Below are 106294 nucleotides of genomic sequence, written 5' to 3'. Positions count from 1 at the left end.
ACATTGCATTACATAATTGTGTGGTCCCACACATACCTTAATACATTGTTTGATGACCAAGTAAGGTTCTGTCAGTGTGTTATGTTCTACACCTCATACAATTAAATAGCATTAGACAAGGGGCCATGGTAAGTAACAGCTGCTGCTGATTACTGTTTCATCTTAAAGGTATATCAGGCTAAAAAATATTTATTAATTGCATGGCTTTATAAAAAACAGGATAGATCAAATTCAGTGTTGAGACCTGTAGGCATCAATGTTTTGAACAGGTGTATAAAGTACATTTCCTTCCTGAGTAATATCTTTTTTATGTCTTGAGAGGCAAAGGGTTTGGGAATATATTGCCAAATGACAAAGAAAAATAAATCAGTGTCAGAGTGACCCTTATTAAGATAATGTGACACAAGTGGTGCGTCTAATAATTTTGCGCGAATCCTGGCCCTATGTTCACCTATGCGTAATTTGAGGGGGCGGGACATGGACCCTATGTACATCAAAGAACATGGACACAGAATTCCATAAATGACATTCTGGGACTGGCAATTAGTAAATCCTTTTAAAATAAATTTAAAGTTAGATGCTGAAGAACTAATCTCCTTGATAGGCAAACTGAAAACACAAGAGGAACATGATCCACACTTAAAGTGCCCCCTTACATTGATGATAGGTTTCTTAGGTGGCATCAAGTCTGTTTTAACCAATCTGTTCTTGAGAGTTCCCTTCACCTACCCACTCTGCTCCTTTAAAGCCTTCAAGAGCTGAACTGTATCTCTGCCATTTGCTGGTTCCCCCAGGCGTGATCAAGTCCAAGCAGCTTATTGTGCCCAAGGTCATAGCTCCTCTTCCTCTTTTTTCAGCCACTCAACTGGGTTCTCTGCCTTTGACATCTTCCTTTTCATCCTCCACTTATGCTGAACAAGCTCAGCCCTGCCCCTCTTGTTTGAGCCCTGTTCATCTATTAACCCCTTCTTTGCCTTGCTTTACCCCAGCTGGATTTTACACAGAGCTAGACGGAACCCCTCGCTGCCAGACCCGCCACCATCTGAAGCCTCAGGCTGGCAAAACTCCTGCTCTGCTGCTGGTGCTCTGTAGCTGATTTGCAGGGAAAGTCTCTCCTGCTGAGGCTACTGTGTTTCTGCCATCCCAGGGGGGTGCCCCATCCTGTCCTTAAGTAGCTGCTGCCTTTGGCCCACTATGTTGGGTCTCTTCTGGCCTCCTGTGCCAACTCTGTGCCACATGGTCCTAGTATAGTCCCATTGATATTGGGACCATAATGTATGTGAAGTTCCCACTCTTCCCAATTTTAAGACCATTTTGGCCATCCCCCTTTACATTTCTAATAGAAAGGATTCTTTCCAGGTTGGAAATGGTGCAAACTTCAGTAATCCACAAGTGTTCCTTGACATGTTCTCTAGATGCATTACATGTGTTGGAATATCTGAAGTCTGTACTCTCCTTGCAATGGAGCTTAGAAGCCTCAGTAATTCATAACTGATCTGTTTAAAGCACAGGTTAATGTTGGTTGTCTAGTGGACATAATCTCAATCTGTTTTTAATAAAACTGTTATGGATCTGGTCATCATTATCCAAATATCATTAAACAAAGCATTAATGTCTACAGAATGATTGATAGTGCAATGTGGTCTTAGCAATTCAGTGCCTAAGAGGTATCAAAAACACAGAATAAGTAATTTTTTTTAGTGTACAAGTGTAAGGTGTTGCCTTGCATGTTTACTGGGAAGTAAGTCACTGTGCTCAATAGAGCTTACAAGTAAGTGTCTGTAGGACTTTTGCCTTATTATTATGATGTAATGTTTTTTTATATGACCAGTGAAATAAACCTTCATTTGATGGATTAGCTTTGGATTTCACACATTAACAGATCACTTCAGGATACAATGGTTCCATATTAACATACCACACCCTCATTAGCACATTATCTTGATACTTACAGGACAATGATTAGCACATTACCTTTGATACTTTTTGCAGGACAATGATTCAGCTCAAACCCAACCTCTTTATGACTATATATTACTCTTCCTACACACTTGACACTGAGAGACACACTTGACACTGTCCTTCAGTGTTACTCCTCTGAAGATGCCTGCCACAGCTGCTGGCGAAACATCAGGAAAGAAATACCAAGACCACGGTTACACAGCCCGGATAACTTACAAGAACCAATTTCCATTTCCTTTTGTGAAAAGAAATTCTTGATGATTTAATTTTTCTGTTGATTCTAGAGTAGACTTATTCAGTGGATCTCTACCAGGCTTGGTTGTTTGACAACAGCTGCTTTAAACTCAAGATTCCATTCTGTCACTAATGTTAAAATACACCATAAAAAGGTAACGCAGAATTTGTGCAATTCAGTTTTATTGCTGCCATCAATCTCTCATTTAGCACTGCTGAGAAATACTTGCAAACTTGAGAGGTTGTATGTATAAGCTATTCAGAATCCAAATTATGGAGATGAAGTCTAATATAATGGGGTGAAAATGATAGTTACATCAGCTGTGGAAATGATGAAGTAGTAATTGAAAAGAAACTATTTTGCTTTATGTACTTTTAAGAAAGAAAGCTACTCCATATTAATGTCACTGTGAATTTACTGAGGCCTGGCACACATATCCTGAACGTATAAAAGTGTCGCAGCTCAGACTGGTATGCACCAATTTTCCTTCAGTGGCATACTTTGCAAAGAAAGTTGTGCATTGGTACTTGTAGGTTATCCGGGCTGTGTAACCGTGGTCTTGGAATTTTCTTTCCTGACATTTCGCCAGCAGCTGTGGCAGGCATCTTCAGAGTAGTAACACTGTGTTACTGTGTTACTACTCAGTGTTACTTCTCTGAAGATGCCTGCCACAGCTGCTGGCGAAACGTCAGGAAAGAAAATTCCAAGACCACGGTTACACAGCCCGGATAACCTACAAGAACCAATGAACTCTGACCATGAAAGCCTTCGACAAAGTTGTGCATATCCATCCCTGTAAACTTCATCTCAGTGATACCATTAAACCACTATCTATGCATATTATTTATTTTCCTCAATTTATATTCTTCTTTTCCATTGGAAATTCAAAGTAGCTACCATCGCCAGAACAAAATCATAATAAAAGGTCATAAAATAACAATATTCTGCTCAAATTGATTCAAATGAAGTCAAAACAAATTGGATCCCTGCTTAAACAGAACCGTGTTAACTTGCATTCTGAAATAATTGTGTTAGGCATTGGCAGGTCTCCCTGGAGAAAGAACTGCACAAATGGGGTTTCACAATAAAGAACATGTGAGGCTACTTTATACCAAGTAAGATCATTGGTCCATCTAGCTCAGTGGTATTGTTTACTTCGACTGGCAGAAGCAGCAACTCTCCATGGTCTCAGGCAGAGAAAAATCTTTCCTAATACCTGCTGCAGTGCCTGCATTCCTTTGATAAGCAAAAATGTTGGGATGAAAAGCCACCCTTGTTGCATTTTGCGGGATGGAGTCCATAGAGAAAACTTTGTTCCTTTAGCAGGTTATCAGTGTCAACTACATATTAGTAAACAATTCCCTCAAAGTACACTTAGCACTTACGGCTTTCTTTCTCTAAACAGAAAAGTGTTTTCTAAAAAAAACACCCTAAAAATCTACTGATTTGGGCTTTGGGTGATTTTTTTTATATCGCAGTGAATTACACTCGCTTTAGGAAAACTGGTCTACTGAAGCGGTGTTATAGCTGTTTGTAGGTTGCTTCATATTTCCCTCACTAAGCTGGATCCCACAGTAAATCTCCACTGAGGAAATTGATTTGTCAGTGGAATGTGACTTCCTTGCCCCCACCCCACTGTAATTGGAAATGATCCCTAAAATGTTGCTTCTTGGGGACAGGGAAGTCCCAGAAACAGCGTGAGAGGGGGAGTCAGAGTCTGCAGGCGGAAAGGGGATTCTAATTCAGTAATTTTTCACTGGAGGCTCCCTTTGATGTTGCTTTTGAAGAATGGTGACTTTCAGGTCAGCAACAGAGGGAACAAGTTTGAAATGCTAGAAAGGAAAAAGGAGGGGGAAATGGAAAAGTTGAGGGATTTTAATTTGCATCTTGAGAATTCAGAAAATGTGTACCGCTGATGTTTATAAAAACTTGTGGCTTCATTATATCAGCATTGAAAAGTGTCAGCAGAATAAAGAACAAGCTATTGACTTTTTAGAGAGCTTGATTGCAGACAAGGGACTCCTAGTGCTTCACAGCAAGACATTAAGAAAACAGTACAGGGATAACTTTTGCTGTATAGGGAAGAAAGCAAATGGAAATAGATGTAACTGACCTAATATTTTTAAAAGTGGGACTGTGTACATCAGGGAAGTATACAACAAATGAGTTAGAGGTCCAAATATCCCACCCAGTGGATTCACATGGGCCATAATTTTTCACATCACAGTAAACACTGTATGACTTCAGCCGGTGCTCCCTGTTCAGAGTTGATGGCCTCCCTGCAAAAATATTCGATGTGGTATACATGATGGAAATTGGATTGTTGGTTCTAGTAAATGCAAACATGGCAATGGCTAAACTTTAGCATTTTTATTACACAAAAGACCTTTAAAGATGGTAGAGTAGACATATGAATAAGGGCTGGTTGACTTCAACACATTTGTTATCACTGCACACAGTCCTGATCATCCTTGGTTAAGCATAGCTATGTGTGCCGTTCAGTCACAAATAGCACCAGAAGAATCTCCTATGATTAAGGCTGCTTTGCTCACAGGAGTTACCACTGAAGACCATTTTTAAGGAACAGTGGAACTGGTGATCTTAATATTTTGGCTTCTTTTTATGGAATACATTGTTTCAGCTGTTCATTGCTGAAATATTTGTACTTGCTTCTAAATATACAGCTATTGCATCAGTATTTATTAGTGACATTCATTCAAATGTTTTTCACATCCTCCAAGTATACATTTCATTTCAGATTTTATATACATACACACACACACACACACACACACACACACACACAACTCTCTTCCATCTCTAAATGTTATCTTCCTGGACTTTCACATTCCAGCAGCTTGTATTACTTCTAATGCTTTATTTACACAATGTCTCTTATGTTAGATGGCTTCAATCTGTTGTTATCTGCTGTAATGACACTTCAGGGGGAAACTGTCCTGGTCTGCAACCTTCCCATTTTATGTGTTCTGTTTAAACTGAAGCTTATAACTTGTCTTTTATTATTTATACCTGATTTCATTTATTGATATGCTTCCAAAGGCATTTCTGCTGAGCTATCAAAAATGTTCAGTTCTCTGAAAGATATCATCACTCCATAAATATTCTTTTATTATTGCTAACAAGGGACCATCACTGTGGATCTTCTAATTTTATTTTCATTCTTGTCTTTTGTAACTATCTGGGTTCTTAATGAAACTATTTTTTTATATTCAATTGAAAGGCTTTCATGGGAATAGTTGACAGGGAATAGAATGTTCATTGAAGTGGAAGTCAAATCTTGCTTGGAATTTCTCATATACGTTATCTTCAAGCATTTCTCTCTTTGAACAAGAATGTAAGCCAGTGAATCATCTTTAAATATGTATGTTGTAGGCTTAAAGCCACTTATCTAATTCTTCAGACAATCATTGAACTGAGGAAAAATATTCAGAGCTTAGCTACAGGGGTAGCAACATATTTACGGGGGGGGGTAATCATTCCCCCTCTGCACCTCATAACTATGAACCAGCAAATAAAGGAATCAAGCCCAATGTCAGGATCACAAGTTTGTCAGGATCAGATCTGTCCTGTTTACAGGTTGTACATATAACAAAATAGGTTCTGGGAGTCTCCGTGGTCAGTGAATATGCAAATAGACTAGCACCCCGAACCTACCACTAATGAAGGAAGTAAATTCTTTGTACTTTTATGAAAATTTCTTCCATATTTGAAATCTTAAGGTGTGTTTAGTTCCAGAATTGTTAAATACTGTGGTCTGCAGTATGTTTACTTGGTATTTAGTATGTGTGCTCGTGCTCTTCTTTTTTTGGCCATCAAGTCACAACTGACGTCTGGTGATTTCTGATGGGGTTTTCAAGTCAAAGGACATTCAGAGGTGGTTTGCCATTGCCTGCCTCCACATCACACTCCTAGATTCCTTGGAAGTCTCCCATCCAAATATTCACCTGGGTCGATGCTGAGAGTGTGTGACTGGCCCAAGACCACCTAGCAAGTTTCCATGGCAGAGTAGGGATTCGAACCTGGGTTCAACTTACTGACTTCAACTTACTTAGGATAGCACTGTAAGGTAGTTTATGCATGGGAGTTTTACCTGAGGGTCATTGCTCATTGGACCCACATTTTCCTGTTGCGAATCTATGTACCAGCAGTCTCCAAGCTCAAAATTGGAAGCATTTGAGTCCTTGTCCCTTGAAACGCTGCTTTGTAATTAGCTGTAGTGCTTACTGTGAAAGAAAAGACACCCCCCTCCCGCAGAAACCCAACTGCCGTGTTAAAAAGTATTAAAAACACAGAGCTCTCTAAAAGGAACTGGGGAGGAGGGGAAGAAACCCAAGCCTAATTTTTAGAAACCTTTCTTCTGCTCAGAAAGAACTCTGAGGAAGCAGGAAACATTTGAATCCCTGCCCCTTGACACACTGCTTTGTAATTGGCTGTAGTGCTTTCTGTGAGAGAAACATCATTCCCCCAAGCTTCTTGTGCTTGTGTGTGTCTTGTGCTTTGTCTTATGCATGGTGATTTTACTCAGGATGATCTTAGGGGAGACTGAAGAATTGGGTTAATAGGGGAATGAGAAGTCCCAGGATTTGTGAGGGCTGGTCGCAAGGTCATCTCTAATGGGCAGAAAACTCATGCATAACTCCAAGGAACAACCGAGACAGACTGGAGGCGAACATGAGTGAAAGTACCCATGCATAAAAGACCTAAGTCAGATGTTACCCCAAATAGCTGCCAAACATGGACATTCTTTATGAAGGATTATTTTAGCATCTTAAAACTTGACCCTGTTCTGTGGGGTGGGATGAAAGAGGTGGGGAAATGTTCAGTTTTGCTTGATAGAACAGAATATACTCTATCCTCTGTTCTTCCCCACAGAAAAGGAAAAGCTTTCCTGCCCTTCTGTTGTGAATACAAGAACCAAAGTGTCAACTTTTTACTGGAAGAAAAGTTCTGTTTAGAACATGACAGGTTTGCAGCTAAGCTCTCACTCCGCACCCCCGATGGCACCTGTCTATTAAAACAAACAAAAAATAAAACAAGCTGGAAGTAAGGTTTTTATTTTCACTTGATACTATGTAACAACCTAGAAGAACTATTTTTTTCTTTATTCAGTTTATCACAACAATTTTAATCACATGCTAAAACGAGCAATATAATTTATTTTAAATTATTCAGATTAAAAGATAATTGCACAGTTGCTCTATATAAATGAGTATCTGAATTGCTAATTTATGGAGAAGGGGGAAATGAGGTTTCAAAGTTACTTGGTAGCATGTGGCTTCTCTTTGTGATTTTTTTACTTCATGTCCTTTATGCATTCATTTCACAAAATTAATTATAAGATGGTAGTTTTAGCCTCTGCAGTTGTAAAAAGAATTCACGGGCAGACTCCCAGTGGAAAGTATTTTAGGTTTATAAAAAATATTTTTCCGGCTACTACTTTCTATTGACAAACATACGGCGCAATCCTGTGAAGGTGGCATGACCCTGGCGGCGGCATAAATTCCACTTGTGCTGTCTAAATGGGCATTTACAGTGGCACTGGGCCCCTTGTGCTGGGGAGCGGCGGTGGCAGGGGCTCGCACCAGTGCCTAAGGGGGAGTTCCTCGGGGCAGAGCTGACATTACTCAGCTCCCTGAGCCCTTTCACCCCAGGAATACCCCCTTTTGCCAGCGTGGACTTACGCCACAAAAAATGGTTGTGCAGCCCGTGGAATTGCATACAGCAGTTTCACCAGCATTCAGGGAATTTTCCTGTTCGTACTGCTGGCCACGCCGCAACTATCCCCTCCTTAGGATTGTGCTGCCTGTCCCTTTGTTCATAATTCACTGCTAGTATAGCTTGCAGATTTCGATTATTAAAAACAAACTTTGGACACAATGCTATTTGTCTGAATACTGGTGCTGCTGCTGGGCTCAAATTAATTCATATTAAAAACGGAGAGAACCATAATCAGTCAGTTACTTCAGGTTTAATTATATTGAAATAATACTTATTAATAAGAAAGTTTTTGTTTTCAAACCTGTCAAATGATATTTTAAAATAATGTACATTTTTAGTACTTAAACATATCAAACCTTCCAACCTCAAAGATTAAATATCCATACTTTAGTGGGAAAAAATATTTAAACTGGTTTGAAGTATTCTGTTTCCTTTTGTTGTCTTTTTGTACTCTTAGTTGCTAAAGTATGAAAGATTACACTGGAAAAATTACACTTCACAATCTGTGAGGTCCCCACAAGTCTTCCCATGATATACAAAAGATCTTGAATATACTCCTCCCCTAGTGACTATGACTTTTTCTGTGATTAGGGGTAATGTACTTTAATTGTCTCCGTTAGTAGAAATAGATACACCTTATTAGAAGCAAAGAACTGATCCAGTCATGTCTCTGCTCCCCATAAGATCTGTTAGGGTGCCTTGCATCTTGCTTTGTATGATAGTAAAACTTGTCCAGCATAGGGCTTTCTGGCAGCACTACTGTGCATGAGCACCCATAGAGGCTTGCAAGATCACCTGCCTGTCAGAGTTTATGCACAGGCCTTTCTGTTTTCTGAAGCTTGGAAACTGATATAAAACTGAGACTACCTTTTGTCTTAGTGGCCAGTTTTATCATTGTTTTAAGAGTTGCGTGAGCCTTGCATACATGCTACTTTGAACGCAAGGGAGGGGCCAGCGGGATCATATGTGCTGTCCTTCAGCAGGATCATATGTGCTGCCCTTGCTCCTCACTTGTCTACATAAAGCATGTGCACATACAAGCATACTCACATAACGCTATCTTTGCACAGGTGTATTTCCAGTTGTATCATGCAGGGAGAGCCTAAATGTTCACATAAACATGTAGAGTCAAGAGTGGAGGCAGCAAATGCCGTCCAGCTTCCCTGATAAAAAATAATGTGTATACGCATCAACAGTGGTATGGCTATTGATTCACTTATATATTGCCTTGAGCATCAACGCATTAATAAAATGTACACATCAATAGAAATGAGATGTGGATCACTATTTAAAAATTACTAGAATGTTATTAGTCCTTTTTAAAGGAATGAGGAAGTAGTAGAAAGTGAAAACTTATATTTATATTTAAATGTATTTATTATACATTTTTTAAAAAGAAAATAAGACAATGCTCATCCAGGAAAGGATATGCTTAGAAAGTAGCTTTTACAGAGACAGTTGAAGGCGGAAGTTAGGGAGGCTTAATAAGAAGAGATGAGGAAGCTGCTATACTAATTTAGATATGAAACTGCACTTTCAAGTCCATTTGGAGCCTAAATTTGCAGAACTTTTTGTGTGTATCACCAAATACATTTGGCAGCCCATGCTGGCTTTTTAAAGTTTCATTTCTTTGCCAATGCCACCTGCAACAGTCAGCACCAGGGATATCAAAGAAATTGTTTTTGTTTTAAAAAACGATTCATATTCTACCAGTGCAATCCTAAGGGGTTGTTAGTTGACAGCCGGGAGTGGCATAGCCGTGCTGCCTCCTGAGAGGCTTCCCGGGCCGTCAATAAAATAAAAAACTCCACTTAAAAAAAAATCCCTGTGAAACGCCCCCATTGAATTTCACAGGGCTACACCACCTATTTTGCAGTTGTAACTCGACACTTGCAAAATGGTGCATTCCTGGGGTGAAAGGGTTTTTGGAAGTTGCCTAAAGGCAGCTCTGCCCCTGGGAATGCTCTGGGAACACACCTCTGGATGCCGGTGTGAGCACTCACACTGGAAAAACACTATTGGGGAGACAGCACCGGTGCATGAGACTCACACTGCTGTGTCGCTCTTCAGAGCAGGGGTAAATTGCCCTGCTGGTGTCCGTGACACTTTGGATGGCGCCAGTGGCACGGACGCTGGCGCAGGGGTCACGCCAGCACCTATGCAGCTCCGCCCTCCCCTTCAGGACTGCACAGCTCATGTTCAGTATTAAAGGTATTGGCTTTAGTTAGTACATGGTTTTTCATATCCATTAGTTTCAACGGAAAATACATTTCTGGCAGTAATTTTATTTTATTTCATCTCTTTTGCTTTATGCCTAATTGGGATCAAGTTCTCTGAGGCTGTTACCTTTTCTAAGGGATCACTCCTGTCAATTGTCAGTCACATAGGAGACAGGAGTCCCAGTTTGATAGGCAATCACAATTCTAGCTTTCAGAGCAAACACAGGTACATGTGACATTAGCCTGAGTTATTTCTCCTTTTCAGGATCCTCAAGTGGCCAGGGGTAGGGTGGGAAGATAGAGATGTTTACTTTACTTTAATGATACTGCTAATTTAGCACATAGGCCTTGACTAATGTCACACTAGATAAAAAAAAAAAGTTATTTAAATAACCAACCAGTTACCATACTTGGGGCCCTGTTAATTTAATTACGTAAGACTATTTTTTTAAAACAAAAACATGCTGGCAAGGGGAGATAAACACTGCCCTTACACCTTACCTGACTGCCTCAGGTAGATTTCAGCATTTTTCTTTCAACCTGGTTGATTTCCAACATCAGAGCAGGGCTGAAAGAAAAATATTGAAATCAACTGAACACAGTGAGATAAGGTATGGAAGTAGGGTTGCCAGGTCCCTCTTTGCCACCGGCAGGAGGTTTTTGGGGTGGAGCCTAAGGAGGGCAAGGTTTGGGGAGGGGAGGGACTTCAGTGCCATAGAGTCCAATTGCCAACGCGGCCATTTTCTCCAGGTGAACTGATCTCTATCGGCTGGAGATCAGTTGTAATAGCAGGAGATCTCCAGCTACTACCTGGAGGTTGGCAACCCTATATGGAAGGGGCACCCTCACCCATATACTCCCTCACCCATATACTCCATTTTTGTTTATAAAAGACAGTACACTACACGTTCAGGCGTAAATACGGAATAATCACCATGCTTATATCCGAACAAGAAACTAGTTGTTTGTATTTTCCTCCTTTCACGTTCTAAAAACAAGGTCCCTGACTCCCTTATGGCTGTTTTTACATAAAGATGTCAAGAGTTCACAGAATTATCCTTATCTCTGGCCTCTAGGGTGGCCAGGTCCCTCTTTGCCACCAGCTGGCGGGTATTAGGTGTGGAGCCTGAGGAGGGTGGGACTTGAATGCCATAGTCCAATTGCCAAAGTGGCCATTTTCTTTAGGTGAACTGATCTTTATTGGCTGGAGATCAGTTATAATAGCAGGAGATCTCCAGCTAGTACCTGGAGGTTGCAGTATGAAAGAGTCACCAGTACTGTAAACAAAATACCTGGAGGTTGGCAACTCTACTGATCTCAGTTGTAGAGAGATCTCTGATTCTTCTTCTTCACAGATATTTCATCTCTCATTTGATTTTGTCCAAACTTTCAATGTTATAGCCTTTTATTCAGCAACAGAAAGCATTTAGCTCCTCCCTGTTCTTGATTGTGGCAAAACTGCCAACCTGCTCACTTTCCTAGTTTTCCAGAGACTAGAAGGAAAATGTTTCTGTGCATCCTGCAAGTATATTTCCTATTGTATGTTTCGATACACTGTCTTTATTCTTCTGCTCTAGTCTATAGCACTACTTTTGTTCCAGAGGGCACAAGCAAAATGTTTGCCCTGTGCCTGTTTATCAAAGTAGGAAATAGAATAGTGGACAAATAGGACCCAGTGCTACCAAGACAAAAAACAGACAGAATAACAGCATCTATGAAGATTTCTGGAAATGCAGATTGTTAATATTTGTATTAATTGGTTGTGTCATAATACCAACATTCTTGAAAATTTGATTTTTCATTTCATAATCTGATTAGTGTCCAATTTATGCATCTTTTGTCAGCACAGATTGCAGCTTTCCAAGTGGTTGTAACCATGTTTGAAAAGCGGGATTTCTCAGGAAACATTGTTTTTTATTGTTTGAGGTCAAATATCACAAAAACACAAGTAGGAAACACTGAAGCATTGTTAAAAATACTGAAGCTTAAATACTTACGCTACCAAAAGACGCATACCATCTTATGACCTTGCTTTAGGATTGAAGTTGTATACATGCTAAAGAAGGAAAATGCAATAACCATCACTTAAAACTTAGAAAACATGGCAGCATGTCAACATGGCAGCATTTCAACCTCATTAGAGGCCCTTAGCCAAAGGTTTGGGAGGATTGGGTGGCTCTAGTAGAACATTACCGTTACAATTCTTGCTATCCTTGACCTCAATCTGCCTGCCCTTTCTGAAGTCCCTCTGCCTTTCCTTAACTTTTCTAGGATTAGAAAACCCAGTCACAACAGTCAGAGAGCTAAGTCAATGACAGAGTGAGCTTCGTCTGGCTGCTCAGTTCTTGCTCAGAAATAAGTCCCATTTTATTCAATGGGACTTACTCCTAAGAACATGTTTATAGGACTGGAGCCGTAGACTGGGCAATTTCCTTGGAGAAATTTGTCCAAATAATTAAATAAATTGCTTGCAATACTTTTCAGTACTTATGTAGTGGGGAAGATGGGGATATCCCAATGAACAATGCTAGCACCTCGCTGATTATGAGAGCACTGAACATTAACAGCTGGACTTACAAACATAGTCCTTGTAGAGGAAATAGCATCTGATCTGGCGCATACTTGCATTTGGGCAGAAATTCACAGGAGCAGGGTAACACCATTATATGTGTCTTCTTGAAGTCAATGGGCTTAGCAGTGTGTAACTGTTTAAGATTGCACTGCTCATTTAGTGAATAGGAAAGGGCAGTCAGTCTGTTATATTTTATTGGGAGCCTTGTAGGTTTCTTTTTTATATATATATATTTTTAAAACAGCCCATATGTAATTCTTGGAATAGGAGCAGAAGCAAGGACCAACAGCAGTTCCATCTATATTTTGCCTCATTAAGCATTTTCCCTTTTCCTTCTGTTGTTAATTTGCCACATGCCACTAAAAAACATTTGCAGATCCCCATCTGATCTGAACGCACTTAATGAATTTTTACTCGTTTCACCCCTATTTACATATTGCCCTGCATTTCTCCTACTTAGGCATTCAAGCTTGAGACGAGCACTCTTATTACACACTTTAAGGAATTATACAGAATCTTATAATTTTCTGAACCCAATGGTTCTTCATCCATGAACAGGCAGCTTTATATTATGGCTATAAAATTGTCAATCAAGTGAAGCATGAGAAGAGTAATGGAGTTTTGCTAAAACAGACTGAACGTCTTATTTTTCAATTCTTAACTGTCAAGGAATCAGAGAATGGGACTGATACCTTTTAAAATTATGAACTTCACCTAATTCCAGGCACAGTTCAAAATGCTGGTTATTACCTTCAAGGCCTTTAATGGCTTGGGACCAGGGTACTTGACAATACCCATACTGTCCTGTCCACCATCTGAGATCCTCCTCACAAGCCCTGCTCTGAGTGCCCCTGCCTTCAGAGGTGAGGTGGCTGGCAAACAGACACAGGACTTTTTCAGTGGTGGCATGAAACCTGTGGAATGCCCTTCCTCTTGAGGCTCGCCTGGCTCCGACATTTTTATTTGAAGCACCAGACCCAAACATTTCTGTTTACACAGGCTTTTAATTAAGAGGTTTATTTATTTATTTATTGAAAAACATTGTTTTATAGTCTGTTTTTTTAGACCGAGACCCCTGAAAAACTGCTCCATGTTTTGTGTGGTTTTGTGCTCTGGCTTTTTTAATGCTGGATTTTAATATTTTTTTATGATGTTTTGTGTTTTATCATGCTTTATAGTGGCTCCCTAATAATAACAGCAGCAACAACAACATGAGTAGCATAAAAGGGACATAAACCTGAGCTGCACATGGGGGGAAAATGAGACTATGAGAAGAGTAATATATCTTTCAAAGGCATCTAAACCTTATATTATCAACAGCTGGGATCATCAATGAGATATAAAAATTAAAGCAGCTTCCATGCTATAAAAAGAACAGTGGTTTTCTTGCATGGCTGGACTACAGAAATCAATAGTTGTACATTTTCTCCACACTGTGGAAATAGATTTCTGTTCTCAGTCACACCACCCTTGTAAGAGATAAAGGCATTTGGGATCAAACAAGATTTAAGCAGAACACATTATCAAAATGTTTTTCACTAATAGCATTAATTAAAGATATTGCAGAGATCAATATAATAAAGATCTATGGAGCCACTAGGAAAAAGAAAAGATTTCTTTGAATTCCATGATAGCCTCTTTCTGTATATTTGTAAAATACTGCACTACCCCTTTATGGTCTACAATGTTCACTGGCATATTTAAGGCTCTAAATGGCTTCGGGCCAAGGTACTTGAAGAACCATTTCTTCCTACACTATGCAATTTACCAGTTAAGATTTTCTTTCCAAGTCCTTTATCACTTGCTGGGGCAAGATATGTGCCAATCAGAGGCAGGGCTTTGTCAGTGGTGGTGCCTCACCTGTGAAACGCCTTACCTCCTTTTAGTCTTTTAAGTAGAAGTATGGAGAAAACATTCTATACATATACTTTTAACTGCCAGGGGAAGAGACTTTCCGTCAATGGCAGAGCTGTTACTATCTGCTCCCCTGCCCTTTCCCTCTCTCTGTAGATTAATTTATTGGTGGCAAGTGGATTGGTGCATGCTTTTGTGTGTGTAAAATTGATGGTTTTCTTGGTGTTTTTTTACATTGTAAATTGCTTCGAGTTTGCACTAAGTAGAGATAAGTGGGTTAGAATCATAGAATAATGGAATCATACAGTTGGAAGGTACCACCAGGGTCATCTAGTCCAACCCCCTGCACAATGCAGGGAATTCCAAACTACCTCCCCCTTACACCCTCAGTGACCCCCACTCCATGTCCAGAAGATGGCCAAGATGCCCTCCCTCTCATGAGCTGCCTAAGCTCATAGAATCAGCATTGCTGACAGATGGCTATTTAACCTCTGCTTAAAAACCTCCAGGAAAGGAGAGCTTACCACCTCCCGAGGAAGCCTGTTCCACTGAGGAACCGCCGCGCTCTGTTAGAAAATTCTTCCTAATGTCTAGATTGAAACTCTTTTGATTTAATTTCAACCCGTTGGTTCTGGTCCGACCTTCTGGGGCAACAGAAAACAACTCGGCACCCTCCTCTATATGACAGCCCTTCAAGTACTTGAAGATGGTTATCATATTCCTTCTCAGTGTTCTCCTCTTCAGGCTAAACATAACCAGCTCCTTCAACCTTTCCTCTTAGGACTTGGCTTCCAGACCCCTCACCATCTTTGTTGCCCTCCTCTGGACACATTCCAGCTTGTCTACATCTTTCTTAAATTGCGGTGCCCAGAACTGGTGAAAGACTGCAGGTTATTTTGACCAGGTTATCTCATCTGTACATATTGATGGAATTATATTAATTTTCTCCATCCCCAGAGCAGGTCACTCATGCCTTGCACAAAACACCAAGTTGAGGATATCACTGGCTGTATTAGTGGAACCAAATATTCTCTGAGATAGCCCCATGGTTTACATAATGGCCATAAAAACCTGAGCTGTGTCACATAATAACACCTAGGCACTGATGTTGTGTGTGTGTGTAAAGTGCCGTCAAGTCGCAGGCGACTTATGGCGACCTCTTTTTTTGGGGGGGGGGTTTCATGGCAAGAGACTAACAGAGGTGGTTTGCCAGTGCCTTCCTCTGCACAGCAACCCTGGTATTCCTTGGTGGTCTCCCATCTGAATACTAACCAGGGTTGACCCTGCTTAGCTTCTGAGATCTGACGAGATCAGGCTAGCCTGGGCCATAATCCCCCAGAATGTCAGCCTCCAAAACCAATGCCAAGATCCGTTTGGACAGCACAGGAAGGGAGACTGTTAGGCAACAGAATTCTGAGGATTTTTCTCAGGATCCCAGCACCAGATAAAAGCCTTTAAAACTGGAGCTTTCTCAGGTGAAAGGGGGTAATCCTAGCTACTGAGGATCTTCAATTGGGTGGGCCTCAGAACATGAACAAAAACTTCAATGGGACTTTGCTACCATGTATCCTGGAAGAAAGAAATGGCTCTGCATAATTTGGGAAAACTCCTGCCCAAGATGGATTTTACCTCAACAGGAGTCTGAAGTCAACTGAGCACTTGATAAGAAAAGATTATTTACTTTTTACTTACATACAGAGTACATAAATAGTGAAGCAGGTCTATGACAAAGAATTGTTCTTAGTAGATGGTAGCAGAAATTTAAAGAGATATCCTTGCTTGAAAACTTGTATTTTAAAGTCACGATATGAAACAGAGCCCACAAGAGCAAGCCTGAGCAGGTCTACTCAGCAGTAAGTCCCATGCTTTTCAGAGGGGATTATTCCCAGGAAAGTGTTTTTAGGTTTGCAACCTTAGCTATTCAGGCTTGAGTCCCACAGAAGTCCCATGCATAAATCTTGGCAGGTTATACTCCAAATACCAGATTTTAAAATTTTAATTCTATGGTAATATCTTGCAAATGCTTGTGTTGACATCTATGTAATTAATGTGTGTGTATAAAGTGCCGTCAAGTCGCAGCCGACTTATGGCGACCCCTTTTAGGGTGCTTAAAACACCCTTTAGTAAGAATGACACCATTATAACCATTCCTGCTGTTACTGTTATACCTTTAAGAACAGACCGGCACCATTTTTTTTCAGAATAAACTTTTGCTGTCACTTTGTGATAAAAAATGATTTGTCTGCTTAATTTTTGCATAGGCACAAGAGCAGGGCCAGCAAAAAATCTGGCAACATCTGGTAGTAATTATTAAATAGCATAAAGGAAAAGAGATTTCCTGTTGAACAAAGGTTAGAAACAAGTTTTGTGAGTAAAAACATCAATATGCATTGTAGCAGCTACATATAGCATACAATTAAAATAAATATTTACCCTTAATTAGCAAACAGCATTAAGTAATCATCACTAAAAAATAAGTCACCATAAATGAGCTACATTCTGAAGCATAGGCATAAAAGGCCACCATAAAAAGAAATGTTAATTAAAAGATAATGTCAGAGGAACAGAATGTATTCAGGGGATAATTACCCCCTGTGGCTAGATAAATACCAAGGTGAAGTCCAGGCTTCCATCAAAACTAAACATTAACACAAAAGAAAGAGGCTTTAAATTGGAAACCATTTATCTGAGCCTGTCATGGTAGGGCATTATTTTTGTTAGCCAAAGAATATGTAAAGCTTTCCAATCACTGGTTCTGATAGATACCGCCACTGACCAATGTTTATGATGTACTTTTATTGATTAGCTGTGCTCAAAGAAGTTGCTTCTTTGGTGAACATGTGTCAGGGATAAACAAAAACATTAGCAGTGCAATGCTATACAGAGTTACTCCAATCTAAGCCCATTGATTTCAAAATGCTGCACTGCTGAAATCGTCCAATTTTAAACCTAATATTCTAATGTTTTAAGAAGTTAGGAATAGACTAGCAGGGCTTTGAAACACACACACACATTCACTTTCTAAAATGGCATCCATGGCTATACTTTTACATTGGTTGTTATATGGAAGACAGAATCACACCCTTGTGTTCCTCCCTTTAGATTATTTTTACCAAAATGCCTAAACAGCATCTACATAGTGATTAATACAGTTCTCCAGATGTCAAACTCAGGAGGGGCAGTTATGCTTACCTTTTGCAGGACACAACAGGAAAGGGTTTTGTGGCATCTTGAAGCATCACAAAGTTATTTCGGAATAAGCTTTCATGATCCAGAGACTACTTCATCAGAAGCACAGAGTGTTACACTCAGCAAGCAGAACTGTATATATAAAGGGTTTCAAACAAAAAAGTGTGAGTGGGGGGGCAGTGGCTATTACTTTATTATGTGAGGTCAGAAGATATAGCAATTCAAGAGGTATGTCTCCTGCATTATGTTGCAGAACACAGAAGGATATTCTCCACTGCACAGGAGGAAGATTCCCAGCCCAGCAACAAGAGAGCCCTTTGCTCTGGAATCAGAAGCTTGTCCATAGCTGGGGAAATGCCAGGCCTATGGTCAGGGTCAGCAACAGTATCTATCATAGTTGGCCTCCCTGCCCCATCTTTCTTAAATTTACATCTCATACTGTGCAACTGGGGAGTCTGACTGCTTTGCCCCGGGTTTGCTGTAGATCCCTGAGGTGATTTTAGCACCAAGTGATAGATTAATAATAATTTTATTGTATTTGATTGGTTTTAATTCATATTATACATGTGTGTGTGTGTGTGTGTGTGTGTTTTAAGATTGGTAGCTGCTATGAGCCCAGCTAAGGAGCCCCGTGGTGCAGAGTGTTAAGCTGCAGTACTGCAGTCAAAAGCTCTGCTCACGACCTGAGTTCGATCCTGACGGAAGTCGGTTTCAGGTAGCCGGCTCAAGGTCGACTCAGCCTTCCATCCTTCCAAGGTCGGTCAAATGAGTACCCAGCTTGCTGGGGGTAAAGGGAAGATGACTGGGGAAGGCACTGGCAAACCACCTGCAAACAAAGTCTGCCTTGGAAACGTCGGGATGTGACGTCACCCCATGGGTCAGGAATGACCCGGTGCTTGCACAGGGGACCTTTACCTTTATGAGCCCAGCTCCGGCCGGGATATAGAGTGGGATGACTAATAAATAAGTAAATAAATAAATAAAAATACTTGTGTTAAATGTGTAATAGAAGCCACTTTTAGAAGGTTCAGAGTTAACCATGTCACTTGTCTATCAGCCCTGCTCCCATTCCTTTAAAAAAACACACAGAAATTTAGCAGATGATTATTTCACTCCACTATCTCCATGCCAATAAAAACTTCACCTACTAATTTCTGCATTTTAGGCTCTCCACTAATGGCCCAGGAGCAAGGACAAGAAAAAGATGGCACCCCAAGCCAGATCTGCCAATACACCTTGTCATGATTTCTAAGTACAGGAAGGTGCAAGAATAATCTCTTTCTGAGTGGGTTCTATGTGGTTAATTCAGAAACAGAACTTGCAGGACAAGTTGATTTAAAATTTTAAAAATTCTTTAACTCTACATTTCCACCATACAGAACAACACAACAAAACTGATGTAGCAAATGAATAAATATAGCAGTGAACAGAAAACTGCAGCAAACAATCTCTGAATTTAATTAAACAACTAGCTCTTGCTTGCGAAACTTTGTGCTGAGTTAGGTACCACTTTTCAAATTCACCAAGGTGTAGGATTCTTTTCATCCACTTCTCTTTCCAAAGGATTCAGTCCCAACAAACAGGACAATGCAGTAACCAGACAGCCATCTACACCTTGAAAGATACAGCCCTTTAATAGCAATAAGATTACTACACTAATACCAGTTAAACTAAATTTAATCCCCCTTTAGTAATACATTTTCACATACCATGTTTTCCAGTTACCTTATACAAGTCGATAAGAGCCCAGAAAATCTTATCAAGCTCCCCAGCAACCAACTACTTCCTCTACTGCTAAACTCCTTACCCTGACTCCACCTCTATTGGGCTAAACCAACTAGTTCTTGGGGATTATATCAGCAGCTTTATCCTCTTAATGTTTGGATTTAATTGAGCTCCATTAGGTGTCATAAGGAGAACTGGAGTTAGGTCTCTGTCCTCCTAGGCAGTGATTTTCAACCAATGGTACAGATTCAGAACCAATGGTACATATACCACTAGCGGGATTCAGAAGTAGTCTAGGTGGGGTGCAGAATTTTCATAATAGTTACTAATAGTTCACTTTCCATCAGTCCCCATGTCTACCCACAAGTATGACATGCTGTCTCCTGCCTACCATGGATTGTCCATCTGGGACCTTTCAGCATGCTAGTAGTAATATTAGAATGCCTGTTAATATATAAATGTCCTTGGAAAAGGTGGGCTTTTTGTTTCTATTATGGTGGAACCCAGGTTCTTTGGTAGAGCGATTGGTGGGATGTAAGATACAAAAGGTTGAGAATATTGTCCTGTAGGATTTTGCTGTTGTGGATTACAGGCATTTTCAGGAATGTACCACACTAAGGTTGCCCACCTTAAACAAATGACCAAAATTTGTTTTTAAACCTGCCAAACAAGTGTAGTGCCATATGGATCAAGTGGTCCTCTATGTGAAACAGCATCCACATTACGCAAATGTTCTCCAGTGTCTACAGGCTTTACTGCCCTCTGCTGTTCACAGATCTGCAATGTTTCATTTCTTGCCTAGCTCAAAGTAGTAGTTGTGTGTGTGTGTGTGTGTGTGTGTGTGTGTGTGTCTCCAAGGTGTTAACAATTTTCTATCTCAGTGATGATTGAGTTGAAGCAGATAGTTTCCACGAACACAATTAAAAGGTGAATATGTACTAAATTAGAAAATATTGTTCATCATGAAATATCAACAAACACTTCACAGAAACTGGCCATTAAAATATAATTATAAAAGTAGATCTAGATCTCTTCTTATGCTTCTTGCACCCATTATTCTTCCCACAGTTGCAGCTAGCTTTGCCTTCCTTTGGAAGTATTTGAACAGATGCAGTTAAGAGCTCGGTAACTGCAACATTAGCTTTTGCCTCTGCATGAAGATACAGAGCATCTATCATTCTGAAGTACTTCACAACCTATCTACTCTGTACAGAAATTTTTAACCTTTCAGCAAAATGGGATTTGGTAGCTGTATAAAGGTTTCAATAGCTTTACACAGCAATTTTAGTACAGAAGAGAAGAATGCTGTCTTGGCAACTTAAGTAAAATATAATATAGATATTGGCTAGAACCTTTTAATATAGCACAATAAGGACCTCTATATATTATCTCACCAAAAAGACTGCATATTGCCTCCTAAACCCATGGAGAAATAGTGATTCAGTAAAGAGGAGGGAAAAAAACGTTCCCTTAGCTGTTAGTATTAATTCAAACAGTGGTGTGAGTATATTCACTCACACACACACACACACACACACATTGTACAAAACCTTTTTACAGTCTCTAACTGTAACTACTGCCACATATATGATTTTTATCTTTTCACAAAAGACACAACTTAAACAGAGGATCCAGAAATGGAACTCATCTTTAAAATCTACAAATTGTTTTCTGATAGGATCAGTGTTTGGATCCCTGTGATCCATTCTACTCATGGCAGCATCTTCTTCAAGCACAAGGTTATTTTCTGACACAGGATACTCTTCCACTAATCGAATAGCCTCTTGCACCAGGGAAAGGCATGCAGATGTGGGAAAGTGCTACAGTTAGCAGAACCGAAATGCTGGATCCAACCTTAGGCAGAAATATTTGATAATTTCTCTCAATCAGTTTTTTTAACCCATCAGGGCCTATAAGGAGGAGTTAGTCAATATAGGGACAAACATCTGTATTGTGTCCTAATGCTATATCAGAGGTTTTTATGTGGCATAGCCAGGGAACAAATATTTCTTTTAAAAACATTTTTCTGGTGTCCAGTATCTATCCTCCCCTGGTGTTTTAATTTTTCCAGATTTTGTGTATGCTACTGATCCTTTGCTGGGGGTTATCCTTGTTTCCAGTGGCTAGACATAGCAATCTGCTGTAGGTAGAATGCATGTAAACAACTATTGGCAACGGTGATTTTGTGCCCAAAGGTTTGGGGGGCGTCAATCAATAACTTTGCTGATATCTACCAGAACATCCAACCAAAAATTCTGTATTATTGGACAAATGTGTTACATTCAACTGACAGCCACATCAACAAAGGTCAGGGGTGGGGTGAGGAAATATACTGATGCCATTTGAAACACGTTTTCTATATGAACTATATAGATAAGCCTAAATCCATTTATAAGCATGTCATAGCTGTCTACTGTTGTCTGCAGTACAGTATGATACATAGCTGAGATCAAACATTTTATATCAACTCGAATCTTCAAAACAAGTCTTATTCTCCATTTTTGTTTGTTATGTGACATCTTTGGTTTTTTTGTTTTTGTTTTTGTAGGCTTTCCTACAAGGCACTCAGGGTAGCATCCACAGTTCTCTCCTCCTCAATTTCATTTATTTGGGATATTTTTATGTAACCTCTCCAGAATCCTGCTTGAGTCAACTTACAAATAAAATCATCATAAATTATTGATATAAAATAATACAAGCCATATAAAAACAAGCCAGGGACATTAAAAGAAAGATGATTAATTTGAAATGTGGTGTTGGATGAGAGTTTTAAGGATAAAGTGGATCACCAAAAAGGTAAATTAATGGGTTGTAGATCAAATCAAACTTGAACTCTCCCTAGAAGCTAAAAGGATTAAACTGAGGTTATCGTACTTTGGGCACCTTCTGAGAAGCCAAGAGTCAGTGGAAAAGACAATGGTGTGAAAAGTTGAAGGCAGCCGGAAAAGATGAAGACCCAACATGAGATGGATTGACTCAATCAAGGCAGTTGCGGCCCTCAGTTTGCAAGACCTGAGCAAGGCTGTTAACAATAGGACATTTTGGAGGTCATTAATTCATGGAATTGCTATAAGTTGGAAGCAAATTGATGGCAGTTAACACACACAACACACACTTCTTACAAAAGGGCTGGATGTAATAGAAGATATCTGCAGATGAAGAGGAGTGCTGTTTTACCAATTTTCCCCCTTATTCTGTTCCTTGTGGTGCCATGCCCCCAGGAGCATCATTTTGGGCTTCAGCAGGAGGAGGAAATGAGGAATTCATACTCTGCAGATTAAAATCCCTTCTGTCAGTGTAAATTTCTAGGCTTGTCGCTGATGAAAGAAGCTTTGACTCTTGAAAGCTTATACCCGAAAAATCTTGTTGGTCTTGAAAGTGCTACTGGACTCAAATCTAGCTGTTCTACTGCAGAGTGCAGACCAACCCTCTGAAACCAGCTGATGTAGTTACTTCTTATGGAAGCATTACCAGACAGGCTGATGCTAGTATTGAAAGTAACCAGGTCAGTTGGCCTGATCTTCCCTTTATGGTTACAGCATTGTGTAGGAAGTAAACGTGTCACAATGGCTTCACAGCACTGAGTCAAACAGCATCCAGAGCCATCCCATAAACATCTATTCAAAATGTCTCCTACAAAGCATAAGGATAGGGCTTGAAAAATAATTTAGGATAGATATTAGAAGATCATGTGGGATGAAGGAACACTCCTGGAACATACTCGCCAGTGTCATGACTGACAAGTAAGCCTGAGAATCATCTTCACCTTTCCAGTGTGTAATTTTTTATTCGGTTCAGACATAGTAGGGTGCTGATGGGAAGTGACATAGACCCCAAGGATGAGATGGTGCAGCTCTCACTGTACATTTGCAGCGCCCCTTGATTTTGCCTGTAGTTTGCTAAGTCCATTGGGGCAGCAGTGCATCATGGGAAAGACAGGAATGACTATATCCCAGCTCCAGGAGCCATCTTGCTCCTGTCTAGGAGTGCCAAAACATCCTGTTGATTGCTGCGGTTTCTATCTCTAATAGAGGATAAGAGCAAAGAAGAGTTTCTGATAAACCTTTCTAATTTTTCCTTTCTTAATCTCTGAAGGCATTTTTTACACATCGTTCAATTTAATGTTTGCTATGTTTTAATTAATTTGCATAATTAACTAGTAGTGTTATGATTAATTTAACTAACAAGTGTTAATAAAACATAATCACATGCACAGCGGGAGCAATCCATTCAAAGTTAAACACTTTTATGTCCAATTGATTTTAACAGGAGAGATTTGTCTCTCCCATTGAAATCAATGGGTCTTAATGGGTGATTATATTTTAGCTGGATCAAGCCAAGATTTTTTTTTTCCTTTCTCAAAGCCTACTTTTATTAGTCTGGAAGAAAAAAACAGACAAGTAAAAATCCAAGAGCAGAGGTTATTGATTATCAGTGCAATCCTAAACAGAATTACATACTTCTAAATCAATTCAAGTCAATGGGCAACTCTGCTTAAGATGGCAGTGCAAGAAACTTTCATGGTCTACATTCACTAAGTGTTCCAGCCTACTTTGAGAAATGGGCTGAGAGGGGAGGGCAGCTTATTCTACTCTGCCCTACTTCACTGGGTCTACAATGGGGCTTCTGTGTGTATCTTGTCCACTCTAAGGCCTGGGTTTGCTGAAGATCTTCCCTTCCTGTCAGCAGGTGTTCTGATCATGTAACAGTTTCATAAGGCTTTTTGTAACTATTGAATATGACATGGCAGTATCTAGTGTTACATATTGTTACATAGTGTTACATAGTGTTACATACACATGAAGCTGCCTTATGCTGACTTAGACCCTTGGTCTATCAAGGTCAGTATTGTGTACTCTGACTGGCAGAAGCTCTCAGGGGTTCAGTCAGAGGTCGTTCACATCACCTACTGCCTGATCTCTTTAACTAAAGATGCTGGGGTTTGAGCCTGGGACCTTCGGCATGCCAAGCAGATATACTGTCACTGTGCCACAGCCCCCTCCCCTATACCAGATAGCATAAGCTAGCTCGGAAGAATGTTTTAAATAAAGACCTCTTAAGAAGTGGTACTTTTTGTAATCTAACTTGACTATCGTGTCTCAGCTGATTCAGAACCAGTAATAATTCACATTGAATGGATTAAGTGATAGATGCGAGGAAATTCCACTAGCATTTCCTTAACTGTTCTAGTATAGCCAACAACTACCAGGCACAGGTGCCCTTCAAGCTGTCTGCTCTTTTGCTGAGGCAGACCCAAAACTATGACTGCACTCTCCCTGAGGCAGACCTGAACTAAGACTGCAGCTGTGCTTCCCTCCAACATTCCCTCCTCCTTCTGCAAGGTGATTGGATGCTGGAGCACCACTCCCATTGGTTCAGGGATGAAACAGCTGAGTGGCTGTTTTTCCTTTCAGGTGGGCCTACATTTTTAAAAAGGTGATACAATAATGTAATAGTTGGATTAGCACTTCCATGGTATATATGGTAATTCAGATAACGTCAGTAAATACATGGAAGATTTTTGCCTGAACGTGAAGTGCTCGACTGAAAATCTGGACATCCAGTACTCCTTAGATACTTATGAACTGTAAGTGAAAACTGTATTGATTCACTTACAGTCCAATGTTATATATATATTTTACAGAAGGGATTTGCTTCCAAGTATATATTTATATTTTACAATAAATAAGTGCAAAGAGCCACCTTGAGCCATGAGGAAAGGTGGGATATAAATATTTAAATAAATAAATAAAGAGGTGGCATATCTTCTTCCATAAAAGATACCCCTCACCATCACTCAGATGCCTGGGATGTTAAAGGAAGATGATGATATACTCACTAGTTTCTTTTAAGACCAAGGCAGTTCACATGAGGTGGTGACATGAAGACACAAAGCTGCCTTATACTGAATCAGGCCATCAGTTCATCAAGGTCAGTATTGTCTACTCAGACTGGCAGGCAGAGGTCTTTCACATCACCTACTACCCAATCCTTTTAATTGGAGATGCTGGGGATTGAACCTAGGACCATCTGTAGGCCAAGTAGATACTCTACCACTGAGCCAACTACTACCATAAAAGGAAAGGGATCACTTTCACCAAAGTAATGCATTTTTTAATGAGGAATGGGGGAAAATGCCACACCAGTAGGTAGCAGAAAAGAAGAAGAACAAAATGCAAAGGAGAGTAGTTTATTTGGCTGTTTAAGTCCCAACGCGTTTTGCGATAAGCTTTGTCAGGGGATCTCAAGCAGAAACTTCTCTAGCTCCCCCTTTGGACAAGTGGATAGGTTAGTAGAGGAATGGCAAGGCCATTTTTGTTGCTCCAAATGAACTGCACAATAACAATCTGAATTGTGGCCCAGTTAAACAAAAATAGTTAACTGTATGATTTAAAAAGGCTGATATAATCTGCATAACTTTGCATATGTGTTTTTATCCCGTGTGGAGTTTTCTCTTGTTGATGGACTGTTATTTTATTTTGGTACTCCTGCAACTTGTTGTTGTGCTAGACACCTTGAATCTACAGAGATAAGGCAAGATAGACATATTTTAAATAAATAAATATAGATATGAATAAACAATATTTTCTAACACCTACTTCCATTGGTACAGTGCAGTGGTCCCCAACCAACTTGAGCCTGTGGGCACTTTTGGAATTCTAACACAGGGTGATGGGCACAATCACAAAATTGCTGCTGAAGGAGGCAGAGCCAACCACAAAATGATAGGGAGCAAGGTTATATGTAACTAATAGTACCTCTTCAACATTGCATGCAGAACCTTTGTTTAACAGGATACCTTTTAATCTGCACAGCCAATGACAGACCCTAGCTTGCAATGATGGCCCCTAACAATAGAATGACAGCCCCCAGAGTGGAATGACAGCCCCTGAGAGTAGAAGAAGTGTTCTGGGACTAGAATGACAGCCCCCAGAGTGGAGGGGGTGCTCTGGGTCAGTGGCCATCAGAGTGGGCAAATGTATACAAGGAACTCAGGCAGAGTGTGACATATAATGGGAACATGGAGGCCAGGAAGGCAGTAGAACTGGACACTGGAACTGGAAGGGGGACAAGGGCAAGATTTATACTTGACAACAGAAGAGGTGGCTCATATTAACCTCATGAATTTGTAAGGAAACAGAGGAGCTGACAGGCAGGATAATAACTGAAATGCTGCCCCTTTGGCGATAACTACACACTTTCCAGAAGGATTAATTAAAATGTAAAGTATTTCACTCCACTCTGCATTTTGTGATTCCAGTTGAAGAGCCCTGACCCTGCTCCCAGAAGCCATAATTCCACTTTGGGAGCTGTCATTCAATTCTCAAAGCACAGATTGTATTGCTAAGGACCATCATTCCACTCTGGGGGCTGTCATTCCAGTCCCATAACTACTCCCAGAGGCTGCCATTCTACTCTGGCGACTGTCATTCCAGTTCCAGAGCACAGATTCTCTTCCCCACGGCTGTCATTCCAGTGCCAGAGCACTAATTCTATTACTAGGGACCGTCATGCCTCTCTGGGGGCTGTCATTCCAGTCCGAGAGCGGTCAGTCTGGGCCAAGAGGTCTTAATGAAAAATCCATTCCACATTTTCTTTGCAGCTGTTTTTGTGTTGTAATGTATTTCAATGGAGTCAATGCAAGTCAATTGGCATTCCTGTCTCCCATTATCTTCAGCGGTCTTCCAGCCTCTACCATTGTTTCAAATAGGCAATCCTATCATTCCTTGTAGTTCATCCCCACCAAGTTGGGGATCCCTTCTGTAAAGTTTGTTGGCAGCTTTTCTAACAGGCCCCACCTTAGAAGATATGCTCTTTTCTGTGTGAGAGAGAAAAATAAGAGTTTCCTCTGCCAAGTCGGCATTTGCCAAGGTTTATGTAAGCACTTATGTCATGAATAATAACGTGTCCCAAAAGGGAGAAGGGGGTGACATTTTAACGAATTAATGTAGCAGATTAGCTAACTAAACGTTGTAACACTAGTGCCACGTGACATAAGAGTAGCTGTCTTTTTCCACCTTCACCACAGGGCGCCGGCAGAATGACTTGCGCCAGCCACGCCATGTCTTTCGTTTCACTCAGCCAATAATCATTCTCCGTTTTCGCAGGCTTGATCTGCATTCCAAGGAGTAGCAAAATGATGGGAGGCAAAACACTTGCTAAAAGCTAGACGCTGCCCAAGCCCCATTCCCGACGAGTTCAGCCGTACGGTTTACTACGTCCTACGATTGACATTGCTATTTATTTCCCATCCGGACCATCTTGAAATAGCAAGCTATCGCCCCCGCCCCCTCCTTCCCCGGAGAAAGACAACTCCGCTAGTGAGGGCAAGACCAGGACTGGCGGCTTCGTGTGATGCCTCTGCGCATGCGCCCGCCAGCCACGCATGCTCAGTACTAGCAAGGGAAGATGGTTTCCCCGACAAGTGAGGAGTTCGTTTGAGGCACCGTGAGGGGCGTCATGTGAGTAACAAGCGGCGGGGATGGTTGGGGCCCGGCCAGTCCCGGCCCCCGGGAAGAAGGGGGGCGTGGAGAGGCCGCTGCGAGGCTGCAGCCCGGTTCGCTTACGTGTGGGGCCCGGGGGGGGGGTTGAGGGGGCGGACGGGCAGGCAGCAGGTAGAAGTGACACAGAGGGGTCACCGCAGGGCCCGCAGAGCGGAGGTTGCGGCTCCTTGAAAGCCAAGGAGTCAGAGGCGCCATTCTGGGAAGGCCCCAGGGGGGGATGTACTAAAACGAATGACAAGTCAGCCCATTGGAAGCAATGGGAGAGGCTGCACAGCCCATTGGAGATAATGGGAGAAGAGAGTGTCCGTTGACTTGCTTTGAAAGACATTACAGCACAAAAACGGATGCAAAGAAAACGTGGAATGGATTTCCCAGTAAGGTTTCTAAACCGTGCTGAGGTGGGGATGACAGACCCCCAAGGGGATTGAAAGCCCCTGGGGCCCCCAGAAGTGTTCTGAGGTGGTGATGACAGATCCCCAAGGGGAATGAAAGCTTCTGGGACCCCCGGAAGTCTTCTTGGGTGGGGATGACAGACCCTGGGACCCCTAGAAGTGCTCTTAGGTGGTGATGACAGACATCCCCCCCCAGGGCGGCCGGCCTTGTGCTTTACTCGAGATTATCAAAATGCCTTTTTGATTTATATAATTATATAATTTTCTAATCATAAATGTGTGAATAAGTGTATAAGATACTTTTTTGTATTTTTTAAATGTTATTTCTTTTTATTGTATTTGTTTTTGTATTTTGTGTTATGTTATAAAAATTAATTAAAAAATTTATATATATATATGTGTGTGTGTGTATATATATATGTGTGTGTGTGTGTGTGTGTGTATATATATGTATGTATATATAAATAAAAGAGATTATCAAAATGCCCTGTGGCGTTTGGGGTGTGTGTGGCTTCTTTGGGTCATTTTATAATAGCCGGCGGCATAAGCGGCTTGGTGGTGGTGAAGGAATGGAGGCCGAGTAAAGAAAGGGTGGGGAACCACGAGTGGGTTCTGCAAGATCGATTTTTAGTCCCAATATTTTGTACAGTGGGGTTTTCCCCAAGTGGATTTGTTTGCATCTCGAGAGAATGCCAAGGCCAAGAGTTTTTGTTCAGTGGCAGGCAGGGAAGTGGAATCAATAGGGGATGCGTTCCAAATAACATGGAAGGGAGCACTGCTGCATCACCTTCTCAGAAATGGCGCCGCCGGGGACCGAGTGGCTGGCTCACTCCTCAGTCTCTCACCTGGGCGTGAGGAGGGCGAGCCTTGCCTCTGCCCGACTGATGCTCCTCAGGGAACAACGTCAAAGCGCGCACACCCTGAGCGGGATGCGGCTAGGAAACGGCGCAGAGTGCTTTGCATCTGAGCACTTTCCCTGCCTGCTCTGCCTCGTCAGGCCCTCTTCGTTTATCCCCTTTTCTAGCCTTGACGGCCACTTACGCATAAACCTCCACAGCATGTGACATAAGGATGTTTGAGCGACGTTGACATCTCATGTCAGAGCCAGTGACCCCATACAGAACTGTCAACTCCTGAGAATAATTCACAGTGGGTAGCCGTGTTAGTCTGTCTGCAGTAGTAGAAAAGGGCAAGAGTCCAGTAGCACCTTAAAGACTAACAAAAATATTTTCTGGTAGGGTATGAGCTTTCGTGAGCCACAGCTCACGCTTTTCTACAACTGCTGAGAAGTGCAGCCAGGTCCCTTGATAGGGTTTAGGTGCAACAAAGGCAACATAGAAACAGCTGCAGTTGCTTACAGGTGCTTTGTCCTCACGTGATATGCATATATATTATATCAAGCCAACAAAAGATCAGCTGCTTTGCAGTTTCTCACTGTGTCACAAATATAAAGGGAGCTAGAAATACTGAAGTGAAGGTGCAGCAGAATCCATGGAAGAGTGTTCTGGGACTGGAAGGACAGTCACTAGCGATACAATCTGGGCTCTGGGACTGGAATGACAGCCCCTGGAACTAGCAGAAATGTTCTGGGACTGGAATGACAGCTCCTGAGAGTAGTAGAAGTGTGTTCTGGGACTGAAATTACAGCCCCCGGACTGGAATGATGGTCCTTAGCAATACAATCTGTGCTCTCAGAATTGAATGACAGCTCCCAAAGTGGAATAATAGTCCCTAGGAAGAGAATCAGTGTTTTGGGACTGGAATGACAGCCCCCAACTTGGAATGACAGCTTCAGGAAGTAGAGTCAGGGCTCTTCATCTGGAACCACAAACTGTAGAGTGGAATGAAATACTTTACATTTTAATTAATTCTTCTGGAAACTGTAGTGTAGTGTGGTGTAGTGGTTGATAGTGGTGGTTTTGAACCGTGGTCTCTAATCTGGAGAACCGGGTTTGATTCCCCACTCCTCCACATGAGCGGCGGATGCTAATCTGGTGAACTGGAATTGTTTCCCCACTCCTACACATGAAGCCAGCTGGGTGACCTTGGGCTAGTCATAGCCCTGTTTGAGCTCTCTCAGCCTCACCTACCTCACAGGGTGTTTGTTGTGGGAGGGGAAGGTGTTATGTATGTATATAGTTAGGCTGGTAAGCAGGGGGAAAACCTAGGAGCTTGAGTCCCCGACGAAGGCTCCTAAACCCTGCACGTGCCATTGGCCCTAGCCAGTGCGCCACATTGGCCCTAAGCCGGGATGCGCCATTGGTGACCCGGGGGTTGTTTTCTCCCTATCACGGATCGGGGGGGAGTGGCTGCAGGCGGCCAGGGGGGCATATAAGCGGGGCCAGTTTACACAGTTCTCCAGTTCTGTTCTTCATTACAATAAAGGGTTGTTGTTGGAACTCTGTCTCGACCTCGTGTGTCCTCCCCACGCGGACTTAACAGTGGCGACGAAGGCTGGTAGGCAGTCCTGCTGTCCTGCTGAGATCACTCTCACTGAAGTCACCTACAACTTCCGCGACCTCGCAGTGCCCGGTAGGCAGACCGGCTCGCCTTGCTGAAATCCTCCCGACACACCTGAGACGCAACACCTCGCTACAATGGCCACCAGAGGCTCGATGGAAGCGTTCGACTCGGCCAGCCCCAGCGAATGGGAAAGCTACGCCGACCGGGTGACATTCTTCTTGGAAGCCAACGACATCACGGATCCCGGCAAGAAGCGCTCGCTTTTCTTCAGCATGTGTGTCCCGCGGACCTTCCAGCTCGCCCAGTCCCTACTGGCTCCCGCAAAGCTGAGTGAGACGCCATTACCGGATGTTACGGCTGCACTGGGGAATCATTTCGCGCCCCAGCCCACGCGGCTCGCTCGCCGCCTGCCGTTCCACCTGCGGGACCAGGAGCCCGGTGAGTCCGCCGCCGTGTACCTCGCAGCCCCCCGCCAGATGGCCGTTTCTGCGAATCCCCGGACCTCGATGGCACTCTGCTTGACCGCTTCGTCTTCGGCCTGAGAAACAAGAAGGTGCGCCGCAGACTCATCGCGAAGAACGTCTCTCTGAGGGCGGCTGTTGAGGAAGCCACGGCAGCTGAGTCCTCCACACGGGCTGACCGTCTGGGTGACCGGGTCACCGTGTCTACTCCGGCTCCCATCCACTACGAGAGCGCCAGCAACAAGGATGTCAAGGATGAGGCCCACAAGATAGCTGCCCGGGGGCACTGGTGGCGGGGCCCAATGGATCGCCTGTGCGCCAGCTGCGGAGACCCTCACGACCGTCGCACTTGCTGTTTTCGCAGCGCAGAGTGCCGGGGTTGCGGCAGGTGGGCCACATTGCCAAGGTCTGCCGCTTCGCCAAGACTGCCGGTCGTGCTGGCCTGCGATGCCTCGCCCTACGGCATCAGCGTGGTCCTCAACTACCGGGGACCCTGTCCCCGGCGGAGCACAACTATGCCCAGATAGACCGGGAGGCCCTCGCCGTTGTGGCCGGTGTAAAGAAATTTCACGATTACGTTTACGGCCGGCCGTTCAAGATCGTCACCGACCACAAACCACTCCTGGGCCTCTTCGTTCCAAACCGGCAGACACCGCAGATCCTGTCGCCTCGCATGCTCCGCTGGTCCATCTTCTTGAACGCATATGACTTCCACCTCTCGCACCGCCCTGGGAAGTCCATCGGCCACACGGATTCCCTCAGTCGGTTGCCACTCGAGGGGTCCGAACCCGACCCGTCCCCAGTGTACAACGTCCTGCTCATCGAGTCCCTGCCGGAGCCTCCCCTGCACGCCTCCGACGTCGCTGCACACACCACGAAGGATTGCACCCTCGCCTGTGTCCTCAACTGGGTAAGGAAGGGGTGGCCTGCGGCTCATCCGGGGGAAGAATTCAAGCCTTTCGCCAGCCGACAGCACGAACTGTCGATCCACAAGGGGTGCCTGCTCTGGGGAAGCCGTGTCGTCGTCCCACTCAAACTCCACACACGAGTCCTGGAGGCACTACATGCCAGCCACCTGGAGATCGTCCGGATGAAGGCGCTAGCACGAAGCTACGTCTGGTGGCCGGGCATCGACGCCACGGTGGAAGCGTGGGTAAGCTGTTGCCAGCCTTGCCAGGAGTTCCGCCCCGAGATGCCACACGCTCCTGTTCATCGATGGGAGTCAATGCCCGCACCCTGGTCCCGCGTCCACATTGACTTCACGGGGCCATTCCAGGGCAAGACGTTTCTAGTCGTGGTGGACTCTTACTCCAAATGGCTAGAAGTTGTGGCTGTGGCCTCCATGACTTCACAAACCGTCATCCGAGAGCTGCGCCGGCTCTTCGCAACCCACGGCTTGCCAGACATGCTTGTCTCGGACAACGGGGCTCAGTTCACGTCGGCCGAGTTCCAGGAGTTCATGGCAAACAACTTGATCCGCCATGTGACCTAGGTGCCATTCCACCCCTCCACCAACGGCCAGGCTGAGCTAATGGTCCGAACAAACAAAGATGCGTTGCGGTGCATCGTCCATGGAGACTGGGACGCATGGCTGGCAAACTTCTTGCTGATGCAACACATCACCCCCCACTCCGCAACGGGCTGAAGCCCCGCTGAACTCTTAATGGGTCGCTGGCCGAAACTACTACTCGACCGCCTGCACCCTGACCTTGCTTTGGAGAAGCCCTGCCGGCTCTGCCCCGCTGCGCCGAGGACCGTGGAACAGGAAGACCCGGTCTACGCTTGGAACTATGGCGCGGGCCCAGCCTGGATCCCAGCCCCGGTCCAGGAGGCGACCGGCCCTGTTTCCTACAGAGTCGCCACCCCGGACGGGTGAGTCTTGCGGCAGCACATCAATCAACTGCGCCGCCACCCAGCAGACTTGCCCAACCACAATGCCGCACCAGAGCCTACCCAGCTCCCTAGCACCCCAGAACAAGCCGTCGCCGAGACTCCGGAGCCTGCACGGCCCGACTGTCCTCCACCGATTAGCGCGACCGCCCTGCCCAAAGACGGGACAGAGGAAGACCCTGCCGCCGCGAGCGATGACAGCCCCACGCCCGTGGATTGACCGGCAACCCCTGTTCCAGCGCCACGCCGTTCCCAGCGCACACGGTCGCGGCCAAGTCACCTAAAGGACTATGTGTGCTCGTGCACTGTTCGGACTTAGGGGGGAGGGGTGTATTGTATGTATATAGTTAGGCCAGTAAGCAGGGGGAAAACCTAGGAGCTTGAGTCCCCAACGAAGGCTCCTAAACCCTGCACGCGCCATTGGCCCTAGCCAGCGCGCCACATTGACCCTAAGCCGGGACGCGCCATTGGCGACCTGGGGGTTGTTTCCCACCTATCACGGATTGGGGGGAGTGGCCGCAGGCGGCCAGGGGGCATATAAGCGGAGCCGGTTTACACAGTTCCCCAGTTCTGTTCTTCACTACAATAAAGCATTGTTGTTGGAACTCGGTCTCGACGTCGTGTGTCCTCCCCACGTGGACTTAACAGAAGGGAAAGTGATTGTAAGCTGGTTTGATTCTTCCTTAAGTGTAGAGAAATATAAAAACCAACTGTTCTTATCGCTAAAATGGCTTCATTTCAATTATTATCCTGCCTTTCAGCTCCTCTGTTTCCTTACAAATTCATGAGATTGATGTGAGCCACCTCCTCTGTTGTCAAGTATAAATCTTGCCCTTGTCCCCCTTCCAGTTCCAATGTCCAGTTCTGCTGCCTTCCTGACCTACATGTTTCCATTCCCTGCCTTGCCCACTTTTGCCCACTCTGTTAGCCACTGACCCAGAGCACCCCCTCCATTCTGGGGGCTGTCATTACAGTCCCAGAACACTTCTACTCTCATGAACTTTCATTCCACTCTGGGGAATTGCAAGCATCCTCCCTCCCACATTGCGGGTTTCTTTCCCTCATACCATAAGTGGACCTCCATTCTCATTCTCGTTTTCTTGTTTTCTCTCTCGAATGAAATAGATGAAATGTGAGAGCTTTATTTGAAAGTAGTTGTGTAAATATCTGTGAACTGGTCAGGGCAGCAGTGCTGGGAGGGTGTGTGTGTTAACCATTCTTCCCATCTTGTTTCATCAAACTAATGCTTCTTGAAACAGCTGTTTACCCTGCCAGTGGGGGAAGGGGTGAATTTAGATTAGGAAAACTATGGGGAAGGGGTTCAAACTCTTCTCTGCTGACCCAGCTGGATCCCCTCCCCCCATGGCTGTGTCCAACTGAAAATAGAAATGCCTGAAGTTGTGGAAAAATAGAAGCATTGAGAAACCTGAGGTGTAGTATCTGTTATATCATCTGCAAACACATATGTTAGACCCTCTTCCAGCTAATTTCTGTTGCTAATTTTGATTCCCTTTGCAGTGTTCAGAAGCAGCTTGCCTGGCCCTGCACTGCTGTTGTGTTAATTTATTAGTATACTCATCACCAGTATAAGCATTCAGCCCTATTGGCTTCCTGGGGCTGCATAGCTTTTGGCTTAGCAGGTGGTCTAGGCTGCTGTTTGGCGGCTGCTGCAAATATGCATTACTGTTGTCTTCCTGGTTCAAACTAACAGCTCAACATATAGTGCACATTGATGTGCCCTCCTGCTCTCCTACCACTTCGCTTCCTGCATTTTAAATTTAACATGTCCAGTATTCACAAATCACTTGTGGTCTCCACTGCAGGCTAGCATCCATATATGGTTTTAGAGAGCACGTCATCAAATGTAACTGCTTCTATGGCATACAAAAGATCTTAGATTTCTTCTGCTTCTTTGGTTTATCTAAAACCATTTTTCTAGGTCTAGTTCCAGTTGTGTGAATAAAATACCTTTTTGTACAGGGTTGTGTCTCATCATCAACTAATCTTATAATTTAAATCTCTATCTCTCTGCTTCGTTTTTATAATTTAATCATTTGAAGAATGATTATTTAAAGGAAATAGTGTTCAGTCACCTTGGAGACCTTAAGCATTCTTATTAAGCTTTTCTCATTTTATGACTGTAATAGGTTGTTGTCACAAGTAATAGCTAGATTATACAAATGCTGAAAATGAAAGCTCTTTCCCCAATATGAAAGGTGTAGCTTCCTTTCATTTCTATGAGAAATACTAATATTGATAAAATAAACCCAACTGTTGTGGAATGATGCCATACTTCTGATTTGAACAAAATAAGCAACAGAAGACTCATCTGGACTTTAAAGCTCATTACTGTCTTTGTCTTTCTGAACATATTTTATTTGTTTATGGCAGTTAGCTAAGAATTAAACATTTTAGAAACAGTGTTCTAATATTGATCCAGTAAAATAAACTTTAATATCAGGTATCTCCTATGATTTTTAAATTTAAAATGAAGAGAGAGTATATGCAATGGATATATGGAAGAAGTAATTTCTGGGATAGATGTGAATACATAATATATTTTATGTTCTCCTTTTCTCTGGTATTGAACATGATAGAAATGATATTAGAGTTCTTGCCTTTGTATTGTACAAGGTAACATGTCTTGAAGTTTATTTTGCTAAAAGAAAGAAACAGCTGTTATTCAGTGAGGACTAATCAAATACAAGTATTTGGCATCAGATACTTCAGCAACAATATTTGGATGTGGAAACTTCCTTCATTTGGCTTTGATCTCATTTATTATCGTTTTTATTGGGAATGGCCATTTGTACTATGATCCAGTACACCCAACACCTCATTTAATAATGTGATTTATAGCTATTTCCTCAGCCTTTTGGCACTGAGATATTTAGATGGAAGTAATGTATTTGGCCCTGCCTCGTGATAATGGAAACAATAATATTGAGGCTGTGCCCATATCAGAGCTAGATAGAAGTAGTTACATGTGCTGTGGCCGTACAATGCTCTGTAGTCACTCATATTCAGGTTGCTCCTGCCAGAAATAGTGGCTCTGCATTACCAAAACTATGCACTTTAGCCCTTGAGTGCAGTTGTGCAGACTGTTAGCCATGTTCTTGCCTTACACATATAAGATTGGATCATGCCAGATAAAATGACGCTTAAAAACCATTTTTTAACCCACCTTTAAATTATGTTTCACATAACAACATGGAAACAGTTGGAATGGAAAAAGGGACAGTAAGGGAAATCAACTGTAGGAAGTGTTATCTGAGCATAAATACTTCCTCATATTCAACAATACAGATAAGGTCTACATTAAATTCAGTGTACCTTTTTGGTAGCAGCCAACATAAAGAACACAAGATGGTATAATATTAGGATCAGGGTGGACTTGATTTAAATCAGATAGATTTGAATCATGATTTAAATCACTAGTCAGTAACAGCATTCCTAAGGGGGGGGGGTTAGATCCACCTCCACAGGCTTCCCGGCTGCTGAATATAAAATAAAAGCAGATTGAAAAATAAAAAATAAAATACCCCCATAGCAAACAGTGAGGCTACGCCACCAAAAAAGGTGGCATGGCAACTCTGCTGCTCAAGGAATCATTCTCGGGGCAAAAAAGGGTTAGAAAGCTGACTGACTTCAGCTCCACCCTTTGGAACACCCCAGGGATGCCCACACATGCTGGTGCGGGCTCCCACTTCCAGGATTTTGCTGCTGGTGTAGTGCCGCTGGTGGTGGAGTCTCGCACACCGGCATGGCTTAACGGTGCCAGCATGAATGCCCCCCTGCCATTGTAAGTATCCCTTATCCCAAGATAAATGGGCACTTACACTGGCGTGGGGTCACGCCTAAACCAATTCGCCCCTCCCCCTTTCAGGATTGCAGCCTTAGACTAGATTTTAATTATGGTTTTCTACATAAAGACTAATTATTGCTGTTATAATCTTAATATTTACAACCAGGGTAGATTTGATTTAAATCAATTTAATTTAAATCATGCTTTAAATCACTAGTCAGTAAGACTAGATTTACATCATGTTTTTTTACATAAAGACTTGTGGAGTATTCTGCTCAAAAGGTTTCACTTTCATTTTTACTGCTTGCCCCTCCCTTCTCACACTGAGCTCCTTGGGCAGATCTATTCCACTCTGTATGTATCTTAAATTAAAAAAAAAACACCTATCTTTAGACAGATTTTTCCTAAAAAAGCATTTTATTTTTTTAAAATCTGATTTAAATTTTAAAAATCTGATTTATTTTTTTAAAAAATCATTTTTATTTTTCAAAAAAGCATTGATTTTTATCTACCCTGTTTACAACCAGATGAAAATTTCATTTTTAGAATATTTTTTCAGATTAGTTTTATATAAAAAATACTGATTTGGTTATAGTATTAGAATATATAGATAGATAATTATGAAATTATTGCGAGGTGAACTATTTCCAGTTTCATTTGGGCCACTAGGCCTTGCATTTCTTTGTTGCAGTGTTTGCATTTTGCACACATGCCTGTTTTACCCATAGGTAGAGGAACTTCATTAAAATATTCCCAAACTGGGTCTTTTTTACGTCGTGCTGCCATTATAGATTTTCTCCTCTAGGGAGAGAATAATATGATAACCTCAGGCTTTTACACACAAAGATCCCAAGACTGGTGGGGTATTCTGCTAAAAAGTTTTTACTTTCATTTTTACTACTTGTTCCCCCCTTCTTACACTTAGCTCCTCATACAGATCTATTCCACTCCAAACAATCTTCTATTCATTGAACGTCTTGAAATTTAGCATTTAAGAGGTTGATTCTGTTTATATAGATTTGCAAAGGAACAATGGGATTAAGGTCTTTTTCTGAACTCTATGTTTATTTTATAACATTTTTGCTGTGAAAAAGAGGCATGTTATCTCTGCAGACACAATTTCACAGTTTTGAGAACTATAAAACCAAGCAACCATGATAATATCTTCTACATAGAAAAATTGCCCTAAATAATCTTACACAAACCTCTGAAAGAGCGTGACACTGTGAATGGATTGATGGAAATCATTTACCAAAAAATTTAACATTGCATGTATATGCAGCCTCATGCTACATAATTAAAAACAAATCCTTATTTCATGATAACCATTGGTCTATAATGTATCTTAAATAGAAAACTATTTAAATTATCTTTAGATAGATTTTTCCTCAAAAGCATTTTATTTAAAAAATCTGATTTAAATTAAAAAAAACAATTTAAATTAAAAAATCAATTTAATTTTTTTAAATAATTGATTTTTATCCACTCTGATTAGAATTGCTTTGACCAGTAAATAAATGAACTAGATTCTCACTTAGTGAAATGCTGCTGGAAGCTTATAAAATGAGACTACAGAAATAAAGCTGCAAATGCTGATGAATCGTTAAAATATCATCTACAAAAATAGGATTTGACAAATAATACTTCAGAGGAAATAATACCACAGGCATTCTTGGTGTAGAAAATGGCAGTATCTCAAGATCCTTATATTTAAGGAAAGGGACAAAAGATTTTTCATCATGTTATCCCTCTGTGGAGGTGGTGTGGCTGCCTATCCAACACCCCCCCCCCACTTTCAGGAATGGACTGGTACAGTTTTTCCAAGTATGATACTCTAGAGGTCAAAAACATAAGAAAATAAATTAAAGAGGCAAACTACAAATAAACATTTATCTGAATTCCTAACGAAGTTACTTTGTAATTTTAAAGCATTTATATGGGATATATTTTCCTCAATCAATATTTTGCTTCTGTAATAATGTTGCTCTTTTTTCTATAAGGCCTCACAAGACAGAACTATATCATGATATCCCACCAACATGCTGGCCCATTGTGTATTCTCCAGATTACAACATTACATTTATGGGCTTGGAGAAGCTACATCCATTCGATGCTGGGAAATGGGGAAAAGTAATAAATTTCTTGAAAGGTAAAGTAAGAACAAGGATCAGTACCTTAGCTTTTGCAGAAATTGAACTATTTTGATTTGCAAGAAATAATTTTATATGCATGGTATTTTTTAGTCCTATGGGCATGATTCTTATTCTGATTATATGTTGGGTAAACAATTTGTATGCACACCTGCTTTGTGTACAATACCCTTTCCTATTATAGTGTAAACAACAGTATGCATTTACGTATGAGATGCATGCTTACCCTTTTAAGACTTATAGGCAACTGCTAGATCAAGTCTGGCCTGAGGAAGGCTACCAGTTGGATCACTGCTCATCTTTGGTTCACCTTTTGGGCAAAGCACTTGAGTGGGTGGTGGATATGCAGCTTCAGGGGCTCTTGGAGAAGACGTTATCTAGACCCATTTCAATCTGGATTCAGGCGTGGGTCTGGATCAGAAACAGCTTTGGTCACTCATGGGTTATTTTCACCAGGAGAGTGATGGGATGTACTTATCTGTTGATTCTCTTGGACCTGTCTGCAGTGTTTGTACTATCAACTATGATAGCCTTCTGGAGAGATGACTGTGTTGGGAGTAGGGAGTGTTGTGTTTTGGTGGTTTTGCTCTTGACTGGTCAATTTCAGAACGTGGTGCTGGGGGATTGCTGCTTGACCCTGTGGCATTTATCTGGTACTTCAGAGTTCCATCTTGTCTCCCATGCTGTTTAATAGTTAGATTAAACCTCTGGGAGAGATTATCAGGATTTGGGGTAAGGTGCCACCAATATGTGGATGATACCCAGCTCTACTTCTCTATAACATCTGAGTCAGGTGGGTCTGTGGAAGTCCATAATGGGTGTGTGGAGACAGTAATGGGATGGATGAGTGCCAATAAACTGAAACTCAATCCAGACAAGACTGAGGTGCTGTTGATCAATGACCAATGCTGCTCAAGGATTGAGGAGTCTGTCCTGGAGGGGGGCTGCACGCCCTCAAAAGGAGCAGGCTTGTAGCTTGGAGGTACTGCGGGTTCCCAGCCTCCCCTTGGAGGCCCAGATATCTTCTGTGGCACGTTCTGCCTTTTTTCAGCTTCAGGTGATGCACCAGCTATGGTCGTTCCTTGAAAAGTGTTACTGTAATGAACTCTGCATGGGGCTGCCTTTGACAATGGTCTAGAAATTTTAGCTTGCCAAATATGAAGCAGTCAGGGGCAAAACACAGGGAGTTTATCACCCGATCCTGAAAGATCTGCACTAGCTGCCCATTTCTTTCCAGGCAAAGTGTTGGTTCTTGCCTTTAAATAACTAAAAGGCTTGAGGCCAGGATAGCCTCCTCCCCTGTTGCCCAGCCCTCCAATTCTGCCTCGCAAGCCCTGGTCTGTGTTCCTTTGCCTTCAGTAGTGGCACCTTTATTTGTGGAATGCCCTTCCCTTGAGGCTTGGGTGGTGCCTACACTGCTCTGTTTCAGGCACCATGGCAAAATGTTTCTCTTCATGCAGGCTTTTAATTAAGGGCTTAAACACCATTTTAGTGTGTTTTTAGTCTAAAACTTATTTTCAGCTGCTCAATGGTCTATGTTTTTATGACTGGGCCTGAAATGCTGGACTTTTAATTAATAACTTCTAATGGCTGGGCCTGTAATGCTGGGTTTTAATTAATAACTTCTAACAATGTTTTATTTTGTAAGCTTCCTTGGGCAGATTCCATGGAGACATGGTATAAAAATTTGCTAAATAAATAAATACTCATCCATGCCCTTAATAAAAGGGACCGTATTAGCCCTAGCAATTTTCTTCACAGTTGCCATCAAGAAGGAGGATAAACTGTAAGCAACACCTCCTTTGGATTTAGTTTTATTTATTTGTTTGTTTAATTTTTTGTTTATGTTATTACCATTATTTATAGTCCTCTTTTCTCACAAGGATTCCAGGTCGATTAGGCATAGTGCTTGCATTAGGATTTCAAAAGTCCGGAACTACCTGAAAGAACTGAAGCATAGCATAAGTATTAACACTAAGTAGTACAAAAATTACATAATAGGATCCTACTTTCAATATGCTATACACAGCAATATAGACCACAGTCCCTAATCATTTATCCAAGTAAGTTTGTGAACCATTTTGTACAGTGCAACCCTATTACTGGGCAGAAAAGCTCTCTTGAATAATTCAGTTTTGCATAGTGTGTAGAAGGCCAGGAGAGCAGGAGCTTTCCTGACTTCCTTGGGCAACGAATTCCCTAAGGTGGGAACCACAACAGAGAAAGCATGTGTATGATGTAGATTTTGTCCATTTGCAGGGTGGCACCCACAGAAACTCTTGCTAACATGAGTGAAGTTGTTGTGGTGGAGCATAGAGGGAGAGACGGTCCCTCAAATAAGAGGGGCCAAGGCCATGAAGGACTTCCTATGTCAGTGGTCGGCAAACTCGTTAGTCAACAGAGCCAAATATCAACAGTACAACGATTGAGATTTCTTTTGAGAGCCAAAACGTCTTTTAACAACCATTCATGCACGGGAGGTTTTGCCTTGGATTTGCCGCTCTCTAGATGCACATTTTCCCCATCTGCATTCTCAGAACTCTGCAGGGGGGCTTATTGTTGTGTTTTGAGAATCTGGATGGGGAAAATGTGAATCTGAGTGGCAAATTCAAGGCAAAACCTCCCATTCATAAATGGCCAATAACCCCCCATGCAGAGTTTTGAGAATCTGGATGGGGAAAATGTGCATCTGAGTGGCAAATCCAAGGCAAAACCTCCCATTCATAAATGGCCAATAACCCCCCATGCAGAGTTTTGAGAATCTGGATGGGGAAAATGTGCATGTAGAGAGTATAGAGCTGGGTATTATCTGCATATCGATGACATCTAGCCCTAAGTCTAGGAATGATTTGTCCTAAAGGCATTACATAGAGATTGAAAAAAACATGGGGGATAGAATTGCACCCTGTGGAACCCCACAAGATGGGTCCCACCCCGATGACAACTGGTTTCCAATAGCCACCCTTTGAATCCGATCCATGAGGAATTATTTGAACCAGTTAAAGGTACATCCCCTGATACCTACTTCTGCCTACAAATGTCTCCACTAGATGGCAAGATCTGCTGTATCAAAGGCTGCAGATAAATCCCATAAGAGCAACGTAGAGGTTTGGCCTTTGTTTACACTCAGGCGGAGGTCATGAGCTAAAGCCAGCAGAGCTGTTTCTGTCCTATAGCCTGGCCTGAAGCCAGACTGAAATGGGTCTAGAGCAGATGAGTTATCCAAGAATGCTTGGAATTGGATGGCTACTGTTCTGTCAATCACTTTGCTCAGAAAGGGTAAATTAGAGACTAGGTGATAATTGGCCACATCATCTTTCTGTAGGTATGTTTTTTTAAGAAGCAGACAAGTAACCACCTCTTTCAGTGGCCACAGAAACATGCCCTTAGTGACTCATTTATTGTGTGTGTTTGTGTATACACATGTGTATATATAATTGATATAGCTTTCTTTGCCCTGTCAGGACAGATACTATATCATGTCATACCGGGATGTTAAATTGAACACCCCAGAATGACATGATATAAGCTATAAGTTAGCTATAAGTACAGCAAATAAGTGGGTGTTAATTAGTTTACTATTAAATTTAATTACATGTCTCGGCCGTATAATTGCATCCAAATAATTGCAAGTGCCAAACTAACACAAAATTGAATTTATTCTTTTCTGTCTCAGAGTAAATGGTATTAGTGTTAATTTGTGATACTGATGTACATTTCTGAAAAGAATTGGAAGTGGTATTCGACAATCATCTTATTTATTTATTTAGCAAATTTATATGCTACTCTTATGTGACAGACATCCCCAAAGGAACTCTCAAAATATAAAAGGAGATTAAAAACTACAGCTATAAAATCATAGTAGGCTAATAACATTTCAGGGAATGTTAAAGTTTGGTGGTGTTTGCCTGGATCCCACTAAATGAACTTGAGACTGTGGATTTCCTTAGCAATGCTCCTTTGGACAATGTTAGAGTTCTGGCAAGAACATACGGGTGGAAGTAGGCTTTCAGTTGGTAAGAGCTTTAAAGGTTAAAACTAACACTTTGAATTGAGCTTGGAAACAAAGTGGAATCCACTATAGCTGGAGAGCATTGGATTGCCATGTTCATGACGGCAAGTCACAATTTGCATTCAAGTGCCACATTTTGAATCAGTTGCAGTTTGCAAATTATTTTCAAAGGCATCCCTATACAAATAGTGTTACAGTAGTCAGTCTGGCTGTCGTAATTAACATAACATTCAGTAATAGTGACTTCCCATCTCTACTGACTGATTTAGATTGACAGATAATTTGAAATATATGTAAATACCTATAGTATCCCATAGCTAATATGTTCTGTTATACCAAAATATTTCTCTTCCTTCCTAGATTACCAGATGACCTTATTCTGTTGACTGAATGATACTGATATAATGAACTACAGTTCATTTTGTTTATGATGGGTATCATTAAGCAGGTCTTTCAGTATTAGATTAAAACATGTATGGACAGGGAGAAGCAGGAAGTACTCCACAGCAGTGTTTTACATTGACTTAAAAACAAATCACATCCATTCCACCATGGAAGTCTTTTTGAATGGAAAAACATTTAGTTTGGTACTGATTTCTGTTAACTAGATTAGGAGGAGAGAAAAATGCAGTTCAAAAGTAAATCCTTTGCTAGCCCTTATTAGCCTGCTTGAGTAGACTTTGCTTGAGTGCCTCCAGGGAAGAAAACAGTCACATGAGCAACACTGCACTCTAAAAGGAAGCCATTCCAATAGTCCTGAATGTATAAGGTACCTCTAGTTCTTATTGTTAGCTGAATTTTTTTTGTTATACACATCTTGAGGAAAGGTGTCTGTTCTGCAGTTCTTTCTCCTTCGTTCCATGGAGAGTGGGAAAAGCATATGTTTTCTTTATTCTACAATGAAATTAAGATAGTATTGTCAGATAGTTTCTAGAAAACATTCCCAAATACTGTTGCCAGGCCTGGCCTAGCAACCAGTAGGAGACCAGGTAGTGTGGAGATGGGATGGTGGTGGCCATTAGTGATTCCCCCAGAAGTGACATCAGGCTGCTCTAGGAATTGCTAAAAACTGTATGGTAAAATGATAGCGTTTCTGGCAATTCCTGGAGAGGCATGATGTCACTTCTGGGTTTTCCTGGAAGTGACATCATGCCATTGCTAATGGCAACTTAAAAAGAAAAGCTTCCTCCTCCCACTAGCCACTGGAGTTCTGGCAGCCAAAGTCCTCTTGGGGCAGGCAATTTCCTATCCCCAGCAGGCACATGGCAACCCTAGCCCCAAATCTTTTTGTCTGCCTCTTCTTCATCTTAGCCTCCCAGAAGGTTCCAGCCTTCTATTAAAAAGATAATTGTTCTACATGGAAAGAGTTTTGAAAACAGAATTTGAAGATTGATACAGTTCAGTTTGTGCTAATACATACCCATTATTAGTTTGCCAGGTGTGTGAGCATATCTATTAATTGTAGAGTCAAAGCTATTTGAATAATCTTTTAGGACCCCATCCATAATAAGAGAAACTAATGAGCTGTTAAAGCGAATATGTACATAAAATCTGTGGATTTCCTCACACACACACCCCCAAAAAAACCAGCAACAGATATACCAGACAAAAAGAAAAACTCTGAGGTAAAAAAAGATAAAATGTTGCTGAGTGAAGTTGGTTATCTGGTTGTACCTTTAGCCTTCTGGGAAGAAGGAAAAATATTAGTCTTCAACTGAAAATTTAACAACCAAGCAGAACACACAGGTCCTTAAAAGGCTGAGAACAGAGGGGAAACTTGATAGACATACTAATAAAACTGAAGAGTAATTGCAGACAAGCGCAGAAACAGTAGTAATGAGAATTAATAGAAATGTATTGAGCTTGTTTAGAGAAGAAAGAAATTTGAAAGTGATCTGCGAGTCAGTGTTACTAAGACTGGGTACAGATGGTAATTTGCCATATGCACTCCAAGGCAGTACATGAGAGATGCCATTTTTTACGTTTTCCCTCCTTTGACCAATCATGCTTTCCAGGTTATTGAGTAAATTTTCCAAAACCTGCAAATCAGTTTGGTAAAAACTGACCACACTACAACAAATACAATTAAAGTCACATAACACTTTTATGATACTGCCTTTGTGTTTCTGAAAAAAATTATCATAAGTACCCAATTTAAGTTTTGGGTGAGGTCCTTGTTGATAGAAAGCACCAGTAATAGCTGTTTCCAGGCTTCTGCAAATTAAATATCAACGGGGTTGGCAATGTTAAATGCTACAATTAATCCTAAATGTTCTCTTATTATCACACCTCTCTAAGTAATTATTGTTCTTTGAATTTTGGCATTTTCTGCTCTAATGATTTAGTGAATTAAACACTAGTACCTGGCTGTGGATTTTGCAGCGAATCACAATAAAGAACTGAGGTAAATAATTAATGGTGTATGGGTAGAATGTTCTGTTTATGGTCGGAATATAAAGGCCTGTTGACATTTATTCTTTTCTTTAGCCTCATGTTTTCCTTTTTCTAGTGCAATCCTAAGGGCAAGTAGATCCACGGTGGCCAGGAGCTGCGGAGCTGCACCACTGCCTCAGAGGCTTCCCAGCCACCATGGACACAACCCCCCCTTTTAAAAACAAAATTAAAGGAAAGGGGGGGAAAGGCTCCATTGCAAACAGCGAGGCTGCGCCACCAAAAATGATGGTGTGTTAACGCTGTTAAGGTAGGGGGCATTCCCAGCATGAATGGGGTTAGGAAGCTGCCTTACAGCAGCTCTGCCCCTCAGAATGTCCCGGGAACGCCTCCTGGGATGCCGGCGCAGTCCAGGGGGGCTTGCATGAGTGGCTCTACAGCAGCGTCAGTGCCAGTTTGCATGGCACAAGTAGCTCAGACGCTGGTGTATGGGTCATGCTGGCTCCTAAGAGCATTCGGGAGGCCCTTCAGGATTGCACAGTTCATTAACATTTTCTAATATAAATTTTAAATTAAACAAAAAATCTATTTAATTTTAAACTTGATTTTGATACACATATGAAGCATCACAGCTATTTATTCAGTTTAAATCCCAGTTTGTATAGTAGATAGTCTAGTGCTGGTATTTGTAATGTTGAAAGGTAAGTCATATTTGCATGTTAGTGATTCCCATTTGTTTTCATTTTTCATTCAGAAGAAAAACTCATTGCAGATGACTTGATTGTACGAGCTCAAGAAGCAACTGAACAAGACCTTTTAGTTGTCCACACAAGACGCTACTTGAATCGATTAAAGGTGTTGTATCTTCTACTTGATACTGGTTTTGATTCTTGCTTTTTCTGTCTCCCCCTTACCTCCCCCCACACACATATTTAAGTGAGCATAAGGAGAACATCAGTGTCTAGAACACAAATAATTTCTTCCCTAGGTCTGAGGCTTAAGAAGGCTAATTTTTCAAATCTGAAACCTAGTGCCAAGGTTGTAGTGAGGATTGGTGGGGAAAAGGGGGCATTGAATAGAAAATTAAAGTTAAGATTCCCCTATACACCATATTCTACTAGAATTTTTTTTAAAAACCCAAGCCATTAAGCAACTGTTATATAATTTTAGAACAACATTTGTTCAGGGATTACTCAGCCAGTCTGTTGAAAAAAGAGATTTTATACATCAAGATACATAAGTATCAGTAGAATACACAACAGAAAGGCAAAAGAGAGTGCCCAAGGGTGAGACAGCCTTTCATTACAATGCTGCATGCCATCTGTATTTGAAGGCTTGAAACACACATCTCATAGGTATCTCCATAGTAAAGCTGCATAGATAACATAATCTGTTACAGTTTTATATAGGCAAATGAAATTACTGTGAATTAATGCAGAAGATAGACCCCTTCAGATTAGAATTTGGATGCTTTTCACCTGAATTTTTGAACAGAAGGGTTTCTTGGAAAGCTGTGCTGGTTTTGTAGATTGTAATTAAAAATAATCTGCTCTGTTTATGTTATGTTTTCAGTCTGTTCTCTCAAACATTGTATTTACTCATCTTCTTAAATGCTTTTTATTATGTATGGTTGCAGCATTTGCAGCCTTTACAAAAAATCAGCCAGTCCAACCCCGTCCTTAATTCTAACTGTTGCGGCCCTAGCGGAGAAAAACAGCCAAATTGATATGGTGTTGGAGCCCCGTGGCGCAGAGTGTTAAGCTGCAGTACTGCAGTCAAAAGCTCTGTTCACGACCTGAGTTCGATCCCGACGGAAGTTGGTTTCAGGTAGCCGGCTCAAGGTTGACTCAGCCTTCCATCCTTCCAAGGTCTGTGAAACGAGTACCCAGCTTGCTGGGGGTGAAGGGAAGATGACTGGGGAAGGCACTGGCAAGCCACCCCGCAAACAAAGTCTGCCTTGGAAAAGTCGGGATGTGACGTCACTCCATGGGTCAGGAATGACCCGGTGCTTGCACAGGGGACCTTTACCTTTTGCTGTTGCTGTGACAGCAAGGGGGGAGGGCAGATAGACATTTTGCTGCAGGGGACAAACATGGGACATATTATACTTATAAATGGATGGCACACATGTGGATATTCATCGTGTGTGATTGTGTGTGCCTGGTGTTTTCTCTTGGCTACTTGAACCAATAAATATCATTTATGAATGTCACCATACATGAAGTGCCCCTGTTGCAGACATGCATTCAGAGCACTCAGCACATCATCATTCGGTTCAACAACAGTCAAGTACTCTTTAGCTGAATTTGTGCAATGCTTGTGTTTGTGGTGATGTTGTGATAAGAAATATATTGTGTGTGATGGTTGCTCTGTGCATGAATATTTTAAAGAGATTTCAGATAAAATTTAAAAATCATCTGCAGTGATACAGTCTTAGGATTTGAACCTAGTTTATTAAAGTCTCTGGGACTGTTATCAGGATTTTATTCTGTATAAGTAGACTGGACTTCTTTAATACATAATACAGAACTTGAGTAGGGGCAACATGTAAGCAGTGTTGAACATAAGAAGAGCCCTCTGGATCAGAGCAGTGGTCAATCCTGTTTCACACAATGGCTAACCAGTTGACCTGTTACAGTCATGAAGTGATAAAAGTGCATGTGTGAGAAATATATTTCCAGATGGAGATTTGTTTTAGTTTTAGTTTATGTGAATCAATGATAGCCCTGACATTTTCTATCCAGAAGAGATTTTTTCACATGGAGATGAGATGTTCTTTTAATAAGAGCTCAAGTAAATACTGTGTTTCAGTTCAGAAACAATTAAGATATTGCATTTGACAGAGCTCCAGGAAATGGAATTTAATGGAAAAATGCGCATGGGTTTTAAGAGAAATAGACTTTGTGAAATGCATAAATGCTGTATGTATATTGCTGTTGACAATATAAATGCAGTGAACATTCCCATCAATAGTTGGTGGTAGAAGGTCATTACACTATTATAGGTTTTGGTTTTTAAAAGAAAATATTTCTAGGGACGTTTTAGCTTAGTTTTAAAAGGGCCAGTGGCAACTAATTTGTATGGGAGTCATGGTTAACGTCGGCCGAAGGGAGCTTTGACTCTTAAAAGCTCACACCCCAAAAATCTTGTTGGTTTCTAAGGTGCTACTGGACATGAATCTAGCTGTTCTACTGCAGACTAACATGTCTACCCTCTGAAACTATGGTTAACACAGTCATAATGCTAACTATGGTTGTCTCAGAAATAAAAGGGAAAAGGAAATTGACGTGTGAAGAGATCAGGCAGTGTTATATCTGCTCTGAATCTGTATGCAAATTATACTAAATTATGATGTCCTCATTTTACACTTTTCAAGAGCAGATTTTTTTTTTTAGTGTAGAATTCTATATTCCATGAACATGACCTCATGGTATTTTTTACTTAACTGGATGGACACTGGATGTTGGCTTATTCTTTACTGATGCCTCTCCTTCTTTAGCATCTGAGTCTGATTAATTAGATCAGGTGCCTGTGTCCTGTAATGATGCATAGGCTCCAACTCCCCTTAGTACTGGGGACAATCCCATTTTTTGATACCTGTCCTTGTAAATCATGATCCCAATTTTCCCCCCTCCATTTTTGCTTTCTTGGGATGCCTTTAAAGATATCTATTAGTGTGAAATGCTGTGGTTGTCATTCATTAGGATTCTCCCCCCTCAGTGTTCTAGAAATGCCTCTAGTGCACATGTATATTATAAATAAATACATGAACATGGGCAGCCCATTCCTGAGGGGGAGGGCTGAGCCATTGACTGGAGGCTGCGCCACCGCACCACCTCCAAAGGAGGATTTCCCCCCCCACACACACACCAAAGCCAAAACCTTGCCCTTACCTGCAAGCCCTGTGGAACTGCTTCATAGTGTTCTACGGGGCTATGCCACCTTAAAAGGTGGCGTAGCTGCAGGTAAGGGCAAAGGGGGCATTCCCGGCCTGAAGGGGAAGGGGTAGAAAGCTGCCTAATGGTGGCTCTGCCCACAGAATGCCCTGGGAACGCCCCCTGGTACAATTGGGCACCTGGGACAATGGAGGTGCACTGTCAAAATGTTGTTTGGAGGCCACGCCAGCGTCCCAGAGCCACACTGTTATGGCAGTGCAAGGAGGCCGGTCTGAGCAGCCCAATGCCAGCGCCTGTGCCCTTGCCAGCGTCCTAAACACTTTCGCCCTTCCACCTCAGGAATGGGATGTTAATCACCGGTTTACAGTCTGCCATTTTAATTATCGCAGTTTATGTAGCTCATAGGCTCCAGTCGGGATCATGGTCTCCAGGAATTTCCCAGCTTGGAAGCTGGCAACCCTAAAAAGAAATCATGAAATGGGAGAGGCTATGGGGGCTTTCAGGAAAGGGAAAGAGGAAATAGTGAGGGAGGGGAAAATGAGATGCCTCCTGCAAGTCTTTTCAGGGCCCCACTTATTATTATGTATTGCTAAAGGTTCTGCTCTGCCTGCTGTTTGCAGTTATTAATTTATATATTACATTTTGATCCCATCCTTCATCTTCACAAGCTCAAGGCAGCATATGTGATTCCTTCATTTCGTCCATAAAACAACCCTATGAATGAGATTCAGCAGAGCGAGAGTTGCTGGCCTAAGGAAACTCAATAAGCTGCATGGCTAAGATTGCCATATTGCCTGAGTTTTGTCTAGAATTTGGGCCTGCCACCCATACCCATTAGGATTCCCAGCTTTTTCTTTTTGTTTTGTTTAGTACAAAGCAAGTATCTAGGCCTTCTAGATAGAAGGCAAAATGGTCATTAAGTTTTCCACTTAATTTGTGCTGTGGAGACAGGCCTGCCTTTCCTTTGTTCTAGCCTATGGGAGAAATCATGGCTGTGATTGACTCTTGCACTGAATTGTTTTCTAGTACGTGTCAATTGACCAGGAACTTATGTGTGTAGCTGGTTTTTCACGTATATTACAAAATAGTAAATTGTGCTTCCATAGTGGGCCATATTGGTTGATTTATTATTAAAGATCTTGATAAATTGTTGTTTATTGTGCAGTCCCGTAACATTTTTGCAGAATACTATTCACAGTCTTGTCAGGAAACCTGTGCAGGACTCAAATTTACTTTGCAAATAATATAATTTGGAGATTAGCTGTGGCAATAAGTTATTCAAAATGTCTGAATATATTTTCTTCAACTTTTTGTTTTTATATTGCATACAGAAGCATATTCTGGAAAGCTTTGAAGAGGTATTCTAGAAATCATTTTGCGCTTTGGCTATATACTTGAAAGTGCTATGAATATAAACTGCAGATTAGTTATTCATTGTGTTGTCATTTTAATTGTGCAGTTGTTGGTGACCGATGTTATAGCCTGCATAAGCTACATACTGCACTGAGTCCATTGTCATTATCCATCATTGCTCTTTACTTAAATGTTGTTATTCTGTTCCTTGGCATTTTACTAAATTATTTTTGTATTAAAATCTTTGCCAAAACTAATATGATGCTTCAAGGTGAGGCACTGAAAACGTCAGTTTCTCTCAACCGAATTTACTTGCATTAAACATTTTTCTGTGCTTACTTTATCTAGTTTCTGTATTTTCCACACTTATGATCTGGTTGAAAGCTTTGCATATTAGACACCATTTTTCTGTTCTCTAAACAGATCTTGCACACAGTGCCTTAAAAAAACTAGGTCAGAGAATATTCATATCTTGAAATGTTCATGGCTCTCAGAATACCTTTTTGCAGCCCTTTATCCCATCCTTGAGCAGCAATGTAGTAGGACCTGCCACAGTGAGCTGCAGTACCTAAAGGCCTGCATGTTCTATGTTGTCACTTTTAGTAATGATGGTTTTGTAAACGAGGGTGGGGCTAAGGAAGGATGAGAGATGCTATTCTATCTATGTGAGATTTTGTAGGCAAAATGTAACTTCTTCTAGGAATGAAGAACTGATGTGAATCTAATGGAGGAGGTAATGGCAACTAGTAATCTTGCCATAGTTTCATAATTTAAAGATACTCTAAATCTAGTTTTTAGAAAGGATTAATATATTGGTGAGCACATAAAGATGAATAAAAATGCATACTATAGGATGAATGACAGGATAAACCACCGAACTATCCCTTAAAAGAGGCAATTTTAGTTCCCCGTTAGTTTCTAGCTACTTATCTCTGCCTCCAAGCAAATCAAACTAAGGTTATATCTAAGTTTACAACTAACCAGATGTAATTAATTTTCAAGTTGCATGCAAGAGAAGGAAAGAAAAAAGTTACTCTGAAGATTTTCCAAAGACAAACTGGTTGAAAATGCGAGTATCAGGCAATGATTTAATGATCCCCTGTAACAGATACGATAAGCACTCACTTAAGGATGAGCAGTCACTGTTCCTGAAAGAATAAAATGTACCCTAGCCTAAATAAGATTTCTCTACATACCATCTGGAGATTGAGCCTAGTTGCCGTCCAGTGAAAGGGGCCTCTTGGGATACAGGAAGTGAGTTCTTGGTAGTGGTGGGAAAGGAAACAATACATTGGGGTTTGACTTTAAATATCATGATAGATGCAGTGATATTGGCTCAAATTACACAATATTCAAATACAAATATTTCCCCTTTTATTTTTAAAAAAAGGTGAAATGTTGAGCAGGTGACTGGGGGAGGGAAGGTCTACATAATCCTTTCATAACCAGCCATTTTTCTACTCATTTTTCTAGCACTGTCGTCCTCTTTTCTGCCTGTGTATTGTTTCTTCTTTGAGTGAAGTTGGGCAGAAGATGACTGGAAGCAAAATAGTTAAGCAGCCCCTCCCCAGGGTCTTCTGATCATGACTGCAGTTTCCACTACTCTATTTTTAAGGAGTAGGACAAATTGATGCATCAAATTGATGTTTGGGTTTCAATCAGCTTTGCTTGGTGTTCAGAAATAATTATGTTTAAAAGTGGCAAGTCAGGCAAGTACTGTGGGAACTCTTTTCTGTATTTTTCTCTAAAACACAAAACTAAACATTTTGGCACATTAGATTTTGTTTATTTCTTACTTTTAACCTTGCCTAGTCAGCAGTGATTTCTCTAGAGCAGAACTTTATAAATTTTCTTTGCTCTAGGAACAGGTCCCCAAATATAGGAGCAAGACTCATTTACCAGCATTCAGGGTTTTTATTTGAATGACCATATTTTCTAATTATTGCTACCATAAAAACTTAATCCTCAGCTCTTCGCAGTTCCTCATCATTTTACTAAAGCTATGACAAAATTGTTGTAGCATATAAATAAATAGAGCAGGGTTACCATGTTTGTCATCACCAGAGCAAAAAGCTAACACCTCATCCTAACCTAATTTCTCATAATTCTATTATTGCTTTAAAAAGCTATAGTATAGAAAGCAACTGGTTAAGAAATGAATTCATCTGCTACCACTGAATGGTGTAAGGTTAACTTATAAACAAGCAATGACAAGAACTTCATGCACATGTATTTTATGTCATACAGCACAGATTCTAATGTTAAGTGCTAAGTTTGTACTTCTGAGAATCATTGGGAGACAATAAAATCACTGCTGAAAATAGTAGGTGTCACAATAAAATATTTTGGCACCATGGCAACTTGGCACCTGGGATTTGTCAAGCCCTGGCACAGAGTTTATTAAAAGACTATTTATTTATTAAAAATCATACCTGAATGTTCAAAGCTTTCAGTAGCTTTCACTAAGGCCCTTTTCAGATTAACATTCTAAACCAGATGTCATCAGTTGTTGGCCCGTTTCTGAGTAAAGTGATACAGAGATGGGCGTTCATACAGTTCATTTCAGTCTGTCTATGAGCCGTCTCTAAAGTTCTCTGGCCAGTTCAAACAGCGGCGCTATTGTTTTACCGCCTTTTCTTTTTCAAGCTACAACGACAGGCATGTCAATGGTGCTGCTATAGCACAAATCATACAATTTTTTTTTAAAAAAAAGACTGAAAAAGAATGCTGGGCGGAAAAGGCAGGAAAAAATAGCTGTCCTTTTGGAAGTGCTTCACACAGCTCAAACAGCACACTGGAGCAATTCAGAAACACAAGGAAGAATTGAAAATGGGAGAAAGCACTTTTCATAAAAAGGAGCAGAGCCCTGCAATGCCTGAACAGGTAAAAAAAAAAAATCCGTTTGCAGCCAGGAGCCAAACTGGTTATGTCTGAATTGACACAAATCCATTAGCAACCCGCTGCTCAACTGGATTATAAGGACAGTTTGAAAGGGGCCATCGCCTATATTTAGACATCTTGATAAACCAAAGTTAGTTTAAGGCAGTTTTCTGCAGAAACCCTGGTTAGTCTACCAGATATACTTGGTTCATAGCCCCCAGTTTGCTACTATTTGGAAGAGGGAGAAAATACAAAGTCCTCCTTAATGTGTTATCACTAGAAGAGAAGCAGAAATGTGGAAAGGAGGCAAAGAAGAGAAGAATATATCCTGTGAAAGAATCATTTGTAGCAGAGTGCTGCTGGAATTATGAGGCTTTCCCCTGTTTCTCTGTGTAACTCTGCATCCAGGAGGCAGTGTTCAGAAATCATAGTACCGATCACAGTTAATAAAATAAGTACACACTGTGGTTTAGAATCCCAGAGTAGCAATCATCAGTAAATCACAGTGTGGGTATCCTGCATTTGGACATTATGATAAGACAGTGTTTAATCAAACTGTGATTTATAAACCGTGGTTTATTAGGATGGCTGAATTTAGCCTCTCACTGTATTTTTCAGATATGTCATTTAGTATGAGTTTTATTTTCTAAGGGCTATATTAAAATGTTTCAGTAGTAAGCACAGTTAAATGTTTAGCACCATTAAATGCTTTCTTTAAAAAGTTATTTGGGCTTCAGATGTAATGTTCTTAGGGGACAGTTAGACATAAGAATACAAAAGATGAAATGACAGAAGCTATTTTCTTTCTAAGACCAATTATCTCATTTACAGATTGAATAATATAGGCATTTAATCTGCTGTACTCATTTTGCTCACCAACATTTTCCCCTGGAATTCATTGGTGCTTTTTGTAATGATCTGATTTGTTCACATTCATATGTTTTATTTTGCACATGGTGATATGAATACCCTAATCTTGTATTTTTTCTTGTAGTGGTCGTTTGCTGTGGCTGCAATTACGGAAATTCCACCTGTTCTCTTTTTGCCCAATTTCCTTGTCCAGCGGAAGGTGCTAAGGCCTCTAAGAACACAAACCGGAGGAACAATAATGGTAAAGGAAGTGTTCTCATATTTTTTTCTCCTATGTGTTTAATTGCTGTAAATTAAACATTTAGAAAAGGGGAATAAAATCCTGCCCATGCAGGTTGCATTATGCCAGCATACCTAGGTTTTAGGAGAAGGAATCTCTCTTTATCATGGTAGGAATGCATTGACTTTCTATCTTGCAAAAAGGGGTGAATTCTAATGAATTCTCTTAAATATAGATATCAATATTTGTAGAGGAGAGTGGCTGCTGTGCCTCTATAGACCATAAAAGTCAGCAACAGATTTCAGTTGAATACCAGAAGTTCAGGGGTTGTCTGACACTGGTATTTCTGTGTGCAGCTCTGAAAGTTTTTCCAAGCCCATTCCCACTCCTGTTCAGCTCCCTTCTGTCTGGAAGGTATTCACCGATAAGGATGTTTCATGCTGTGTCTATCAAAAAGTCAAGGGATGAGACTGATTAGAACTTGAGCCAGGGCCTTTTGAACTGTGAATCTATAGAATCAGCTGCACTCAGAGATCTGACCTTATAAGCAGTGTACAAAACTGCTGTGAAACTTGCCTGTCAAGTGTAGGTGATGTGGTTCTCATTATACTGTTTTGACAACACTAGAGGATGACATAGAGTCCATCCTCAAAAGCTGCCATTTATCCAGGGAAATAGATCTCTGTAGTTCAATCTCTGGAGATCAATTGTAACTCGGGGCCCCACCTGGAGGCTGATGACCTTACCTGTAAGAAAAATACCTTTGAGCATGCACAACATGCCTTTCTCATACAACTGAATTGCCGTGGTGACCTTCTCCCCACTTAGTCAATAATTCAAGAGCAGGATGCCTCTAGGCCACATAGGCAGGACTTTCAGATTTAGGAGCTGAAATCTATAACTCTGTTCTCCTCTAGTAAAAGCCTTCTTAATTTTTGCTTCTCTCCCACCCCACTTTTTACCAGCTCCCATGGTACTTAACAAAAATAATAGAACAGCTTACAGAAACCGTGGAAATAGGCAGTTTTGATTTTTGAATGTTGATTTTGATACCTTATCAATTAAAATATACAGAAATCAGAAAAAAAAACTTCCTTTAGTCAGCCTCCTCAGTTTCCAGTTTGTAGAAGCTTCCATTGTGACCTCTGGCTAGCTTTTTTTAGTCCTAGCAGGCAGGAGAAGGAAGTAACCAGTATTGTTCATCCAATTTGCATGTATCACTGAAGCTTCTGGGAGGAAAATTCAGAGAGACACCCCCCCCAGCAAATTAATTTTTAAATATTTATTTAATGCCATTCTCTTCATACTTTTGTAATTGATGTGATCAAGAATTATAAGTAGGGGAGGATCTGTAATCTGCAAGTTCTCAAACTAGAGAACAAGTTGGGAAAGACAGCTTAGTGAAAATGTTAGCTTCAGATTTACTTATCTCATAGTGCAAACCAAAGGAGGGAGATAGAATAAACACATTTGGAATGTAGAGGAGTCCTCTAGAGCTGGCCAGACAGGCAGTTCCCAGTGGGAGGAGGAACAAGGCAGGTGCTGTCATGGTAAGATCAGCTCAGCTTGCTCCAGATGGCACTTCTTCATTATGTCATCTCAAGCAGCCGTATGTGGTTCGTGCAGAGAACTGGCCCTGGGCTCCCTTTAATAACAGAAAGAAAATGGAATATATAGGAGAAGGGAACTAAATCTTGACTCTCACTCCTTTGTACCTTGCTGTGTGAAGCATTTTCCTCTAGATTGGCTCTGATACCAGGAGTTATTTAAGGAAAATGCTTAAAGCAGGAGAGCATGGCAAAGTATAGAGCTAGCGGAGTTTAGGGTTTAATACCACTCACCCAGGTGTTCCATTTTCTGTAAACAAACACCTGATTCCTATTGTACTAGGCATCTGTAGCTCTTACAGCAATTTTTTTTATTTGTTATTATTATATGACCTTTCTCCCTGAAGGGATCCAAAGAATCTTACAGAATTTCCAGACCAACCAATTTAATGATATTATTTAAATAAACAGCATTAAAAAAGACAAACATATCCTGGGTGGGTCCTAATTCACTTGGCTGCCTATCATAGGTCCCAGGCTGTGAGTCTTGGCTAAGAGCTGAGACTCTTGCCATTCATCTCTGACTAAGGGCTGCACCAGATTACCTGCAGACAGAAGAAAACAAAATCAGCCTGGAATGATACTCATATGCTTTTGGCTTGCTAGCAGGCTCTCCCCAACCTCCCCCCTTCCCCTAGGCCATCAAGAGGATTGTTAAGGTATCTGGAATCATCAAGGTTTTTAGTATTATTATTATTATTATTATTATTTACAACAAAAAATTCAGAAGCATTATCACTCTCAGTCATTTTCTGCAGCTCAAATATCATGCACTTTTTCCTTTGCCTACTAGGGGTCAGTATTCTACTCTTCATAGCAAATTTAATATTAATTGTGAATTAAATTATGGTTGAAATATACAAAATATATTTAAGTGAATGTTTATGTAGGTGAATCGGGACAGAGTGGTCCATCATGCTTTACTTTTTGTAAGGATTCACTTTTCAGAATATAACCTACAATTGTTAGAAATGAAAATATCAAGGAGATACTTGCATTACCAAATACTATGTCCCTACTATTCATGAACATTCTTGATTCATTTTTTAAAGGCTGGAAAACTTGCCATTGAGAGGGGTTGGGCTATTAATGTTGGTAAGTAATTATTTTATTGCTAAAATAATTTTATTTCCAAGTTCTTCTTGTCTTCCTGTTATAATAGTAGATTGGAATCATATTATCAGTTCTCAAAATTAATAATGGAGATTGTATTTATAAAGTTTTTAATTTTACTAAATTGTTCCATTTCAACAATGGCAGTCCCTGCATAGCTTGTTCTGGGTCGTCATCCGCTTGGCCAAAAGGTGCCTATGGCATCCATTTTGCAGATATCCATTGGCCAGTGTCCTACCACCCTACTTAGCAAAGTATGAAGGCTTTCTCCAGATTGAGAAGCCTGCCTCCAACATAAGTGGCTGTTCTCCAATGGAAAAGTTACTTAACTAGGAGAAGGGCTCCAAGTCAAGTGATGCTAAGGTTGAATACTGCCCAATGGATTGTGTTACTGAATGTAATGATGATCACTGATGATGATTTGTGAGGGTAGGAACTGAAATGAGACATAAACTCCTTTACTGAAAAATGAGGAGGGCTGACAGTGGAAGACATCTGGCCAGTTGGAGGCTGATGTTTTTATGTATATGCAAATTTTGGAAATAATAAAAGCAAAAACTTAGATTTAAACAGAATTTTTGGAAGCCGGCAGCTGGAAATACATGGAAAACAAGAAGTTAGAACAATATCTTTGGACAGTGTCACTTTTATACACAGTGTGTGTATAATGATTTAACACTATTTAATCAGCACCCTCAAAGTACAGCATATGCAAAACCAAAACAAAACCCTACTGGTTTACAGTTTAAAGCCCTGTTTCCCAGGCTTCTGATACCTGAGACACATGATGCTTATATCCAAGAAGGTATACACTGGAAGTGTGTAGGAGTAAGAATTAGTTGCCTCCTGTGTTCTTGCATCCATTGCTGATCTTAGTGTACCTCCTCTAGGAGCAAATAATTATGCTACATCACTGCATCAGGAGTGATTGAATGATCCAATCACACCTGACACAGATTTGCAGGTGGGATATGCACCCCTAAGTATAGGCTTGGTTGAAGGAGGCAAGGGCAGAGTTGTATGTCATACAGATACATAGTGGGTAGCCTCTTGTGGGTAGATACTCTTCTGAGCATCCAAAGTACTCTCTGTGCAACTAGAATGCAATTCTTCTCATGCAAAGTGATGTTGCTGCTTTTCACTACAGTTTATGACCCCCTGTCCCCCCCCCTTTTGTCTCCAAAAATCTGTTCAGGAGGATCCCCTGAACTCAGTTTTGGAGGGCACAGGCTGAGAGAGAACTGACCTCTTCTTCCTTGCACAAGCAGAAGTGCATTCCTTCATACAGTGGAACTTTGGATCCAATTCATTATTTTTATTTCTGTTTCTCTTTTAAGATGGCCTGTAATGTAATATGAAGATTTGGTCACGTTGCCAAACCGTACTTTATGGGATAGTGAAGTGACTAACCCAGTGGTTCTTAAACTTTGGGTCATGAATTTTTCACAAGTGGATCATAAGTTCAAGAAAAACGAGGAGGAACAGAGTGAACAGGGAGAGAAGGCTTCATAGCAAATTTTGGTTTGCCTTTGATGAACTGCAGCTTGCTGCTCAAGTTGTTCCTGTATTATATATTATAATTGCTAAGTGAGCCAAATGTGAGGATACGTAAATCTGGTGACTAGGGCTGTGAACAGGCAAGATGGCTCTTTCTACAAATCTGAAAAATACCCCACATTTGCAGAAACATCTGAAATCTAAAAGGGGTTAAAAATCCAAAATGATAAAAGGAGTGTCTGTAGCTTTAAGAAGCAGAGACCCTTAATGGCTGTTGTTAGGCAACCACAAAATTTTAGGCTTGGTTTCTCTGAGTAAAAGGCAGCGGGAAGGAAAAGGGTCCTTCCAGGGCCCATCGCAGGGCTATTTTGGTCTTTGAGGGAGGACTCCATAGGGCCAGGCCTACCTGGCAGCAATCCCTGAGTGACTCAGTACCACCTGACTTGCATGACTCACCTAGCAGCCACGCTATGAAAGCCAGTATAGTATAGCTTCAGAGTAGAGTCTGGAAGACCCAGGTTCAAATCTCCATCTTGCTGTGGCAGCTCACTGGGTGACTTTGGGCCAGTCATACTCAGCCTAACCTACCTGACAGGGTGGTTGTGAGAGTAAAAAGGAGGAAAGGAGAATAATGTAAGCTGCTTTGATCCCCACTGTGGAGACAGATTGTGGTATAAATGAAGTAAATAAATAGGATGGGATACAAATAAAAGGTAGGTTGGTAAATGGGTGAGAAGGAGAGAATGAAGCAGGGAAAGGGGAGAGGATATGGGGGTTGCCAGGAGGAAAAAATGAGGAAATAGTGTGGGGAGGGGGATACAGGGGAAAGTGAGGTACTTGAGGGTTCTCTACCATGAAAGTGAGCCTGGCCCAGTGACCAGCACCATACAACTGGGCTGAAGTTTTCTCAGGTAGAGGCTGCTTGTGTGTGTTTGGGAAAGCTGAAGACAAAGGGGCAGATGAATGTAGGTTTGTTGTTGGATGGGAAGCAGACATGGAAACAGGAGAAGGGGAGAGGCTGTGGGGGCTTTCAGGGAAGAGAAAGAGGAAATAGTGGGGGAGGGGGAAATGATATGTCTCCTGTATGTCCTTGTAGGTTCTCACTTATCATATATTCTAATAGCACCTATAGCTTTAATAAACAGAGGCCCTCAGTGGCACTCAGGGACTATTGTTAGGCAACCACAATAATTTGGCCAGCATTCCAGGATTGATATCTGCTTGGTTTTTCTCAGTAAAAGGGAGGGGAGTGGGCTGTTTTGTCCTTTAAAGGAAGACTCAATGCAGCGGGCCCCGCAGCAACCTCTAGGCAACTTGATACCGCCCAAATTACTTGACTCATCCAAGCCTGGCTGCTTAAAGACAGTGTGATATGGTTAAAGTTACAGACTGGGATCTTGAATCCCCATTCCGCTGTGGAAACTAACTGGGTGACCTTGGGCTATTTTACACATTCTCAACTTAGCCTACCTCACAGGGTAATTGTGAGGATAAAATGGAGAGGAGAATGATGTGAGCTGCATTGGGTCCCCATCGTGGAGAAAGGCAGGATATAAATGAAAATACATATGATGGGAGGCAGTTCAAAGGTGGATTGATGGGTGGGTGTGAAAGAGAAAGGAAGTAGGGAAAGGTGATGATCTGTGAGTTGCAAGAGAAAGGGAGGTGCCCCTCTGCAGTACTTGCAGGTTCCCCCCAGTGCAGATTAGCCCAGCTGGGCTGGCACTGTGCAACTCGACCATAGTGTTTATGGGGAGAGGCTGCTGGGGGTAGGGAAGGAGGGAAAACTGAAGACAGGAGGGCAGATAAAGGTAAGTTGACTGATATGTGGGAATGAGAAAAGGAGACAGGAAAATGGGAGAGGTGATGGGGCTTTCAAAGAATGGAACGATGAAATAGTGGAGGAGGGGGAAATTAGATCCCCCCCACCGCAAGTCCTTGCAAGCTCTCCTCTTGTAATCATATATTTGTATCAATATATTTAACTCTCAACATGGCCAGATCTGTGGATACTGAAATCTGGAGATTGAAGCCATTAACAGACAAGACAGATCTTTCTATGAACTTGAAAAAAATGTTTTCAGAAAAGTCTGAAATGTACTTAAAATACATTTGGGGGGATTAAAACCCTCAAAAATAATAGAAACTGTGACTAGCTTTATGAAATGAATGCCCTCAGTGGCCTTTGCTAGGCAACCACAACATGTTTTCCAGCAGTCAAGCCTTGGTTTGTATCAATAAAAGGCAGGGGGAGGGAGGCTGTTTTGGCCTCCCAGTCTACCCCTGCTCCCCTCACTACTGCCTGGAGAGAGGACTCATTGGGGCTAGGCACAGCAGGAACCACCAGGTGACTTGCAACCACCTGATTTGCATAACTCATCCAGGCCTGGCCACTTGCTATTCTTCAGTAACTGCAACCCCCAAAAAGCCAGTGTGGTGTAGTGGTTAGCATTTCAGAATAGGATCTGGATCTGAAAGACCTGAGTTCGAATCTCCACATAAGCTTAGTGGGTGACTTAGGGCCAGTCAGCCATTCTCAGCCTAACCTACCTGTTGTGAGGGTAAAATGGAGGAGAAGAGAATGATATAAGCTGCGTTGAGTCCCCATTTTGGAGAATGACAGTATGTAAAATCAGTGTAGCCAAAAATGGGGAACACAAAAAAAAGCGGGTGGGTGGGAAGGAGAGATAGAAGCAGAAAAGATGAGAATGTGGTTGTGGTGGTTCTGTGGGCAGGTAAGCAGCCCAGTAAATTACTGACATGATGGCCAGTCGGGGGAGGGGTTGGAGAGGAAGAGTGAGAGAGAAACAGGAATCTCACATTAGTTTATGTTATAGATAATACAAACAGGAACTCACAAGGAATTTGCACGGAGAGGGCATCCCACTCTTGCCACCTTTGATTCCTCCCCTCTCTCCCCTTCTCTCATGCAGTCTTTCGCTCTTCCCTTCTCCCATCTTTCATAGTAACTTTCTTCCTCCCCCAACTCTTCTGTCTTCTTCTCACCTCAACCCTTCTCTGACACAGTATCTCTCTCCCCCTCCTTTCTCATTTTGGTGCTGGGGAGAGAGAAAGAATGTGGGGGCCCTTTGTAAGTGGGTCCTGAAAAATGTAGTGTAGTTTAGAAGTAAGTCTTAAGAAGTACAATAGAAGTGGGTGATGCAAGAATCACTGGACCAGGAGTCCCCAACCTTTTTGACCCTGTGGGCACACTTGGAATTCTGATATGGCATGGTGGGCGCAAGAACAAAATGGCTGTCACAAAATGGCTTCTGTGGGAGGCAGATCAAGCTAAAAAATGATTGCCACAGCTTAACTTCAGTAACACAGTGTACATCCTTATGCCGTGGTGGCAGGTTCTGCCAAAGCAACATTTAAAAAAATCTGCATAGCTAGTCAAATCTCCAATAGTCAACCAGAAGCTTTACTGGGCAAAAGCCCTACCTGGTCCCACCCACTTCTTAAAAATATTTGGTGGGCACCCAGAAAGATGTTGGCTGGTGCCACATTGGGGACCCCTGCCCCGGACTAATTTAGTTGAAGTCAGTATCAATCACATTTGTGTAGTACCTACTCCTGAGCTTCCTTATTGTCTTTTGAGAATTGTATTATTAATTTGTTTGTTTGCTTATTTACTTCATTTATATCCCGGCTTCTCCCCAGTGGAGACCCAGAGCGGCTTTCATCATTCTCCCATCCTCCATTTAATCCCCATGACAACCTTATGAGATTGGTTTGTGCGACTGACCCAAGGCCACCCAGCAGAGTGGTAGAGAAATGCTTGTTCTGGATGTAGGCCCCAGTAAATAGGGGCCTACAATGATACCATTGCCAGGACACCATAGGCTACTACTTAACATTTATTCGGTTGATAGAAAGTGGCACAGACCCCCAGCCAAGGAGAATGAGAAATCAATTTACATGGACAGAACAATAATCAAGATAAGTAATAGGGCTTATCTGGTTCTCCAAATGGTGCCAGCATGCCACGCAAATTAAAAAAAAAAAAATCTGTGCCCTGGTGCTGGGGATAGAGAAGATCCCAGGTTTGTGGAAAAATCTGAAAACTTGTGTGGGGTTAAATATCCCGCGAGTAACTCGTGATGTTTGCATATGCCCATATGTCACCAAAAACCTGTGCAAAAATGCTTTTTTAAAAAGCTGAGTATTGGTGGGGGCGATGCACAGCTAGAAGCACTAGGGAGGAAGAAAATGTGAGTTGGGAGGACTGGAAAGGTGGGAGGAAAACACACAATGGGAAGTTTGGGGAGAAAGGACATGACAAGAGCATTGGGGTATCAAAGTGTGCAACTGCGAGAGTTGGGAGGGGACAGAGCAAGAAGGGGGGAAGGGATGGGATTTTCCTTCCCCCGCAAGTATGACATTTTAATTCCATCTTTCCTCCAGGGAGCTCTTGGAGATTTATAAGGTCCTGCTATCTTCCTTTTATTCTCTCAACAATCCTGTCAGGTAGTGCTGGCAGAGATCTAATGACTGGCCCAAGATAATCCAGTGAGCTTCATTGCTGAATGGGGTTTTTAACCACAGGCCTTCCCGAGTCCAGCCATGTTGGGATGGTTGGGGTGGCATGGTACTTTTAATAGTAGCAGAAAGGTCCCTTTCAGTTGAAGTAACTTTAGATGTACCATTGAAAAGAGGGAAGAAATATGACTTTGTGGTGAGAGAGAAAGGATATGTTAGGCGTAAAGAAGAGCATTTAAATTAGCAAAAAAAGATAGGATTGATTAAACTAAGTAGCCAACTGTGGTTGAATTTGCATGTGTGTTGAGAGAGAAAAAGAAGAAAGAATATAAGCAGGGGTAGATATAACTTAGAAGGTAGTTCAAAGTATAGACTGGATGCTTTGAACATGCAGAAACGAAGTAAGATTTCAGGAGAGGGGTACCATAATGCCTTGTGCATATTATTGTGGAAAGTGTGGAATATAGATTTTTAAAAAAATAAATTAATTAAATAGCTATGGGAAAGTACCACATAGCGGTGACATTCTCATGTACAGGAGAAAAAAGTAGGAAATCAAGATAGAAGATAATTAGAGCCTGGAAGTGCTTAATTGTAATATTGGAGAGAAGGGTGCTAATGCTGAAGAAGGAGCAGTAGATCTTGATAAAAGGGAAGAGTGATAGCCATTGATCCTGAAATTGTATGTGAAAACACTGGACAAGAGAGAATAAAACTCTGTGTAAAAATTAGAAGTCCCATCTTTGATGTGCACAGTTTCAGGCTGTTTTGGAAGAAAGTAAACGACTTTAAAGGCAGGTTTGGAATTAGCTTCTAACTAGTAAAATGATAATAAAATAATGTATTTTATGTGGCAGTAGGAAAGAGCAAGAGTTCAGTAGCACCTCCAAGACTAACAAAATTTGTGATAGGGTATGAGCTTTCGTGAGTCACAGCTCACTTCTTCAGATACAGCTGAAAACCTTAAAGAAGGCCTCGTGCACACTCCTTGCCTAGACAATGCAAAATCTTTTTTGGATTACATTTAGCTTTAAACAGATTAAACATAAATGGATTGCATTTCTACTTTAAACATAAGACAGCAGCAGTTGAGTAATAAATTCCCAATTTCTCTCTTTTTTTCTTTTGTGCTTCATTTTTGAAGCATTCAGCATGTATGGAATAATAGCATAAGCCTTGAGGGAAATTGCTTTAATTTTGAAGTTCAGATACAGAGATTATATTCAATTTGTAAATTATTAACATTTAATATTCACATAAATGATATTTTCAAACAGATTGACCTGAACTGTATAGATTGATACTGATCCCCCCCCCTAAACGGACTAAATTGCAATATTTCTTGAGTAGCCTGAAAGGAAAGAATTTAATTAAGCTACAAGACTAGTGCTTTGTGTGTGTTTGTGTGTGTGTGTATGTGTCAATACAAAAATGAAATATTTAGTACGGTAACTCACATGCTTAACAGATGGATAACTCTGGAGAAATAAGTAAATAACTGAGTCAGTAGTTTTAAAAGTGTGTGACAGGGAAAAGGCATTTGTATATCTTTTTAACTTTGGGAAAAGAATCCTGTTACATGATTGTTATTGTCGCCTTGGTGATTTGTAATCTTGTGACTTCGGTTCCTGCGTCTCAGCTGTATTCCATTGGGTCAGGAGGTCTTTCACTCATGGATGACCTCACACTGTTGTTGTTCTCCTAAGTATCTCTAGAATGACTTTTATTTCTGGTGAATGTAGAATAAATCTAGATCAGATTTTCACTCTGGGATCTTAACTCCAGCAACTAGCAACCTTTGTGTGTGTATCTCTTGAGTGTGCACATGTGTATACACACAGACATAGACATAGATAGATGCATATGAAGGTTGCCAGCAGTTGGAGTCAAGAGAGAGGTAAATTGCCACAATTTGGGGTATTAAAAAAAAACACCAAAATACCAATAAGGTATTTTTCGGTGGTTGTTTGGTTTGAGGCACACTGTAGGTTGAGCTTGTAAGGCACTGATGACTTGATAGTGCTACATGTGGCAAGAGACTGAACTGGACTGTCTTGCAGGGTGGAAATAGTTATTAGACTCAACACAAAGTTGCCGCTGAAAAGTGATAGTCCAGTGTTGGCTGCTCTTCTTTTCCTGAGATATTTATGTCACAGTTATCACTTAGTGTGCCCTTGCCTTCTCCAGCAACAAGCAATAATTCAAAGTGTGGTGGGGAAATGCATAATGAGCTGACATTCATACACAAGTAAATACAGCTAAGTTGAAGTAAAACGCAGAGAAGATGACACAGGTTTTTCAGTGGCAGTCCTATGTTGAGCATAATGCCTTGTTCCAGATTCAGTCTGGTCTCTTGCTATTATTAGTGCCACTTGTTGAAATCCTTGATAAGACTGATGCTTGATGATCTCTCTCTCTTGTTGTAATGTTTGGGTATCATCTGTGAAGATAACAATACTTGGCTCCCTTATCTTATGTCGGTGGCACACTGTTATGCATATGCTAGCTATGGACTCAAATTTTAGATTTAGACATGCCAAACTTATGCATGCTATGTATTACAGACATGGTTTGTGTTAGCTTGATTATTTAGATATCTGAGTTCAGTTCTGGGTCCAGAGTTTTAGATTACTAGAAATCCCAAGATTCTACCACACTTCCTTGACTAAAAGTTGAGGCCTAACCTTGGCAGCTTCCATAAGGTTTTGATAGTTCAGATATGTGGAATGGTCAGAAACAACATTGGCTTTGATAAGATACAAAAAAGACATCACAGGATTTTATAGTCTCTTCATTACATACTTATGGATCTGGTTAATTGAGCATGGTTAATGAAGCAGTCTGTTCAGTAGCTTCATATTTTTCCAGAACACCAGGGTTCCCCCCCCCCCAATATGTTCTTTAGATTTAATGGTTTTTTCTTCTAGGTGGGGGCTTTCATCACTGTTCAAGTGATAAAGGTGGAGGATTTTGTGCATATGCTGATATTACATTGGCTATAAAGGTAAGAAAAGATCTTTTTAGAGAAAACCATTGATTCTTTGAACATCCCTATGAAACCAAACACACTTAGTTCTTAATAGTTCAAACAGTGTTGTGCTGTATATAAGTGCTGTATATAAGAGTGAAATATGGCTGTTTTTAATTCTGATAGGATAGGTATGAGGCCCTATGAAGGAGGATGCATTTGTTTAATTAAAACCACTGTTGACACTGGTAGAGCTAAAGACTTTAGTAACAAAGTCTGATGGGGACAGATCGCAATGGCTAGCCATGTTAGTCTGTAACAGTAGAAAAGAGCAAGAGTTTTATCTGAAGAAGTGAACTGTGACTCACGAAAGCTCATACCTTGCCGGAAATTTTGTTAGTCTTTAAGGTGCTACTGGACTCTTGCTCTTTTCTACTGCTAACGTCTGATGGGAATGGAGATAGGCTTCTTTTAAGGGATTGGAGAGAGCAAAGTAATATATTTTGTGCAAATGGCCAAATTAACCAATAGTCTACATGGAAATGATATAGAAGAGTTTAAAAAAGACTGGCATAAGGCCTTTGTACACTGGGCTAACACGGCAAAGACTGATTTTATGAAGATTGTGAAAGAGTTGTAAACAAAATATTGTAGTAAAGGGAAACTAAATATATAGTGGATGATATAAAGTTAAGGGGTACTTCTCCAGAAGTCACAATGGGGGGTGGGTGGGCATGCAACACGAGGGAGGGAAGGGGACTTTTACTTTTAATTCTATATTATTCTTGTTATTTCTGTTAACTTGTTTTAATTTTGCTTAAAATCTCTCCCCCCCTGTAATTTTTTATCTCAAAAAGTCAATAAAAAAAAAAAAAAGGAATGGAGATAGCAATAAAAAAAATTCTCATAAGGGCAACCCCAGATGCAAAGTAGGAATGTGTGTTCGGATATTTCCAGTCCGAATAAGTATCTGAAAAATACCTTATCGGTATTTTCCGGATATATTTGGGTGTCCGGATGGTATCTGGGTTTTTCCAAAATACAGTAAATGGGCCCCAAAAATTCCAGAAGTATTTGGGAGTAACCAGGAATATAAGGGGCCAGCATTTTAAGGCTCCCAGGATTGTTTTTCTTTAATTTTACTGTGTGTCTTTCAATGTCTTCTTGCCAGGGGTTACTATCGGCTTGCCAGGTTGGTTTGGCTTGGATTCTGTGCTTAGAATTGGTTCTGTTGGTCTTGCAACATTGTGGTTTTTTGCTCAAGCTGCTTTGCTTTGGATTCTGTGGTTCAGCTTCTGGGGATATACGAAGCTGAATGACAAGATTACCCATTGGTAATAGTGGGAGACAGTGGAATGCTAGTTGGATGTAATGGGAGCCAAGAATGCCAGTTGCCCTTACCTGGATAGCCCCAGGCTAGCCTGATCTCTTTGGATCTCAGAGGGTTATTTAGTGGACAGTCACCATCAGCTCTGCTCCAGTTTTGGTGCCATTTGCTTTAAAAAAAACAACAGCCACTTCAACCCTGATGGAAATATTTCTCCCCTCCCCCCCAAAAAAAACCTGGATCTGAATACTAAGCCGGCATTTGGGACATGAATAAACCAGGAATACCAATATTTTTCAGCTCTCTGATATCCAGATCCAAAAAAATACTGACTTCTTCATAGTAGACACACCTAATGCAGAGCCCTATAAAGCTTTAAATGTAGATCCTTTATACAGTACATGACCCCATCATGCATTCAGCGGTGTGGACGAGAGTTGGGAAGAGCATGCTGGCATGGTACCTACCTGCGGAGGAAGTATATGTGTGTGTGCTACCTCCCTGTGATCAGAGACACTGCTTTTTGCATATTCTTGATCACAGAGAACTAGCATACACATGTACAATTCCTCCACATGTAAGCACCGTGCCATTTTCATGAGCCAGTGATCACACAGAGGTGTGGGGTGGAGTTCAGCTGGGATGTTCCCAAGCAGTGCCTGAAACCATTATAAATAGACAATGTTTATATTGGATTGTACAGATGCATGAGCAGAAGGAGCTGCAATCATGCAAGAGGGTGCAGTTTTGTGCAATCCCCCCTACTCTATATGTCACTATATCAAGGTTCTCCTGACCCAGCAGAGGGTTTTCAGAGCCTGCTGGGAGGAGGGAAAGGCTGGGACAATTATCTTGCATGAGCACCATTTAAGTGAATAAATAGCTATAGAATCCATTCCTTGGACATTCATTGAGGAGTGAGCTATGAAATGTTAAGTTTAAAACGTTTCACCTTTGTTTATTCTATATATATATATATATATTGTATTCCAGTTCTTATTTGAAAGAATAGAAGGAGTTTCTAAGGCAACTATTATAGATCTGGATGCACATCAGGTGAGTGATCATATTTATGAAATTCAAACCAGAATGCGTGAGTCATTGTAGCATTGTGCCTTTTGCAATGAAAGCTAATTTATATTGAAAGCTTTCAATAAAAGTATTTTAAAAAGCAAAACGTGGAGAAAATTTCATGTGATATCAGATGATTTTTTACTTGTATTATGCATGTATTGCACATGTTTTCACAAGTTTCATACAAAAATATGATAAAGCATGGAAATTGAGGACATTTGTATAAAATAAACAAATTATCATAGTGGTATTTCCATAATTTATTATAGCTACATTTTGTTACAGTTTTTAAATGAAATGTTTGCATAATGGAAATCTAATATTTTAACAATTTAATCTGGATATATTTTAAAGAGCAAAGCAATGGTCAAGATGTATATAGTTAGAAAATGAGAAAAAATGTACAACCTGAAAGACCATCTGTTCCCACATGAACCTACTCAGTCATCTTCAGAGGTCTTACTTCGGGAGGCCCTATCATCTGAGGCTAGACAGGTGGCAACCAAAATTGTGTAACTTTCTCCCTCCTTGGGAGATTTTTCTGTCCTCCTCCTATTATTACCTTCTGCCATTAGGAAGAGACTTTTCTGTTCTGTTTGATGATCCCTTACTTAAGAACATAAAAACATAAGAAAGGCCCTGCTGGATCAGACCAAGGCCCATCAAGTCCAGCAGTCTGTTCACACAGTGGCCAACCAGGTGCCTCTAGGAAGCCACTAACAAGACGACTGCAGCAGCACCATCCTGCCTGTGTTCCACCACACCCAAAATAATAGGCATGCTCCTCTGATACTTGAGAGAATAGGTATTCAGCATGACTAGTATCCATTCTAACTACTTGACCCTCTTTCCTGTTTATGTTTTTAATTGTTGTTGTATGTATTGTGTTTGAAGTTGTTTTTAAATGTTTTTTTAGCTGTTTGCCTCCTTGAAGGCCCAAATTGAGTGGAAAGGCAGGATTAAAATGTTTTAAATTAAAAAAATGCATTGTAATTGACTAGCATAATAATTGTTTTAATGAATATGTTTAAAACATTGTAGCAATTGATATTCTTTTACATAAAACTGGAGTATGTGTTAGGAGCAGACCACTACAGGCCCTTCATTGTACTCCCTTCAGAGAATGGGAATGTTGCAGTTCTGTTCCTGAAGATTGAGCCAGGTGTGGGCATAGCTAGTACCTAAATAAAAGACTGTGAGTAAGTCCAGTTATATTCAGTGGAACTTGTTCTTAGGAAACAAGACTTGTTCTCCAGGAACATTTTCTTAGGATTGCCGCCTCAGTGCTCTACATTGAGACTGGTTGGTGAACAGCTGGATGTAAATCCAAGAAAGAAGCAAAATAAATAAAATAACCCTAATGTTTAGCTGTGCTATTAGTGTTCTTTATTAATTCAGCTCAGCGATAAAATATTAGATAATTAGTTATTTGGTTTGATTATTATTTACTTAACCACAGCTTGCTGTGTAAGTTTGGTCTTTGGCTAGAGGAATATAATTAATTAAACAACCACTGTGTTATATAACTGAGCTGTGTAGCTCCATCAAGTGGCTGGAATGTAAAAGCTATGTTTTGATTTGCTAATAGAATCAGCATAGCAATCCTTGAGGCTTACTTGTTATACACTAAGACACCGGAAGTCCTTTGAAAGAATTATAATTAGCACAGCAGGCATAATCACGGCAGTATTTTGTACAACAGATGAGTTTGACCTTCTCTGCTGGAAGTAAAGAGGAGGCTAGGCTTAAGGACAAATGCCAAACCTATCTGCTTGCAATGTACTGTGTGAAATAACATCAACCTTTGTATTTGAATTCTGCATAGAGGCTAAAAAGAATGCTGTGCAGGTTTACTGTAAAAGCCTGAATTAGCCATATTTGTAGATCATTACTAGTTTTGTTATTCGGTATTCAAGACAACAACCCATAGATTAAAATGTTAGTGTTGTTATTAAGTTCTTATGTTGTATACAAATTATTCTTATTATAAAGTTGTGAGCAGTTCTTGTATTTTATAGAAAAAATAAAAATAATAAAACTGTTTTAACAAGCCATTGATGAGTTTATATTACATTACCTTTTTGGTATATTTCACTGCTTAAATGAAATTGAGACCCCCGAATGACCCATTGTATAGCATAACTCTCTTCTAGAAGTTAAAGCATCCCAGAAATAAAGCAGTCCTACGAGTTGCCATGGATTCTGCTATCAGATTATAAAATATCAGTCTCAATTCCTGGTTGCAGATTCCTCCTTTAAAAGGTGTCAGGATACCTTTAAATGTTTCCTCAATGTACTGTGTTCCAGTAGGTGATATCATGACCTCAAGGATATAGCTTAAATGTCCAGGTGAAAGCCACTGAAATTTAAAAAAACCTAGAATTCAAAAAGGTGTTAGATTTGGATTTTTACTCTCCTGTACTCCAGTACTACAACTGGAGATAGAAAAAAGTGTCCCTCTTAAATAAAATGGATTTTCCTGTCATGCTTCTAGAAATTTAAACTTTCAGGATTTATTTGACCTTAAAAGAAAAGCTCAAGCCTGGCTTGAGGATTTACCATTATACAGTGTCCTCTTAGAAATAAAGATAAGCCTTGGGAAGATTTGGGAAAATATTACTACAACTCTAGACTTGTACATAGACTTATTTTGTAACACAGAATCAAAATCAGTTTTTCCTTTTTTCCCTCTGAACTGAAGATGATGGGAAAAATCTGTATTTCACAGGGTTTATTTTGATTCATTTTTCATTAGGCTACTTACAGATGAAAATACTGTAGTTAAAAAAGATACAAGATATGCATTAGTAACTGTGATGTTAAACGTAAATATAAATGCTGTCATTTTATATCACAATAAGCTTCCTTGTATTGGAGGAGCATGCCTATTATATTAGGTGCCATGGAACACAGGCAGAATGCTGCTGCAGTTGTCTTGTTTGTGGGCTTCCTAGAGGCATCTGGTTGGCCACTGTGTGAACAGACTGCTGGACTTGATGGGTCTTGGTCTGATCCAGCATGGCTTTTCTTATGTTCTTATGTTCTTGTGGACTCCGTTGAGCCATATGGGCAGGATTATGCTACAAAAATTGGTACAAATTAATAAAATTGGAATCATAGCGTTGGAAGGGGCCATGCAGGCCATCTTGTCCAACCCCCTGCTCAATGCAGGATCATCCAAAAAGCATCCCTGACAAGTGTTTCTCCATCTGCTGCTTGAAGACTGCCTGTGAGGGGGAACTCACCACTTCCCTAGGCAGACAATTCCACTTCTGACCCATTCTTAGTGTTAAAAATTTTTCCCTAATGTCCATCTGGTACCTATCTGCTCATAATTATTGCATTGTCTCTGATTCGTATGTACTGGTTATAATTATTTTACAGGGCAATGGCCATGAACGAGACTTTATGGAGGATAGCAAAGTATACATTATGGATGTTTACAACAGGTACATTTATCCTGGAGATGGATTTGCTAAACGTAAGTGAATGATAATTTCAAACTGATGTGATCTCAAAGTACTTTAGATCTTTTTAAAAAACATTCTTAATAAAGAAATTACCACATTCATTACTACAATATTCTGTTTTAAGAAATGAAATGCAAAACTTTTTTCCCCCAGTCGCACCATTCAGATGTTTGGAATTCTTTCTTTCTAAGTCCCTGTATGGGACATAGCTGTGTGAAGGAAGTTGAAAACCGTGGGTGGCTTTGAATAGGGTACTCTGGTAACAGGGCCTATGAAACATACATATGTTTCACCAGGGCAGTATGCATACAGTGAGAGCTGCTGGCCTGATCACTTCTGGATCCACTCTGCAGATGGCGTGCCAGGTATATGGCAGCTTTTTACCCTCCAGTCACCTGAGAAACCAGTAAAGTTCAATTAAACCCTACATAACTAACCACTCTGTTTTGGCCTCTTACTCAGAGTAGCTCATGGTTCAGTAGAGGTTGAGCTTGCACAGACTGCTTAGAATTGCTGTCTGAGCCTTTTGAGACCCCCAGCCTTGGCAAAAGTAACTGTTGAACTGGCACATCCTGTGTTATAGTTTGTTATAGTTAGTTAGTTATAGTGTAGTCTCCAGTGATTTGTATTGGTGTAACAGCTAAAAATGTGCTTCATATGGAGAGAATTTATAGTGTCTGAACTCTATCTAAAGTGGCAGATAAAGATTCCGAAGCTCGCACAAACGTTTGTGTTCAAATTCATAGAAGATTGTTGGAGGAATTATTTCCATAGTTTTTGCTAAGTTGATTGAGCAAGAATAATTATGAGCATAACCTGCAAACTTTTGAAAATCAAACAAGGAAATTTAGGTTCCTCTCCTTGATCTCAAAGTCCCCACTATCTGCTTATCTAATGGAAGCCACAATGGCTGAATATAATGTGAATTACTTTCTCTGTTTCTTTTGGAGAGGAAGGGAGAGCAGATCAGCCCATTAAGCCACCAGCCTACCGAACCATTATGCAACTTCCATGGCCTGCCTCTCCTGCATCTGCATTTGCTCAGCCACCTTCTTCCCAACCTCCACCCCATCACAAAAAGATGTTTGAAATTGGGGAGTAAGGGAGAACCAGCAAGATCCAATTATGTGTGGTGTCTATGGCAAGGCCCTGCAAAAAACAGATCTGAAATATAAAATCTGAGGTATCGCACATGCCCCTTTCCCATGTCAAAGTGCTGCCATTTCTCTAATGTTCAGCCCCGTTGCCCAGCTGAGTACAGTGGTGGCTATGTGCACAGCTCTGTTGCCATAGCAGGACAGTTTATGTGTTACTTGGTCTTTTAGGATACATACCTAGTTATCTTTTTCCCCCACTATAGCCTTAGGCCTGGTTTCAGTAGTGTGCTAGGTAAGTTATCAGTAATTAATTACACTACTGGGGTTGTTATATGGCTCGTGTTTGAGCCATCTTACAAGATCGTAGATCATCATTGGTTTAGATGTTTCAAAACTTTTGCTAATTTAAGGAACTCATGGGGAACATGAGTAGATTTGCAGTGCTAGCCTACACAAAGTTATATCTTCCAAGGCAATGAGTTTAGAAGGGTGGAACTTTGCTTAGGATGGCATGCTTTCATGTGATGGACATTGCATATTGTACTAGTTCAGTAGTGTGATCCTGGGCTGTTACTATTGGACTTCTGATCTTTGGTTATGCAAATCATACTTCAAAATATTGCCTCTTTGACTCAGTTGGACTTCCTTTAATTTTGTTTCAATCTTTTAAATAGAAGTCTCCCCTAATACTACTACTAATAGTAATGTTTGTGTTTCTGCCAAACTATAAGGAAGTTGACCTATGATTTTGATCTGACAGAAGATATGTCATGTTGCCAAGTAGCATTACATTTTTTCCTGATGTTCTCTTGTATCATATTATAAGGATGTGATGGTCTTTTATATCAGTTTGTTTATCCATGTTTCTGGAACCTGCACACAAAATAGAGTAGCAGTAATTGTAATCAAAAACAGTGGCAAAAATAATTATCTTGATATTCATATTAGAGAGTGCTTGTATCAAGCCTGGAAAGATAATGCTTCAAATCAGCAGTGTTATTGACTTCGACTTCCTACAGGCAAACCTATTTGACACAATTACGTACAAAAAGGGTAACAGAGAAGAAAAGCTGTATCTCCTGAAACTAAAATGTTGTTTATCACACAGGCTGGGTTATTGCTGAGATACAAATAAAATCTGTGGAAAGAAAAGTGTTAATTCTAACATAAAAGACGACTGTGCTCTTTTATAATTTCGGAATGAAATCTCACAAGAAAAAAAATTGTAAATCAGATTTTTATATATCCAATGTTTTGTACATAGTCATTGGATAATGTTTTACAGTAGCACATTGCTGTATTGAAGTTACTGTTACTATGTTTATGTTAATCAACTTAAAATATCATATGCCTATTGTTTATATATTAGTATGTTTCCAAAGAGTGACAGGTATCTCAGTGCTGCAAAGTAGTCCTGATTCCAAGACTTGTCAGACCTCGTTGGATAGTTTTACAAGGTTCTGAGTCATAGGGGAGGCAACGGCCTACAGGGTGTGGGGATTTATTTCATTTCAGGATGTTCTGAACTTTGTTTCTTTTTTAATATATTTTTTTCCTTTGCTGAAATTGTTTGCAGGGCTGCAGATAATAAGACTACTTTTCCTTTTGGCTTCCCTTTCCAGCTACCTGCAGTCTCCTGTTGAGGTTTCTGAAAACAAAGCCAAGTTTTTTTCCTATTCTCTAATTTCTATAGCTCTGTCACTTGGCTTTCTTGTGTGTGATCTGACTCGTCTAATAAAATATGGAGTATTAAGTAGCTAGTCCTGGATGCCATTTTGACAAGAATGGCAAAAAAAACAAAAAAAAACAGAAGCGACAGGAAAATACCAAATGTCCTGACCATTATGTCATCATCAGTGAACAATTCCTATTGTTTAGTAATATTATACTTTTTATTGATAGTGTCTCAATTTACACGACATTTGATTTGCTTGCTCATATTCCAAATGAAACAAAAATCTGAAAAAAACAAAAAAGTAAATAGAGTCAGCATTTTCATGTGGAATTGTATGACAATTGATATGCGAATATACAAAGTAAAGATCCAGAGTTGTATTTTTGTCATTTTTATGTACCCTAGTAGGACCAGTACTAATGCTACTATTAATGTGGCCAATTTATATTCATTTTTAATATTCATGATTTCTAAAACTTCTGTAGTATGTTCTAATGCTATCAGTGTAAATACCTAGGGCCCATACATTCCTTCTTGCTTCATAGTGTAAATAACAGTCATTGTAATTAATTACTATTTGTTTTAGTTTTCTTATTACCCTACTCACAAATGCTTGCCTACATTATGGCTGTGGTTTCATGGCATAAAAACTGATATTGGTTGTCATGCACATATTCTTACCATTGCCTCTTTTTAATAGATTGCAGCTCTTCATAGTTCTAATGTCTGGTGTGACTTAATTATTTTTACAAAGGAGATACTTACAACAGTTTTTGAAAGCTTAAGATAATTAGTTATGAGATCATTTCATTTACTGTCATGTTTTTTCTACCACCAGCATCAGATGTAACTTTTTTATTGTGTACCATTTCTACATTAACTTTTAGGAGCCATCAAGCGTAAAATTGAATTGGACTGGGGCACAGAAGACACAGAATACCTTCAGAAAGTTAAAACACATGTGGAAGGTGCATTGAATGAAGCTAAACCAGACATCATAATTTATAATGCTGGTACTGATGTTTTGGATGGTGACCCATTGGGAGGCCTGGCTATTTCACCACAGGTTTGTATAGCATAATGTGTGTGTGTGTGTTAAGTGTTGTGAAGTTGCTTCCGACTCATGGCAACCCTATGAATCAATGTCCTCCAAAATGTCCTGTCATTAAGCCTTGAAAACTGAGGATAGAGTGAATCCATCTCATGCTGGGTCTTTCTCTTTATCTGCTGCCTTCAACTTTTTCTAGCATTATTGTCTTTTCCAGTGACTCTTGCCTTCTCATAATGTGACCAAAGTATGATAGCCTCAGTTTAGTCATTTTAGCTTCTAGGGACAGTTCAGGCTTGATTTGATCTACAACCCACTGATTTGTTTTTTTGGCAGTCCACAGTATACGTAACACTCTCCTCCAACACCACATTTCAAAGGAATCTACTTTCTTGCTATCTGCATACTTCATTGTCCAGCTTTCACACCTATACATAATGGAGAATACTATGGCATGTAGGGCTGTTGAAAAAAAAATTCTGTTGAATTTGGATTCGGCAAAATTTGGCCCGTTTTTATTCGAGCTGTGCCGAAGTCCGAACTCCCTGCTTCGGATCCCCGAAATTCGGGGGGGATCCGGAGTTTGAAGGAAAATTCGCCTCCCACGCGCTTTCAGGGGGATTCCAGCTGGGAGGCGCAGATCTGTTTAAAGGCCCCCCCCAACAAGCCCCTCTGCGCTGTCTGCGCAGGCAGTGCAGAGGGGTTTAAAGACCCCCCTGCCCGCCTTGCCGGGACTGGCGGGGGGCTGTCAAGCCTCTCTGCGCCCTCTGCGCAGAGAGCGCAGAGGGGTCTAAAGACCCCAGCCTTTCCGGGACTCCCGGGAAGGCTGGCGGGGGGCTGTCAAACCCCTCTGCGCCCTCTGCACAGAGAGTGCAGAGGGGTCTAAAGACCCCCCCCAGCTTTGCCGGGACTCCCGGGAAGGCTGGCGGGGGGCTGTCAAGCCCCTCTGCTCTCTCTGCACAGAGAGCGCAGAGGGGTCTAAAGACCTCCCCCCCAGCTTTGCTAGGACTCCCGGGAAGGCTGGCGGGGGGCTGTCAAGCCCCTCTGCGCCCTCTGTGCAGAGAGCGCAGAGGGGTCTAAAGACCCCCCTTTGCCGGGACTCCCGGAAAGGCTGGCGGGGGGTTGTCAAATCCCTCTGCGCTCTCTGCGCTAGGGGCCCTTTAAACAGATGGCGCAGACCTGTTTAAAGGGCCCCCTCCCCGCGCCTTCATGGAAGCCCCGTGAAGGCACGGGGGACCGAATCTGCCGAATTTATTCGCCGAACCCCTGAAGTTGGCAAATTCGGCTCCCCTGTTTCCCGCCTTTTTTGAGTTCGGTTCGTCCGAACCGAAAAACAGCCGAATCGGGGGAAATTCAGCTGTTTTTCGGTTCGGCCCGAACTGAATCAACAGCCCTAATGGCATGAACTAATTTGATCTTGGTAGCTAGTGACACATCCTTACACTTCAGAATCTTTTCTAGCTCCTTCATGGCTGCCCTGCCTGGTCTCCTTCTGATTTCTTGGTTGCAGTCTCCCTTTTGATTGATGATGGAGCCAAGGAATGGAAAGTCCTTAACAATTTCAGTTTCCTTATTGTCCACCTTAAAGCTGAGTAATTCTCCAGTAGTCATTACTTCTTACATTATATAACGTACCTTTTTATAAATGCAAGAATGATACAATAGCCTGCTCTAACCACCAACTGATGCCAGCACAACATTCTTTTTGACACACTTGTACAATTCCATGTAATTCCTGAGCTGTATTTCATCACTTACTGTACATTTCCCCTTGTTTTTAGTCCTAGCCTCTTCATGCTTTTGTTTTCCCTGAACCAAGTATTACTTGCTGTCCAGACCAAGTATCCCTCTTGGCTATCCCCTTCATTCAGAGCTCCCTTTAAGAGATCATAATGGCCTTTTCTTTTTTTTCCCCCCTTGCCACTGTGGAAGCAATGGCAACAGGCAAATATATACACGCTTTGTGTGTGTGTGTGGCACTGGCAACACTGTTGGTTTATTTTCCCCGATACTAATATCAGCAATAACAATAGTTGTGAACCACTTCGCTTTAGGAACTGAAGTGTGCCCAGTGACAAGTAGGATACAGTGAAGATTTTAAAAATACTACAAGTCCACCATGGTAGCCATGTTAGTCTGCTGCACTAAAATAACAAAAAGTCTTAGGGCACCATAAAGACTAATGATTTTTTTTTTGGGGAGGTGGCATAAACTTTGGTGAGCCAGATTTAAGCAAGTAGATTCTGACATACAAAAACTTGTTCTGCAATAAATTCATTAATCATTAAGGTGTGGCAAAATACTGTGTTGTACTTCTAAACTAACCATTTTTAAAACATCGCCTATTGTATCAAAGTGTAAAAGGTGGACACAAAATAGCAAAGCCATGCATCTGCACATTGGTTATGTTATATAATGTTGTTGTCGTTGGTTTCTTCTTTGCCTGTCGATGTGCAGGCTGTTTGGGAAAGTTTAGAGTTAGGAGAAACTACCGAGTCAGAAGAAAACTCAGCCATTCGAGGTGAATAAGAACACAAGTCATGTAGTAATGGTGCAAACTAAAGGTTTGTCTGCCCTAGTCTTCAGTGTGGCCAGCCACATGCTCTGAGAAAGTTCTCAAGAATTGCACAACTGGAAAGCCAATGCCTGATGTTTCTTCTTCCATTTGGTTATCAAAGAAATATCACCACAGCAAACTGAGCAATACCCCATGTGATTCTGGACCTATCAAAAAGTATTTCAGTTATGTCTTGCTGTCATCTAAAATCTGTCTGGTTGCTTTTCATAATATATCTGGTAGGATTTTTATGATTATACCATGAAATGGAGATTGAACAGCAAAACCGTATATACCAGCTTTCTTGCATTTTAATAGGAAAACTGCAAAATTTACGAGGCATTGAAGGGATTTAGTCCTTGATGTCTATTCCAGTGGCTTAAATCAATGTCTAACAAATGTGTGAATGTGCTTTCTGCTGACCTAACCATTCAGTTGACATCACTGATTTGAATGAGACTATTCTAGAATAAATGTTTTGTGGACAGAAATCTTAGTCACTAGTGTAGTACAGCTTGGGAAAACCGTAATTCATAACTTTCAGGAATTTTAAGATGTTTAATCCGTATTTGAATTACCAATAATAAGACATCATTTTCTTTTCTCAGGCATAGAATATTATGAAACGTATAGACCGTAGTTTCTTAAATTACAGTGAAATCCAGTATTGATATTATCTCTTTTTTGTTGTAAATATGCAGGGAATTATTGAAAGAGATGAAATTGTATTCAGAGCGGCTAGAAAACACAGAATTCCTATCTTGATGGTGACATCTGGAGGCTATCAGAAGAGGACAGCTCGAATAATTGCAGATTCTATTGTCAATTTGCACAACCTAGGACTTATTGACAAAGAGCTTGTGCATGGTGAAGCTGAAAATCCCAAGGTAGAACTGATGATTAGAGAAGGCAAGAAAGAACAACTAACCTGTCAGTGAATTCAGAGAATATGGGGTTACTGTATAATAATAAGACTGCTCTCTAATTGTTTAATATTTAAACCAAGAGGAAAGACATTTTCCCAGTTCTCATAGAATTAATATATCTTAATGGGGAAAGCTTTTTAATTTGCCTATAAACACCAACTTACCAGTGATAATTGGCGATCCCATAAGGAATACTAATGTATAATTTATTTTTGAGATATTAAGTGCTGCTTTGCTAATTAATATGGATGTACATTCAGGTTGGTTGGTATAAACTCCATGGAAATTCCTCTTCCAGTTGGATATCCTTCAACAAGGTCCAATCCTATACTCCCAGCCTCAAATTCTATAGCTGAGCCTGGAAAATGATCAGCAACAAGTTAGGGGTGTAGGCTTCTCCAAATACATCACCAAGACACTGTTTGCATACTCTAAGGTTTCTAGCAATAAAATTTACCATGTTTCCTGAACAGTGTTCTTATCATAGTTCAAGGGTAGGGTCATTGATGCCCATAAAATTCAAGTTGAAGCTTTTCTTTAAGGGTGGCTTCAACAAAAGACTTGGTACCATCACACTGAAATAACAAACATCTGCTGTGTATAACATTCTAGACCAGAAAAAGGGCAAGCCTCTGTCCTAATACAAACATGTATGTAGGTTTTTGAAAGGGATAGCCTTTCTTAATATTCCCATGATTCATAAAGTTATTTATTTTCTTCATCTATATCCTACCACTGTCCCTGAGGGGACCCAACGAAGCTTACATCCTTCTCCTCTCTTCCATTTTATCCTTACAAACCTTGGTCTTATCTACACTCCCTTTAAGGTCCTGGCTTCTTTCTTTCAGAGAATGATAATGGAAAGTTGCTTTACTGATAGGAACAACTTCAGCATGTAGGCTGTTTGATCTTCATGTGCTGTCCGTTAATTGAAAATATATAATTTTTGTTATTTATTTATTTACATCATTGACTCCACTTTTCTCCCCTATGGAAATCCAAAGTGGTTTACAACATTATCCCATTCTCGATTTTATTCTCGCAACAGCCTTGTAAGGTAGGTTAGCTTGAGAATATGTGACTGGACCAAGATTACCCAGCAAGCTTCCATAGCAGAGTGCAGAACTCTTAACTACTACATAATGACAGGGTTGTTCTTAGAACAGGTCTCACTTTTCATGCTAAAATAGATACAGCCTTTTATAATGGTCAAGAATTGGTTCTTCTTTCATTGTGTTTGAACCCACCCCACATGAAGGAGAAAGAGTGGCATGCCCTAGGTGTTCATGACGTTCATCACCTTCAAACCTCCCGAGAGAGAAGTTGGCATTCACTGTGAATTTTCATTCTTTGGGGGGGGGGGTCTGTGGTGGGGCAGTCTACCCACCCATAGTACTGTTCCTTGGGAACCATCCCATTTCAGAAATGAGGATTTGGTCTTGGGGTTGCTGGTCATCATTCTGTAATTGATTGGCCTAGGCAGTTAGAGTCCACTAGAATGTCCTTCCTTCCTAGCCATTGGAGCTCCAATCCTAAGGACACTTTCCTTGGGCGAAAGCCCCACTGAATAATACGGGGCTTACTTCCAAGTAGACCTGATTTGCTATTTCTCAGTTCTTTGGTTTTGGAAGCATTTCCTCCCATGTTACATTTTCTTGTAATTCAGTTTTTAGAATTCATGTTTAAAGAACACTTTTCCAGGCTCAGTCTGGGAAATTCTGGAAAGCTCCTCCCCTTGGCTTCCACATGTACAACTCCACCTGTGACCTAGCAAAGGTGCTTCCTGGAAGTAAAGGCTGCCCGACCCCAGAACCTCCAAGAATGAAAATTCTTGGTGTGCCAACTTATCTATCAAATTTCTCACACTGAGTGGGGAGTCTTAAGAGCTGGGGGGTGGGGGTTGCTGTCAAGTCGCAGCCCACTTATAGTGACCCCATTAGTTCAGATATGGTTTGCCACTGCCTGCCTCTGCAACCTTGGTATTTCTCAGTGGTCTCCCATCTAAATACTGACTAGGGCTGGCCCTGCTTAGCTTCTGAGATCTTACGAGATTGAAGTACCCTGGGCTATGCAGATCAGGGCTTTTTTATACTACAACTTAAAAACACAATTTAATATATCTACATATTACTTTTTTTATTCCTTCCCCCTTTTTCAAGGAGTTCAGGATGGTGCACACAGTTCTCTCCATTTCCTCTTATCTTCACAACGAGCTAGGTTAAGTCAAGAGAGTGTGATTTAACATTGAGCTTCATGGCTGAGCAGGAATTTGATTGAGCTTATCAGTACTCCATTACCCAGACATACTGTTTTATAATAGTGCAAAGAGAAAACATCTGTAATATAATTTGGTTATAGGTGTTTAATTGTTAATTTGTAACAATGTGTGACACTACTGAATAATGATATATTGTACACTACATACAAACTGAATTCTTGAAACTTACAATAATAATATTAAGCAAATGTAAAATAAATGTTAAGTTACATTTTACAGCTTTTATTCTGCTGTTTTTTAAAGATTAGTATAAAGATCTTTTTTCCATTTTTGTAAGACTTATAAAAGTAATGGAGTGGGAGGCAACCCCCTGCAATAATGCTTCATCTGTAGCCACTAATGGTATAATGAATTGGGGCCCTATGGTCTGTCATGAATGTGCAAGCAGATCAAGAGTGGTGAGTGCTTAGTGGCTTTCCACTGAGTCCAGTGTTTTAACTCAGACCCCCGCTTTTGATGTGGGCAAGACTGAAACAGAAAGCAGAATAGGATACTGACTAAATCCCGCTTCCCCCAACAGCCTTCCACCATCACCAATGCCTGGCCTCATCAAGGTATGGACAGAATGACTGTAGTGCTTGCTGGCATAGATGCCAAAAGCCAATCTAGTGTTTCTTTAGGATCCACTGATCCTAAAGGAGGCATTTAGTTGGTATCGCATCATCTTCAAGCTGACATTGTGCAGGATGGGATTGCATTGCTAGTAATGTATGTCATCAGATATATCTGCTGTCTTAATAGTGAATAATATAATATAAAGGAGCTCAGGTTTTGTTCTGTTTTACCTTTTAGTACTTTCTAATAAATTAAAGCTTGTTATTGTAAGAAATCTAATGTAATCTTTAAAGTTAAACTCTGAATTAATTTGTGGGATAATTCCAGTCTTGCCTTGCCATTTTTATCCAATGTGGTTTGAGAGAGCTGTAATATAAAGTGTTCCATTACTTTATTTAACCAAGATTGCATAATCATATTCAGTAAAGAACATTAAATGGATATGGCTAAACCCTAAAAAGTCCTAGAGGGTTCTGTATTGGATGCTATAAAGGAGAACTGGAGAGAGGAGGTGCAGAAATTGAGGCTATAAATATATCTCAATTTTCAGTACATATCCCTAATCCCTAATAGGATACTAATGCTATTGGGGTCTACTTCCATTTTAGCTTAAACATTCCCAAAGAAGGAACTTTCCCTCAAATCTGAATTAATTTCCTCCTCTAAGTCACTTTTTTGAAGCTTCAAATTGTTCAAAGCCTTTAAAAAATTTTAGCACCAGGACTTGGGTGCCCATAGGTGGTTCCATTTTGTTGCCTTACTGATAAGACAATGGGGTCATCACGTTGTTAGAATGAGAGATAGATACTATTTGAGAGGGCAATTATTTGGTTTTTAGATATTTATAGGTACAGTGCTAGTTTATGACATGGTATTTTATTTGTTAGTTATGTCATTTTGCCAGATGCTACCATACCACCCAGCAATAGAATAAGCTTCCCACAGTACTTGAATAATGTTAAGTAATAATAGATATATTTAACCTCAGCTAATACTAGTTTTCAGTACAGACTAGTTATTTTAGAAGGATTCCCACCTTGCTCTGAATGTTATTTTTTTAAAGTGTAGCTGGCATTTTATTTACAAATAGTGAATGGCATAATGAAAATGTTTAACATACTAGTAAAATATTGAGAATTATTTTTTCTACATTGTCTAATGTAATATTTAGAGATGTTATAATTTGAAATAGTTTTTTATAATATGTTAAAATTTGTATTGTGTTTAATTTATTGATGACATTAAAATGTTGCTAAATTTTCTCTTGTGCATTCTCTCTCAATTTTTCATATTTACGACATTCAAATCTCAGCAAAATAAACACAGTAGATAATTATAGAACCATTTTTAAAGAAAACTATTTTGAACTCATTTTGGCTTTCACCAGTCATATTAAACTGTGGTCAAAGTATCAATTCTTGAGTTATTTACCAGTCAGGTAAGCAGTTATGAACTGTTGCCGTGCATTTGTCTCCAGTAGGGTTGTTTTGAGGAAACTTGTAACAGAGGGCTACATATGATTATAAGCGATCCCTGAATTGATCTCCCACTACTTTTTAAGCTTTAAATTGCTATCCTGGGGCCCTGGTTCAAATCAGTCCCACGCCAGTCTTTCAGTGCCATTTTCATTATCTGAAACATGGTTCCCCCTTCACAAGTACCATACAGTGTATGTGGGGTTTTTTTCCTTTGAGGAGCAAATAAACTCAGAGGGAGAAATTCACAGATGGGAAAAATAGGTTGAAGAGGAAAGAGTTAGTCCCCTATGCCACCAATCCAAATCAGGGCCCTGTGACATTGCAATTTAAAGCTAAACAGATTTTCTGTTACCACATCTATTTTATCCCTTAATAATTGATTTTTGAAACACTGTACTAGCACCCTTCATGCCAACATGTGCTGCTTAGATTCTTATTGTTATACTATATTTGTTTTAGAAATGGGCTGTGTTACTATAGGATCTGAACAGCAGCTAGAAGTTTGTATCTCCCACTTCCTCCTCTACCTGAATCTCCCTTTCCCGCTCCAGGCAAAAGGAGCATCTTGAAGCTTGGGTTTTCCCGCCCTTTGCTCGGGGAGACAGGACTAAACTTTCAATTTCCTGTCTCCTGGGCGGGAAAGCCTCCAGCTTCCACTTTTCCTCCTGCCTTTGCAGGGAGAGCACACAATCAGCAGAGCTCCTTTTGCCATTACCTTCTTTCGGTGTGTTTATCTGTTTTTGCCTTACTTTGTGCTCCCTTCTTGTACTGTTCGTCTGTCTTTCTAGTCTGTAAAAAAAATAAAAAAATAGAAAGGCCTTGTTAGTGCCTGACCTGCTTTTTAAAATGGCGTCCGTGGCCAAGAACGTTCCTAGAGAGGACGATCTACTCTCCTTAAAGGATCAGTCCCCCAACCCTTAGGAGCACAAGCCCAGGAGGGCTCCTCCGTCAGCCACCGAGGCGGACCCTCAGAGGACGCGGAGCCTGCCGGCCCTACCGCCCCCACAAAAAAGGCGGGAAAGGTGGGGGCGAAGTGTAAGAACATCGGCCCCGGCAAGAACGCAGGCTCCGGCGGCTCGGGAAACAAGAGCCGCAGATGGTCGCCAGACCCAAAGCATAGCTCAGGCATCCAGGCAGCCGTCTCTGCCGACTTCTCTTCCACCACTCAGTGTGCTGAGGAGGCTATACGTAGCAGCCCACGCCAGGATCGCGGTTCGCTGGACGGTAACGTACCAGGAGCCGGGAACTCACAGGCGGGGGAAAATGTGTTTACTTTATCTGATATGGAGGCGGTCATAGAACGGGTGTTAGACCGCAGACAGGCCAACCAGAATGCCCTTCTGCAGGCCCAGCAAGTCCCACAGCTTAGAGCACGGGCTGCCTCTCCCTCCAGATCCCTGACTAGCGAACCCTGCTGCAGCCAGTCTCAGACCTTCAGCTCCTGGTCCACCAAAGCGGCCCTAAAGGCTCCTGGAGACACTTCTCAGGGGCAAGGGGGGCAAGTGGAGGATACCCAATCTAACTATTCTGAAGAAGATAGGGAGGAGGGAGAGTATTGTTCCGATACAGAGGCTGCCATCTCTCCAGGGGAAGAGCAGCCTAGACTTTTTTCCCCTGATGACTACCAATATTTGCTGTCAAAGGCCCTAATTGCGCTGGAACTCTCTGAGCAACCAGCATTTAAGTCTGATGAGACCGTACCAAAGATCTGGCCAGTGGGTACTAAGGATTATTTCCCACAGAGCACCCCCAAGAGCAGGAGAGTCCCTCTTCCTGACTACTTTGTAAGGCTTATCAGGGCAGAATGGGAGAAACCCACTCAAAACAGACAATTCCCATTGTCAGTCAAGAAGCTATACAAAATGTCACCACCAGCCATGGAGCTTCTCGCCTTACCTGCGGTAGATGCTCCAGTGGCCTCCCTTCAAACCCCAGATGGTCTATCAGAGGAAGGCGTGGATACTATTAAAGACCAATTTGACCGCAAAATGGAGTTTCTCCAGGAAGGTGCACGAATCCACAGCCCTCACTATTCAAGCCAATGCTATCGCTGCCATCATAGCCAGGGCATCCATCACATGGGCTAGAAAGATCTCACTACTGCTCTCAGGAGCTGATAGAAGAATCACCGATGGCATGGAAAGAGTTATTAAAGCATCTTCTTTCCTTGCGGATGCATCTCTGGATGCACTGACCTTTTCAGCCAGGTCTATGTCTTCAAGCGCTGCGATTCGCAGGGCGCTATAGCTCAGAACCTGGCAAGTGGACACGAAGTTTAAGTCTGTTCCTCTCTCCTACCCTCTTCAAGAGGGAAAACTGTTTGGTGAGCGTCTAGACAAGATGTTGGCAGAAACCAAGGACAAAAACCGAACCATGCCTAAGTCCTCCAAGAAGGAACAAAAGGGTTTCACTCACTCCTTTCGTTCCGCCCATACTCTTCAACGCTTCAGACAGGACCAGAGATGACCCTCCTGGTCTCATAACAACCAGTCCTTTCGTAGACAGGGACAGGGACGCTACAACAACTGACCCTTCCAGCAATCCCAGTTCAGAGGGGGAGACAAAACGGGCAAGTTCCAAAAGAACAAACAGTGACACCCAACAGATACCCGTGGGAGGAAGACTCCAACACTTCTACCCACCGTGGGTGGGCTCCCAGATGGATGCCTGGGTGCTCCAGTTGATTCAAGATGGCTACAAGATCGAATTTCGCACAGTCCCTCCAGACCTCTTCATCCCCTCTCCAAAATCCCAATCGGACTCCAAACATCTTCGAACAGCGGAAGCAATCGACCACCTTCTGCACATCGGAGCAGTAGAAAGGTTACCCCTCCTAGAACACTTAACTGGTGTCTACTCAACATTCTTCACTTTTCCAAAGAAGAACGGTGACTGGAGGGCCATTCTAGACCTAAAATATTTAAACAGGTATGTCCCCACAAAACACTTCAGGATGGAGACTCTTCACTCCATCATAGAGGCTCTGAAGCATGGATCCTTCATGATGTCCATTGACCTGACGGAGGCATACCTGCACGTGCCAATTCATCCCCTACATCGAAAGTATCTAAGATTTGCATACCAAAAAGACCATCTTCAATTCAAGGCCCTCCCCTTCGGATTGGGGTCTGCTCCCAGGGTGTTCACCAAAGTACTGGTGACTCTCATAGCAGAGATGCGATGCGAGGGGATACAGGTACACCCGTACCTCGACGACCTGCTGGTGTGTGCCCCCTCACAACAACAGTCGCTATCGCACACCTCCAGCCCTCGCAGACTCTGCTACATCTAGGGGTCATCATCAACACGGCCACAGACACCATCATTCTCCCCGAGAACAAAGTTTCCAAGGTGGCTCGGCTTGCCAAACAACTGTCCATGGCTCAAAGAGCACGCCTTCTCACCCTAGCAAGTCTCCAAGGACTGATGATCGCATACATCCCGGCCGTACCTTGGGCCCGTCTACACGCAAGACCGCTACAGTGGCTTCTGAGACCTTACCAGGCTCTCATCACCAAAAAGGTCAACAAGATCATCCACTTGAACCAGTTAACAAGAACAAGTCTCAAGTGGTGGTGCTGCGAGTCAAATCTCTGGAAGGGCAAGCTGTTCATCCTACCGGAACCGAAACAGCTATTTACCAATGCTTCCCTCCAAGGATGGGGGGCCACCTTAGGAAAGGAACTAATTCAAGGTACCTGGTCCTGGGAGAAACAAAAACATCATATAAATCTTCTGGAGCTAAGGGCGGTGCACCTAGCATTACTCCATTTTCACCGTCACATCCACTCTCAACACATCCTGGTCCGGATGGACAACATAGCAACGAAGGCCCACCTCAACAAGCAGGGTGGGTCAAGGTCGTCCACGCTTCACCAGGAAGCCGAAAAGATTCTCAAATGGGCAGAGAAGAACCTTCTTCACATCCAGGCAGAGCACATTCAGGGGGTACAGAACATTCAGGCAGATTGGCTCAGCCGACGGACACTGGATGAGGGAGAGTGGAGTCTTTGTCAACAGGCCTTCCATCTGATTGTTCAGAGGTCGGGTCCACTCCAGGTGGATCTATTTGCATCAGAACAGAACCGGCAACTCCCCAGGTTTTTCTCCCGTTTCTTCCACCCAAGCGCGGAACAAATAGATGCCTTACTAGTCCCGTGGCCACCGGGAACCCTGTTCGCATTCCCTCCTCTTCCCATACTCCCAAGGGTACTCAGAAAGATTCAGCTGGAGAAGGCCCTGGTGGTTCTCGTCGCCCCGGACTGGCCTCGTCGTCCTTGGTATGCGGACCTGATGGCAATGTCCATTCAGAGACCCTGGCGACTCCCAACGTTACCCGACTTACTACATCAGGGACCCATCGTCCACCCGAATCCAGCCTGGTTCAAGCTCAATGTGTGGAAATTGAGAGGTTAAGACTGCACCAACTACGACTGAGTGAAGAAGTGATCAACACCATACTAGAGGCCAGGCGTCCTTCTAAATTTGCAGAGCAGCCATATAGGCCTCTCATTCCACCTCTGTTAAGCATTATCACATTAACACCTATGCTTCGACAGACGCAGCATTCAGAAGAAGGATTTTGCAGCATGTGGTAGAGGAGGGGAAAACGAATCTCCCACCCGGGTCACACTCAAACTCTTGGACATCCCAAGCTTCAAGATGCCCCTTTTGCCTGGAGCGGGAATGTAGCCCTGTTACTCACCGAGAGGGCTCTTTCTGCTCCTAGGTAAAAGGGGCATTTTGCCCCACCCTTAATTAGAGGGGCAGGTTTTAGTTAACCTGGGCTTATTCAGAAAAGGAAACTACATTCCCCTTCAAACATATTCCTTCAGTTAAGAAGGGTTATTTATACCACATGTGAAGGAAACTTCAGTCCACTGGTTCACTTTAGGACTGTTTAACCCTCAGGGTTACTTACCCTCTCTTTCTCATTTTCCCTACTTCACTAAGTTATTGTCTTATTTGTGTAGTTAGGACGTTCAATGTTGAAATGCTCCATACCAATTTGGGTTGGGGTTATCAATGTTTGTCTTCTCTAGTTTTTTATTCCTGTCTCTAGCAACCGGCTTCTTGGAAAAGTGGAAGCTGGAGGTTTTCCCGCCCAGGAGACAGGAAATTGAAAGTTTAGTCCTGCCTCCCCGAGCAAAGGGCGGGAAAACCCAAGCTTCAAGACGCCCCTTTTACTTAGGAGCTGAAAGAGCCCTCTCAGTGAGTAACAGGGCTGCATTCTCTTATTGGACTTAGTTTCATGGGTCTGGACTGAGGCTTTAAGCAGAACAGGCAAAATGGATGCCATCGTTTTTTTAAAAATTAATCTCACTGTACAGAGTTGTGGTTCTACTATACACAGAAGCCCAAGATGGCAGAAAAGTAGTGAATTAGATTGTAGGTTTGAGTTAAAATTAGTAGTACAATTCATCTAGTAGTTTTAGCTCATTCTTCTTTTCTATGTACCCGTCCTGTAGGGGTTTGTTAGGATTTTGTATGTATGATTGTATTTATTTAGTTACTTTCCTATACAGATCTCAACATTTGAGAATAAAACTGGTTGGTGGATCCCATTTGTGGGTCTCCTTGTTCATGACAGTAGAATTTATGGCCATTGCAATGTATGAAAAAGAGTACTCCATATTACAGGAGAGGTAGACAGTGATCGCTGACAGAGAAGTAGCTTATTTTTACTGGTTCTTCCCAGTACAATAAATATGAATATTCTTTTATTAAACAGAAAGTTTTGAAATTTAAAGAATAACAGGAGAAGTGGCATCTCCCGCAAAGTAAGAAGAATGGGTCATTAGAAATAAGAAGAAAATCAATTTTGAATTTAAAAAGGCAAATGAAGGTCTATTGATCTTGCAGAACTCCCCTAAAGTGTTTCATGTATCAAAGATGTTTATGCCATATACTGCTGGTATTATCTCAGATTTATGCTTGTCTTTGAACATTTCTGCTATAATTATTAAAATTAAAATACAAAATAACTTCTGTTATGGAGTATGAATTTACAGAAAGTAAGGTTAATGTGCTAGCATAAAAAATGAGTTTGGCGTTTATAAATAACTGTGAATACCTCTTCCTGATGCAATGCATTTAGAGGAGTAGGCAGGAAGCCCAGCTTAGTTGCCTATTTTATCCATTCTGATATTAAGACGGGGTAAAATTCATATGCAGGTCAAGAGCAACACTACCATTGTCTTTAATGGAACAGGACTGCAGCCTTTGTGAAAAAGTTGTGCTTTAATATTTAGATGCATTTTCCCCAGTAGACTGAACATTGTATGTGTTAATTAATACTTGTTTTGTGCAGCCATTGGCCTAAGTAAGGGCCAGTGATGAGGACTCTACAAACCAAAGCACTCCAGCTGTCCATATTCATGACTCAGAACAGTAAGGCTGACGAGAAATATTCCCAAGCACCTCTGTTGCTTTGAGAAGAGTTGCATGTTTTGCTATGTAACAAAATTTCTCTTTATAATGCCTGTGAAAAGTATCCATAACATACTTTCCAGATTAGTGATAACCAGTCTCTGTGGAACCATTCAGAAGACTACTAAACCTGGAACAGTTCTCTTTAACACACTCTGCTTGGTGTTCACAGTCCTAAAGCTATTAATGTAGATTTTTTCACATTCTTTTGAAACATAGTTATGGATGGCAATAGGAAGCAATAGTAATAGTTATGAACTAAAATGGTGTTGTGGTTCATGTGTGTGTAGCTTGAGGGACAATATCTCGCTTTAAAGTGGGTCTTTTAACCTGTTAACCTTTTTATTTTCAAAGCATTATTTATATAAGGATTTACAAAACATACATTGGTTTTTAAACAGAAGTAAAAAAATACTTAGGTGATTTTTAAATCATTAGCTAAAATGGGTTTTCATGATATTTACCACTGTTGGGCAAGAACAATATTCTAGTATATTCACTGAGATAGTTAAAAGCAGTATAAAACACCAAAGTAAACACTGGTTTAGGCTTCTATTTTTGGCCATTGAACCAAGATCAGACTTGGTACATAATTTTGTAATGCAATATGTGATGCAGACATACCATGGGAAAGACTTTTCACAATGAAAATTTTCCCTGGCAAAAGCCTTTTTGAATGCCCTATTCATATTAATGTACTGGCAAAGTTCATGCAATACAAAAATTCCTCTGTCATTATCCTAGCTGTGATTTGGCATAGGGCAAACTAAAACAAAGTAACTTTTTCTGCTTAGAGTCTTGCATCTGTTCAGAAGGTTGGAATTGCCAGGATAATGTGTTAGAGAATGAATACTGCTGTTTCTTTTGTTTCTCTGTTCTTGCCTGGGTTCAATAGTTTCATATGCATGCCTCAGCCAGAAAGATACATTGAAAAGAAAGAACTCATGAGTTGTGTTCCTCAGAGTGCATTTTCATTCCTATTAAATACACTGAGGGTAGATATTTTTTACTTTGTAAAGAAGTCTATGAGTATGACACTTCTCTTGTCTGACCCGTTTTGAATGTTTGACTCCTTTTGCCACTTCTGTTATCTTTGCTATTGTCTCATCTGAACAGCAAGTGTGATAATGTATAAATGCTGGAATTAACCTGTACACTGCTCAGAGACTTGATTTGTGATGACCCTGTGAATTTTAGCACAGGTCACACATTCGTCGCCCCCCAAAGTCATAAATGAAATCTTCAAAAAACATGTCAGCCTGAAGGCATAGATGAGCAAAACCCAAGAATACCAGGGAAGGGGGGGTGGCCCAGCATAGAGCACCAAATTCCCACTGAAAATCCAGCTGCCCAACAAACTCTTGCTTGTGTGACTGGAAATGATGGAGCAGGGTAGCCTCACAGCTCCGTGTCACTACGCCCAGTACGTATACCGTCCTTACGCCCAGTACGTATAGGCTTCTACATAAACTGTGGTAAGTATAAGACCCCTCCTTCCAACTTATTACAAAAGGGCAACAGGGAGCTGGGTGGGTGGATCTTTACACCACAGCAATGATTACTGAACTAAATTATATAAGAGAAATATATGATACTGCATAATGGCATATTTTGCCCACGGGTCCCGTCCCTCTGCTGTCTTTCACGTTGCCTTTTGGGGAAAAAGGGGAAAGGGAAAAAGATCTGTCTTGGGGCTTGCAGTTTGTAAAATTTGGGAATTTGCTGCTTACCACTGGTTAGAGGGGCAGGGTTTTTAGCTAGTTTACTTGCTTTTATTCATAGGTATAGTGTTTATGACTTAGCTCCAGTAGAGCATTTCCTTGCGTGGAACGATTTCCGTTCATGGAGCACAACCTTCTCACCTCCTCCCCCTGCAGCACAAAATTCCCCCCAAATTCTGTTGGGACAGGGGACCCAAGGAGCAGTGTGAGAAGGGAATTTGGGAATGCAACAGGAAGGGAGAGCCAAGAAAATCACATTTTGTGGGCAGAAATTGTTCCATCCGGAGAAACAGCCCTTTCAATCCAAGCCTATGTTTTGATGAATTTTACCATGACAGACATTACATACCAACTTCTAATATTGTTCTAACCAATAATTAGCAAAACAAATTATCTTAATTTTATCATTCATATCCAAATAGTGGTACTTAGTTTTAAATTGCTGAACGTGTCCAGACAAGGCACAGGTGCAGAATGTTTTGTGGAACCTAGAAATCACAAATTTGAAGTAGTCTCCTTTCAAAAATATATTAAAATCCTTGCCTCAAGAAGAGGTCAGATAGTAAAATAGGTGTGTGGAACGGACAGCCCCATCTGTAATACTCTGTAGTAAATATTTCAAAATGTAATTCACATTTAGGAGAAATTTGTATTATTAAATGGTAGCTGAATGAAACTAGTGCTGCTGCTGATTTTGTAAATCCTACTAGCGATCTGTTTTATATCTCATAACGGCTTGGTGGGTCACTGGCTTTGGTTTGTAGAGTATTTCATGTTGTTGTCATTGTTAATAATACAATAATTGGATTTATATCCCGCCCCACCCCAGCCATGGCCAGGCTCAGGGCGGGTAACATCAACATACACCATAAAATACCATACCATAAAATACAATAAAATATAGCACTGTCTTCAGGCCAATGGCTGTGCAGATATTTTTAAAATGTTGTTTTGGCAACAGCTGCCACCGCAGCACAAGGGTCTTTCTTGAGTTACTGAAAGTAAGCTCTGTGTGCTCAAGAAAACATTTTAAAACAGTATATTCATTTTAAAGGCATCCTGTTAAACAGATCTTCTGCCAGAAATGTTGAAGAATTACTATAACAGTTATGTATAATCCTATGCCCTGATATTCTGTGGTTGGCTCCGCCTCCCATGGAGCCATTTTGTGGTTGCGCCCACCACCCTGTGTCAGATTTTCAAAGGTGCCTGCAGGCTCAAAAAGGTTTGAGACCCCTGCCCTATAATCTGGCTTCCACTCCCTGCACTCCCCTGAAACTATCCTAATTGACACCCAGTTCTAGCTCTGCACCCAACAATGATCCCCCTTACCGTCCTTCTTTCCATCCTTCCATCCATACTGTACTTCCAGAGAAGCACATTGTGAAGTAGGAGGGGCTGCCACTGGAAGAAAATATCTCCTTTACCTGCATGGAAGCACTTTCCACTGGGCAGGGGGTGCTAAGCATTGTATATAGTTATCCAAAATCTGCAAATGGCAGTGTGCAGCTGATGTGTCTACCAATGTGCTATGGCTAGATGCATCTTCTGTGGATAAGGACGTTTATTCTAGCCAGAAGCACTAGTCATTAAGCATGATTTGAGCTTGATTAATCGCCTTTAACATGTTTTACATCTAAATTGCTAGGTATAAATATGTTGAAAATAGGTAAACCATGATATATCTCATAATTTATATCTGTTTAGTCCATGCTAGTGAATAATTGATGGCATTGTTTCTCTACTCACATTGTAATGCTATTCTGCCACTTTTTAAATTTATTTTACTTTGCTACCTTTTATGTAATTTTAATGATGGGTTGGTATGTTTTGGCGTTTAGACCTATGGAACAGCAGTGATGAATTCATCTTGAAGTAGCAAAGAGAAAGTGTCCAGTAGCACTGTAAACACTAACAAAATTTCTGGCAGGGTATGGCTGTTGCTCATGAAAGCTCATACCCTGCCAGAAATTCTTCACCTGAAGAAGTGAGCTGTGGCTCACGAAAGAGTCCAGTAGCACAGTAAAGACTAACAAAATTTCTGGCAGGATATGAGCTTTCATGAGCTTTCTGGCAAGGTATGAGCTTTCACCTGAAGAAGTGAGCTGTGGCTCACGAAAGCTCATACCCTGCCAGAAAGTTTGTTAGTCTTTATGGTACTACTGGACTCTTGCTCTTTTCTACTGCTATTGACAGACTAACAGCTACCCATCATGATCTAACATCTTGAAGTATTCAGCCACATAATATTTTTGTAAATTGTGTGTGGTGAACTACTTTCCAGAAAGAAGGCACCATATAAAAGTTTAAAAGGCATAAAATAGATAAAAAGTGAGGCATAACAAATCCATGATGAAGCAAAGATCAAACCATCTCCATGCCCAAGTTACAATAACATTTTGTAAGATATATGCCAAATTCTACAGCTAGACAATGCCATGTGAGCCTCACTAATGGATACATCAGTGAAATGTGGGGTTTAAGCATGTTATGTGAGCACTAACCTATTCTTCCTACATGTCTTTTGTTGAACTGATACCCTCATGATGATCAAGAGTCTCTTTCTCTGTGTCAGCTGAATATTTGTATAACACTGTACTAGATCCTGTAGTCATATTTTTTCCGCTTCATGCGTTAGGGAGTGAGAAGGCTGATCTTGGTATGTTCTATAGGTATGGTATCATTCTGTCTCCCTTATAAGCAAGCTGCATTTGCCCTGATCTTGTACAATGTACCCTGCCAAACTTGATCTTAGGTGAGAAAGGCCTGTGAGTGTGAACTAGCAGTCTGCCTGCCAATGTTGTTGTCATACAAAGATGGGGAGATAGTTGGCTCATTTTATACACACTTAAATAAATATTATGCATTGTGTTTTATAGCAGATGCATAAGCATGCGTCCAATCTTGATAGGAACATCTGCATTTGGAGAGCTTTTAAGAGTTTAATGTTACATTTTGGCCTTGCTTTTATATTGCTATTCATTTTTATTTTAATATTTTTTGGGGGGAGACAATTTCAATAAATAACCTTTAGTAGACATTAACGGTTTTTGCAGATGTCTTAGAAATTAATGTACTTCACAGTCCTTACCCTGAAAATATTGCAGTTCTCTGAGGTGGATTCCGAAGATTATCAACATTATTTAACATTTTGCTGATCATACAAACTGCAGTACTATTGAAAGCACAGACAAATACAAAAAAAATAGCCTTAAAGAGGTATTTTTTACACTGGCGTGCCTGGTGTAAGAAGCAGAATGATAAACCATAATTAGAATATCATATTCAGCAACCAATACTTAGCATTGGTTTAATTTTTTGGACAGCCTTGTTTGGGGGATGTTCTAGTTTGGGATTCCATACATTGGGCAGTGGTCTGGGCTAGATGTCCTATAAGGCCCCTTCCAAATCTATGGTTGGCCTTTTCCTTAAAATAATTTTATTATTTTTCCATTCAGTTTTTTTATTGCTCTAAGATATATCTTCAGGTTTATGGAAACACATATTCGTTTGGATGTTGGCTGTAGTTCCAACAGGCATTCCTTTACCATAATGATTTCCTTTACTTTGACATAGTTTCTAGGCCTATATCATAGAACTAAACCATTAAATGGTTGTTTACTTCTATGGGTGACATTCAGAGAGAAAATTTATGAAAATGTACTGATAACTGAGATATTACATATCTGAAGAATTTTAAAAACAGAATGAAGACTTGACAGCTACAAACACATACCACAAATACTATGGCTTGGATCCCGTGAACTGCCAGTAGAAACAGCTAATGGTCTGGGGTCACCCTTACTTTCTCCTCTACTCTGGAGACCTTCCTTGCCCTGGAAAATTATTACTTGTATTAAGTGACTTGAGTGTACTTACAGCTGTATCGGCTGGATGGCTGTAGAGGGGAGAGGAAATAGAATAAGATTTTTCTGCCTCTTGTTTGCATGGAACTCCACTCATGGAAGAGGGAAAAAAGAGTAATTTTGGCTTTTGCCCAGGGTTGCCAACCTCCAGGTACTAGCTGGAGAGGTCCTGCTATTACAACTGATCTCCAGCCAATAGAGATCAGTTCCCCTGGAGAAAATGGCCATTTTGGCAATTAGACTCTATGGCATTGAAGTCCCTCCTCTCCCCAAACCCTGCCCTCAGGCTCCGCCCCAAAAACCTCCCACCAGTGGCAAAGAGGGACCTGGCAACCCTATTTCTGCCTCCACCCCACTGCAGCTGCCTGACCTGCATGGTTGTCAGTGCACACAGGTTGTCAACCCAGGCAATACATTTTTTCAGGCTTCATGGGGGAGGGGAAAGTAGGGAAGATCCACAATCCTTGTGCCCATTCAGCATGGGATTCAACCTTGTATATGTATATATGCAGAAGAGGTTGTCAAAATATAGGCATTTCAGAGACTTACAGTGCATTCCTAAGGAGAGTTACTCCAGTCTAAGCCCATTGAAATGAATGGGCTTAGACTGGAGTAACTCTCCTTAGGAATGCACTGTTACTGTTGTATTTTAATGGAAGGAGGGAGAAATTGTTAATTTAATTGTATTTGTTAGAAATTGTTACATAAATACATTGTGCAATGTTCATCTTGTGTCTTTATTGTTCTTAGATGTAAATGTTATGTTGGTCTGAATCTTGTAGTTTTGTGTCAGAGACAGAAAGGGACTAAGAATTACTGAGTTTGATTCTTATAAAAGCAGCTGAAATCTCCATACAGCCCTAGTTTCATATACCTCATTGTTCATTCTGTCATATATGGCTTTCATAAAATGCTTTGCTTATTGATCAAAAATTGTCAGACAAAATCCCAAATATGATGTAATCAGGATTGCCATGACATTAATTTGCTTTACATTTTCTATTGTTCTGTTCTTTCAGTGTCTTTGGTCTCAACAGTCATGAATATTTGGAATCTGGCAAACTGTTGTGACGATATTGTGAGCTGCCACCAGAATGCTGTTGCCAGGAGACTTGGCCCATATGAGCAGTCTTTCATTCCAAGCTCTTCTAAAAGGCAACTCTTGCTATACCTCTAGATGAGGACTGGACATAGCTCAGAGGCATTGTCAGTGACAATACTATTAGAAGTCTGTTTGATTTACTGGGCAATTCTTCAGCAAGAACAATGTTCTCAAGTGTGGATGTGATTTACCTTCCTAGAAATAGAGGTATTGGCTATAGACACATAACTAAGAAAAATAAAATTGATTCATACCATAAAGCCATTCTGGATTTGTGATAAAAATACCAACCAAGCTGTAAGTTGTATGTCTTTATTTGTTTAGCAGAAAATCTGATGTGACAAGCCTTTTTCCCTACTGAGGGTCACATACCGCCTCCTAAGATTTTTTGGGACATAGGTTTGTTTTAACCTAGAAACCTTCCCCTCAGTTATTAGGTGTTCCAAAGGTAGTGAATATATAGGCTTTGGATTCGCTGCCATGAGGTAAATATTGTAGCACACAAGGAGTTTATAAAGATCACTGAGGCAAGATTTGAATATAAACAACAAAGAAGATTTATTTATTTACAGGTTAGTCTCAAGGAATAGATCATCAGCACAGGTCTCCAGGTAGACAAAGGAGAAACCTGGCTGAGGCACTTAAATTTGAATCAGTTATGGCTTTGGAGAGTGGTTAGAATGTTCTTTAATGCTTTCAGACACAAAACAGGCTATTACCGATTAGCCATTTGGTTGGATCCTATCACACATACTCAGGAGTCCACCCACACCAGCCTGCCCTTTGCCAAGAATCAGGTTAAATGGAACAAGGTCTGCCCAACCCTAGAGACAGGCCTTATAAACGGGGTACTCTATTCCATCCCAGAGACAGAGCGAAACCACTCTTGCCACTCTACCAGGCAGAGCTACCACTCACTTTGCTCCTTTTTTTCCTGAGCCAGACCTGAGCTGTCACTGACTTCTCTGTCTCAGGCAGAACTTCACTCATCCCCCTCCTGAAAGGTGACTGGATGCAGGAACAGCAGCACCCCTATGAGCTCTTCTGAGTGGCTGTTTTTTCCTCAAGGGCAGGACAGCCTTCGTCACGCTGCCCAAACAATATTTTATTGGTCCTGAGCTATGCAGTAGGGTTAGAATTTTGTAGAAGTCTTATTCCAGCATGAAGGAATTATGTTCCTTCCAAACTGTACGTTGGTTGGTATCACCATCTATATCCAACATCTCTCCTATGTAGCAGGAAAAATGCCAGTCAAAATTTCTATTTGGGTCATAAGCAGGTTACTTTGTAAAATCTTTGCTCCATGGGTTGCACAGCAAGACCATGTTTTCATAAGAAACACAGGATACATTCCAGCTGCAGGTCAGTCAAAGAGCTTTTATAATTGGTTGGGTCTGCTGGAGCGTGTCTGAAGACTGACAGATGTCTGCATGCGGAGCATGACTTTGTCACCTCCCACACAGAAAAAGTTGTGCTACGCAGGTGTAAATCCTTCCATCTGTGGAAGTGCTTCAGTGGATCCAAGCCCTTTATTTGTTACCATGTGTGGTCAGAAGATACATTTACCTTAGACATGTGATTGTGTGCATATGGTCCATTTTTTGTTAGAGCCCAAATCCACATTAAACTAGCCCAAGTGTAAGGAAACGTCTTTCCTTCCTCTGACTCTGCTGGCTTAGGTTCTATACCAGGTTTTAGAACCCTTTATCTCTATGCAAGGACTCAGGGTTGACTCACATGTTAGAAAGTCAACATGTCTGCCAAGTGGTCACCACAAGGACTTTGGATCAGAGGTGTGCTGAGAGTTCCATGCTCAGATATTAATTCTCAGGCACAAACACAGGCCCAGTTCAGGTCGGGGGTTAAGACTACCCTCCACATAATTTTGCCAATGTGAAATGGCCTTGGGGAACCACTATTGGTTTTGTTGGAGAAACTTCCATGTAACCATTAATAAATTCCTTCTGGCCATTTCACATCAGGAAAACAGCAGGGGTAGAGCTCCTTCTCCCTGTGTGCTGTAGCTATGATCAGAATTGGGGCAACATATGCCTGGGAATTGAATTCCAAGCCTGCTGATTCCAGACCGCATCTGTCAACTGCCCATGTGGAGGACAAGGGGACCTTTTACGCGTGGTTTTGTAATGAAATGTTTTACTCCCACATCCAGACAGAGAATCTGGACTAATTAGTCTTATAAGAATTAATCTAGTGAAACATTCACCCTCAGATATCTCCAAGATCTATCTAATGAACGTTGTCTTGCAACCTTTAATTTCTGATGGTACAAATGAATTAATTTGAGTTCTGTTCTTTGAACTAAGACCAGCAAACCAGGCAAGAAACCTCCAGAGAGTTTATCGTTTATTTAAAAGCGAAATAATTCTCTTTATTAGACAAAATGTTAGAAAATACAAGCGTGTGAAAATTAGCCCTACAGCTACTGCATAAACAAGTGCCAGATTCATCAATGCTTGCAACATTTCTCAACCAAATTATAGTAAGTACAATTTAAAGCAAACCAGCTTTCAGGTTATTGTCTTAAACTGCTTTTAGGAATATTTCTATAAATGCAATACTCTCTCCCTCCCTCTCTCCCTCTCTCTCTCACACACACAAACACACACAGATATCACCTAATATCTTCTGAGATTTCCACCCCCCCCTAAAAAATTCTCCCTAAGTCTGAGGAAGAAGGGGGAGAACATAGGTACAGCCAGCCTCTGTGGTCTGAGGAGACCAGACGCTACATCCAATCTCTCTCCCTCGCCCCACTTTCTATGTGATAAGTGTGGGTTCCAGGAGCTTGCCTGTTATCCAGTGATTTGGGCTCAGCTGCCACCAGTATACAGATAAGAACATAAGAAAGGCTCTGCTGGATCAGACCAAGGCCCATCAAGTCCAGCAGTCTGTTCACACAGTGGCCAACCAGGTGCCTCTAGGAAGACACTAACAAGACGAGTGCAGCAGCACCATCCTGCCTGTGTTCCACCACACCCAAAATAATCGGCATACTCCTCTGATACTAGAGAGAATAGGTATGCAGCATGACTAGTATCCATTCTAACTAATAGCCATGAATACCCCTCTCCTCCATGAATATGTCCACTCCCCTCTTAAAGCCCTCCAAGCTGGCAGCCATCACCACATCCTGGGGCAGGAAGTTCCACAATTTAACTATGCGTTGTGTGAAAAAATACTTATCTGTTTTGAATCTCTCACCCTCCAGCTTTAGCAGATGACCCCATGTTCTAGTATTATGGGAGAGGGAGAAAAATGACACTCAGCTCTATCTTGCACTACCAGCAGATCCAAGGGAGGCTGTGGAAACTGCAAACGGGCATAGAGGCAGTTTTGGAATGGATGAGGGTTAACAAGCTGAAACTTAACCCTGACAAAATGGAAGTGCTACTGGTATGTGTGTATGGGTAAGATGTCTGACCTGGGAAATGGGTTACCCTCTGTTCTGGATGGGGTTGCACCCCCCGTAAAGGAGCTGGTTTGTAGCTTGGGGGTGCTCCTGGACCCAGGGGCCCTGTTGGATAAGCAGGTGGCTGGGGTGCTTTTCATCAACTTTGGCTGGTGAGCCAGTTGTGGCCCTTCCTGGACAGAAAAGATGTTGCCACTGTAGTGCATGCCCTGGTAACATCTAGATTAGATTACTGCAGTGCACTTTATGTGGGACTGCCCTTGAAGACTGTCCAGAAGCTACAATGGTAAAATATGGTCTTCGCTTATAAGGATGACACTAGTTAAAAGAGATTTTTCTTGAAGTCATGTCATAATTCACATTAGAATATAGCTACACAACCATGTGGGGTGTGGAATTGGAATGTACACAGATTCAACACAGATGTTTGTAGATTCTCAACAATATCATCATAATGTCAGTTTAAATTCCCTACAGTTAGCTTCACAGACCAATCCTGACCTGAAAGGATGAAAGTCCTTTGGAGGCCGGGAAAGGGCTACACCTGCATAAGTGGTTTGATCGCTGTTCTCAATGGGGCAAAATGCCCCATTTAAAAACTAAAAAAGCCTTTGAAAGGCTCTTTAAAGCCTTTTGGCAGCCTGGGAACAACTTTGGAGGTGCTGTGGTGGTGCTGCGGCCATGCCATTCCCGGCCGCCGAAGGCTCAGGAATGGGCTGTTAGTCACTCTTCTTTATACTTTGGTAGCTGTTAAAATTATGTGACCAAGCAGCAGTCTGTATGCACAAAGCACCTTAAGTGTCATTTTAAAATACATAATTATGTTCATAATAGGTGTATGAAAAATAGCCTATGCTTGTCCCCACCCGGTTAAGCAGTTGTCCATATAAAATTGCCAAATATTGCCTGCTCAGGTTAAAGGACTGGAGGAACTCTGAAAGAATTTCGAAACTGGAAAACAGCTAGTAATAATTCTCTTCGTGCCCTCACAGTTTGTGATTAATGCACAAAGTATGCCACTAATAACTGAATCTGTAATGGAAATTTGGGAAACTGAAGCTTTCCTCTAAATGTGAAGGAACCTGGCTAGTTAGCATTTTATAGGTCAAAACCAACATTTTGGATGAAACATAGAAAGGTTATCTCCCTGAGCTGAATGGAGAATAGAACATTCTCTTCTGGTGCAGAATGTGTGTGTTTTGTAAAGCAACAAATATCACCACTTACGGTAACAGCATCTTTGGTAGCTCCCCTTTTCATATAGTCTAATATAAATGCCTTTTTAAAACATCACAAGATAAAAGTATAATTTAAAGATTCAATATCCAGAATTTTTACTAAGGTAAAGGTAAAGGTCCCCTGTGCAAGCACCTGGTCATTCCTGACCCATGGGGAGACGTCACATCCCGACGTTTTCTAGGCAGACTTTATTTGCGGGGTGGTTTGCCAGTGCCTTCCCCAGTCATCTTCCCTTTACCCCCAGCAAGCTGGGTACTCATTTGACCGACCTCGGAAGGATGGAAGGCTGAGTCGACCTTGAGCCGGCTACCTGAAACCGACTTCCGTCGGGATCGAACTCAGGTCGTGAGCAGAGCTTTTGACTGCAGTACTGCAGCTTAACACTCTGCGCCACGGGGCTCCTATTTTTACTAGTTTCACCATTATGTAACATTCTATGTTGTAGTTTACGTAGAGTGGTCCCTAATGTTATAATTTAATTTATACACTTAAAATGCAAACAGTAGTCTGAATGAATTTCTTGTAGCTCCTACCTAGGTCTTCTAAACAATAATACCTATATAGTAGTACATTGAAGGAGGAGCTATGATTGACTTGAACATTTTTTTTAAAGCAGCATCTAAATTTTCCTAACAAAATAAAACCAGACTACTGTGTCACACTAACATCCTCTGTCATTAGATTGATTTATTCTTATTAGCGTCATTTAGGATAACTGCACTATGGGTAAACAAAATCTCCTTTGGATTTCAAGAACTTTAATTTATTTCCTGACACAAGTGTTCCTGGAGACTTCAAAAAAGCTAAGGTTAAATACTAATAATTGATAGCAATGAAAATAAGAAAAAATGTATCTAGTAAAACAAACACGAAGTAAAGAAAATAACTTATTAGATGGTTAAGTTGTAGATTCATTAACTTTTCCATCTGCTTACTAATAGAATCTTGTACTCTCAGGATTTTCCTTTAAAAAATTGCACTCTTTCATTAAAAATAAAACACCAGGTCTCTGTTCCAGGGCCAGCAGTGTAGCCAAGTGCGTTATGATAATAAATCTCAAGTGAGAAGACACAGTTATTTATTTTGGATAAGCATGTTATTACTAAGTCTGCATGTTAAACAGTTTTATATTTGGATTAATTGACGAGCTGGACTGGGAATGCCCTGTTAACCTGAATGGCGCAGTAATAAGTTTGATCTGTGGGAAGACTTGATTCTGAAATACAAAGGAATGCAGACCTTTCAAAATATTGGCAGTGAGGAAAAAGTATGATTTAGTGTTTCCATTTTCCAAGAGGAAATAGTAATATATTGCTTGACCCAAATGATACATAAATTTTATGATTTATTCCTCCAGGTTGGAGAGCAGATGAATGAGAAGATTAGATAGATTAAAATAACCTTATGGATAGGGAAAAAAAGTCATAAGTAATCTGAAGGTTGGTTTTATTTTAATCTATTTTTAGCATTTTAGAGAATTATAATATGAAAATTTGTGGGCAAACATGCTTTCCCCATTTTGATGATCTTATGTGAAGCTGCAGCTAATCAAGGGAAGAGATATAGCATAGCTCCCTGTTTCTGCTGCATACTGGCGAGTATTTTATAGCTGATGCACCTCTGTTATTCAACAGCTAAGTCCTGAAAGTTTCAGGGTTTTATTCATACTGTATATTCTGGTATGATTTGGGATGATGTATGTAACAAAAGCATATTAAAGAACAGGTGAAATTCTCTCATGCAGATCTGGACATGTGTTTGTATCATACTAATCTCTGAGACTTGAACTCACAAACTTGATGCAGAGTTGATGCAATTACATAATGTTGATACATTTGCGCAGTAGGGTATTTCCAGCCGGGAGCCTCCTTTTCCCTTGTGCCTCTGAAAAGGTTCTCTAGAGAGTTGAAAGGACCATTGTGAGCAGGTGGGAACTGGAGAAGTGATGTGGAGGGTTGTTCTTGAGGATAAATCGACATAAATCATCCCCCCTCCTCTCTTGTGTGAGTTCTTTTACCAGCTGACCAAGAACTCATGAAAAAATGGGAGATATCTCTGCAGATCCTCTTCTTTTCTACCCCCCCCCCCCAATTCTTAATGGCCTTCTAGAACAGATGTTTGGGAAAGAGAAAAAGATGCGCAGGAAAGAGAGATACTTCTGTTTTATGAATGCCAGTTTATTATGTTTCATAGAATCCAACCCAAGGCATGCCCATTATAAATATGGTAAATGCACCAAATCAGATTCTGGAAGGTCTAAGGCTGATCCTAAATGTCAGAAATAATTATTTTCATTTATTTCTAACATTTGGAAACTTTCCAATCTGACCGTTAATGTGGTGTGGTTTTGTTTCCCTGGGTGGTGAGAGGGAAGGGGAGCAAGGGAAAAGAGTGACTCTGCAGATACATATCTGACAGGGACATCATTTAAACAGAATAGTTAAGTGATTGTCCTGATGTGCACAGAAATGCCTAACATTTCTACTTTCCATAATGAGTTTAGCTCCTCTAAAAAGTGTACTCAATTTATTTAAAAATAGTGCCTTGTTCCAGGTGGAGGATCTGGGGAAAGCAGGGCACAGTCTACACCAGCTCATGCCTCCAAAGTATTCCTCTTATTGAAATGTGTCCCTTGTGTGTGAGATAAATGCCTGATAACCTCATTCTATTTTGGATGGGAGAACGGAGGAAGTTAAACATGGAAATGTGTTTTCTCATGAATCAGTTGCAATTATTACTAGATTGGTTTCTTAAGTATGTCTAGCTTACACTCTGATATTAAAGAATCTGACTTAAGGTTTTAGGACAGACTCTCTTTTTTTTGCACACTTCTGTGGCTTTGGAGGGGGGTCCAAAGCTCATGATTTGTGTTTCCTTTCCATAGCCAACACTAGTTTTGTTGTATATGCAGATTGGCTGTGTTGAACTTTCATAGATAAAGAGTGGAATGATACTTCATTTCCAGTGTGTGCTCCTAGATAACTCAACAGGGCTAGGGAGCAGCTAGAATGACCAAGAGAGATTTGACTCTCGAAAGCATATACCCTGAAAATCTTGTTGGTCTCTAAGGACTTGAATCTAGCTGGACTTGAATCTAGCTGTTCTACTGCACACCAACATGGCTGCCTCTGGAACTATGCCACCCTTAGCAAACAAACTGAGGTAGAGAGGATGAGGTTTTTTTCCAACTTAAAAACAGCTGTAGCAGATCCAGAAAGCCATTAGAGGTGACTTGGCTGAAAACCGGAGAAGTGGAATTGTGAGGTAATAGTCCTATCTCAACTTCATTATGCTTTAATGCCTAAACCAAGCAACAGGGACAGGTCCCTGGAGCCACCGTTGCCGCTACATGATTGAACTGTGGTGTACTTTAGGGACTGTACTTCCACTTATTTACTGCTCACATCTTCAACTAGCAACTTCCAAAAAGATGAAATTCACAAGGATGTGCATGAAGAACCCATACCTTGGCCTCTCTCTTTACCTTCTGCCCACATGGCTACAGCACACTTGTGTAATGTGCTGGGAGACAGGGTATGACAGTTCCCCAACCCCCCAGACATATGAAATGTATATAGATGTACTCTGACCCAGCCTACGAAGTTAAGGAACTGAAAAACTGTTTGTTAGAATATGTCTGAATATGGCCCACTAGAGATTGATATGAATTCTCAACACATAAACTGTTTTATTTTACTCTTATGGGGAAATAATTAAGTCACACTGTCAGGGAGGTTTCAGGTTTAAACTTGGTAGGTGAAAAGGCAACAGGAATGAAAGGAACTTCATATAACTACATATGATAGTTTGTCACAAGAATGCAGCTTTTTTGTTCTACCGACAGGTGTTTGTTAACTGTTGAGAGAGAGATTACTTGGCTGTCACTCCTTAGATGAACAAGTATAAGCTTATTTGACTCAAAATTTCAAAGGTTTGTGGAGGCAGGAACATACACACAGGTTCCAATTTTCCTTCTTTAACACTTGATAAGGGACACCCCCTTTTCCTTGCAGCTATTTCCTTCAGGGAAGAACTCCCAGTTTCACTTCCCTGTCTCAAGATGCTCCTCGAGCCTGCTGCCAATCTCAATTGCCACTCTCCCAGATTAACAGTAAATTTACTGTTTTGACAGCTCATCACACAGGGGCTTCACTAAAGAAACCCATCCTTTCCCTTCACCTCTGAAATTGAACTTTGCCAAACGCCAGGGGTAGATATGGTCTGCCTACACTTAGCTAATTAGTGGGCATGTTTGCACATACAGTGGGCAAACTGTTAGTAATTATTAACAATTATTAAAATGTTGAGGATGAAAAATTGTGTCAGTCAAGTTTTTCTTTTAAAATTCCAAATGCCAAGTAAAACAAATGTAACATTATTCTGAGCATATTGGCTATGGCTTGCACAAAAGAGCCTGGGATTACCGTAATTGGAGCTGAAATAGGATTATAGAATAAGGTGCAAGTAGCTCCCTTTATAGGATCCCCATTCATTCATCATCTACCACTACACAATAGCAATCTAAGCTTTTTATTGTATTTGGCTCAATTTGGTCATGAATTAGTTTAGCTCT

The 106294-nt window shown here is 41.1% G+C and overlaps 1 protein-coding gene across 2 annotated transcripts; it reads left to right on the top strand.

Annotated features, from left to right (window-relative positions):
* The first annotated feature begins 39011 nt into the window (after positions 1-39011).
* HDAC11 (histone deacetylase 11) lies at positions 39012-79878 on the top strand. Of its 2 annotated transcripts, XM_056861971.1 has the most exons (10): positions 39012-39159; positions 46318-46418; positions 50791-50817; positions 54687-54803; positions 57442-57484; positions 66409-66485; positions 68770-68832; positions 72235-72331; positions 75980-76158; positions 79399-79878. In XM_056861971.1, the coding sequence occupies exons 1-10, from the start codon at positions 39093-39095 to the stop codon at positions 79633-79635; spliced, it is 1008 nt and encodes a 335-aa protein (XP_056717949.1). In that variant the 5' UTR covers positions 39012-39092; the 3' UTR covers positions 79636-79878. The 2 variants fall into 2 exon arrangements, with proteins under 2 accessions (XP_056717949.1, XP_056717956.1); XM_056861978.1 differs by lacking the exon at positions 50791-50817.
* The last annotated feature ends 26416 nt before the right edge of the window (positions 79879-106294 follow it).

Source organism: Euleptes europaea, chromosome 1, assembly GCF_029931775.1.
Source record: "Euleptes europaea isolate rEulEur1 chromosome 1, rEulEur1.hap1, whole genome shotgun sequence".
Classification (NCBI taxonomy): domain Eukaryota; kingdom Metazoa; phylum Chordata; class Lepidosauria; order Squamata; family Sphaerodactylidae; genus Euleptes; species Euleptes europaea.
Note: the sequence above shows the minus strand (reverse complement) of the source record. Positions and strands in the feature narration are given on the sequence as shown.

Excerpts from the sequence above, each read along its gene's own strand:
- HDAC11 (XM_056861971.1), top strand. The coding sequence starts at position 39,093 with ATGGGCTTGGAGAAGCTACATCCATTCGATGCTGGGAAATGGGGAAAA. Across the intron at positions 54,804-57,441 it reads AAACCGGAGGAACAATAATG|GCTGGAAAACTTGCCATTGA; the intron begins GTAAAGGAAGTG and ends CATTTTTTAAAG. Across the intron at positions 68,833-72,234 it reads TAGATCTGGATGCACATCAG|GGCAATGGCCATGAACGAGA; the intron begins GTGAGTGATCAT and ends ATTATTTTACAG.